The sequence below is a fragment of the Amblyomma maculatum genome, chromosome 1 (genome assembly GCF_055883805.1).
Source record: "Amblyomma maculatum isolate TAMU_Amacu chromosome 1, ASM5588380v1, whole genome shotgun sequence".
Taxonomy (NCBI): Eukaryota; Metazoa; Arthropoda; class Arachnida; order Ixodida; family Ixodidae; genus Amblyomma; species Amblyomma maculatum.
In genome coordinates this window covers 216,527,279-216,671,457 of record NC_139344.1, presented here as the reverse complement: position 1 = coordinate 216,671,457, position 144,179 = coordinate 216,527,279, and the positions used below count along the sequence as shown (strand labels likewise).

General features: G+C 48.9%; 1 protein-coding gene across 1 annotated transcript; it reads left to right on the top strand.

The window, feature by feature from the left end:
* The first annotated feature begins 52,290 nt into the window (after positions 1–52,290).
* LOC146205612 (fibroblast growth factor 18-like) lies at positions 52,291–130,306 on the top strand. The gene is made up of 5 exons (XM_084590299.1): positions 52,291–52,507; positions 87,771–87,816; positions 113,914–114,085; positions 124,520–124,620; positions 127,298–130,306. The coding sequence occupies exons 1-5, from the start codon at positions 52,494–52,496 to the stop codon at positions 127,565–127,567; spliced, it is 603 nt and encodes a 200-aa protein (XP_084446425.1). The 5' UTR covers positions 52,291–52,493; the 3' UTR covers positions 127,568–130,306.
* The last annotated feature ends 13,873 nt before the right edge of the window (positions 130,307–144,179 follow it).

Here is a 144,179-nt window from a genome sequence, read left to right as displayed (position 1 = left end):
AGACATGGAGGTTCCAAGTACAGGCTGAGATGTTGAATAATGCCCTCCGAAGCCGCTGCTGGTTGTTGTGGTGTGAACATGACGAGATCCAGATGTAGATGTATACCTGCATAAAGCCTGGTCTGAACTGCCTGCGGTTGGTTCTTTTTCAGGTGAGCATATATGGACGGATGTTCGCTAGTACTTGTTGTAAGTGCGGTCTCATATTACAAGTTCCTCGCCACTGTAGCCAACAGATCTCTATTTGTCACCTCAAATTAAGAGACTCTGCGTGAAAAAAAAAAATGCAGCATCACAAGCGTTCGCGCAAATGGCAGGTCACAACGAGGAAGCTACTGCCACCAAGGCGCTCTTTTGATGAAGTTAGTGCAAAAGGAGAACTGTGTTATTCATTGCCTGTTTCCAACTACTCTCTTACGAGAAGTCACTACAAGCAGCGCAAATTGAGTTCGCGTCTGTCTAGGTATTCCAAAAGAGTCATCTTGCTTCTTAACCACTGGACCTGAACAGCATCCAGTAGGCAATGGGCATGCATCTGCAGTTATGTAGTTCAACTCAAGGAGCACTTCCTTCGCAGCAGTGACATGGTCCGAAGGCTATAGGGTCACGTTTCCGCTGCCGACCCTCTGCGGCTTTCCTGCTATTAAACTTTTTTTCTTAATATCTCTCTGTGTTCAGCAGCCGTGGTCTTCGCCAAGCTAAACAGCGCCTGGGTCGTGCGTTCTTACCCTGTCACCACAGCTTCTTCGTTCGTATCTTCAAATAAAAATAATCGCATGTTCGACTGGGATACCAGAAAACTGATCTTAGCTATAGTCGAAACGCACTCAGAAGAGGCGCAAATATTCCCTGACAGCTCCATTTGCAAGGCGACGTCATCTTGGGGATTTCATGTACCCTCTACACATAAATACTATCATACAGGCTTGAGAGAGTAGTTTCTTCTGCATTGGCTGAGATGCCCGATATAAAAAAAAACAACCCTATATATTCTGTGGCAGACAGCTCGACGATAGGTTGTCTCTACCCGCTAATAAATGGCTCTACAAACCCTGCTAGAATTTCAGGAAAACTATTCAACGGTCAACCTCCACAGAAATTGGATACTTCGTCACTTGACGATCGTCGGAGGCCCCCATGTACTTTGCCAGAGTACACCGGCACGTTGTAGCACTTTGGGAAAGGAATAGGTATAGATAACGCGGACTACAGATACCTGCAGTATCACATTATTACTTTTTTTTTTTTTTTGCGAAATTTGATGCGTTAATAACAGCAAAGATATATGCTTAAGAGCGAAGGGGATCGCCTTTGTAACTTGCACGACCCATAATTGCGCCATTCCAACATTCCATTGGCCCACTACTAAAATCTTGACTCCCGCACCGTCTCTCTTTTCGTCTGTAATCTCTCTAGATATTGACTCCGTTCGAATTCCGCGTTCGCGAACAGCTGTCGGTTCCGCCTAGGACTCGCCATCAGTCAGCAAAGGAACAACTGTGGCTCGTGCAGCTGAAACCGTGCAGCACATTTTACCAGAATATTCAGCTTGGATAAGCGAGACCTTTAAAGACTTCCAAATGGATTCCTGAAGACCGCAATAGTTACTGTAGTGCAAGGAAATATGTCCGTGGTTGGTGATAGCAAAAGTGTTTAGTCATATCCTGCCGAAAACACTGGCCCCTGAGTTCAGTCCACAAGATCACCTTCGAGAAGTCTCGCATGTTTCTCGTTTAGCCAAACTTGCTTGAGAAGTTTCAACAGCGATCAGGCATTCTAGGAAATGAATGAGCGGCATCTTACTAAACATGATATTTCCTATCACGCGCTTCCATTACGAGTCGATATTTCTGCAAGGAGTGCCATATTAATTATGTCAGCGCGAGAACACGATAGGCACCATAGAACCACATGCAATACGACGCTTCCGATCCACTCTCTCTGGTGTATTTTTAAAGCAAGAACATGGCAGAAATTAGAGCTTCTATACTCGAAAGCTAGCGGCGGTCACTGACCTGCATGGATCACTAGATTTCTTTGCGTCATGAAACTGAGGCAAAACAGAATCAACGGTCACAAAAACTGAGAAAAGGCAGAAAGCAACGAAGGCCGATCCTTCCTTCAGTACTCTACTTCGAAAGTGAAAATACCAAAGATTGCAGTGTTAACGCGTATTTGCACTCGACACTCACATAGAGAACATGTTGTCGATCAACTGGTCGTACCACTCGTCCAGGACTAAAATGGACCGACCGCCTTGACTGACTTAGACTACATTGCTGCCAAAGAGTGATTTCTCGCGTCAAGTAAATTTTTTTCGACTTGGACGTTGAATTATTCATTACGATCCCGACGGAATTTCTGCCTTCGTCCCCTGCAAACAGAGCGCCACCGAAACAGGAGAAAAATTAAAAGCGCAAAAGGAACCGTGACCTTCGACCCCCGTCGTCCTGGCGCCGCTCAGCGACCGCGCGTATATAAGAGACGCCAGCCTCCTCGTCCTCCGGTCTTTTCTATATGGATGTTCTCGGAGTAGTCTTCCATGAAAAAGTGCGCGCCAGATTAACTGTTTGCTTCGTACTCGGGCGATGTTTACTTGCCTACCCAGTGCGTGCTAAAATAGAACTTCTTTTTTTGTTTAGATTAGTATTTGATACGAAGAATGCTTAGTCGAAAAGCGGAGCTCATGGCACCGAATTCGGTGGACCGCGAGTCATATGCTCGCTCTTATTTCCGGCTTTCAAAACGTCAAGCCAGGGTTGAATAAATTTCATGTGGACGGCGAATAGCATTCCACACTGCGGAAGAGGATGTAGAAGTGTTCGTCATTGCGACGCTCCGGAATTTCGGAACGGTGTCGAAAGCCCTGAAGTCGAATTGCTGTTGGTTGAACCTGCCAAGTGCTTACTCTTGCGTTGTGGAAGAATAGGACAAGGTAGGGGGATGTGCCTGCGGTTCAATCGACTTGTGCTGTAATGATCGCCAGGGACTATCGGGATCAATTCCTCTGTCGGCCTCTTCCTCGTGTTTGGCGTTACGACCGAAACTATATATCCGCGATGCGACAACTGAAAAATGTCGCCACCCCGAGTCATGACCTTTAATCACTCCTTCGGCTCACGCTGGTTTCAATTCGTGCCTGTTTACGTGGCAAGACCTATCAACAGGTCAAACGAGGCCCGTAGCAACGGAGGCACCATCAGCAGCAACCCATAGCTTCTGCGGCTGAGAGGCGACAGCACGAGACACGAGACTATGGCGGTGTCTCGTGTCGTGGCCAAGACTGCCAATGCTCGCTTAGGCGAAATGGCTCATGCCGGGCCTGCGTTGCTCGACAGGAGATTTTTCAGTGCCGAGAAGCATTGCCGTTTAGCGCGTTAAGCAGCAGAGCTTAAACACTTCGCAGTTTTTTAATTTTCTTGACTTAATTAAAATTCAAACAAGTCAGGTTTTCTCGCCTAGCTGCGTTTCAACTCATGATAGGCAAGCGGAAGAATACCACAGGTCTACCCGGCGAACAATGCCACACGCCCATCCAAACTCATCCAACGAGAACTCCGACGCCAGCGGCCTCTAGCTTTCTTCTTAGAACAATATCGGACTGGAACTTGCCGCCACTAGCAGGCTTCAAAAACTTAATTCTATCAAGTTATTTTTCAGCACTGTTTCGCCTAGAATTCAACGCTTTCAGCTGCCAATATATTATAACTGATATTTCCCCTAATCTTCACTGCTGCCCTTTTGTTACTCTCGTTTGGACGCGTAAAATCGGCGATATTCTATGCTTCAGGTCGTATGCATCTTTGTGCATGCTGTTTTGGCTGACTAGAACCTTTCGGCAGGGGCTTGGCCTTACGGGGAGCCAGCAGCCGGAATTGTGGCTATATGATCCAGAACTTGTATAACAGTGTCCGGATTGATTACGTTTGCGGAGGAGTTCCGGCAGATGTTGTTCCGGTTGTTCTTTATTTTGCTGTTGTTGTTGTTGTTGTTGTTGTTGTTGTTTCACACCATTTGCTGCAAGTTTACCAAAATGATGCAAGAATGACATCGGACTGGAAGCATCTTTCACTGGGACCATGAAGTGTCATTTTCACGCTCCTCAGGGGGCTTCCAGAAACCCAGAAACCATTATAAGCGTCCACCTTTGGCGGCAGCGATACCGAAGACATGTTCACTCGCCTATTCGCCCTGCAATATGCGCTATGAAATGGACGAAATCACGCAGGGTAGGCAAAACAGAGAATAAGCGATACCAGCAGAGAAGATTCAATTCTGAATCGTCAGCGATGGTAGCCCCGAGAGAGCTCAGGAACTTTGCGACACTGTCGCGCTTTCATGTGACACATGTGTTATTTGCTAATAACTTGTTTACAGCGACGCTGCATTGTGACTGCTTGAGCATAATTGATAGGGTGAAAATAAAATGAAGTCGATTTCTGCATTCAGTGGCGAGAGGGGGGGGGGGGGGGGGGGCAAAGCATCAGTGTCGAGGCTTCCGTCATGCCATCGTCAGGCGTGAGTTTCAGAATAACAATGAAAATAAAGACGACAGCAGCGACAACGGTTAGCCGGAGATAATCAAAACAAGCCAGCCAGATGCGCTCGGTACTCTTGACGTCATACATTTCATACATTTCTTGGCAATCTCGGCGCCGATGCTGCCGCGGAAAGCTTTAAGATATGTTCAAAGCTGAGCTTTCGCATTGCTGTTGACCCATACTCAAGAAAAATGCGAAATGTCGACATTATAGTTTCGCCTCCACGAGGCTGCGTAGGTAAGTGTCCGCAATGCATGCCCTCCCGGTTCTCTTATCTCGGGGTACAACTGCATGTTAGTGAGGAAACGCTTCGACTCTTATTTTGTTGACTTTTGAAACCATGCCTACGGAATCACACACTTCTCCCAGCCAAGGAATTTGGTTGATGAGCTCGCAACTATAAATAAATGTGTTGGCAGACTAGTGCGGATACACACCGTCGAAGAAGTTTGTCATCTTGTCACCGCTTTGGTGGGTTCAAATCATAGGAGACCCTCAAATGGGCACGTCGCCGATTGCCAAGCACCGTGACCAAGACAAATAAATTGTGCCTAACGGTATAATGACAGCAGCAACAACTCTGTGGAAGCTCCGAGCATCAATTGTCGTCGAGCGCCAAAGCTTAATGCAGCTCCATGCGAGAATCGTCGCTAATGGAGGCTCACCCGCATCGGAAATAAAAACTTGAGGGGTTCAACTATGCTGAACCGAATGTCTGGCGATAGCTGTGTTGATATAAGACATAAGACTAGTTTCAATGTTTATTTCATTGATTTCTTTCACGCTGTAACGATTATTAACAGAACCTTGTTATCACTTTAGTAAACTGCCGCGGGTTCTATGGTTACTAGTAAAATTGTGAATTGGTCTTGAAGGAAGGAAAGGTACGTATCTGTCACACTTCTGGGTGGACTATGCCATAAATGAAGGGAGGAAGGATAGATTGAAAAAAAGGAAGAAAGGAAGAGCTTCCATATCTCTAAACCAAAACAGTGTTTACCTTGTATTCCAGTCCAGGCCCCAGTGGCATTGCTACTAAAATTGCCGAGATAATGCAACATTATACAGCTAACTAATATTTTTACACACTTTTTTAACGGCCTCTTGACAATACTGATATCCGTGATGATTGGAAACTTGCGAATGTGGTGCCAATATTCAAATCAGGTGAGGTGATAAAACAAACTCAGTAACTATAGACCTATCTCTAATATTAATTGTTTGAAAACTCTTGACACGTATATTTTTACCTCACAGATCAGGAGATATCGTTCAAAAAAGATCATTTCACCGAGCCACGATGGATTGCATCGCTCTTGTGAGACTCAGAATAACAGCTCGTGGGGCGAGTAGGTGCATAATACCGAGAACTGCGGGGCAACGTAGACAAACACAACACAGTCGCCTGTGTTGTGTTTTCCTCTTCGTGTTTGTCTACGTTGCCCCGCAGTTCTCGGTATTGTGAGACTCGGCTATCTTCTAACCACCGACTTGCTCCACCAGCTTACACAAACTTCAACAAACCAATGCTGTCTTCAGATATTTCGCTCACGCGATATCTATTTCATCATTGGTTTCGATCAAGTTCCTCATATGCAGTAAGTTAAAAAATAGAAAGACATTATTTGCTGATTGGAAGGGACTTTTCGGAGTCTTCATTGGTTCACGTCAAGTCAGGACTCCCCCAGAGATCCGGTTTAGGCCATGCTCTATTCTTAATATTTACAAATATTGTTTCCACTAATATAACGGTCACTGTAAGGCTGATTGTTGATGGTCTAGTTATCTGTCGCTCCTTGCGTTATTTACGTATTTCTAATTACCTTATCGAGTTGCAAGTCTGATATACATGAACTGGCAGAGCGGTGCCGAGCTTGGCAGATGACTCTTTACGCACGAAGGAAAAAAACAATCCGAAACAGATAAGATTTGCTGAACTCATTGAAGTTTTGCTCTTTAACAAGACAATTAAACACGAAATGATCAAATCTGTAGGCTCCTACAACGACTTGGATGTCTACCTCGCTGCCGACTTGTCACTGGCCGTTCACAAACATAGCCATGCAGCACCTACAAAAAACTAGGATTTATTCGCCGCACACTTCGTCAAGCAAACAGGGTCACAAAGCTTCTTGCTTTTACTTTATTAGATCGCTCTGAAAGAGGCTATGCATTACTCATTTAAAGCCCCCATCAAGAACGTCTAATTAACTGGCCAGAATCTCTGCAAAATAAGGCTACTCAGTTTGTCTCGACGCAATATTTACCTAGCTACTGCATCTCTGAAGTTAAAAGTATCTTTAACCTCATTTCTTTAAAAACCAGGAGTAAAATATCTCATCTTGTGTTATTTCACAATATTTAACTTAAACCAACAGCCTGCGCTGCGGAACTTACCCCATCAGCTTTGTGTATTTTCTCTCGTATATTGGCCCCAGCCTTAAAGTTGGACCATCGTTCTCAAGTACTGATGTCAATTGCTTTTCATTTTTTCGCCAAGTCAGCCAGGAATGAAACCAGCTACCCAGCTACAAGTTGAGGATTTGGCAGCAGCTAGTACAAAAAAAAAATTAAAAAAAGGCGAATAAGTTGATTTCGATTTTGAATGTTGTACTACTCGATTTTACCAAGCGTTTGGTGCTCGTCAGCATATATGCGGTGCTTGGTTTAGTTTTACTTTTTTCCTCTGAATTTATACGCCTACTCAAAAGTATGGTGGCTCTTGTACTTATAATCATGCTTGTAATTGTGTTTTTTTATGTCTCCACCCCTCCACCCATACGGCCTCATGCAATGTTTTTTGTAGGCCTTTAGGGTAAATAAGTGTAGAAAAAAAAATTAAAATATGTGCAAAGGGTACACACGTCTCTAAATTACTGATTGTGTTCCACTACCAGGTCAGAATGAAGCACCCACAGCGCCTATGAACGAAACAGAACGTGTCTATCTTGCGCTTTCAGCTGTAGTACATAACTAGTTTAATTCAGGCATCGAATCCCGGCCGCTTTTCGATAGAGGCGAAAGGCAAGGCGTCCGTGCGCTGTGCGATGTCAGTACACGTTAAAGCACCTCAGTTGGTCGAAATTTCAGGAGCCCACCACTATGGCGTCTCACATAGCCTGAGTCGCTTTGGAAAGTTAAAGCCCAGAAAACAATCCAAACCAGTTGAATTCATGCTCTCGTGCAGAAGAGCCAGAGAAGGTTACACATTTTTAAAGACAGTTGCGAAGGCATGACTCGCTACGTAGTAGAAAAATGCGGCACCGGCATGCTCGCGTGACAACACATGAGCGATACGAAATTACGAGTGCACGTCCAAGTTAGGCTGACGTACTCACTATGCTGATAAGACAACGTCATTGCATCGGCGGTTGCAATACAGCGCTGAACGTATCCGCATTCCGGCAAATAGTCTGCTTATATGAAAGTAATCGCTTTTAGTACGAATGCACTCATATCGACGTCAGAGGTCAGCAAGGATCTCGTCCCCCGTCGTGGTGCCTCAGCCTTGTTTCCACAGCAACGCTGATGCGAGCGGTAAAAACAGAAAAGAGAGAGAGAGAGAGAGTGGCAGATAGAGAGGTAGAGAGAGAAAGAAGCCGTCGAAGCAGAGCTGATTCGAAGCCACGAACTCATCGTGGGAGGCGAGTACAGAATATCATAACTATTGCCGCTTTTTTTTTTTTTTTATTGCTGGCTCAATTACGCAGCCGAAAAGAAAAGCATAAACAGATATCTTAAACACAACCACCACACTTTGGCTGTTGTTACATTACTAGTAATGTCATAACTATCGCCGCAGCCGATTGCCTCGCGTGCTAAAGCAGAACAGTCTCGCACTGTGCATTACACGTCTCTGTCTCCACCAATTTCCTTCTGTGCGCAAAAGATTTCGCGCGTCCTACTCGGTTTCAATACGTTAAATCCCTATCATTTCTGTCTGGGCCGAAAAGAAGTCAGTACACTTATCCTGATGCAATGACCACGTACTTGGAATAAAAAGGTGGCGCAAAAGGATGAGGACGGAGGAAGGGACGCAAACACGAACGTATACTAACTGGTTTTATTTCCCGCAGCAGTTTACAATATATAGGGCTACACATCGCATGCACACATGACACTAGGGCAACCGCAGCCTTCTTAACCGAAAAGGAAATCTCATGACATATCTGACAATCGCTGAAAGAATCGGTAGGAAGATAATCAGCCGAGAAAGGGCATCAAAAACAAACCCCGAGTAAACCTAAAGAAAAAACGCGCACGTGCGTAAAAGACGATACACATCTTACAGATAGCTCTCCAGGAAGGTGCGCTCGGAGGAAAGTGTTCGTGTACGTGCTAGGCCTTCTTCTTCATAGATCTGGAACTGGAACACTTTGGCTAAACGCTACCCGTAAATCGGCGGACGATACACTTCGTGTGAATCGTCACATAGCTATGCGCTCAGGCGGAGCGGGTTCTGATACTGCTCGTCAGCTCGTGGGCTCCATCCTTCAGCCGCAGATAGTGTACCAGGCATAATTTCAGCGCCTCAACCGTCGTCAACGGGACTCCCTTAAAGCCATCAATCGTGAGGCTATGTACGTCATAACCTATCTCCCTCGTCTTACACCCATACCCGTTCTGCAAGAGTACGCTCAACTTAATACATTAGCTAAACTAATCGACCAGCGTGAGACAAACAGAGCACGGAAAATGTCGCTCAAGCTGTATCGCTTACAGACCCTTCCTCCTTGGTCATACTGTCAACTCAGACAATCGCTCCACTGCTTCGCCGCCGATATCAACCGTGTATTTGCCTCCAGGGTGCATAATATACACTGATGCATCACTCACAGCTCTGCAGGGAGTTACCGCCGTGTACAGTCCCTCCCATCCTCATCTTAACTCTCACACAACGTAAAGCGTGGATGCATGCACCCCCTTGCATTGGAGCTTCAGGCGATACACAACGCAATTAGTTCCCTCCCCCTCAAACCCACATTTGATACTGTTCATATTTACACTGATTCCCTAGCCGCCCTTAAGCAGCTTAAGGCTGCTCGGCGCACATTCAAAATTACACAATCCATTCACCAGTTCCGCAAAAAACACCCCTGTCCTGTGCGTATAGGGTGGATTCGCGGCCATGCTCACGATCTACATGATATCTATGTGGACAAAATGACACACCTTGACACATCAGACATCCCGCCACCTACCCCTTTTCCCCCAGATCCGTTCCTGCCCCATGTTTCCGGAAAATAATCTTTGCGCCAGCGAACACGCGCTCTAATTCCTCCGTGTTCGTATCTCTCTCCCCTAATCTCATTCGGGGGAAAGAGGTATCTGTGCGCAGGATTCGGGCAGAAGCGGCTCTGACCTCTTCTGTGCGTCATCGGTGGCGTGACGAACGCTTTCAAGTGACTGAAAAATGCCCGCATTGTGGTGCTTCACCGGAACTGTGCGATGTGAAGCATCTATTGTAGACCTGCCCAGCTACGGCATCCGTGAGACAGTGCTACCTACGGAAGGTAGGCCTGTGGGGGAACCTTGACTGTGACTACAGGAAGTGGACGCTAAACAATCAGTTTATCGGCAACTTATGCAATTATTTGAGAGAGACCTGCTTACACTCCTTCTTTCTCTTATTCCCCGCTCACTTTTCACTATACCTGATGGCAAACTTCTCGAATAAAAAAAAAAAGTACAAATTTATTGAAGCATCGCTAACGCAGTGATTCGTTTGTGTGAAAAGCCTCCAACAAAATTCTGGCTTATGTGCGCACAGAATAAAATAAACCCTCAGCATCAACGGTGAACGCGCATCCGGCCAGTCGGTCTTTCTGGAGAAACTGTGTCACTTCCTTGGACTTCTTAGTTAGGAAAGGATGTTCAACATTAATCAACGTAAGGTTTTTCAACACGTTTTTTTTTTCAACGATTTATGCGTTTTTGCCTTGAAGACATTCAGATAGTTTCCTCTACAACCGGAAATATCGTTAGCTAACTTAGTAAAGTTGAGCTCTTTGCAGAAGTTCATCAACTTAGTTTTTACACGAACATCGCCTTTCCTCACGCGCACAAACTTCTTCTCAACGGCTTCCTGGGCTTTTTCCTTGTAAGGACTCTGCTGCATAACGAAAAAAACCACCTTCTTTGTTTTCCTGCAGCCGAAGAAGTTCGTGATCTTTGAAGTACTTCACTATGCTATATAAAACACGGTTCGAACAATGTCTGGAAGCTTTTGAAGCGCACTTCGTGAGGCAGTCCACACCTTCAAGAACGCACCTTTCACATTCTTCCCCATTGACCTTCTGTGCAATATTCCTGTTGGTGGTGAGCAGGTCGTGAGCAGGCACATACCACTCAAGAACGTATTTAGGCCGTTTTTATAACACTTTCTGGACGTTCTCGAGAATAGTAACGTTCCCCACGACCAAAACTGGCTTGCGTGCATGGTTCTTGTTCATTTCTTCCTACCCTTTTGAGAAGATACTTAAGTTAAAAAGCCCAATTCACCTCTGTACCTGGGACTTGAGGGAACAGTACATCCGTTGAGCGAGCCACTCTGGGTACTGGCTGTCAAGCGTAACCAGTCCTGAAAAAGTCTACCTCGACGCCATAACTAAGCTCTAAGAATCTTAGTCTCCTTGCGTGGCGCCAGGAAGACTTGACTGGTCCGAAGAGTGCGATGACGTCATCCGCAATCCATCCTTTTCTTAGACAAAAGGCAAGGCGCCTAGCTCGACGTGTGGAATGGTCGATGCGACACAGAAGAAGAATGTGCCACAAACTAATCAACTATCAATCGCCAACTAACTAGCCCAGCAACAAGTTTTATTGACCACGTATAGCCGCCAACGAAAATGGCGGTGCAGAGTAGTGGAAACAATCACGGCCAGCTTTTGCATTTAGTTCAGCCTTCTTGAGCGCTTTTTCCCGAATAGGCTACCCTTAAGACGCGCTTTGTACACAGCAGTGTAGAAAGTACAGAGGTAGCTTTTTCTCATAACGCACTGCACTTACCTATGGTTTCCTTGTTTATAGTAGAACGTAGAATGCTTCAGGTCACACATGAGGTGTTTTTATGGCATATAGGGAGAATGGCTCGGCACACATATGCTAAAAACCATGAAAAAAAAAAATGCTTTATTCACTGAGAGCCGCAATTGAAAGGGCGTGCGTAATTTTGCAAAGCTCGAGGTCACAGTACACGTCACTCATGCTCACTCCTTTCTTGAGGCAATCACCTTGCCTCTTGTCTGAATGACATGGCTGCAGTTCGGAGCAGCTCAGTTAGATGTTCGTCCGTAAAGTACGAACCAGACACGCAGCAAAATATTTTTTTTTTCTTGGAGGAGCAGCCGAAAATAATATCTTGGGTAATTTCAAGGGAATAGCGGGATCTACGACTCCGGAGCTCCTCATCCATCTTCGGTGTGCTTGACTATGAGATCATTGGCGCCTTGTGAGAAATGCCAACTCATCACCAGCTGTTCTCGAGTGGCTAATAATCCACCGAAAAGTTGCAGCCTGTGATTGGACTTGCATGTGTATATCGGCATAAGGTCGAGAGGATATCTAACAGAAAGATTTTACGGCGGAAACTCCGGGGACCTCCAGAGAGCCCGCGTAGACTATATAGGCCAAGAAATGGGGATGTAACGATAATGAGGAGGGAGGCTTAATTAAGCTCCGCCTTTAAGCGTATGAAGCGATAGCGCTAATGACTCCCTCGTACGGCTCCCGTTGCGGTTCATTTTTCCTTGTACATGGAATTTTTGACTTTAAAATAATATAATTCAGCGCAAAACTCACACTAGACAAAAAAAAAAAAAGAAACACAGGACGAAACGCGGATGCTTCTAAAGTTTTTTCATATGTAACTCCGATGTAGACACTTCGGGTGCAGTTTATGCTAACTTAATGAGCAATTCCTTTCTTATTTGTGCCTCTAAAATCTCATACATTCTTATCAGCATAAAGTTAAAGACCACCATGTTATCCAACTATACCAGTCGTAAGCGACCACCCAGCATGTGGATATAAAGCCCCGTTTTACCCAAGCCATTACGAACGCGCCTGCGTGGCCTATAGGGATAGCGTGTCTCACTCGCCATCCAAGAGCTTCATTCCTATTCCACACTTTCTCCTCAAAAGAGCAACCCGAGTTGGCACCCAGCATTGTGTGGTAGCATGTGGTCTCATTACGCCGCACAACCCATCGACGATCAGCGTTCGGGACCTGCCAACTACCACCTGCCAGAGCAGTGCCCGAGATTCTTTGTTCACAACGTCTACGCCGACAACACCGGGTTTTCTGCAGAGCAGGGCTGTTAACGCTACCGCGTTAAACATTGGACAGCACGAGATATGCCGACGAGTTTCAGCTGGAGAATATCAAGGAGTTCAGAGAACGGGCCACTATGGTGTAGCTGAGAGGATCGGGTGATGACGGACGGTACAAGACTGCTGCCAGAGATCCGCTGGTGATTGTCTTAAAGGCATCGGTGCAGGCCGCCGACGCAATGAAGGCAGAACTAGGCCCACATCTGATGGCTAAAAAAAGAAAGAAAGAAAGAAAGAAAGAAAGAAAGAAAGAAAGAAAGAAAGAAAGAAAGAAAGAAAGAAAGAAAGAAAGAAAGAAAGAAAGAAAGAAAGAAAGAGATACGTTGGCGCACTTAAACTTGTTTTCGTGCAGAAATGCGAAATCATTGCGAGTTTCGTGCCTTGTTCCGTTATGAGTTCTGTGTTTCGCTGCTCTGTACCGTTACTTAGTTGCCACTTTTAATAGTCGAACTTGAACGAAGTAAAATTTGGAGAATCCTAATGGAACTGACATTCTAATGGAACTCAAGAAGAAGTGGGAATGGGCAGAACATCTAGTGCGAAGAGAGGATAACCGATGGTCTCTAAGAGTAGCCAACTGGAATCCAAGGGAAGGAAAGCGTAGCAAGGGGCGGCAGAAAATTAAATGGGCGGCCGAGGTTAACAAGTTTTCAGGGATCAAATGGATGCAGCTTGTACAGGACTGGGTTGATTGGAGGAAAGTGGGAGAGGCCTTCGCCCTGCAGTGGGTATAGTCCGGATGACGACGACGACGACGACGATGATGATGATGATGATAAAAATATTTTAGGAGTCAAGGAGTCGAATTTTGGAAGTGGCCCACAGAAATTTGGAAGACCCCATTGAGTTGACCGTACTCATTTCGGTTATACAGTAATTTTTGGTCAAATTTGGACGAAGGATAAATTTTGGGGGTCCAGGGGGGCCAAATTATTGTGGTAGCCCACTAAAATTCGCACCTCATCACTGAGTTTGCCATACTGAAATTTAGTGAGACCCCAGTTTTGGCCATATTCGGACGAAGTCAAATTTCAGATATCCATGACGGGGCCAAACTTTAGGGTTGGCCCACCTAAATTTGCAGTCACCACTGAGTTGGTAATACTCTGAATTACGTTAGACACCAATTTTGGTCAGATTCGGTAGTCAAGAAGTCAAATTTCGGGGGTCGATGGAACCAAATTTTGAGTGTGGCCCATCCCAATTTGGAGATCACCACTGAATTGGCTATACTGAAATTAGGCTAGACATCAGTTTTGGCCAAATTCTGACGAGATCAACATTTGGGGGCCCGGGGGACCAAATCATCACCACCGAATTCGTCATACTCTAATTACGTTAGACATCAATTTCAGTCGAATTTTGACGTGGTCAAATTTTGTGTGTAACCCAAGCAAATGTATTAAATTTGGTAGAATTATATTATTTACTGATACAATGGATTATTGACAGTTCATGCGAACCCGCTCTGATGGCAGGCTCTGACCACACACTCTGCCGACCCTGCCCCAGTGTCCCGACGATTGCGACACTTCCATGAATCGCGTAGTCCTAAAGCTGCAGTGCTTTCCCAGAACGTCTAGTGGCAACGTTCTCTCTTTTGAGAACGCTCATTGGTTCGTTGGCTTTGGAGCATTCTAACCTTCGTTCACTCGTGATTAATATCATTTTTTCAGGCCGGAAAAAGAATATGTCATATTTTCAAGCACGTGCATTGTTTGCTGATGGCATGCGTGTTCCATGGCACGATGATTTGACCGTCATGACTGGGCAGAGCTGGGCAGTATTTATGCAGGCGGTAATGAGTACACATCGCATTATTTTTTTTTTTATATATATTCTTTCGGGCGAAAAGAAAACGAAGTTTCAAATAATCTGATTTTCTTGAGAATATTTCTTTTTCGAGAAATACAAATAATGCTGTTCTATTGACTCAAGCAAAAGAAAGACTCGAGATCTTGGAATTTCTGGCCATATTGCATGCGATACAACGGGCGGAAGTAAAAGAAAAAAAAAGGATATGAAAACAGCCTTACTCTCGTGACCCGCGCAGTGGCGCCCTTGGCTTTCCCCGTTCGGCAGTGGTCGCCCCGGGCTTTGCCGGTCGTGTCCGGCGGCCTGCTTTCATATCGTATGGGTGCGTGGCTTCAACATCGACCGCCAGAATCGCTGAACTAGGAAGAACATTTACCACGGAAGCTGACATCAGCATATCATGGAGAGCGACGGGTCGAAGATACCTAGGAAACCCGTCAAGCCAAAGTCAACCTTCGAGGAAAGTGATCCAGACAAACCGAAGGGGCGACGAGCAAGAAAGGACGAAGATCAAGGAGTGCCGAAGCCCAGAAGGCCCCGTAAGAACGCAACGGTGGTCAAGGACGATGTAGACCCGGCGCCTGGAAAGTCGACAAGCGGCCAAAAGTATAATCTCCCTGCACCGAAGATAGCGCCCACTGACAACGTAGGGAAAGTCTCAGGTCGATTGCCAGGCAAGTCAGCATTGCAAAGCGAAAGTTCAGCTACTAAGCGCCCCTCTCGGAAAAAGGCATCTGAAGACCCTGGACGCGAGGCGACTGTAGATCAAGGAGTGCCGAAGCCCAGAAGGCCCCGTAAGAACGCAACGGTGGTTAAGGACGATGTAGACCCGGCGCCTGGAAAGTCGACCAACCACGGCAAGGAGACCATGATACGGCGCTCCCAATCTCCTGGCACGTCTACAGATCGGTCGTCGGCCAACATTGACGGGGATTCACGCAGGCGACGTGTCCACCAGCCGTCAGCGAGCAAACGTCGCACTAACGCAGGCGAAAAGCGCGACCGAAACAGGCATTCCCGGTCGCGAAGCAGCGATAGCGAACAGCGTCGCAACCGATCCAGTCGTCGGGCTCGGACTGTGTCTTCAGGCCCCAGTGCCCCAGGCAAGCAAGTGTCGAAAAAGCGGCGCCACTCTTGCTCCAGCTCTTAAAACGCAGTGCCGGTCGTTCCATGACGTAGAGATGCGGAAATCCCTCGCTATCGGAGAAAATTGTGCAGCCGCATGGGAACTCCTGTAGTGCTGTCGAAACAAAATCAAAACTTTTTTCGTGAAAATACAGATATGTTTTTTAATTGCGTGGACTTGCACTTACTGTTTTATTTTTTTTTTTTTTCATATTTATGTTTCTTTGTTGTCGGCATAAGGATTTTCGTATAATTTCTTTGGAGAAATAGGTGCGAGAACACCGATCTCATTCGTATTCTCTTGCAGTCTCGAATTTATGCTTACAGACATTTCTGCTGGTAATTCTAATAACACTACATGTACATGGACGTGTACATTTGACCATGACGATGAATGTGATTTGCCGCTTTATGCCTCACGCCACCATGCAAAATTTCCCTATTTTTTTGTGCAGCGTAGCCTGTTTAGTGCTCAGGGAAGCAATCGCAGCATGAACCAGAAGGGAAATGAGATGGCGGCGGCTGGGTGTCAAAGGTGCCGTTAAGGCTCATCCAACGTACCTTTTCTCACAGACTTCGCAATGGGAGTACGTTCTGTCAACGCTTCCTGCAATTTTAAAGTGGGTATTAGCCAGTGTCGTGCACTGTGACTGTGTATGCGCTACCGCATGCAATTATAGCGATGCGCGTTCAATAAAAAGAAGATAAGACCTACTGTATCAGGAAGAAGCTTGAATCCATCTCAATGCCACCGTGCATTCTCTCTATCTGCTGGCAGGGTTTGAGAATAAAAGTGAATTGCGGCGTAACAATTTACACACCTTAACCATGTAGTGCCAGCGTCGAATGAAACCCAACCGATATAGTTGCAATGGCTGCCGAAGAAGAAGGTTCTTCTCATGACGGGCCAGTTATTAGTTCCTTTGATTTTCTATATTAGTATTTCGCGAAGGATTATCCGCGAAAGTGTTAATAGTGCGTGGGTGTATTTCTTCTCCTGCGGCTGATCTGTTAGGGCGGACACAATAAAGCGTTCCTTCTTGCGTTTTCGCTTGACGCCGACGGTTTGACTGAAACCGCGTTTATATCATTTTGTTACCTCTTGAGACGCAACACAATTTCATTTAATCATTCTCTTTCTTTCTGTAGAAATTTATTGGAAGAGAAAACCAAAAACAATAGGGTTGCGTCGAAACAACTATGCCATCAGAGTGTGAAAAGCAGCTTTTCCGAGGAGCTCCCGAGGAGACTTCGCAATTGTAGCCTGTTTTAATAATGACAACATCAGTTCCCGCAACCAGCTTACTTCGGTCTTTCCGTAACAGCAACTGAAAACGTCCTCAAAATCTTCCAAGAAAACCTGCCTGCCTCGTGGGTATCTGGTGGATGGGAGCGCCGGTGTGCTGTCATATGGGCAGGTGAATGCAGTCTGCTTCGATATTGTGATGGCGTCTTAAACTGCGCTCAGTTTTGACAGTAGGCTCATTAAGACTAATCTGAATAGACCGGGAGTCATTATGACGTTTTACCGTTCAGAAGCGCCTGGGATGTTTTTACGCAATACGCTTTCGTTCGCTCATACATGTGCTATTCGATCGGTCTCATAGAAGGGCATTGCATTATGTATAAGGATTACAAATTCAGATATCCAGTCTAATGGGGCTTTAGTTCAATTATTGTGTGATTCGACGCTTTGTTGTCAGCACACTACTAGTGGACGCTGGTTTAGAGCGTGATTGTGTATAATATTAGTGTATTGGCGCACACCTCCATATATGCGAATCATTGCATCGTTTGTGCTAACAAGCAGCTTGAAGCGCTCTATGGCGTCGATCACGGAGCCCAGGTTCTCCAGTCTGCAGCCAGATACAGCTCAAGAAGGGAGCAGCAAATAGTCCTTAAATGAGTCTCTTTGGCCAGCAACGTCGACTAATTGTCATGACGCACCAATTAGTAGGCGAATATGTCTACTTAGGACAGGTAGTAACCGCAGATCCGGACCATGAGAGGGAAATAACATGAAGAATAAGACTGGGATGGAGCGCATTTCGCAAGCCTCCCAGATTATGACTAGCAGCTTACCGGTATCGCTCAAGAGGAAAGTATACAACAGTTGCATCTTACCTGTACTCACCTATGGGGCTGAAACGTGGAGGATAACAAAGAGGGTTCTACTTATGTTGAGAACAACGCAGAGGGCTATGGAACGAAAAATGGTAGGGGTAACATTAAGAGATAGGAAGCGTGCAGAGTGGGTCAGAGAAATAACTCAAGTCACTGACGTTCTGATGGAAATCAAGAAGAAGGAATGGGCCTGGGCAGGACATGTAGCGCGAAGAAAGGATAACCGATGGTACCTTAGGGCGACAAACTGGATTCCAAGGGAAGGAAAATGTAGCAGGGGACGGCAGAAAGTTAGGTGGGCGGATGAGGTAAAGAAGTTCGCAAGGGTTAAGTGGATGCAGCTAGCACAGGACCGGGTTAATTGGAAGAATATGGGAAAAGCCTTCGCCCTGCAGTGGGCATAGTCAGGCTGAGGATGATGGTGATGATGATAATGATGATGATTATCAGCCGTGACGTCATGACAGCTGGTCGATGCCATTGGCAGAAGGCCTCATATGAGGGGCGTTCGCCGCGGCATTTTTGAGTTGTGTTCGACTATACAAACCCTTTGAACTGAAGGAGTGCTGAATCTCCTTTCGATGGAGTACCTGCTTGTCCTTAATCCTTTCTTCGTTTCTTTCTTTCATAATCGCGGCTTTCTTGCTAAGCCAGAGTCCATGAGCACACTCTCTGCACTCGATCCCACTTAAAACGAAGTTGACGGTTACCCGAATTCAGTTACCTGCAATTTTAGTTCGTAGCAAGTTGAATACCTTACACCCTCACTAAGTTGGACAAAAGCGGTATTTATTTGATTAAAAAATTTACTGTGGATGTCTGTTTCTTGAGTGCAGACACTAACAAGCGTCTTCTAAGGCTAGAAGCGTCTTCTAAGTTGCCCAAAGCGGTCGTGTGCTCCCGGCTCAGACTGTTGCAGGGAGCCATTCCCTTTAGGGATGCGGTAATAGTAACAGAGCTTTAGGCGTTCGCGTTATCTGGTGCTGCATCGGATCCTCATTATCGAATCTCGACAAGGAAGGAGCGACGAAGCTACCACAGCACATGTGCGCGCACGACTTACTATATATATCAGCTGTTTGGGCAGCGGAGATCCGACTGGGGCAGGCGACGCATGCCACTCACAGGTTGGCCAGCAAAGTATACGGCATTATCATCATCAACATTGTTATCAGCCTGACTGCACCCACTGCAAAACAAATGCCTCTCCCATATCCCTACAATAACCTGGTCTTGTGCCACCTGCATCCACCTGATCCTACAAACTTCCTAATCTCATCCGCCCACCTCACTTTCAGTCGCCCCCTGCTACGCTAGCCTTTCCTTGGAATCCAGTCTGTCACGAAAAATGCGCAACTTAAGTTGAGAACAAAGCAGCGATCTATCTATAGGAAGATGACCAGTGCAACGATAAGGGACTGGAAAAAATCCGAGTGTCGAGGGAACAAACGCGTATTACCGACATTTAGTGGGAATCAAGAAGAAGAAATGGGCATGGCATGTAATGCGAAGGCTACTGCCTTCGCATTACGTGCCATGCCCATTTCTTCTTCTTGATTCACACTAAATGTCGGTAATACGCGTTATTACGTGCCGTGCCCATTTCTTCTTCTTGATTCCCACTGAATGTCGGTAATACGCGTTTGTTCCCTCGACACTCGGCTTTTTTCCAGTCCCTTGTCGTTACACTGGTCATCTTCCTATAGATAGATCGCTACTTTGTTGTCAATTTAAGTTGCACATTTTTCGTTAGCCTCCCATTTTCTTTCCCATAGGTTAGTACTAGTAATATACAGCATTTACATACATTTCACTTCATTTTTGAAAAGTTCCGGAGCCCTCCAATACGCCGTCTCTCACAGCCTGACTCGCTTTGCGACATCAAACCCCATAAACCATAAAGTTTTCACTTTTCAGACACTGGTAAACTGTCATTCATGATCTGAGAGTAGGCTGCAAAATTCGCTCCGTCCTGACCCGATTCTTTTACTTATATCGTTTTCGTGCTCCGGATCTGCGGCGATTAACTGTAGTACTTCTTAACACATTTCGTAACAAAGTTGCAAACCGACGTTTAAACGAACCTTGTCGTGATTTCCCTGACTTTCACGTCAGCAAGAACGTCTCCTGGAGGTCATGCATTGATGCGTGAAAGTAAATCACAACATCGCAGTGACATTATCTGATGATTTGAGGCCCAGATAGAGACGAGAAGGGTGCCCATTTTGGCGAAACAGACAATGTATAGACCTCCTCCATGTTTACAAACAAACAAGGCAATCCAGGTGGCGCTGCAGTCGTCTGCTATCCCATGGTAGGCAAAAAGCACGGGAGCGGCACTGTGGCCAAGCTTGTCAATGCGTGTTTTGGGAGGTGCAGGCTCCCAAAATTTTGGCAGGAGAAATTAGATAATTTCTTGAGCCTCAGCGGTGCAGACAAAAGCGATACAATATACATATATATCACGTACACGGCACGCGGCGCCCGGCCCCGTACGCCGTACAAGACGGAGCGTGGGTTCAAGACGCACAAGCGAAGCTTTGCTGCCGGCCAGGGAAAATGAGCAACGTTATTATATATTTGCTGTTTTCGCCCATGCAAACAACCGCGGAACGCGTCGAGAATTTCAAAACCTTGAGTTCTTACAACTGCTTTCAGTCGAGTCAGTAGACAGTGATTTTTCTCGCTCGTAAACAGCGAGCGCAAACCACGTACGAAATATTCCGCTCGGAACATATTATTGCACTCTCTGATGAATCTTCCCATCGAGCGGCAAATGACGTTGTTGCTAAGCACGAAGCCCCTCGCTAGCTTCGAGCAGCTTTTAGTTAAGCATGGCAACAGTAGCAAAGGTATTGCGCCAATTGGCACCGCACGGATTTTCTTATCCGTGCGTTATTCGTTGAAATCGCCACGCCGCACGTCTGTTGTATCTGTTCTCTTCGTGGGTGACTGTCAGCGTTAACTTTCGCAATTTCATCCCAGGTATTCACGTTTTTAGCTTGCATTACAATTACCAGCTGCAGCGGTCGTGGTGGTTCCGTAGCTAGGGCGACTCAGTTCAGTCCCGGCTACCATGGCCGCGTGAACATGCATGATAAGCTCAGAATGCCACAACGTGCCATGCACCACGATGCAGTACGTATAAAAATCCTCAGAGAGTTTGAATCACGAGCCCATATATCACTCGGCCATGCTGAACCCCCCAACTCGCAATCACAATCAACCGCATTGAATACAACTAAAACCGCTGGGTACAAAAAAAAAGAATGCAGCTCCAATCGAGAAAATCAGCGGCTGTCAACGCGCGGTGGCGATCTTCATCACTGGTGAGACTAAAATAATCTGAGGTGAACACGGCGAAGGCTAACCATGCAGCATAACCAAGAAGGAGTTCAACACTGATCACTCGCGCAGCAGCTCACTATCGCATACGTACAATTACCAATGTTAAAAAAAAAAACGTAATTGAGGAATTGTTTACGTATTGGTAAGCACAACTATGCATACTCTAACAAAGAAACAGGCCTACGCATTGCAATATACTGGCCTTTAAGCAGCTGTACAGCTCTGGCGTAAAAGTGAATAAGCTCTAGCTTAACCATGGCAAAGTGTTTGCCGCCTATCCGATAAGCCGGCGTCGGTATCCAGCCTTGGCGCTTCACCGCGGCGACCCACTGTTTACGGCTACCTTCGTCGCCAAGAAATCTGTGCAAGCTCATTAAACTTCTCTTTCTGTGCCTTTCGGCACATGCCACGGTGACGCAAATAGTCGACATGGGGCTATTTTATTTCCGGCAGCAGCAACCCATTCCGCATTCACGGTAGGCGAAAGCGACTGAAATGTTTTGCCTACCACGCGAAAGTCACTGACGACGACAGCGCCACCGCACCTTCGTGACGTAGTTGGAGTGAAGGAGGTCTATAGAGCAAGAACCTCGACGTTTGGACAGCATGCTAAGGCATTTGTGATGGCCTACTGAGTCCTCGTTTCGCAGGGACCAAAGAAGATGAACGCACATCTATTGACTGTAAACGTCGGATAACGGGCAGATAGATCATTCAGCACGCTTCCAGGCACCCTGTTACCGCCATACAAGGATTCTATCGCAGCCGCCTTTTGCAAGTTTGCCGAAACGTCGCGTTTGCGTAACGTCACGGTTATACAACTTGATGATGGAAGCGACTGGGAGCGGGAACAAAGGCCCAGAGGACGAAAAAAAAAGAAAGAGAAAGGAGTGGGGGAGATGGGGCGGGTGCAGAGACCGGAGCTGGCGGTGACGCGTCATCACCCGAACCGAGTCTTTGTCGTCCCTGGCCCGCGCTCCATTGGCTACGGCGGGCGTCCAGAGCAGAGAAGCAAGATAGGAAGACATCCCTGGCGGGTGGCTCCTTCGAGGCGGCCTTTCAACGCGGCGATGATCTCGCCGCCACCAACGACGAACGCAACAGGTTAGGAGAGTCCGGAAAAGATGCGAAGGTTCCTTTGGCGGCGCTGTGCAGACGACTGCGTGCGACGGCGGTAATCCGTAACCTGCGGCCTCGCCTGTTTGCTCTCGGGAGAGCGCCCACGCCCAGCCGAAAGTGCCACTCCCTGCTTTGGCCTCGGCCCGCGTTTCACGGAAGCTGACCGCTCAGCGGCGCACCGTCTCAATCCACGATGGCTGGCGCCGCCGGGCGATATATCATGCTAAAGCAGGTGTCTCGCGATTGGTTACAAGGGCCGTCCTCCGGGTCTCGGCTCTGCTGCCACGTAGCACGCTCCGTTGAGCGCGCGCGCATCCACGTCTGGCGATGTGGCCGGCGACAACCCGGCCGCACGTGAGCCGCCACGGCGCCCCTCGCGCGCCATCGGACGAGCCGCTGCGATGTGAATGATGAAGTCCTCTCTGCTCGGAGCCACCAAATAGATTGCACTGCAGCTTCATGCGGGAACAAGATAGAGAAGGGGCTCGCCTCAATTAGCTCGCCGCCGTGATCGAGGATCGCCTACACGTGCGAGCATCACACCGTTCCGGACCGCGCTCGCTTTGCGGCCTGTGCAATCTTCGGCTTTAATTACTCGCCTAGTTGATTATACACCACGCGTGGGTGTGTCCTCGCCGAGTGGTAATCGCTTGTTTCAGGTGTGTGTGTGTGCGCGCGCGCGAGCTCTCTCGCAAATGCATTGCGTCGGCGCGCCGTCAGCAGAACGTGCGCGCTGCGGCGTTGCCATAGATGCGGCTTCCCCACTGGCGTCGCGTCAGGGACCGCTTTGCGCAACTCGAACCTACGCCGTCCTAGAAAGACAGGGAAAAAGAGAGAACAGCTTATCCGGGAGAAGTCTGCGCACAACAGATGTGAAGAGTTGCGAAAAGACCGACACTTTCTTTGCTTCCAAACTGGTGCCTGGGAATGTTCGCGGCTAAAAATAATCAGCCGGCCGGCCTACCCGCTTTGTAGGGCTTAGTCGGAAAGGTGTGAGGTCGCGTATCACGTTCTGTGCGCGCTTTAATTGCACGTGGAACTGACCTTTGCATGCCGCTTCGTGCAAGTATAATTATCATTTCGCTGAGCGTAAAATCAGGATGAAGTTTTCCTGTGAGTTCCTTTGAATAACTAAACAAAATAGATGATCTCGTGAAAAAGTGGCCTTTCCTGGCGCCATAATTTATGGCAGGAGAGGATGAGAACGGGGACGCCGCCAGTTTTGTCTGAGCATACGCAAGGCTGCGCCCATTTTGAATACTTAGTCAACAACCCACAATATGCCAGGATCCCCGTTGCTCTGGGAGACGTAACGAATGCAAATGCCCCAACTGCCTCCCCCCCCCCCCCCATCCCCCCTTTTACAGTAGACGTTTAGAAAGGAACAAAGCAAACTTTGCTTTTCTAAAAACAAAATATACACCGGGCGCGGAGCTTTTCAGAAGCTATAGTTGACTAGAAACACGTGAGCTCTTAAATTTATTCAAAGGCATTTAGGCATTTGGGCATTTAGCAGGCTGCATGGTTGATCGAGAACGAGCCACAAGCTCTCACCACAAGAAACGCGAACAAGGGCAATGAACTTGCCCAACCGAAGCCGTGGTTGTGGCATCCCCGGTTAGATCGGGATGGAGAGCAGGAATCACACATGAAATTGGGCTAGTAACAAATTTATTCAGAACTGGATGTCCCCGCTCATCCGACGGTATTGAGGCGGCGTCTGGACGCCACTGCGGTGATCAGGTGCTTGAGGTGGGAGATGATGACCTTAGCACTGGAAATGCGGCGCCGGCGGGACTAGTGAGCCATCTTCATGTTCGCGGAAGTCGTCCCTAGTGAGGCGAGGTTGGGTCGACCTCATCTAGCGCGTCTCTCGCTCCTGTTAGGCCCACCGTCCTTCCGCGGCTTTCCATGTCACATTGGGGTACTTTTTTCTCGTTCTCAGAACCGTCACAGTTCTCGCAACAGCGTCGGTGCAGCCATCGTCAGCAGGTCATCCTCGCATTTCAGCGCGTCGTTTGTCGACCCTTCTTCGTCGCCAATTTCCGGTCGAAAGCGGTATGAACTGCCAAAATTACGCATATCTCGTGGCCCCCGACCGGGCGCGCTACCCGCACCTGCAGTTCCGACACAGCAGTTAGCCGTCCCATGGAAAGGGCCGGTCAAGTTTATTAAACCAGCTTTTTCCTAAGGTTCTCTCCGCTTATTGTCACGCTTCTTGTGTTGAAAGCGTGGAAAGAAGGTATTTGAACATTCGATCAGAGAGCAAGAGAGAAAAAAGGGAGGCTGAGTAGTTAAGTCAGAATTACGCCAGAGTGCCGTTGATATAATATGAAGCACATCACTATCAGAAAATGTTTAAACGAAATTGCCCGCGCATTGCTACACGGTTAGCAAATATTTGCAGCAAACAAACCGCAGCTGTAAACGAAAACTGTTTCAAAGTAAACGTTTTAAATCGCAAAATAAAAGAGAAAGTGTAGCCAGCGAGAAAAGTTATCTATTTCCGAGGATGCCAATGACGAGATATATTTGTCTTTGCACAGAAAATAAAACAGCAACCCACGCTCTTTGCAAAGTCAAATATTTTTTTCTCCTCCAGGCGGTTGTAGTTTTCGAGCCTTGGTATTAGATTCAAACACCGTTGACGCTATTAGGCCGCTGTTTTCACATCAAGCGTCCTCTTTTTGGAGCCTTTATCGTGGACACACAATTCCTGCATCTTCGATATCCGTCTCTTTGTCTTGGTACTGTAGACGTCAATTTCGTATCCGGCCCAAGAGGCTATGTTGGGCACCTTTTGATAAAAAAAAACGAAAAAAAAAAGAAGAAGATCGCCAGGAAGCGGATTCCGGACATATGCTAGGGAGGAACGATCGTACGGTGCGGAACTACGCAAGTGAACCGTCGTGATCGCGTCCTGTTCACTGTGTGGCTGCGGTTATTTCGTCTATTAGTAGCACGCAGTTGCCGCAAAGTTGAAGATGGGGAGGTAGTTGAAGCGGAGAACAACAAGAGTGAGGACACGAACCTAGCCTGGGCAATATGGAGTTAGTGTGCTATCTTCTTTTAGCCCATGGTTTCCGTCCACATGGGTGATTACGTTAGCGGCGAGACAGAACGTGGGGCAGACGGGACACAAGCACACAGCTTGAGTTGGAGGAAGGAACTCGTGGGGTGCTTCTCGCCTTCCTCTTCGTTCTCGTTATTTTGATATCGCGGTCGGAAACGCGTCCTTGGAAGACGCTGATGCACCAAGCATCCGCTCTGTCGCTGACCGCCTACGTCGCTTTCGTCGTTCCCAGAAGAAAATAGCTACTTTTTTTTTTTTTTCCCCGCGATTTGTGGTGTCTCACTTGTTTTGTCGCATCAACTAAACCTATGAACCCACGGTGTGGCATTCTTAAGATCCCTGTGGCCTCAACTTGCCACTCATTGTGGTGTCATAATGAACGGGCTTCCTTGACCTCATCACGAATGCATGCATAAAGCACGCAGTTTATTCACTGCGTATGTGGTCCCTTGGTATTTTAACCCTCCCATGAGCTCAGCTTCTTGGATGCTCCCCTCAAGAAGCGAAATCAAATGTTTCTGCTTGGCGTTCTTCAAGCTGTGGGCTTCACGAAAAGTATTATGCGAGAAGTTATCGCTGACCACCTCATGCAGATCTTAGCTTCAACAGACACGCTGAGATGACGAACTGTCGACCACCGTGCGGAAAGCACCGTGCGTCACACATTAGACTCTGCTGATCCCGTTTGTCTTGACTAATCGGCTAGTTTTCGTACTGCGACATGCATATATGAGAACAACGGAAACATTTCAAAGCGTGTTTTTAGGTTTTGAAACTCTAAACTAGATCTCGCTGAATTTGCAGCGTTAGGGGGTTACAAATGCAGGGTGCTTTTAATCCCTTGAAACGGCCACATTACGCTTACGGCCGTGGAAGCAAGCTGCTTTCCCTTTTGCCGCACTTAAGAGCGGCTTTTATGTTTTTGAATAGAGCGCTTGCTCCAATCCTATACGGGTGCACGTAAGCCCGCTCTCATTCAATGTCCACGGATTGCCATGTCAGGATTCGTTACATACGTTCCTTGCGACGACCGGCACACATAAACACAGAACTGCAGCTCCGGAACTCTGGGGAAATGCTAATGGTGATGCAAGCTCCCAGCTAAACGCTAAAAACTGGCAGGGGCAGCTAATTATACCATGTGTTAATAATGCGATAACATTAGGTGTTGTTCATGCCTTTGTGTCGACTTTTGTCATAATTTAATGGTTGTGTTTTGCGGACCTCTTCAGGTCTGCCTGTACACAACGGCTCATTAAGCTGGTGGTTAGATGTCTTCCCAAAGGTGTCTGCAGGGAAGATACATTGAAACGTGATGTGCTGATGTCACGTCCGGTCTGGTGACGTCGATAACTTGCTGCTAATGACAGAATTTTATGAAAGACGAAGCAATTTTTTTTCTTCGGCGAAGCATCTAATGCTATGAGAGTAAAAAGAAAAAAAAATAAAGTTAATATTATAGCGCGTTAACTGGCGCTTCCATTTTACAAAGACACCGATGTTAGCGTGAGTGCCGCCGCTCTACGCTGGAGCAGCTCGCCACACAGTGATTCCGCCTACGACTGGTTCGTGGGCCCGTTTTATGTTTAGCGAACGCGCTGAAGCAGACCGCTTTTCGTGCCAGTGTGCATGCTACTGTGTTGATTTTGTTTTCTTATCCTCTGCACCGTGACAAAACGCTTAAGCAGAGCAGCAGACCATTGAAATGACGTCTCGGCTGGCCTTAACAGGCTTGCGAAGGTGGAAATGCGACCGGCGATGCTACACTAATAAAAACGAGCAAAAAATAAAATCCCCTCCTGATGTCGCTTGCACGGCAAGGCCCGGTTTCAAACAAATATCAGCATCGAAATATAAGAATGTGCGAAAATGTGGTTGCAAAAGCCATAGCCAACTGGTATATTTGTTTCTGTCCTTTATTTGAATTCTTTATTTTGAACCTTCTCACTGGCGCGAAGTGAGCTCCTCCTCAAACGCACTCGAATGGCGTAGAGCCATTCTTTTTTCTTTCTCTCTGGGCGCACGTTTGTTTTGAGAAAGCAGCAATGAAATGCAAAACAAGCTTAACGGTAGTTCTCCACGCATGTCAACGCGTCCAAGACAACGCCCGCAAGCAACCAACAAAGCGCATGCAGCTGCTAAAGGGATGCGCATGTTTCCGTTGTAAACACGACGGGGCGTGACACAACGTGACTAAATCTTCCGCTCCTGCGGCAGGAATATGCGGCGAAAAACAAATGGGAAAGCGAGAAATGGGAAGCTCACGAAGAAAGGGCGAACGAAAGAGAAATAAAAGAAACAGGGGAAGAAGTGAAAGGACGCCCTGGGTCGCTTTAGGCGTGCTTCCCTGAAGCGAGCTGAATGCGAGCGACGCTGGGCGTCGCGTTGAGAGAGGAGGATGGAAGCGGGAGGCAAATTTTAACTTTTCTCCGAAGCGGCTCTTTATTCGCGCGCTGTTCTCGAGACGACGGCACAGTATTTCACTCCGCTTGATTTTGATGAAGAGGCAGACGTTCTGAGGAGCATACGCGAGCGCGGAGATGCATTTTTCTTCATTCACCGGCCCACCGAGGAAAACGCCCGAGCTGATGTCGTCGTTGCAAGCGGAGATTCAATATGGGTCGCCCGCTAGCAACTTCAGTCGGGCTGGAAACACGGCGAGCGCTCTGTGACCACATTTTTTTTTTTTTTTATTGTGAGTATGTGTGCCGTACGCTTAATGAAAAAGATGGCTCCGCGAGAAAATAAAAATAAAAGCTGCTCAAGCTAGCTGCCAGCAGAATGGAAAAAGGAGAAACAGCATCGCATTTTTAAGCGAACCCACATTGTTGCTGAGGATGATTAGTAACATTGCAGGACGACAGCAATGCGTCAAAGCGTATTGCATAATATCTGTGCAAACGTTTACGAGCTCGCGTGTATGAGTGACGTAAAGATTTTACGTATGCACGTTCCGTACGATCATTGCCTTCCGGCACCGTTGCTCGAGTTCAGCTTAGCGTGCCTACGTCGAGGATGAATGACGCGTGTGTTTTGGTTTCTTCTGCATTGCGGCAATGTAAGGCCGTCGGAGATAAGCACTGCGACGCCTAGTCACGATGAACATCCGGAGCCCTTTTCGGACACAGTGAAACCTCCCGTTCCTGAGATCAAGTGCCGAAAGGCATTTGAAAGTTATACAAATGGCGTTTGACAGTACCACGGAACGTCAACATGCTTTTTCTCCCCTGTGCACACGCCTCCGCAGCAAAGAGATGGCAGATGTTTATGCTAGTTTAATGTCCTCAGCGTAGCGAACGATAGCTGCCAATATAGTAGCTGTTAGGCAGAATAAAAAACTGTAGACTGGGAATCCTGGTAAGTCGCGCGTCTAATTTCACAGTAATTGGATAGGATGCCCTCCGAAAAACAAACACTATATAAAGCTGTCAATGGGGGAGCATAGCGAGCACCTGACATACAAAAACGTATTAAATTGGCCATTTTGTTCTATGCAGTGGAACGAATTCGGCGTAAATTAATGGGACATGATGAACACATACTCACAGAGCACTAAACTAACGTACGTCAGATATAGGTTCGCCCTTCGTGCGAATAATATAGACGCGTGGATACCGGAAAAAGGAAAGAAAGTGACGCATACGTACGAGCTATCACCCATACACTATACCGCTCTCCATGAGTAAACAAACAGGAAGGCCACTAGCGCTTACGTTACTTATTGCTGAGTATTATAGGTAGAGCCATAGAGGATGCGGCCCTTTGGTTTTTAGTTTTATATTTATAGTAATATGGTGAGCAAAATCGTATGATATCTTTTAACCTAAAATTTGATTACAAATCGAGCTTTTAACACAAAAAAAATATTATTCGGCTGTTATCGGGTCATTTATTTACAGCATACAACAATTTATTGTAAACGCTCGTTTTTGTATGGGACAAGAAATTACCTTTTTTTTTTTTCTCTCGCTTTTTTTTTTTTTTTTTTTAGAAGCAATATGGAGATGGTACAATATACTGAAAATGACTTTTGCCGAAAACATATACTTTGTTTTATCATTTATCACAATCATTTCGCTACTACCTTATCGTATCTGTACAACATTGCAGCGTTCGTCCAAGACCCTGCCTTTGTACACTCCGGAATCGTTCATTCAACATGGCAGCAATAATTTCAAACTCATAGGAGTCTTAAAGTAAGACAGCGTCAACGGGGGTATAGCACTTGATATAATTATGCCAAAAGTACTTCTGTACTTCCTGTTTAAGCCCATGGCTCGTGAAAAGCGCTTTTCGACCTTCTACTCAAATTAAATAGCGCGTCACAAGTAATAAGCGTCAAAGCAGTTTCAGAATCATCAGGGAACTAAAGCACCCCTTTGTAATAAAAAAGCTCAATATATTCGCCAATTTTCATGAGATGTCGTCAGCTTTGCCTAGTGGAAATCTATACATTTTCCGCGAGGCTTATTTTCGAAATCGCGTTTAGCTCGATTTTCAAGAAACCTGTTCATGGAGTAAGAGTGGGGTGACAGCCGGTTCCACTCGAAGGGCCGCGAATATGAAAGAATCGAAGGTTTCCCACGCTTCTGCCCTTAAGCATCTCCTAAGAACAATTCATTGGTGTAAATTTCATTCTCACGTGTGTTTTAGAACCATATTTTACTGATACCTCGTACATTCATGAACAAATTTTGCGGGATGCAGAGTCTCAGAGAAAGGAAAAAAAGTTCTAGGGGCAATTTGGGCCACTAAAGTACGATGAGGCGAAAGCTTCTGTTGCGAAGCGGTCCGAAGCCTTCAAATACTGCACATTTTTCTATTTTCACTGCACCCTCCTTTTCTTTTCTTTACAGCTCGGCTAAGGTGTCCGCGGGGAATTGTGACAGATACTGTGCCTTTTATTTGCTGTCAACCAATTTAAAACGCCGCTGATGCCTGCTGTACGCCGTCTATTTCTATATACTCTGGGGTACGGCGTTCGAGGAAGCGACAAATGGAAGGCACCGCACGGACGCCTGGATCGAACGCCCGGCAGGGTCAGCTTCGTATATGTGTGAATCGCCTGATAATGTCATCACTAGTACTGACTTTATGACCGAATGTGACGTCATTTTAACTTCCGGTTATTAGACATGGTCGGATGTGACGTCATGATCCGATCACGATGTCACGGCCAATGATGTCATGGCGTAGCCAGCAGTCATTGCTCATGACTATTTAGTCATAACTAATGACTAATTAGAACTTACTAATGACTAGTTAATCATTTGTACTGATTAGTGACTAGTTGGTCATTAGTTAGTACTAGTTAGTGACTAGTTAAGCGAAGGCGACTACAACTATGAGGCAAGCTGTGTGTCGTCATACCAAATGGCGGCGGCTCCGCGCCGAGCGCGCTGCGTCCGCCAGCTACGCCGGTTGCTAGGCAACGGCTCAAGGTCATTCTGTGCCTCCTCAAAGCACCGCCACGGCGAAATCGCAAGTTCTTTCGCTACAAAATTTTCAGCTGAAAAACTTTCCAGAGTATGGAGCAGGCATGTCCCACTGCATTCTAGTGGCCTGCTCAACCCAACCACAACAAAAAATAATTTTTTTGACTCGGACCCGCATGTGGATTGTTGCGCTTTCGTTCCCTTCGTCGATCTTAGTAACTGGACCGTAAACTCCAGCATACAATAGATAGGTTATACATTCTTAGAGAGAGCAATTTGCACTGCTTAGAGGGATGTAGGGCGAGCGGAAATGCACGACGTTCTAGCGGGCTGGTTGTGCTAGATCCAGGAATGTTAAGACTGCGCAAATAGGACGTGAACAAGAGAGCGAATAAACGAAAGCGAAAACTTCTATGACGTATTCATAGAAGCTAAAAACTCTGTCTGTATAAGCGGAGAGCCGAAAACGCGCAAGCATCTTCGTCACTCACACATGGAGAGCTTAGAAGTATGTTGCGTAGACTTCGGAGGAAAAATTCAAACAAGCTATGTACTAGACGTAAACAATGTAAGTAATAAAATCACACTTACCACCCAGAAACAATCTCCGCAGACCATATGCAGGATGACGGCTGTAGAGCGGAAATTGCGGTATATATTCAGAATGCAGATGGGACATTGTGCTGTTTTATTGTTTTTTTTTTTTTTTTTTTTTTTTTACGGTTGTTAAGCGCTCTGCCCATTTGTGGTTCTTCCCGTATCCTCGAATTAGTTCTTTGCTCATTGCCTCGAACGACGGCAAGAGCATGTAGGCCTCAGAGCGGTAGATATGACGAGAGCGCTGAGAAGCGCTCAGAGTCAAAGGCTGAGAGGCATGATGTGATGCAGATGCCTCCGAAAATTGTTGTCGCAAGTTATTCCATAAGTGGTGGCCCTTGATGCTGCACATATGGTGCAGTTACAAGTTGCCCGCCAAGGGACTCGAACCCGCACAGCGCATGGCCGATTCTTTTAAGGTGGAGGAAGAGGATACAAATAAAGAGAAAGCGAGACCATTGCTTTATTCTAGGTGGGCATCTGAACCACGTCGCAAGCAATGGGTCAAAAAAAGTAAGAAAAAAAGGCGGACTGCTTAATAAGGAGGAGGGGGGAGCAGTTCATCTACACGCCACGTTTGGTTAGGTCGTTACAAGACTCCTGAAACAGATTCGCATTCTCTTTGATCTTCCTTTCCTCACTTTCAGGACCATTGTTAAAACTGCATCATATTAAGAGATATAGCTCGAAATATACTTGACGAGCCACGTCACTTTGACAGCCCAAGCAGCATTTCGCACATTCACCATACTTACAAATCATAAAAAGAAACAGCAATTGTCAAAACAACGTGATTGCAATATAGGCAGTGCTTTCTATCCATATATTCCCGTACTTTCCGACATGAAAAAAAAAAAAAAAATATTGGTGTTCTCTACCTGTAACTAAAATATTTCTCACAAAACACAAAATAGCAGAAAGCCAAACTGAATGTTTACGACAAATTAAGCAGTAATAATTAAGATGCTAAACAGATACCGATTCTCCTTTACAGCTTTATAATACAGCCAAAAAAACATTTGCGAACCACGTCTAGATTGTCAGCTAAGCGATCATAACGCCGAATGCGTTTCATGTACAATTGCGACATGCAGATTCTCGTTAGCATCCGGAGTTCGAGGTCATCCCTTGTCTCTTGGCAATCAGGCTAGCATAAGACTTCATGTGTCACTGCGTGAGAAGATCGCCTGACCCGCATGGGATCGTTTTGCCGTGCCTCTTCTATGCTATGCATCTTCCTTACCATCATTTGCCGCCAGGTTATCGATCTCGCAGTAACTTAATTCGATCTTAGTGTATCTTTTAAGAGATACCGTGCGCATGTTGGATATCTCCTACCACTCAGCTAGCCCTCCTGCTGCAGCCACTGCCAGTAGTTCGGAGAGGAACTGCTGGCCTAACGGGCCTATATTTCTCATCCTTTTTATTACTCCCCATTTTGTTTTTGTTTTTTGTTTTTTAGCTCTCCAAGCGACTCTCAAACTCTCAAAGTGCTCACCTCGATCACTTCCAGTCCGTGCCGTTTCTCGATTTTTTCTTTATTTTTGAGAGAGGGGAGATTTAACAGGGAACGAGTCATCCGCGGCGCTCTGCTCTGAATTTCTGATCGCATTTATTTTCCCCGTTTGCGAGAACGTGACGAGAGTCGAGTAGACGGCACTGTGCCCCCAGAAGGAAGGGGGGCAGACAGTGGCTGCCCTCGGCGCCCTCCTCCTCCGCCGACGCGCAGACTTGTCGCTCGTCACGTTCATGTAAATGGGCCTATTGTTCGCGTGTCACCTTATAATCCCCGCCGCGCACGAACGCTTTATTTTCCCATCGGCGCAGCTCTGTAGCAGACACACTTTTCTTCCGCAATTGATCCGCTTAAGTGAGTTCTGTGACAAGAAATAAGAAAATAGTTCGGAGAAGCATTCGCTGCTTGAGAGATCTGCTACGGGAGACTGAGTCTGCCGACGTAATAAACCGTAACGAAGCGTGTGTAATCCGCATGATACGGTGTAAGAGAAACCGTAGGAATTAAGGCACTCGTGTCACGGTGGGAAGTGGAATTAAGCCTGTATTTTACCGTTAGAGGACCAAAAATATGCACATGAACGTCCCTACGACGATCATGAAAACGTTTATTAGCACAAAGGAAGGTGCTTGCTCTGTGTGGGCAGGGGCCATCAGTCCAGGGAAAGCCCTAAAAACAAGATGTATGCTGACATACTCTCGAAGATACTTTTGGGGTGTGCATGTTTGACGCTCGTTTGCGATGCTGGTATCGTTTTTGGTGGTTCCCAAACGTGACCACATTTGAATGTATTTCGGCTTTTCAGATATAGCGGCCTCGCTAGAATAAATGCCGCGCTCTTTGCCCGCATTTGGTATGACGAGCTGAAAGTCTGCCGCTTAACACCACTCGCTGAACAAACGTACAGCCCTCGAAACCAAACACGGAACATCCAAGCGTGATCTTTGCCTTGCTACCATAGCTACACGATCAGCACGTCGTCGCACTATCAGCTGACCTCAAAGCACAAAGGACTATCGTAGAACATGGCGTCGCATTGCACTACGAAAGCATTATCACGGGATTCTTTCGTGGCACATCAGTGTCATTTACTTCCTAACACTTCTCTTTCTTTAGTAACACTGTGGAAGCTAACTTTGCCACATTGTCGCGTTAAAAGTATATAAGCGAAAAAACTGTTATTGAAAAATTTAACTGAAAATTTGGGGAGAGTAACTAGGCACAGGAGGAGCATTCGTGCCGCGCGCGTAGTTTTGCGCGCCGACCCAGACCCACTTTTTACACTTGTGATGCTTTGAAAGAGGGTGCCGACGCAGTAAGGCACGTTTAAGGATTAACAAGTGCAAGGACGTTGCAGCTCCAAGGGGGGGCATGAAGCTAGGAGCATAGGCGCTCTTAATCTCTGTAAAGAAAAACGCAACTGCCTACCAAGCGTGCATCTAATAGCGTTTAGCTTTATCATAAATCCATAGCGAATAGCGTTTCACGACTCCTTCTAGTGATACCTGTCTGGGTGTGGTCGTCTGATTTATGTGGAGCATGCCAGCACCGTGTTGCTATGTGCACGGATCCGCTGATGCAGTCCAGGGTTTGACGGAATGCCGTCTGGCCAAGTAGTGGCTTAGTAGAAGGAAACATGAATAACTGGCCACGCAAAAAAAAAAAAAAAAAAAGTTAAGCTTATAATTAGGCTTTCAGTTTAGTGTGTATAGCAAGCCCGCTCACTCCAGAAACTACCCCGACTTCCATTCCGTGCATGCAGTCGCCTACAGACGCTCAACCATGAAGCCACTTGTGAATCTGGCAGTTTTCACGTGTTACAACAAGCAAAGCGTCAAGCGGGAACTCGGCACGATAAAACGGGACTTGAGAAAGAACGGGTACCCGAGAAAATTTATTTGAAATGTGTGCAGAGGCCAATCCGATAAGCATTCGCCGCCACCTCGTCTCAAACGAGCGGCGGTTCTGTACATCACATGCGTAAGCGAAGCCCTGGCACAATTAAGTCTTCGAAAAGCGCAAGGTGCAGACTGCCCACGTGCCAACTAGTAAATTGCGCGGGGATCTTGTGAAAACTGTCTGTATCGTCCGAAATTCCACGGTATAGCTTACGAGTACAAGGCGTCCGAAGAATAACGCCGCATTGATACCGGCACGAACCGAACAGCCTCAAGTGCCGCGGCAGTATTCGCACAAACATGACATGAAATCTCTTGGAATAAGGTTCATATCTTTGACACTGAGAGAAATCGATCTGTAAGCACGACTTCACTTGCAAGCCCTGATAATAATTTAAAAAAAAATCAATCAAAGTTGTCTTTATTTATAAACACAGAAATACATAACGAATATCTGGACCGATAGCCTAGGTCTTGTAGACTGTCCAGTACAGAACAACTTGATCAGGCAGACGGAACGAGCAGCAAAATAAATAAATAAATAAATAAATAAATAAATAAATAAATAAATAAATAAATAAATAAATAAATAAATAAATAAATAAATATATAAATAAATAAATAAATAAAAAGGACGAAAAAGAAAAAAAAAGAAGTGAGCAGGAACGAGCACCTTCAGGAAAAATTTGCATGCGAGTTTAAACAGTTCGCGGCTTAGTAATAAAAAACAGAAGCAGAGAGTCTAAAAGTTCAAAACAAAAAGCGGGGGAATGGGGGTGGGGGGTCAAGGTTCTTCCTGGCTGTTAATGAATAACAGTTTGCAACTTATCCTAAAGTTATGTGCAAGCTTCACATAGATATAGGCACTAGATTCCCAAATTTTGCCCTGGAAAACTGAACCAAGCATTCTTATACCACAAGATAGTAGGTTGAATAGCGTGGTTTTTTGGGCTTGTTGGTACATTATTCCAATACACTATAGCGCAGCAAAAGACGAGGACACAAGAGACGAGAGACGAACACCACGAGCGCTAACTTCCAACAAATTTTATTCTCCTGAAGCATCATATTTATACGCCAGAAAAACAGGAATCACGTGTGCCAGCAGTATCAATTCCTTAGAAAGACGAGCTCTTTATCTGAGAGGAGAATGGAAGCTGTGCTTACACACGCGCATCCTGAGCTATTTATCTTTTCGGCTTCAATGATTTCGCGCGTTACCCTTTCTCTGCTTTTTCCTATTACCACACATTTATCAAAGAAAGGCTTACAGGTTTTTCACTTGCATTAGAGAATCCTTGCCGGCCGTTTCTGACGTTGCGAGCGTGTTCCATTAGGCGCTCGTTCAGACATCTCCCCGTCTGGGCGATATAGTGTTTCCCGCATGACAAGGGAATTTTATATACAACACCTTCATCGCAGTAGGTTGAAGTTGCCATTTAATGCAAGTCTTGTTTTGAGGCATGTAATACATGTCGGAACACGGATACAGACGACACCGAATATGATCAACAGAGCCAAGATAAATCTTCAACTAGCTATACGCGAAATCATTACGGCAACATAAGCCGTTTCCTTCACGGCTGCTTTTCTTTGTGGACAAGCAACCTGTACGAGTTTCGAAACGTCAGCTGACGTTTTTGACAGGGTCGGTGACCGAAGTTTCGTCCACTATATGTGTTTGCTGATGATTGGCCGCATTGTATAGCTTTGGTTTTCATTTGAATATGCTTTTAAATATCATGCTATCAACATCTTGTGGGCATATAAAATCCTATTTATTCAGACAGAGCAGAGGCGTAGGCAGCTTTCCATAGAGAGTGACCACCTTCTGGAGTGTCCGCATTGCAACAATGACGAGCGTGTTTCAAAATGTACCATACTTCTGCAATTGTATAACAATTGACTTAAGGGTGCTACTGTAGCTATCATACCCTACATTTCTTGAGGAAGAGTAGGGAGGTGTTAAACACACATCTGTACTCAAGAGGGCAAATTTGTATAAAGTGCACTTCGCGTGATTTAGTCGCTTTTTGCATGATGTCAGTCTTTGTGACAGGGTTGCAGCAGCGCTTCTAATAGCCCAAAGGGCCCAATGCCCCATTCTGCATTTCCATGATGCTCATGAAAAATGCAGTCGTAGCGAAACAGCCAATAGCGATATCATCTGGGCCGATATCGGACAACAAAATGTTTGCTGAATGTATTAGTAAATTTGGGTAGGGATGCAAGCACAAAATGCAAAGTACTGCTCGACAAATGAAAATCACTGCTATGGTAGCTGCCCATATCGATGTCCGAGCGAGGGGTCGTTTCTGCCGCTTGACGGCGACAGTTTCTACAGTCAATGGCTCATGCTGTCGTCGACAAAAGCTGTACGCGCGAGCGGCGCACCTGATTGGTCGACACAGAAGAGACGTCACCAGCCGCCAAATTCGAAGCGACCAACCAGAAGTCTCATCTTGTCTAGCGTCCCTGCCATCTGCCCACACTTGAACGCGCTCCAAGGAACGCCATGCGACAGGAGCGATGGTATACCGTCCAAACGCACACTTGTCGGAGCCTAGTGTGACAGATACTGCGCCTTTCCTTTCCTGTAAACCAATTATAATTATATGTATCACTGCAATGAACGCCGTTAAAAGGCAAACATGAGAGGCAAATGATAGAAGAGGAAAGGTAGGCTTTCGTCATTCTCCTCTTAAGAGACATCTAAGAGACCGTCTAATTTTTCCTGTATCCTGCTATCCTTCTCTCTGATCCGGTGCAACAAAGCTTTCTTTTTCTATTTTTTGCACTTCGCCGATGAGCTTTTAAGTTGAAGTTTTCTTTTTGATTGGCTGAATAGTTTATTTTTGGTTTTGCTTTCGACTGATACTGCGTGTTAAGCTCGGCTTCCTTCATAAACATTCACAATTAAGGGCTTCCCTGTCCTGTTGTAGTTAAGTACAGCTCATCGGTGTCTAATACATATTTCGCGGAGAGTGGACAAACTCGCCTAAGGCCAGAATTTTTCACGATTTCTGCATTCCATCCTTTTTTTTTTTTTTTTTGCGTTCAGTGTTTTTCCTTGGCGTCTTTTCTTTTCTTTCTTTCTTTTTTTTGTTTGCTCGCGTTCCGCTGAGTATCCTTTTTTCTGCGAATTCAATTACTTAATTTGATTTCGACTGGATGCACTTAAGAACCTCTGCAAATCGACCACTTTAGGAAACATTTCACGCTTGTTGATTCTGGTCACGTAACCTACATGTAATAAAACTTCGTTAGGCATGTTACTGGCGCAAAACACACACACAAAAAAAAATGAAAACGCCGCCCGCAAACTGTTTTTGTTTCTTGTGGACAAGTACGTGCAGTGGTAAAGCTTGCAAAAATGGGGGAAGGTGAAATTACGGCAAAATGATTTCCAGCAAGAGTGACCATATTTCTTACAGGTTGCCGCGCGCAAAGTGCACGCTTGCTTATGTTCACTTAAAGTAGGCAGCCTGGCAACTGGAGCAGGTTGTTATTTGCTTGTATTTCTTACGCACTTAGCGAATAGTGAGTTCGTCTAAGTAACCCGATACCTGCTTACCGGGCGGACTCAAACAAAAAAGTTTCCCCGGTGAAAGCAGAATGCGAACAAAGTGCAGAGACCCAGACGGCTATAAAACAGGTGCTGACTACAAGCTAGTACTGCCATTATTGCATGCAAGGCCTTTCTGACCGGTCGGATCGCGTGAAGGAATCCTTTGGGACTATAGGGTGCTGCATCAAGAGGATACCAGTCCTTCGTCAAAAACTCTGTTGTAGAATATTCACAGATGGTTTCTGTCGGCTCCCACACAAGAGCTTTCGAAGGCTGTAAAATTATTTTAAACGACATCAGAGTATGCTTCGGCTGTCAAAATACATGTCTTTTTAATCATAAATGCATGAATCCTTGGTAGCTTCCGGATCTCTGCTGATGCCTTAGCGCAAAAGCATGGTACCAACCTTGAGAGCGACACCGTGAAGGAATGTGGGGCGATTTTTGCTCCTACTCCGACATAAGACGTTCAGCATTCTGAGACGCCACTTTATTTAATTTTGACGCAACAGGGGATATTGTGAGACACTCTTATGCGCACGTTGACGCAAATGGTCCAAGCTACCGATGCAATTTTTCTTTAACTACGAATTTTCTGAGAAAGCTGTATAGCTTTCCTTTGTAGCCGTATGGCAGCGCTTGGATGCATGTCTATGAGCCATTACCCCCTTATTACAAATATACTTCACCTTGGGAGATTCCCCTAAATATTTGACCAACACCATTCACACTTCGAGTTATAGATCAATTCGCTCTCGCCCTACCGTCTGTTCTGCTGACCGTCCTGGTTAGCTCACTCGGTAGAGCGACTGCCCCGGAAAGGCGGTGGTGGCGGGTTCGATCCCTGCATCAGGACGAATTTTTCTTTAACTGCGAAGTTTCTGAGAAAGCTGTATAGCTTTCCTTTGTAGCCGTATGGCTGCGCTTGAGTGGATGCAATGAATAATTACTCTCTTATGGGAACAAAAAAGTGTTTTCCTGAACTTGTACTGAGTAGTTAAAACTGCTATAGAAAACGAAGGGGCATAGGTTTTGAAAATAATTGTGGCGTAACTGCGGAGCACCGCAGGATACCTTTATGAACATATTGAAGGGAATGTTATAAGCTTCCGATGTGAGCAAAATTTTCTTCTGAAGTTTGACTCGTGCTCACAACGAGTAATTGAGACTGACATAAAAAAATTACGATAGAAAGCTGAAGGGACATATTTTTACAAGTAAACAAAAAAAAGCTTCAACAGTCCTACCGAAAAAGGATCAGCGAATATAATTTCTGTTGTGGTGCAGTCATGAAATAAGTTTAAAAAATGCATTCGAAAACACTTTTTCCGGTATTTTTTGTACAAATTTTTTGGTTACACAACCACTCCCAAACAAGTAGTTTTTCCACATTATTACTCACCTGGCATGTTCGTGGACGGTTCCCGAAAGCCTAAGCGACGATTAAGCTTTTGCGACTTTCCGTGGTACACTCTGTAAGCATCAGCAGGGGTGACCAATAATTAAGGCTGCGCCTAAGCAGCATTCAGTCGGGTCGGCTATAAAAGCTGCATAAACCGCAGCGCTGGGTTCTGCGACGCACATGAGTCCATACAGCGGCGCCCCAGCGCTGAAAAACTCCCTTAATCCACTGTGGAGCCTGGTGCTAAGAAATATGCAGCTATTACTGATATCTGATCCGCGGCAAATCTCCTTTGGATAGCCCAACTTATTCGACGAATTGGTGCTGGAATGCCTTTTGTGCCCTATTATTTGTTGCCGCCCACACTTTTTGTAGCACAGCTACAGCACAGCAGATCAGGTCAGCAACCGCTTAGAACAGAAACAGATATTGCAAAAATCTATTGCGCTGATCAAATGGCTACGAAATTAAGCTGCTGAGTACGAACGAACGTCCTTTCATGGGCGCATGGAGGCAAAACACACAGACAAAACAGAAAGCGCTCATGCGCTGTTTATTCGTTAAAGAGACGTCATAATTAATCAGGAAGCCAGTCAGCACGACATGCCTCATAGCAAAATCTGTGCTGCTTTGGCAAAATTCTATAGCTTTTGGAACACCCTTAAATTCAGCGTAAATTAAGAAACCTAAAGGCAAGACAGCACCCGTCATGTCTTGAGTGAACAAACGCCGTTTGGCGTGGGAATAAGGTACAAACCAAGGATCTGGATTTAGAGGACTGGCAAAAGTAGTGTGAGGCCACCCAGTCTTTATTGACTTCAGAAAATGTTCAGATTCACCCCAAAGAAAGAAGAAAAAGTTCTGAGGTAATAAGAAAGACAATTAAAACTAATAATGTCGCAATTAGACGATTTGTTGGATTGTTGGAAATGTAATTAAGGTAGTTGTGGACCTATGAATAGCGTTGACAAGAAAGTATAAAATCTGTTTCCTTAAGAACAGCGCCGTCATCTTTTTTCTTTTCTTTGTACTTTTTTTATGGTCCGACCAAACTACAGTGCTTTGGTTGTGAGGCGAATCTGCGGAACATAGTAAACTCTAGAACTTATATACCGTGTGAAAATAGTGTTCCTGCTGCACCACTCCGCTGTTGGAGTTTGAAATCTTTATCTCTAGTCGTAAACGAAGAAACTTTGATATGAGCCGCAGTTATGCGTGTGTAGGCCATTGCTGCTGCCTACCCTTAAAGAAAAAAAAGGGGACTCTTTGATCCAGACGTTTGAGAATTGAAGCAGGAAATGCACCAGTCAGTGACGAAATCGTCAGGGTCAAAATTATCTTGGTAGTGAGAAGTTTATGCAGAGCATGAGAGTAACAATTAAAGGAGCGATAAGATAAGAAGTGGACGGGATTAAATTGGCACGCTCTTCGCAGAGTAGAAGATGCTGGTCAACAAACCTTAGTCTAGCGCAACAAATCTGGTCCGAGGCTCATGTTCTATATAATATATCGAAATCCATCCTTTCAGGCCAGCCGTGGTGGCTCAGTGGTCAGGGCGTTCGCCTGCTGATTCCAACGACGCGGGTTCGATTCCGGCCGCGGCTGCCACATTTTCACGGTGGCGAAATGCGAGGCGCCTTTGTGCCGTGTGATGTCAGTGCACATTAAAAGAATGATCTAAACTTCCGTAGCCAACCCCTACGGCGTCCCTTATAATCGAAGCCTCATCGGGGCGTTACGATCCAAACCATTCATTTCGAAGAATATTTGGAATGAGCCGCAGGGTTGGACTAAACTGGCATTTCCATCGTTGTGTGGCGTCAGCAGCTTTCGGCTACACTGTGACTTCTCATCACTGTAGTCGACCGAGTGAAATCTAGAAAAGACAATTACAAAAACTATGTTTACCTGCGAGCGGTATACGACCCTATACGGATGCAAAGCGATCATTGAAATATTGCAAGAACGCGGCTTTCATTTCCTCCTTTGCCAAATTCGAAACTTTGGCTCCGTGAATGTGCTTGACCATCGACTACGATTTTGATATTTAATTCTACTGAAGCGAATTCCAGTGAGCAAAAGGCTGACACGAGCACAATCCTTGTGAGCTCGGAGGCACGTCAACAGCACCACGCGGGGCATCCGACCTTGGCGCACATCGTCCATGATAATAGGCGTGGCTTACCTCAATCCTCATCTCTCATTAAAGTAATCTAAGGCGCATTAAGCTAAACCACTGAGGCTTAGCTTAATGCGTTTTATCACCCTCTCGCCATGAGACTGCGTTTCGGAGGAAAGCCGGGTTGAAGTATAACGAATTATTCGTCCAGCATCCGTGCATTTTTTTAGCTGCGTAAGCGCTGATCACATGCCAGCCGTTACACTCGATCTGAGTGCAGTCTGGTAAAGAAAAAACTGCTACCATGCGCTGATAAAAAAGCGTGTCGTCATAGGTTAATTAGTCTTTAATTTACTTACTTGTCAAATAATAACTGTTGTCCGCCATGTGGTTTTCATGCGGTCCACCACTGAGGAATATATCAACGATAACATCTGCTATTATTTGTGTCATTCAACTAGAATGTACCTGACTTAAAAGGAGGCAGACATGGCCCGTATTAATCAGTTTACATTGGATTATTGGAAGCTGAAGTGTATCTGCCGGTTGACAAAAGAGAAGCCAGGCCCAGCTACTTAAAAGATCTTATGCTGTACACCTCGGTATATGTGTCGGGAATTCTAACCTATTAAGTGACGGATTTGTCTTGCATTTCTAGCATGTTAATTAAAAAAGAAAATTATGGACTTACGTGAGCAATTATTGAACAGAAGACAAACTCACTGAGAGTTGATCATTTCAACGCTGTAGGGAAGCGGACGCATGAGGTAAGACCTGCTTGAAGTATTGCTTCAAAGGCGGTTAGAGCCCGCACTAAGCAGAGCCCCTGCCAACTACTTAATCTGAGTGCATCATGGCTGCGAACAGCCACATGATACAATCCCGCTGTAGGGTTGAACCGATCAGTTTTCATTTGGCAAGTTTTTCCACTAATTCGGGCTTGTCCTCGCTCTCATCACGAGTTGCGTGAACATGCTGCCCCCGCTACGCCAAGCGAGTTCCGGAATCCGGGAAAGAGGTCATGCCAGCAGCCAACTGGGACGACCCACCGACTTACTGGCGCCGTCGGATCACCGTTAATCCTTCTGGGCGGCCCACCCTGCGAGGGCGATCCGCTGTCGCGGCATCACGCGCCGTCCTTCGGTGAGCGACAGCCGATACGTCTTCCCATTTGCGAATGCCGAGAGTTGCTGACCCCGAGAGGGTCAATCTTATTAATGTCTTAGCGCCAGTAGACCAACCGTGAAGAGAAAGTGCCCGGCGTGTGGCATAGTGTTATGTACATTTTTACACCTGCCAGTCGGGACAGGTTGCAGGGGGAAATAGGGACATTCCCCTCTCCACATGAAGGGAGGAGAGAGAGAAGCGAGAAGATAACTGCTCCGTGAACAGACCAAAATTGAAAATGACTCTAAGAAGCACGTTTACTGAGCTAACATACAAAGGGAGCTGCCAGCCGTTGACACCAAGGAAAGCATAGGGGACATTTTGGGGGTTGATCAGTGCACAATAACAACGTAATCACTGAAATAGATTATTAGAGAGTAGAGGGAAAAAAAGCAGCAACCACATACGACCGGTGGGATCCAAACCCGCGGCCTCCGATATACACGGCAGTTATATGAGAAAAAAAAAATGAAAAGATGATAAGAAGTGTCTAGGCCCAAAAAGAAGTCCCAATACTAACGGATTAAGCACCCCCGTAATTTGTAACCTCGCCGTGCGTTGAAAGTGCAATGTGACTTCCTCCATTTCTTCAAATTTGAACTCAGTGCCGACAATGAATATTTCAACATTTTATTTAAGGAAATTTATCCACCGTCATGAACGAGAGAAAACGCGTCATGCTTAACTTGGTTAGTAATTGAAAAAAAAAAAAAAAACGTGGGTTCCCCGCCGCGGTCGTGCAGTGATTAGACTCTCGAATACTGCGTCCGAGGATGCGGGATCGAATCCCGGTCGCGGCGGCCGCTTCTCGATGAAGGTTAGAAGCTAGGTGCTCGTGTGCTGTGCGATGTCAGTGCAAGTTTAAGAACCCATGGTGGTCGAAATTTACGGAGCCCTTCACTACGGTGTCTCATAGCCATGGCTTGCTTTGGGTAGTTAAACCCCTTAGACCAAGCCAAACCAGAAAACGTGAGTTCAATTTTAACAACGTAATTTTTTTGTTTCCATTGCGTAGCAAATCTCTAAGAGCATTTTCCATACATGCATAGCTCCAAACATTTACTTGCAGGAAACCGAAGATCATGCGAGTGAAATAAATCAGTGTAGGCACTGAGAGGCGGGAATGAGCACCATGGTGCTGCTTTGTTTATGAAGTCTAATCCGTAATTTATTTCAAACAATAGCCGAGAAAAATATAAAAATCACACTTTCCGACATTCTTGGTGTGGATGAAGCAACCTTTGAAGAATCTGCATAGCCAGTGGCGCCCCTTTTGAGCAGAACGGAAAGAGATAAAACACTTTTTTTTTTTTTTTGTCTCAGTACTAGGTCCCTGATTCAAGTGGGTATACTGAGGGGTGTCGGCTGCATCGATGATTATATCCAACGCGTGCCTGATGAAGGACATATACTGTTGGGCGTATTGCAGCATTCAAGATAGCTGGAAGGTCAATTCTCATTACAACTTCCCACCTCAGATGAGCAACCCGAGTGGGCAGCTCCTCCCAACTTTCTGGTACCACGTGGTGCCGTTATATCGAACACTTGAACCATCGAAGAGTCCTTGCTCGGCAGTGCAGGCTGGCAGCTGTCACCTGCCAGTGCCATGCACGTGACGTTTCGTTCATAACGCCTACACCGACACCAGGTTTTCGGCGTGACGGCACATTTAACGCTGTCGCATTAGAAAGGAAAGTGCTCTGAATGCACCGCACTGCTTGCTCGGCGTGAAGTTACTGACAAGAAAGAAGTGTACGGTTTCGTACATAAGGTAAACGCTTCCTTATTTCTTTGCTTCCTTTGCTTTAAGCAATGGGGAACGCCTCTCCGTTTTTGTCTTCTCTGCGCTACGTTCCCATAATGCAAACGCACCAACTCGCCCAATTTAGCATTCTGGAACGCCTCTCTATACACTCCCAAGCGGAATTAGGCATCGAATACATTCGTACAACAAAACCTGAACACTGGACACCACTACATAAACTATCGAATGTAGTTTCCCTAGTCGAGCCCACAAACTGACCCGCTGGCGTCACGTATATGTGCCTTCTTTATTTTTATTACTACTTTTTGTTGAAAGCTGAACAACGAAGGTTACTTGATTGAAAACATGCGCGAATACTGGCTCACATTCCTGAAGATGCCCTACGGCAGCGGTGACCTATGGGATGTGAGCATAATCTTCGAATGTGGTTGTTTTTAGGCCCTCTGCCGCTAATGGGTACCCTTTCCACAGGGCTTTGCCTTGTGCTGGTGCTCAGGAAAAGTGCAAGTTCCCTCACCCTTCGAGCCCGATTGGAGCGCTAAACAGGCAGGGATACACACACTTGCCACCTGTTGCCTGCCAAAATTGGTACAAGGAAGAGCTATCTGCTACCCGTCACCTCAGCAGGTGGCATAGCGGAAATAGCGATATCCTCCTTTTCTTGGAGAGAGGAAGTAGAAACAAGAAGGTGGCTTTGTAGAAGTGATAATGACGATTTGTATGGCAATGAATGGCGTGGGTGGTATGGTTGCTCGTGCATGGGAGTTGCTCGCAATGAGGCTGTTGTGCTACCGCACTGGCACGCCTTTAGATGTCGTCTAAGTATTTTTTTTTTTTGCATTTTAGTTTCTTTTAGAAGGTCCTTAAGCACGGGGCGAACTATGCTAAGAAAAGCTGTCTGCGACCTCGCCTTGTGCGGACTTAAACAGTTGAGCCATGGCGCACTTTCGCATAGCTGTCTTTATGCCAGCAAAATTAATCATCACAGTCATCATTTCAAGACTTTGCTCAGTTGTTGCAGTGCCAATCGAACCGCTATCCCTCTTGCATATCCAGTCGTAGCTTGAGCGCTTCAAGTGAATGCGCACGCTTTCGCTTCACTTTAAGCCTACTAAAGTCTGTTATATTGCTGCTACGTGGATAAGAGCGATTAAAATTTTCAGATATTTTGCGTTCGGTTCGCATTGTTTACTTTTTACCAGAGGTCGCCTCCGAATTCTTTTCTGGAACCACTGATACTGAGACCCACCGGATGGTGACGCGATGTCTCACAAAACAAGCTGTTGCGGTGATGAAACATAACTATGTCAACTGAGCCGTATTTTCTTCTGAGGAAAAATTTCTCCTCGTTTTGTTTTATAAAGGTAAAAGGAATGTTTTTTCACGTCTTCCACGACCTAATGGTGAGTTTGAATTGATGTTGCTCCGGGTCTATCATGCCAAAAAATTCGTTTCTTGTTCCCTGAATCATTAAAGGAGCCCACATTAGTGCCAAAAGTGACAGACTTTTTCGGTTTATGCTTCTCGTATTTTATTCTTCTCGGAATCGAGTACAGAGCAAGTTTGATTGTGTCACACCGGCCAAATCGTCAGCTTGGTCAACAGGTGTGCAAGCTTGGCCTTCTCGAATTTTCCCGCCACGTTATTAGTGTTATTCCACAGTTGCTCGAGGTGCAAGTCAGCCAATAACAGCCCAGTTAGGTCTCGTACACAGCTCATAGCTCGGTTCGTGGTTTAGGAATAACGCTGTGTCCCCGTGCGCATGCGCCATCCTTATTATCATTTCCTCCACCTTGCATTCCTTGCTCTTAGATGGAGAGAAAACGCTGAATCCGGCTATTTTGTGCGCCTGCTTCTCCCGTAAGCTTCTGTCGACTATCAGAACAAATTATTCCCTCTCTGAATTGGTATGAAAAAATTCATTGCCGAAGTTCTTCAATAGGAACTGATAGTTCTGCTGATAGTGCTCCTTATGTTGTTATTCGGTCATCTGCTTGTCTAAGTTAACACCTGCTTCTAACTTCATAGTATTCAAAGCGTAATTTTCGACTGAAAGCTTTCAGTGATTCCCTAATTTTAGATATGGTTTCCGATGAAGTAATGATCTCGTCAAGGTAATGAAGGATATGGACAGTCAAGCTCAGCCAGCAGATTTTTAATTCCTTAGTTATTCTGTCGGAACTCTTAAATTTATTCTTGCTTCAACAAAATTGAAATAAAGATTTTAGTCATGTATACATGTATGTTTATTTTGCGGGAACGCCTGTGTTCGCAAATCAGAAAAAAGAAAGCAGCGGCGCAGCTATAGTTCCAATTAAATAATAACTTCCTTAACTTCCTTAACTCACCTATGGGGCTGAAACGTGGAGGCTAACCAAGAGGGTTCCACTTAAGTTGAGGACAACACAGAGGGCTATGGAACGAAAAATGGTAGGGGTAACATTAAGAGATAGGAAGCGTGCAGAGTGGGTCAGAGAAATAACTCAAGTTACCGACATTCTAGTGACAATTAAGAAGACGAAATGGGCATGGGCAGGACATGTAGTGCGAAGAGAGGATAACCAATGGTCGCTTAGGGTAACAAACTGGATTCCAAGGGAAGGAAAGCGTAGCAGGGGGCGGCAGAAAGTTAGGTGAGCGGATGAGGTTAAGAAGTTCGTAGGGGTCAAGTGGATGCAGCTAGCACAGAACCGGGTTAAGTGGAGAAATATGGGAGAGGCCTTCCCTGCAGTGGGTATAGTCAGGCTGATGATGATGATGATGAACTTATATTTAGAAGTTTAGACAATCCGGGTTTATTTAAAGCTCGCCGACAACACGTGGTCTATTTTACTTCCACAACCACGGTTAGTCGTGGACAATTACCCATTTGGCCTGCTCCAAATACCATGGATATGGATGCATCCACATTCTGTCAATGCTGCAATAAAAATAAAATAAAACCTACGGCGTTTTTTTTTTTTTTATTATTGCTCTCTTTAGATAAAGCACGACCAGTCAGTTACTTCACGTTGTTCTTGTATCGAGTTCTGTAACTTTGCAAACGATATTTAATTCGCCACCAGCCTGTAAAAATAAGCTGGCTTTGAGTCGCTAATCATATAGACAAATTTCAGTAAAAGAAAAAAAAAAGCTGATCGCCGTTAAGGGGATGTGTAAACAGGCAAGCTTTGCATATCATTAACAAAAACAAAAAAATTGTAGAAAATAGTGGCCCTACTTCATTTTTCTGTCATTTCCCACTTTGTCGAAGGCATTATGGACAGCAAGTTAAAAGTGACCCTTGAGAATATGAAAGAAACGAATTTCATCTTTGCTCAGAGTCTGAATTAGGTGCTGGGGAAACTGCTTTTTGAGGAAATGAAAGGCTTAGTAACTGCACAGTGAGAGGAAGGAGGAAGTTGCGAGTGAAAGAAGACAAAGAACTAAGCGCAGTAGTGAAGGGCGGCTGTACAGCCTTGTACACATCACCGAAAATAAGTCACCTATTACAATTACAGTCTCTGAAAAGCGACTTAACAATTGCAGATATGCACTCCGTGACTTTTGCTTTACTTTGCTTTCAACGTTTATGGTCAGGACACAAATTCAATCGGACTACAAAGAAATATTGTTTGGATTGCTTCATATATTCACAAGGATTTTTTTTTTGTTTTTTTTAATCGTCGCTAATTATGCTGTGTACCATCGTCTAGCTGCACCTAACACTCTCTCAATGTATGCACTACAAGGGAGAGAGTATAACATAGTATGGACACCTTGCGCACCAGTCCGCGCACAAAACCTCTCCGGTGGTATATACATTGCTGGTTTCAACAGGATCCTTGCTTTCCGCGCCTTTTTGAGGTGTGTAGACGCTGTCGAGTTGGGCGTAGCATGATGGAAGGCGCTAGGATACAAGTTACGGGCGCCATCCCACAGTGCGTGGAGTTCCTACGGAGCGCACGCGCGATATTCTCAGGGACAGGAGCTGCTATAGGAGACGCGACCATCCGGTCGGGGCGCCAAAACATGATCGCGCGCGGAACGCCTCTCCCCGGCCGACGGTCTGCCAACGTGCTGTCGCGAAGGAAATTTTCCCGCTGGCACTGGTGTTAGCCGCCATGTTGTAAGTGCCGTTGGTTGCGCCTTATTTTCGAAAAAAAAAAAAAAAAAAAAAAAACAAAAACTTATTAAGAGCAATCGATTGCACAAAAAAAAAGTAATTGAATTACCCTGAACATTAGTGTTTCAAAGAAGTAATTAATTACTAGAAAATCTAACTGTTTTCAAGTAATTAAATAATTCAAACGCGTTACCTACAACACTGCTGTTAAATATTTTCACCCTTACAGGGGTCTTTAACGAGCGATATGATCCCACAGCGCACGGGCGCCTTTTGAGATACGCCTCCATCCAGACGCGGTTGCTACTATACCGCAGGTAGTACATTCTTTGTCAAAAATATATAACCCAAGGAGTTTGTTTCTAAGCCCTGTAACGTAGCTTCTGGAAGTCTTACTAAAATACCTACGAGCTTGAGAAAGGTGATGACGAGATTGTTCGTCACCTGTTGGATTGCGGACGCTGTAGATGCGCAAAGAGCCCCGTTACAGAATTTGGATGAGCAAACAGCTTGGAATATATATTTCGGAAAAATCTACATAGGGAAGACACTTGGGGTCGCGGGTTATGGAGAGGTAGAGAGAAGGAGGACGGTAGGTAGAAGGTAACCAAATAACGAATGAGCGCCGAATTCAGTTAGGCGGGTGTTTCGTCCAATCAAACAGCAGCTAAGATCGAATAAACGTGACCTGGGTTCTACAGACGAACGTCACTGCCATATAGATCGCAACCAAGCACGCGAAAAACCTCGGCAGCTTGCGGTACTTTTAACTGCGCTCATACGCAAACGCCGGCGTATCGTGCTTAACGAGGGGCATTTCAGGACCGTCCGACATATTTTACTTCTCAGCCTGGCATCATCCCGTCGGCCACCACAAAGGAGCGCAGATTGCGCGCTTCTTTCAAGGGCTCGTTATGCACAGAGGAAACGCACGGGAAAACTACGGACTTTGTTTCGGTCGGCGTAAATGTTTCCTTGCTTGGAGACTCAAGCAGTGCCGTAATGTATACTCACTGGACGACCATTTTCTCTAAGATTTGGGGATCATTAGACTGGGCGTGTGGTTTTACTTGGTATTTATACAACTATTTCCCCGTTGCGTGGACAGACGTTTTTTTTTTTTTTTTTTTTTTTTTTCGCATTGACAGGTCTAGCCTACGTTAGTTAAGGCTGCCGCATTCCAAAGCAGCATTAGCCAGGCGAAAAAAGAAATATAAATAAGAGCTACAAAACTGAAGTAACGAGTACTTACAGCATATGAACCATGCGTTATCTGCTTTCTCGTCGGAAAACGAAAACTTCGCGCGCCTGAGGTTACAGAGAAATGGAATTTGACCAAGTGCCGCGCGGGCTGCAGGTTGAAGTGTTATGCTCGTTTCTTTTTTTTTTTTTTTACGTCTGCTTGATTCAGGACTCAATTTTGCCGCTTGCGCAATGAGAACAAAATAATACACAGTTTCACCTGCACCATAAAAAAAAAGAAAAAAAAACCGTCGTTGATAGGTGCCGTGCAACCTGCTTGCCAAATTCATCGGCGTCGGCAGCAGCTCATATGAGGCTGGACAGGGGCCGTGACGCCTCCGTCTGTTATTTTAGTACGCGTGTGGGATTTCTCCAGAGGAAAGCAGCGGGGTAGAGGATAGCGGCTGCCGTTTTTTTTTTTTTTTTTTTCGCGGACTCTACCGTGCGCTTTAATTCTTCGGAACACGTACTGAGAGCGAAGACAGTGTGCTCCACCGCGAGAGACCCTTGCCGAGGTTTTCCTTCAGGGCACGTTACTCATACACATAACGGCTCTTACGCCATTACGTAACACAGTAGCGTGTCTGCTGCGCGCGACACACAAGTTGAGAGAAGGAAAACTGCAGTCGCGCAGCGCAGCGCAAATTTTGCGCCGAACTTCGAAGCGTTAAGGTAAGATGAAGTTTAAAAGAGGTGTGATATCGTGATTGTTTTTTTCTTCACTTTTATACCTTTTAGCTCCTATTTCTTTCAGCTGGTCGTACAAATGGGAATACGTCTTTTCGTCCTTGCTCTCTTTTGTTTATGCTATTGCAGAGAAAAAAAATTGCTGGTGGCATTTGGCTGTGCTTAAGTCTCAGCATCTTCCAGCAGTCCGCCTTTTCTGACGCTTGCCGAAAAAGAAAAAAAAAAGCTGATATCTCTACTAATAAAAATGTACAGTAAAGGAGAGAGAGAGACATAGTGCAAGAGAGTAATTTATAAATGCCAAAAAAAAAAAGCTATAAAAGTGGGCAAACATGCACAACGGTAAGCTATTCCCTCGCTTGCTGATTCGAAGAAGGCAGAGGTGGAGCTCGGCGGGGGGGAGACCTAGCGTTTGCACTGGGTGACTGAGGCATACCTTCTGCCTCCGTGGCAGCGAGCACTTCGGTTTTATTCTACAGTTAGGCGAAGGTACAACATTCGTTTGCCGGCGAAGATACACCTGCTGACGTTGTAGAATCTCTACCATACGCGATGTGTCGGTCATTGCACAGCTGGTGATGTTTCTTAGCGCATAAAGAAAAATCGACGGCTAATTAAATAATTTTCAACCGTCCACTATGGGAGCGGCTTACTACATAGCCCAACTGATATTTTTCTTCTTGCGTAGCGGAGGGTGATGGTGGAGGTAGCTGGCTGCTCCAGGATATATATGTATTATCTCAGTCTTTCTGCATTTATAACATCGACTAAAACCAAACATACTTGAAGGAAATTTTTCATGTAATTTTCCAATTTCTGGCTTACTACTCCCGCCTTTATGTTAAGCTGCTAATCTCAAAACTTGTTTTCAGATTACGCTCCTCTACCCTTTCACAAAGGAGCCAACGAAACAATGTGCGAACAGCGGTTCTTGACAGGGGAAGACGAGCCTTATCGTGGTATGGTGCTTGTGAGAAAGCATCCAGCAGGAAAGCAGTTGGTTCTTAGAAAGCCGGAGCAATCGGTTAGCGTCTCGGTTCCGTTCCCCAGAGGTTAGCGGAGCTGTCCGACCGGCACACGTCCAACGGAGCAAAGGAAGAAGCCCCAGCGCGTGGAAGGCCGAAGCCCCGAAGTCGGCGCCGCTGACTGCGCGGGGATGCCCTGCCAGGTGAGAGCGGCGCGGAAGGGGGGCCACGTGAGCGGCGAGCGCCCATTGGCCGCTGCCGGCGTGACGTCGTGCGACGTCGCGGCGGAACGGCGGGGGACTGCTCGCCGGCCGACGCGGCCGTGCTCCGTCAGTTTGACGCGAGAGCCTGAGGTGGAGGTGATAGTCCAAAGCGTCGGCTTCGCGAACCAAGCTGCCCGTCGATGTGAGTGTCAGTGGGCGCAGCGGGCTCCTCGATTCGGCGCTGGGGAGTAGCACGCACAGCATGCGCGGCCAGCCGGATTCTGACATCGCCCTGCCCACTGATCTGCCGACCACGCATCTGCTGGGATGTTTTGCCGCTAACGCCACATGCTTATACACAAGTGAGTTGCAAGCACCTTTTTCATTCTCCTCGCAGTTAATTTTTTTTTTTTCTTTTCACGTACAGCTGCTCGTTCCTTATTTCTCCTGCGCCGCACTCTCTATCTAAGCTTGTGGCACGTGATATCCGTCCTGCAGGCTAACCGAGACAAAGGCACATCGGCAGCGACGTGTGTGCCTTTGCTTCGGAAGTCAGTGCAGACGACGCCGGGTGCTTGTTCTCTGCGATCGCTTGAAATTGAAAGCGTTACTCTGGCGGAGGAGGGAGAGGAGAGACTACGGAAAAGAAGATATCTGTTTACCGCCAAGTGATTGCACCTGCCCCTGACGCATTTTGTTGCGATTGAAACCGCTCGGTGACACGGACGGGACAGTGAACTTTTCTCGCCTCCCCGGGTGCGCGGCTGTCGAGGGTCGACAGAATGATTTGTGCGCCTTTTGCCTCTGCCACGTTTTTTTTTCCTTTCCCTGTTACCTTGTCGGTTGCTCCGTAGTGTGCCTGTGTGTGTACGTATGTGTGGTGAAAGAAACTGCCACGTGCTTTCCATTGTCAGAAATAGTGAAATGTCGGTGGTGCTTTTTCTTTTTGACGATCTGCACATCTCCCTCTCTCTGGCCTCTTGTTGTAATTTGTTTGAAGTAAATTTTAGAACAATGCTGACAGCCGGAATTGCAATTTCGTTCACGTGATTTTTCATGCTATGCAGCGGAAGAAGAGTTTTCCGTCTTTTTTTTTTTCCTCTCACAGTTTCTGAGCAAGAAGACTCTTCTCGCGGTCACCGCCGCTTTTCCCCCTTTCTGCGCTGTCTTGTTCCTTCGTTCACGCTACTCCTCTCGAGCGTAATGTTCGCACACCAACTTTATTGATTCGCGCTAATATTGACAAGGGTGTTTGCCGTGCGCGTGGAGCGCCGTGCGGCGCGGAATTATTGCTTCCCACCGCGTGCGTGTGTGCGTGCTCAGGAACGTGCCTCTCTCCATATACGGAACATTGGAGCCCAATGCCGTACGCTGTCACGGCTCGTCGCACAAATCAAACTTGCCTCCCTCGCCGGCTGCGAGCGGCTTCCGTGCGACAGTCGGGCTTGCTGCCAGATTTCAATTGGAAGATTACGTACAGGCCTCTTCCGCAGCTGCCGCCTGGAATAGGACGGGAGGAGGCAGCCGGTCCCCTGTTGTGGCGGCTGTTTGCGCCGTGTCTTCCGCAGAAATGCCGCCCACTGTGGGACACATCAGACTCTGCTCAGAAGTGCGACACCCCGCAAGGAAGCTAACGGATCAGTGTACGACACAGTAGGGACCTGCGGCCGTGGGAAGCAGCACCCGGCGCATGAGGCTGTACCGCCGTTTTGCAGCCTGCTGGAGTGTTCGGGTTAAAAACATGTTGGCGGCCTAATCACAAACCGCGGGACTCGCACCCTGTGTTGAGCCAACTCAAGAGCTGTCCCAGATGCTTCTTGAAGTTATCTTCCGAGGCTGCTGCCCTGTCCTCTTGTTCTTATTCTTCACTTATCGTGGCCACAAGTATTATCGTTGCGCAATGGCCGTTCCCGCGGACCGCAATTCGGCGTCTATTTACATCGGCGTCGGGAGCAGGTATTTACGGTTTCCGGGCGCTATTCTCGCATTCCGCGCTAATCTTGCGCGTGCGCGATAAGACTCAACTCGTGCGGGGGGGGGGGGGGGGGGGGGGGGGGGTAGAGTAGAGCCCTGCGGCTCTCACGGCTGGGCGTTCCAATCAACACGGTTTCGCAGAACACGCGGAAACAAATCACGACTCGCTGGCGGCGGCTGGCGAGAAATAACTGGGCCCCGCGCGCTGGTCGACTGTGCCGAGCCGTGATGCCATCATTAGCTGCGACGAGAGTTGAGCGTAAAAACGAGGCGCGCCTAGCAGCCGGGATGCTGAGCCGAGAAGGCTCAGCACCTGAGTTATGGACGGCCCCCACAGCAGCTGCTACAGCGGGGAAAAATCCCGACGCATGTATTAGGATGGATGTGACATGCTTGCAGATTGTCTAGCGGACTGCGCGGCCCGAATGCTGCTTGTCACGCCGGATAGGCTGCTTAAACTAATGGGCTGCCCTTCCTGAAACAAATGGGACCTTTCCTCTTTTTTTCTCTTCCTTGCGGGCCCCGTTGAGGCAACACGTGGCGCGCCCATTGATGCGCCCACCGACAGTCCCTCGTAAAACGTCGCGCTTTAGGCGGACCCGGGGCTCCTTTGACGACGCCGACGCGACCTCTCCGGGTTCTCGCGCACAATAAACATGGGTGGCTTCAGCGACGGTGGCGCCGCGAGTCCTACGCGCCCCTGGCGGATACATTTCAATCACCGATCCCCCGCTCTTGGGGAGCCTGCGCGTATTGTACCGACGCACCGGCCAAGTCCGATAAGAATCAAGCCCGTTCCAACACTATGTCACCCAGTTCGTACCTTATCGCCCGCGCGACCCACCACACCGTCTCAGCCTGGTACCTGCCTCGCGGGCTCTACTCGCGCTGACAGTTAGCGGCGTTTTTGAGTTTGCGCCTTTGCGGCCGCTGGGGATCCAGAGTTCACGGGCTTCGCGACGGGGAGAACTTTGCGTCAGTCGCCTGTGGCGTTCCCTTCTTTCCGCCTTCGCGGTCTGAGTGAGCTTCCGCTGCCTTGTCATATTCTCGTTCGCGAACGCTGCTCGACCTCATCCAGCGGAACTTTGCGGAGTACGTGCCCAAGACGAGTCATTAAAATGTCCTGTACTAGGAGTGCACAGAGTGTCCCTGATTTTGGCAACAGCGGGTGTTGAGGTCTTATTCTCACCACACATTTATTTATTTATTATTATGCCCTCAAAAGCAAAACATTACAGAGCGGAGTGGGTATTGTGGATATATTCTAGATAGTTGTCGAGAAAAAGGAACGCTAGCCCTTGGAGTTTAGATCCTGCTCACAATGTCCCGTAGCGAGCGGGGCGCATAAGCGGCATTGGTAAGAACGAACACTCGACAAGACATACAGCTCTCGCCTTTGGGCCATGTGCTGAAGTGTATAAGTAGGCTTGTCCGCAAGGCTCGTTTTCCAACCGAAAACATCTCGTTTCCAGGCAACACTCTCGCATCCTTTGTGGGAGTAAAAGGAGGCAAGACCGTCCTTCTGCGTAAATTCAGGCCTGCTTGCAGTTGGTTTCAACACGGCCCATAGAGAGGTGTCGAAATTGTACAATGGTTTATTGTCACACCTTTTCAAGTAGGTTAAAGAATACAGGGTTGTCCGGCGCCTCTCTCCTCTTGCGCGACTGGTTTTGACCGATTCGCTGCGCTCCCACCCTGCGTGCGACACGTTCGAGACTCACACCTCTTTTCGTTTCCACAGAGAACCCGAAAGGCTCATGTGGGAACGAGACTTTTGGTTGGAAATCAAGCCTTTGGAGAGGCTGACCTATAGAGATTTTCGCAAATGGTTAATTCAAGCGCGGCTTTTCGCCAACAGCGAAAGCTTGCTTTTAGACGATCGCATATTGTCACTGTTGTCGAAAATCAGTTTTTTTTTCCTTGCCTACGCAAAAACTAACTACGCGGGAAAAAAAAAAAAAAGGCCGGGTTCTCTTAGATGAACAGTCGAGCTTGTTGCGAAGCGCAATTGACATCGACAGTGTCTCGAAGCAGAGACTACTGATGCGATCAACTTTGCAGAGACCAGATAATCGACTCACCGGTTTGTGCATTATAAGTATGCGTGCAATTTTTGGGGGCAGTTTCTGGACCTTCGTAGGCTGTTCCCTGTTTGTTGGCGTGATAGAAGGACCAAATAGGCGTAAAGATTCCACTGCCGTGACTGTTAGGATCCCCGACAGCTTCCAGAAAGGAGGCAAAGTGGGCTGTGAAATTTTTGCTTCCATTCCATGGTGCCACTCGTGTGACGCTCACGTTCAATCTTCCGCCGCTCGGGGCGATGCAACGTCGCCTCCCTTCACATTTATGACGTAATGCAGTTGTAAATGAATTTCATCCGGGAGACGAAATACATAATAGCGCACTGTAACCCCGAAATAATAATAATAAACTTTATTACAGAGTTTTACCAGCATTACATCATTGGCCTGCCAAAGCCGCAGTGGGCTTGAAGGGCGGACCGACAGGCAACGGTAGCAAACTATAATATCTGAAAACCACAGTATACATTGAAATAACTTAAGCAGGAACATGCAAGAAAAGAACTGACAGCAATGAAGAGAAAAAAAAAAACAAGCCACGTAACCTGAGCTAAAATGAAATGTGAAGTAGCACTTCTAGTAGACAGTAACGAAGTCAAGAAAAAAAAAAGCAATTTTCGACAGCAGTAACAATTCAAAATGAAACAAATAAATGAAACGTGATATATTCAAATATCAGCGGAGTACAGGACAACAAAACAAACATTATTCGTGATTAGCTTACTTAGCCTGGCTGTGTATTATGTAGGACATAGATGAACTTTAAAAAAGGTCGGAGACTAAAGTATTAAAGATTAATAGGACGAATGATTTGTTTTATTTGTTTAACTTGGTAATACTAGCGCAGAGAGAACACCTATTGAATGTGACTGGAAAACGAAGTTTATTACTTCAGAACCCGGATCTAGTTACTTCGGAGATAGTGAGGAAGAACGTTAGCCTACGTTTGTTCGGCTGTCGTTTCCGTTACAGTAGGTTCTGGCTGCTGGCAATGACCGCTGGCCCATGTCGACTGAGCGTCGTACGGAAGCCGCATAGCACACCTGGGTATCGCATGTTTCTGGGAACCCCTTTGTGGCGCGTAGTAGCTGTTGACCCATGGGGCGTTGCCCAATCTCGCTTCCGTAACGCGCACGCTCACAGGCTCGGCTCCAAGGCCTTCGGACTCACTACCTCCCGAGGGCTGTTTCCCCCCGTCCGATGCGCCGCGACCTCTGGGCTCGCTCTCACGGGCGCTCGAAGGCCCCCGGCTTGGGCAAACAGTCGTGCCCGTTCCAGGCCCAAGCAGGGTTTTCCGGCGGCTCAAGGCCCGCCGTGCTCACCCCGACGACCCTGTTGGAGTCCTGGCGGCTCGGTTCTGCGGTGCGCGCTGTGGTCGACGACTGGGTCAGAGGCCCGTCTTCGTAAAGGCCACCTTGTGCCGCGACGTAGTGGCCCAGCGCATTTCTCCCGCTTTGAACGAGCTGTTCTTATTTCCCGTCGGATCGAGTTCCTGGGTTCGGAGATGTTTCAGTAAGAAGCTTGACAAAATCAAGCCGTAGCAAATTAACCTCGGCCGGGCGATGATCTCAACATAGCTGGGAAACCTGACTGCGAGCCACTAGACAAATTTCGTCATCACTGTCTCGGGCCATTTCACTTCTCATCGCATATTTCTTCAGCGTAGAGCTTTATTTCGAATCCGACGAGCTCAGCAGTCAAGGGCTAAAATGCGCGGAAACGTGAGTACAGTAGCGCCATCTCTTTTCGCCTCTCTCGAGTGGGGCAAGCCTTGGTTGGTCAGAGTCGAACCCGTGACACCGTATTCAGCCGCGCAACTTTGTACACACCTAGCGGTGATATGTCAGTGTTTTAGTTAGCGAAAGATGCTGACTCACGAAGCTGCCGTGCTAGGCTCGATTTTCGCGACACCTGCTCGCGAGAGAATCGTCGCTGGAAAGTGTCAAGTGTGACCCCGTAAACATTCGCTCGTTGTAGTCGGAAATAACGCCGCGAATTCTCGCTTTCCAACCGAGCCGAGAATAAGCGGCGGTGTATGCTATACAGGACCACTAATGTATGCGTACGTGCAGCGCCGCGAATGGGACACTCTGCAGTAAAAACGCGGGAGACAACGCCTCGGCAGACAAGCAGTTGCCAACGAGCGCCTTTTCTCCGTACGTGCAGAAGAGCGCGGCGCACGTGCCCGCGCTGGGGAGATTTGTGGCGGGAATGTCGTTGGTATTTGTGGCGGAAACGCCGTCGTCATTCGCTAATGCCCACTGTGTATCAATTGCCGTCTACACCTGGTGAGGAGCGTGCCTGGAGCTGCCATCTCCCGATATTTTTTTTTTTTTTTTTTTTCATTACGCGTTGAAGGAATGGCACATGAAGCGGAACGCACGGGCCGTCTATCACCGCCTTCGCGCGTACTAAAAAGAGACAGCTGTTTAGAAAGCCACAGCCGTGTACAGCTCTTTTTCTTTCGCTTCCTGGCCTGTCGCGCGCATTGTGTATATCCGCGCTGAATGCGTTAGCGTGTACGCGCTCCGTAACCGCAGTCCGGAAGAGCTGACCGCGGCGGCCTGCAACCTGCAAGGGTTTTTGTTCGCGTCGACCCAGCGAACGTCTCCGCTGCCTTGACGTCCTGTGATGCAAAAATGGAAAGAGAGGGAAACACCGAGGGGTTGTTTATTTGCCCAACAGTGAGAAAGAGCCGGGGCAGCGGAAAACGAGCAAATGAAAAAAAAAAAAAAAAAGAGTTCTTGCGTGACGCAGACACGTTTCGCGCGCGCGCCGCCGCACATACGTGGCGTGTTGCGGACGCGTTGACTCTCGGCGCGAGACCACTTTCACCGCACTTCGTCGGGGGTGCGACGCAGCGATGGCACATAGTTGGTGACCCAGTTATGTAGCCGGGGAGGCGGTAAAAAATAAGGCTAATTCTCTCTGCCTCCTCTTTTTTTTAATGCTTTTTGTCTCCCTCTCTTCCCTTGTCGCGCGTGGTGTTAGTACATAACTGGTGTCAGGCGCCTCCTCTGCTAAACTTGTACCCGGCTGCTCCGGGCGCCGTGTTTGCTCGTTTAAAGGAATTGGCCTGGGCCGGGTATGGATTGTCCGCGGCACGCCACGCGACCGCCTTCTCTTCCTTCGCTCATGGAAACAGCTCTCCCTTCAAGTGGGCGTCACAAACCTCCAGCGACGACAGCGGAAGAAAAGCCTTTGCATAACTGTAATGCTAGAACGGCAGCAAGGACCTTGTTTGCGAGTCAGCCTAATTAATCTTCCGTGCTTTAACGATACCCTATTAAATAACAGCTTCACTAACGTGGTCCTAATGTTGCTGTAGCGAAGATTGCGACTATGAAAAGGAACCGTTGTCAGCTTCTTCTGTGATTGCAGCCTTGCGAGGCATCATTTATCGCGCTCGTTCTGGGCAGTAATAAGCTGGAATACATCCCTGCAGACACGTTCATTGTCAAAAAAGTCTGATGTCTGCACTGTGGAAGCCTTGTCATTAGTTCTGGTTTTGCCTTGTACCGTTTCGAACGTCCACGCACGTTACACGATCTCTCTGAATAGTTTAGGTTACAAAGTCTTCGAGGCTCCTTGCTCTTCATAAAGGCTGTACATGTGGGTGTTTCGGAGGCGCACTCAGGAGCTCGCTTTTTCTTCTCATTTGTTACCGATCTTGTTACCTATCTCTAGTCTAGCAAGCTCTCTTTGCTCGCGTTATGTTTACCACATCATCCCGTAGCATTAAGGTAAAAACAGAAAATGTATGGCGGGAAGGACGTCGATACTTCGACCGTAGCTGTAATACGCTACAGGGAGTCGGCAAATGCCGTGGTTCCGGCTTTTTGTTTTGGCACATGCCGTTGGTGACTGCTTACTGCGATGATTTAGCCGGTTTGAGCATCTGCCGGGTATGCGAGGAGGGCTGGGTTCGATGCAATGAGTGCAGGAAGTGCTTGGGAAAGGAGTCCTTGAACCCACCGTGGAGCTTTTTGGTCAAAGCTGCCTTTGCTCCATTGTCATTTGATGGGGCACGTTAGCGGCTACCTGCTGCATAGCGATGATTTTGCGGACATCAGCGTGTTTTTTTTTTTTTTTTCTCGATCATCTGCTTCCACATAACTGCAGCGTGAAAAAAAGATAATCACAAGGGAAGGAAAACACGCACGACACGGACTATCGCTGCGTGTCGTGTGTGTTATCCTTCCTTTGTTCTCGGCTTTTTTTCGCGCTGCAGTTATGTGGAAGCAAAGTAACTAACTTGCCCAAAAGCTCGTTTTACTAAAGCATATTTCGATCATTTGTTGCGGAACAACCGTTGCTTACTTTCCCAGACGGTACACGTCTAAGGGTAGAATCTTCCCTCGTTCTTGATTTCACTTCTTCGAAGTATGCTTCATTTGTGTCTCTTTTCTTTTTTTTTTTTTTTTTGTTTGCTCATGTGAACAATATGGCTCCTCACGGCTTAACCATACTGGCAATGCTGAGCTGGAGTGCGCAATACGTTCCTTTAGTGGAACCTTAAAGCCGATACATCTGGTGGACCATACGCTGCTTATGTTTCTCGGTTCCTCAGTCCGATGATTTGGAGATGATATTCGCGAACCCGCCTGGTTAGAAAGAGGCCCCGAAGCGGTGCCATGAGCTCTCATTCCTTCGGCGGCAGTCCCTGACCCCGTGGTGGCGCCTTCGCGGGCCCAGCTGGCATCCGCCGGCCGCTCACGTGCTGGCATGCGCTCGGCACATTGACGGCTCTCCCGGGTCGGTGGTGAGCGCGCTCTCTTCGCAGTGTCCCGTTCTGCGAAAAACGCCTGTAAACACTCCAGCGTGGCGGGCGCCACCGACCTGGCCGCGCAGGAGAACATGCCCAGAGGGAGAAGGAAAGCGGCGAAAGGGGGAAAAAGAAAAATAGGAAAAAACAGTGGCCGCTCCTTGTTGCTTTCTCTTCGGTTATTTTAATATCTCCCGCTGTGCGCTACCTGGAAAACTCCCATCCGCCCGCGCGCGGGGCAACAAGTGTGAACCAGGAAAGCCCGCGAGCGATGGAGGTGGTACGGAGAGCGGGCTTCCTGTAACGGAAGGTAGGCCGCCGAGTGCCGCCGCACTTATTATGAACGATGGCCGCAGTGGCAAACCGGGTGTGGTCTCTCGAATTAAAAGAACCGGCAGGAGGGGAGAGCGCATAATGCCTTCGCAAGTAACACACCGTTCATGCCTATTTAGGAAAATATATTTGGAAGGCGGCTCACACGACGGCTCGATCCAGTTCCAACACGAACGGGGTCATAACTGTTCGGCCAGGGCTGTCACTTTTGTTCAGCGCGCCCGCCTCATTAGTGCCGGTCGCTTGTACCTTCCGGTAGGCCTCCGTTTGCTTTTGTATGAAATAACTCTTTGCTGGACGCTGAAAATCGCTTCCCGCATAGGTGCTGTCGCGTGCTTACAGCTCACGTTCAAATGTCGAAGCCTCTCCTACGCACGAATTCCTGCGGTTCATTCATAACGGCTATCAGCCACCGAGGCGGAGCGGAAACCCTTTTGTTTTTCTGTTCTTGGTACGGCGCTACGACCTTTGCCTCTGCGATACACCGACAATTCCTCATCACCGCTGCGTGCACTTTCGGCGGAACGCGTACCATTGACGATGATCGCTGCAACTAGTCCCGATAAGCCCACCAGAGGCAAAGCGTTCGCGCATTGGCCGCCGATAGCGCATCGACATCGGAGATAAGCCCGCGGTCATGGCTCCGCTCGAGCCAGTCGCCTCGGGATGCCGGCTCGCAGCCCCTGGATTTAAAATCCGACAACGCCTCACATAGCAGTTTTGGGGGCGTGTTTTGTAAAGTATGCGTGGCCGCGGAACTCACGCGCAACTGAACTAGCGTTTATTCTGCAATGTCTGGTTCGCTGTCTCGGATAACTGCCGAAAAGAGAAATGTGGCTCGATGCGTTCCGAGACCCACCTCTCCTCCCCATTACTTTTTAGGTCAGTTGCGTGAGCGTACGGGTCTTTAAGCTTTTTATCATGGCCGCTCTGGCTGGGCCTTGAGAGGGTCCCGGGAACGCATAGCTACATACGGATAGAGCGTGCGCCATTCACAAACAGTGCCAATCCCGGAGACAATGGGGGCGAGCGTCGTCCATTTAGCGGCGTGTTGTTTTCATTGAGGACCGCGGCCTCGGCGGCTATCTGTGGTGCCTTCATCGTGGAGCGGCGTGTGCGCAGGATGCCTTATGCGCGAAGGGTTGACAGAGTCGATAAGCGTCGGGTGCGCGTTCGGAATGCTGGTCTGGCCGCTGTCTGGCCGCGGTGAGGTTGCCCCGCCGCCAGCCGTGCCGGTCTTGCGCGGTCCCAGATGGGGCCTCCGCTGGCCCGGCCAACCCCCTTCATCGCCGAAGGTAGGAGACGTGGCCGGGCGGGATATCCGCTTTCGCCGCGTAACGAGATCCCTCGAGCCTCTCCCGACCAACCTTAGTACCTCGGCCGAAAAGAAAGACGAAATCTGGTGTATGCTCGGCCGCTTGATGAGGCGGGGGAGGACCGTAGCGCGTGCTCCGAGTGGAATGTAACGGAAGAGGACCGCCGGCATCCCGCCAGGGGCTTCGCTTTTCCCGGCCACCGGCGCATGCGTCCATCGCGCCGAAAGGGCAACGCTCTTCGCTGCCGCGCCAGCAGCCGTCGCGGCTCGCGTTGCCCGTCGTCGTCGCCTCAGCCCGCGGCGCTGTCACTCGCCACCGTCGGTGTGTTGTTGCCGCGCCCGCTGGAATAGCCCCGGCTGCAGCTTGCGTGGCCGCCTGGCGTGTCACCATACACGATCGGCAGGCCGTCCTGGTCTTCACAGCGATCGGCGCACCTGGCCGCCTCGTATGCGCTGTAAAGGGCTGTCGCCACGGCGGTTGGAGCGACAAAGGGCTGCGCCATCGGAGTCCGGTTGCGGCCTGCCGCTTTCGGTAGGTGTGCGGTCGTGACGTAACGAGTCTCGCGATCCCATGAGAGAAAACCTTGGTTCCAAGGACAGAGACCACAGGAGCAGACGAAAGTGGTTTCAAATCAGCCTCTTCTCACGCCCCTTCTTGTAACTTGATTTGATCGCTGCTTGCTTTTTACGACACTGAACAGACATTCCAAACGCACGGCGACTGCATGTCGAATAGCGCGCACTAGCATGGTCCAATCTCCCAGCTGTTTGCATCACCCATTCGGTGCTTGCGAAGCGAGACCCTGATATAGTATATGCATTACACGGAGCGTCGCATCGTTAGTTTTATAAGCTTGCGAACACGGCTCGCTGACGCTGCTGTTTAGGATATCTTACTGACCTGTACATTACACTTCCTGCTCGTTTTATTATTCATTTCATGACTTGGAATGTATATTAATGTCCATCACTTTACTTAATGCAAAACTGCGTTTTTGACATCGCGCTTCTCTGCGTTTGCGTTCGACCGTGCCGGCTGCAGCCGAGTTTAAAGCGGAACGCGAGGCGCTTGTGCGAAGTCAGTGTACGTTAAAGAACTCCTAGTGGTGTCGACATGTAATCCTCACTAGATCCCTTTTTAGTAGGACAGGAGGCGAGCGCCACAAGGCTTGTTTTAACGGGAACGCGTTAATGACCCTGTTCTCCGAAAATACGGCATTGTGAGCGAGAAATGGCGAGAATGCCTCTGGCGGGTTGCCAGGTGACATGGCCAATCACTGGCTGGTGGGCGGGTTTTGTGACGTCACGAGACCACGTGACATGGCCGAATTGGCAAGAGCTGCTAATTCGGGCTCCTCGTTTGAGATAGCAGGGTTTAAGATGAACCCACCGGGACCCTTGGATCCCGAGACGATACTCTCAGCACACTCAGCAGGCACATTCGTACGGCTTGGTTTTAAAGCCAAACCTCACAGCCCAAGTCCCAAAGCTACCGCCTGTTAGCCGCGGCAGGTGGTGCTTCGCTCTGCTACTGTAACCTGTCATGGCTAGCAGGTCCTGTATTGCGCAATCCATAAACAGGCGCCTATAAGTGCTGCGCTCTCGTAGAGGCAATAATTAAAGGATGGATGGTTAAGGGAGTAGGTAAGTGTGTGTGGAGGAACGAGGATCCGTAATGGGAGCCGGTAGACACTAACGCTGTTGCCGGATATCCTTAAAGGCGGAACTTAATTGCCCCCCCCCCCCCCCCATCCTCCTGCTTTTTCTTTTTTTTTTTCACTGAAGGCTACTGCACATTCATTCACGTTACCTTTGCGATGTTAATGTCATGGATCCAATGTAATATCTCAGACAGAGCCAAAACTTCGTTTTCAGCATTATCAATATGCACAGATAGTTCAATTATGACGGTCACCAATAACATGATTAGTTCTGTGGAGTCATGAATCGGCGCTCATTTATATGCCTTGACACGCAAGCCAGATCCACTAACACGCAACGGCGTGTTACAGGAAGAGCAGCTACTGGTAGGTCCGAGACTCCAAACGTCCCTGGCGCGTTCTGCGCGCGTTCATCGCGATCGTGACTGGAAAGGCCTCGCCGAATGGCTCGAAACACCTCTCGGACGCTCTAAAGAAAGGTTCATTAGCAGTATGTCGTGCAGCGGCTGGTCACCTAAACCAATCGGCGAGGGAACGGATGCACTGCAGATATTTAAAAGAGAAAAATAAGACAGACAACGTTTACACTTTCTCAGTTTCGCGACAGATGTATCGAATTCTTTATTTGCGCTTGTGGAGAATCTAGCGCAAGATGTCCGTAAACTAAATCACTGCACCGATAGGTTTCAGTGTTGCAATTGCCTGTGGAGTTTCTTTTCCCTCTGCCACAGTTTCTCACGTCTGACGTCCTCGTTACATGTGAATTGTTTTTCTTCTTTCACTTATGATCTGCAAGGAGACGCCCATCTGTAGGAGTAGATGCGATTACCGGTCGCCAGCGGTCTGCATCCTCCATCGTTGACCCGCGTCGCTGATGCTTTCGGGGGAAGCATGGGTCTCTCGGTTAGGCCCTGTCTCGAATGACGCCTCGCTAAATCGGGAAATATCCCTCGTCTGTCGGGTCAATGTTTCTGGCGCATCCCTTCCCGCGGGCACGTGGCACGCAGCGTTCGATCTCGAGGCAAGGTCTGGGTGCTCGGGTCACGATGTCTGTAATTAGGCGCCGCGTACAAAGACGCGTGGCGCTTCGCCGCCCGACCGACCACGTGTTGCGGGAAGGAAGAAGGGCGCGCAGTGGCGGCACGAGCGGGGGAGGACGTCCGCGCGGGAAGGCGTGGCCGCCGGACGAGGGCGCTTCGCTCGGACGGCGCTCCCGCGCGCCTCCTCGAGTAATGGGTGCCCGATGCGACGTCACGTCTGGGGGACGCCTACAGGCGCATGATTCAAAGAGAGCCATCCAGGAATTCCCGTTCTCGTTCATTTATTTGCTGTTACGCCTACTTCCCCCGCCTGGCTCTCGTTCACCAGTTCGCGGCTGCCCTCGCGGGCTTTGTTTCGGGCACGCAGTAAATTCGCACCGCCAAAAATTGTTTTCTTTTCTTCCTAAAATTGTTTTTTTTTTTCTTCTTCCTCCAAATTTTGGTGTTCTTCTCTCGCCGTCGGTTGTGACCTCCCTGAAGCGTTGTTGCACGGCGCTGGCACGTCGCTGGTTTATTAGAGGGCCCAGGAAACGCGCTGTCGGCCTTAGGGGCGCGCCCTTGCGCTGGAGGTGGCGCTGCTCCTTTCGCGTGTACGTGCGGCCGAGCTCCGCACGCTGCTCATTCAGCTGCTCGTCTTTCCAGTTTCCAACCGAAAGGAAATGCCGATGGCTGTGGGCACATCGCCGGCCTCTCCGCTGCTCACTTTCGGACCGAGGATCAGTGGCCATCTCGGCTCAAGGCGGCGTTTTCAGCAAGAGCGTGCGTCGTGTGCCTCTTCCCGGGGCCTTTGAGAGCCTTCGGGCGGGAAGGAGGGGGGGGGGGGGGGGGTCACTGCTCTCTGGCAGACACCTTGCGCCGCTGCGAGTTCCCTGAAGCGTGCATGCCAAGAGTCGTTAATAAGGCACAAGCCAGAGCCCTAATCCGGACTCAAATGGCAACCCCTCCCGGCGGGGAGAGGAGGCGAACCCCTCCACGATCCGCTTATTCACCTCGAGCGGGGGCCCTTTATGGCCCTAAATGCACTTCCGAGTGCCTTTGAGCCCATGGTCTGTCCCGGCGAAGAAATAGAATCATTAGTGGACACGTCTCCCGCTGCGCCTGCTCCCCGCCGTCCCCTTTTCTGCTCCCGCAGCGAGGTGGTCCCCCTCCGCCCCGGTCGGTCCTACAAAAACCCACTCTGCAGGGCCGACACTGCCGCTACAAAGTGCGCCCGTCTTGCGGTGATCCTTTAATTTTGTTCGGCCTGACCGCTTGCCTTTCTCCCCGCCGTGAAAGAGTCCCCACCTTGTACAGGGGGGGTCGAAGAACATTCTCGCGGGGAATTTCCCATGGCACATGCCCTAATCCGCACTTTCCCATGTCGTTCGACAGGGGAGGGTGACAATGGCCTCTCCCCCCGCCATGAACTGCGCTATGCTGCTCGGCCCGAAACCGCGCGCTTGTGCAAGTCTCGTGATTGAAGGTCTTACTTCCGCCTCTCCTTGCGTACTGATCGGGTTGACTTACTAATGGAAGGAACGCAGCCACTAAACAAGCTTATGCAGTACCGTTACCAATTCGAAGTGGTTAAAACACTTTAACAAGTAAAATTAAACAATAACAATCAGTTCTTTGCCGTAATTTGTGTCGTGGTTTGCTCTTTGCTTTAGCGAAAATCGCGATACGTCGTGACGGTAGTGCTAACCCTATAGGATGCGTGAATTTACCATTTCTTCGTCATGATAGCTGGCTATTATGGACAACTACTGGAAAGTATGAAGCAAAATTGATTCGTGTAGAGCGCGAAGCGAGGTCCCCCGCGCAGTAAGTAGGCAAAAAAGGGATGATCTTCCACTAAGTCACCGAAATGCACTTGACTGCAGTATTCGGAATCCTGCTGCCAAGCATGCCTATGTTTCACCTTTGCAACGCTGAGCAAAGTGGCCGCTTTTGCAGCTAGCTGCTTCAACGTTATCTAATCGTAACTCCTTTCGTGGGCAAGTTGTTTTCACTTATCGGCGCTGCAAAGGTGCCAATGCACAAGGTAGGAGGTATGCGGTTCGCGGCTGCATTCTTGCCTCCGTCGTCCACGAATGCGCGGGGCATATTGTTAAGCAAGTGTGTCGCTCGGCATTCAGGAGGCGGGCGGCCCTTCGCGTCAGTGTACGCGTATTTATAACCCAGTTGTACGCTGAGAGACACCGGCAACGACCATGTCAACTGGAACAGCGTCGCAACACGGAATGACGTGCAGGCTGATGACGACAGCCAACGATTGGGCGGAAACCTTTGCTGTTACATGATTTATTGGCCAATGTTGCCATTGTCCGAGCCGTTATTGCAGCAGCTATAGGGCTCATGCATGGCGGTCGAGCGTAGATTCGCGACAGGGGGCGTCAGGCGTATCACCGACACTGTCGCCAGCAACTCGTTCGTGACTTTCGCAGACAGCAAACAGCGATACCAGAGAGCCCCAGGAGTCACTGCCACGAGCCATAACGACGGATTGCGCAACCAAAGCAGAGCCCTGGAGGCACGATAGTCGTCTGGTGACGCGGGGAAGAGGGAAGGAATGCTACTTTGAGCCCGGATGGGCTAAGTTGTTGCGTGAGACGGATGCGACTGCACAGTCAACAGAGGCGTGCTATTGTTTTCTCGCGTGCGTTTCTTCACAAGGCCGATGGCTTGTTCGCGGCGGTCGTTCTAGCGCTATCCGACTTGCACAGGGAGGTTTGATGCGGGCCTCGATCGTCCTGACTGACCCTGCGCCTGAGAATAAGGAGTTCGCTTCTGGCCAGACCGCACGTCGCCACGGGCCTCGGAGAGCCGTTGGCCTTGCTTCCTAGCCGAAAGGTACTACTGTCTGCTCCCCAAGTGACCTCCGGAGGCAGTCCCGCGCAGACCCCGCTCAAACAAGCAGGCAACCGAAGCGTTTGCCGCCAGCGCGGGTACGTGGCACAAGGGGGGATGTGCTCTCGACTAGCTCTTGGAATGCTTCCGCAGAAAGCGCCCCCTTCCTCCCCCGCGGGCCCCCGAGCGCGCGCACTACACCGAACCCCCCTCCTCTCGCAAGCCCCCTCCCGTGCGAAGCCTGTGTCGCCGGCTTTCTTTGCGCCGCCGCTTTCCTCGTCTACTACCTGGCCTCCGGGGGTGTCCATTCATTACGGCCGCAGCTGCCACCTCCCGGGCGTCGCCGCCGTTCCTGGAAAGTCGCGGAGTCATGCACGCGCCCGACGTTGTCGCCAGTTGTCGACAGTACGCCTCAGCGCCGTCAAGCTCCCTTGTTAGGCGGCCGAAACAAAAACAACTCCCGCATTGGCACTATGGAACTCGCTGGAGACACTGTGCAGCTGCCAACTTCGAACTACTGCTGCTGCATCGAGATTAGCCCGAGATGTGCGCTGTTTCTCATGTGCGAGTCAGGGAGCGGCTGCTTTTCCATTCCTGCCGCAGCTTTATTTCCCACACCTTTATCAGCTCTCTTTGAGAATTAGCCTCACTGGAGTATGCGAATGCCGTGTCTCTTCGGATCCGTTCTCGAGTGCTCCTCATCCTTTTGTCTGGAACGTTGGTTTCCCTTTTTATAAATAATCCTGCAGCGTCTCTCTCTCTCTCTCTCTCTCTCTCTCTCTCTCTCTCTCTCTCTCTCTCTCTCTTTTTTTTTTTTTTTTTTGAAAGTGTCGGGAAAACAGAATTGTCTTTACTTATCTTGTGACATCAAGAGATCACATTTCTTTTTCTAGTACCAAATATGGATCAAAATTACCCTAAAAAGTATGTCCTCCATTTTGTTTGCTGGCGTTTTTGGCATCTCGGGGTGGGCCGGTATCTGCCCTATTGAGCAAGCAAATCGTTACCGGTTGCGAAGCATCCCGCTATCTATTATCCCATTGTCCATCTGCGCCCGTGAGTGCATCAGAATTGCGCATTGGTGAATGACGCTAGGCAACATTACCATCAAAGGCATTGCGCGGATCTGGTTCACATGGCACCGCTGATATGTTAGCCATGTAAGGCGAAATCCTTGTATGGCTTCTCGTAGCAACGAAACCCGGCGTTGGGTGTCCAGAGAAAGTGCTACCAAAACCCACGGGACCTGAAGGCGTTACCAGCAGTACCCAATATAGTGAATATAGATATACGGTGACAGGCCAAAAGCATTCGGATTGACGCATTTATCAAGTAATAGAGCTGAAACGAAACCTCGGTTAATTTTGGGTGGTGTGGGAATCGAACTAGGGCCTTCGAACTGCGAGACGGCCGCACTACCCACGTACCACTTCGGCTTTTTTGTTTTTTATTGCCTTTATTTCCCAACCACTACAGGCTGGCAGATTTTGCAAAAATGGGCCGGTTTACATCCAATCATGAAACATTCATATTGGTAATTTTTTTCAAATACGGTACACAAGACTGAGTTTTCAAAGCATCAGTTATCTGTCGGATAGGATCCCCCAAATACTCTTCGATAGGTCTGACATGAAGATCAGCATTGCGAAAAGCTATTCGGCGTTTCCACATTCTACGCAAGCATAAATATCATGCGAGTAAAGGTGAACCAAGTGAATGCGCTATGTATGCAGTCAGTAGTGGTATTGCTAAAAAACGAGAAGAAAACGAGCGAGAATAATGATGAAGCTTTCATGCCGTTGGCTTGACAGCACGTAAGCACTCTTAAACGCCCTCTGTAACTTCTTAAAATGTGGCACGATTAACAGCGCATTCTCTGGTTTGGAACAGGCCTTGACACGGAATGCCCGAGTTGCAGTATTCGCCTTCATCCAGCAGTGCCTGCGAGCTCGGCGGTACCATGCTTACTCGCTTATCAAATTTAATTATATATGTATTCTTTTCCTCCTCGGCCTGATAACCTGACTTTCCGGGAAAGTCCCATGTTGTAGGAAAGTTGAAAGGACCCTATATCACCTTTCGGCTTTTAGCCGGCTGAGGCTTGGCGGCCGCCCCATATATGTGAACGGGCCAGTTATACATTGCAAGGCGTCGCGTTGCAGAAACATTCAAAGGTTCTCTTGAGAAGGCGGCGCCGCTTAGACTTTTTTTCCGACCCTGTAATTGCTGGAGGTTGAGCGGTTTATTAAAAAATTAGTTCTCAAAGGGAAAATAGGCAGTGTTGCTGTCCGCGGCAACTGCTATCTAAAATATGAAGCACCCGAGCTGCGCCCGGTGGGAAAGAAATGGGGATAGGGAGAGGCTAGCGAGGGGAAGTACAAAGGGGAGCGATAGCAAGAAAGGACAAGGGGAGCATTGTACAACATTTACAAAATACAAGAAAAAAAAAAGAACGAGTTCGCGTCGCTCGCGCGCAAGTGTCCAAGCACTGTCCGCAAAACGAGTGCGCGCGAGCGGCCACTGGATGATTTACACAATACATATAGTAGCAATAGGCTGTATATGCATAGCCGCGCGCTCGCAGCGTCCTGTCGCAAACTGACTGCGCGCGCGCGACACACTGCACAAGCTACCGGAGCATACGTCCGAGGTAGCACACACGCAGCCCGTTCATATCACGCGCGCGCTACCTGACGAAGAGCAGGCGGCAATTCAAGCCCGCCTGCTCGATGAACCTGCAACTCGAAGCCGTGAGCGAATTTGGTGCGCTTTCCGACCCGCAACTGTTTGACGCGAAAGATGTTGACACATAATTGGCAGCTGTCACAAGGCAAGACGTTTCGTATGTTGCGCATAAACACGGTCCGTCCCAGTTGAAGCGGCCGCAGTCTTCATCCGCGCAGGAAAAGTCCCATTCATGGTTCCCTTTCTAGGTGTGAAAATGTGCCTTCTTGGAATCGAACATCTGGCCAGAGTCGCCCGTGCCAGCATGCTCCCCGCTTCACTTCTCACCTTTCCGCTCCTGTTTTCGCTCGGTGTCATTTTCTTGTTCCCGTGCCCGCAAATGAGTAGGCGCGTATAATACTGCGGATCAGTTCAGCCACCTCTACTTAGAGTTCCCCGTAAACGGCTCTCTGGTCGCCGATAAGCGCCGCCGGGCAGCACAATTACTGATACGGCCATTTGTCTACGGGCCGAGGTGTTTTCCCTCTGCGGCGCCTTCGCGAGAAGCCGGGACCACCTCTCCGCCGAGAGTGCCCTCCACTGCTGCTGGAGGAAGCGGCGTCAAGTAAGGCGATAGCACCTCTTCCATTTACGTGTTCCTCTCTCGGGAAATTGTCTTGCCGCTTTAATAGGGCATGACGCCGCGGCGATAATTTTGCTGTCGTCACACACTTCGGCCAGGGCGGGAAACTCTGCACCTGCCGTAATATCGCTGTATGCGCACCTCTGTGATCTATATATACTGGCAATAAAAATATGAACACGGCCGTCACGACTGAGGAAGGAATGTGTTCAGCGGCCGGCCTGCCGGTGCTGCTGCACGTGTTCGCTTTGATCGCTGCTTTCCTTCGCCCTCGAAGCGCAACGACCGTTTCGCCCTGCTCGCCTGACCCGGCAGCTAGCACGTTTCCGCAACAAACGTGAGACCTTCACCCTGCAGTTGAACCCTAGCGTTGCTGCATTGCCTTTGGGCGCAACTGAAAGTAGAATGGAGGTGTAGGGTAGACAAGCAGACAGGACTTGTAGTTTGTTGCAATGTAACCGTGCCTAGCTGCGTAAGGGGCTAGTGAAGTACGCACACGCTTGTCCTTGAAGCGGTCCCACGCAACACGCACGCCTGTTTGTGTCTCTCCAATGATTATTCCCTGGGCCTAGCCATATTGCTCGCTGTACGGGCACCTCCCGCTAGCACCGAAGATGCAGTGGCACGACCAGTGCGCACGCACGCACGCGCCCACACACACACACACACACACACACACACACACACACACACACACACACACACACACACACACACACACACACACACACACACACACACACACACACACACACACACAGAGAGAGAGAGAGAGAGAGAGAGAGAGACAGACAGACACACACACGCGCGCGCACGCACACACACACACACACAGAGAGAGAGAGAGACAGACAGACACACACACACACAGACATACAGACAGACACACACACACAGAGAGAGAGAGAGACAGACAGACACACACACACACACACACAGAGAGAGACAGACAGACACACACACGCACGCACACACAGAGAGAGAGAGAGAGAGAGAGACAGACAGACACACTCACACACACACAGAGACATACAGACACACACACACACACACACTGGGAGAGAGAGAAAATGACACCTCGCTGCTCCTCACGCCCACGTTTGATCAAAAGCAGCGCTTTCTTTAGAACCTTTCGTAGCGTTGATGTTGGATGTAGTGTTGGATGCTGGTAGGAAATGATGCCGCATTGACAAATGTAGATTGTTCGTCATAGAATTGACTTATTTCCTGCGCTCGAAAACTAATAGGGGACAATGTCCGTTTAGGTGTTTCCTTTTTCCTCTTTTTTTTTTTCTAACTTGTTTTAATGCCATATTAGCACTTAAAGGAGTAGAAACACCGAATTTTCTTTGCGTATTAACATGTCTGTGGAATGATGTGCAGCACGCTACTAAACACGAATACAGACGTGCACTGCGCGAATGTGAGGTAAATAATTTATGATTGAAAATGTTGCCCGTGCAGGTCGGATCTAGATTATGTCAGCTACTTTCTTTGGCACTGCTCTAAGGGAAAACAAACGAGCATAAAACATTTGGTGTCTCTACTGCCTTAAAGGGACGAAGAGGACAATTCCATCAAATTATTTTTCTCAGTAAAAATTGATTCTCTGTCTATGTGTAGGCATTAGCCGTTTTCTGGAAAACGTTTAAAGTTCAGAAAATTGAAACGTTCGCTCACCATTCTATACAAACTCGCACCATCCACCGGCTTATTCCGCAAGGCTAAACCTGCCAGTAGCTGGCAACCTCAACCTCAGGGATCAGTTGCTGGCTACTGTGTTAAATTGAAATGCGGCGTAGCATAGCCTCCGGGATCCGCGTAAAAATACAGTGTCGACGCATGCAGTGTGCTTCCGAAGCCGGCCTGTGATGGCGCCACCTCTGTTTCGTTATCTTTTATTCTTTATGAAACCTCCGTTTTTCATGAGAGGGACCAAGTTGTGCCATTAGAGAGTCGTATAGTTCTTATTTGCAAGTAGTCTTACCTGTATCTTGTCTACCTTTCGTCAACGACGGATAGCATTTTCAGCAAGTAAGGCGCCCGGTGTCTTCTCATGAGATGTGCCGTTCTCAATTCTTTCCAAGACTTACGTCCGCCTATTGTGCCCATCCTTGTGTTCCGTACGCAGGGAGAAGAAAGTGTGCTTTCACTGAGTTTTGATATCCATTTAGCTCTGCAGTTTCTTGCTATTACTCCGCAGCCTGTGAGCGGTGGTGCGCTTGTGACCTTGTATAGCACCGGCATTTCTTTCTATATTTTTGTTTTGTTTCGTTCTATCCCCATCTTCCTTTTTCCTTCTGCGATTGCTTGTCCATCTGTCGACGCTCATCGTGCAGAGAGAAAGAGATAGGCAGCATCGCTTCCTTCGTTCCGCTCTGCGCTGTTTACGGCTCTCTTCGCCCCCTTCTCTGTGATGTCACCTCAGGATAAGAATGGCTCGAGAGTGGCCAGCAGCGCACGCCAACTTCGAGGAAAGCCGAAAAGAAGAGCTTCGGCGCTATCACCGTGAGCCGATGACCACACACGCTGTCAGACGCTCCACTACTTCTTCGATGGCTCATTAAAGAAAGGTCTTCGTTCAGCAGAGCCCCTCTGGGCGCCAGGTTTATATTCTTCCGCCACTTCCAGGATACTCTTGGAGCTTGGCGGCTACCGTATTGCCACCCGAATCCGTGTGGGGGTTTTTGTTTTCCCCGGTCGGTGGCGCGGGGCTCTGGGTACACCTGCGGTGCGGCTCCTTCGATCTCTTCGGCCGCTTTTAACTGCCTCGCGCACTCAAAGCGCGCGCTATCTGCCCCCGTGACCGGACCATCTCAATAAAGCGCGGCTTCCCCGCGGCGCTCGTTACTCCCGGGAGGCCTTGGCTCAAGCGCCGGCCGTTTGGGGACGGCCGCGGAAGCCTTCTTCCCCCAGCATTTCCCCCGTCGCGCGAAGTGGTCGCCGCGTTGGCACGCTCGCGTCTGAGGGCGTCAAACAGGTTCATCTGCGCGGGAACCTTTAGCGGGATTCTCTCGCTGAAAGAGACACGTGACTGACTTGTTTCTGGCCGCAAAGAGAGCTTCCCCTGCATCCTCGCTTCGCGAATCGCGCCCTCGCAAGTGACCGGTATCCGTATCGCCACGTTCGCAGAGCGCTTGTCGGAGCGTGCTCCTGACAGCGGGCCACCCCAGGTAGAGCGCGCTTCTTCCTCCATCAAAGAGCGGAGGTGGGCGGCGAAGACGAGTGTGGGAGGAGGGGCGGCATGAAGTCGCCCCGAGGACAGCGGGCAAGGGCGCATTGTCGCAGCCGAAGAAAAGCCCGCTTCTCCTGAAAGGGGGGGGGGGGGGGGGAGGCGACAGCCGAGTGTTTGCCAGAATAGGAACAATGTCGGCGACTGGTGCGCCTCTGCAGCGCCGCCCGTGTAACGAGGCGCGGCAGACGAGGGACCCCGGCTCAGGAACCTGCCTCGAGCCGGCATGCCTATAAATTCCTGCGGCGGACACTTCAAGGACAGGTGCGGGAGAGGCTGGGGCGAGGGCGCACTACGGGCCAATAAAGATGTCTTGGGCCTCCTTTTTGCCGTCTTTATGCCCCAGCAGAGAATGCCGGGCCGAGAACCTCGAGGAACCGCGCGCTGCGTGAAACGAGTTTCTTCCCCGGACGACGGCCAGACTCTGGGGCGACGGCGCCGAACCGGAAGCCCAGGCTCCGCCGACCTGTGCTTGCGGCGGCGGTGGTGGCGGCGCCTGAACCCCGCCCTGCGGCGTCTGACGCCAGACCTAGCGGCGCTGGGAGCCAGTATGCTGTTTAGCTGTTTTATTTCTTTTTTTTTTTTTACTTTGCAGACGAAGCGACCACAACCCTCGAAATCGAAACCACTTGCTTTCACTGAATACACTGCGTTTAACGGGGCACAAACTGTGTTAGAGGACAGATGCGAGAGGTGTACTCTATTCGCCGTGTGCAGTGGGCTGCCCGAAAACCCTGCTCTGGGCATCTTCGAGCAGTCATGAGCTACACGCACAACTATAGCGCCGAAAAAAAAAAGAAAAAGAAAGAAGGAAGTTGCCGAACCGTGGAAAACACGGAGCGCTCCGGCGGCACTTCAGGAGTGGCGTCGGAGGCTGCAGAGCCGGTGACTCCGACTCTGCTACTTCGGCCGTCGCCTTCTCCGTGCACCAACTCGCGGGCACGTGCCAAAGAAATATGCCTAAGGTTCACGGCCAGGCACTATTGATTTGTCAATCAAGCAGGAGGGAAAAGTGAAGGGATCTAGGAGGTGCCGCGACATCTAGGCACTTTTTTTTTTTTTTTTTTTTTTCACTTTCCGATGCTCGCCTTTCACCCACAAGAAAGCGCTGGGGCGTTGACGTGGTGACGCTCCAGATGTGTATAATGTCCTCATCACGCCTCGGGGATGGCGCGCGCACGGGGCGAAATTTCGTCGAGTTCCGTGCATGTATAATGCATGTGACCTGGCGCGCGAAGAAACCAGTGCTCGCTAAGACGGTGGCGTCCTGACACGTGCGCCTGGGAGGCGGGGGGGACTCCGAAACGTCCGCGTTCGAGCATGCCGATTATACTCCCAAATCAGGGGAGCGCGCTAAGCGGTGGTTTTGCTGGGGCCTCCGATCAGCGCTAAAAGACTTCCATGTTCCTGTCGGGCGAACAAGCGAGCGATCGTGCGCAACACAACGACGGTGCCCGTGGCTGGCATGCGTGTGGCAGTCCTGTGCGAAAGTCATTTCACAACCGTTTCTTTCTTCCCTCGCCAGTATGCAGGAAAAACACGGGTTCGCCCTCTCCCCAATTCCCGTTACGAGAGCGCCATTTTATGGTCGCGGGCGTCCGCCGTCGCATACTAAGCGCGGTACACTTTCACTCGCCACATCGGGCGCCGCCTCCGCTCGCCTCCTTTCGTCGCCTCGCGAATTTCTTCGGACGCTGGAGAGCCAGGTTTGTGAGGAGTTTGCGTGCCGCGCTGACTTGCTCGGACGCCTCGCGGAGGTGAGCTTTGCACGTAGGCAGGTATTGTTGCGAATCTCGCTGACGTCTGCGGCCGATACGCGTCGTTTTGCGCGCATAGTTCAAGGTGGAATGTAGCCGTTCGGCTCCTCCTGTCTCGGCATCTCGATGACGCAGAAACGGTCGTCTATTGACGATTTTGCGGAACCGCAGTTGTTCGTTGACGAGCCCCATAGCCCGGAATGAATCAGGAACTTTGCGGCGTGAGGTTCCAGTAAACTGCCTGGGCTGCGAAAGTCAACTTTAGACGCGTGTTCGAGCCAACGCTCGGAGCGAACCTTGCGCACGAACAAAATAGGTGGAGCTACTGGTGAGTGTGTATGAGCGTTACATGGGATAAGTGGAAGCTAAGGACATTCTCTTGTAGTCTGCACTGTGGCGGGATTTGTTGTCGGTCAGTTTCTCGTGCAAGCACTGCACGCCTCGTTAGTGATGCAGTGCCCCGCGAAACCCGTGCAGATCGCTTGCACTAACTGCGATGTGCAAAAGGGCCGGAAACATTAAATCGATTGCATCGGCTTTAGAAATACTTCGAGGTCAGGCAATGGACGAACGCTCACGAGAGCAGTCTGGACTGGAATGCGTTGCGGAGAATTCAGCGCGGCCACCACGCAACCACAGAGGTGCGCCTCGCGCAGTTTCTGCTGCTGCACAACACTGTCCGTCCTTCTGTGGGCGAAGCCCTGCGACGCTGCCATGCTGCCGGGGTCGTCGATAAGGCCGCTTATCTCGGTCTACTTTCAACACCGCCAGCGGCGATCGTCCGCAGCAGCAGCAGTCTCCAAGGGGCTCACCGTAGCCAATCAATCGGTGCCTCACAGCTGCCCCGCAGCGCTGCACAAAATAGATTACGGAGGAAGAATAGGCGTTGACGCTTCTTGAAAATTCGCCCAGGCATCAGTTTCTACCCTGACGTCGTGTCATTGCTGCTATGCGGGCGTGGGAAGGGGCCTTGGCTGCTCGTGCAGTGTTCGCCGACACGTTTCGCACGACGAACGCGCGAAGAGGACCCCGCGGCGGAGCAAGTCACGCCGCCCGGGTACTGCGCCCGCCACGTGCGTCGTGAGGCGTACAAAGAGAAAGCCGATCGTCGGCGTCGCCTTTGCGTCCTGCGCGAAGGACCTCTTTTCGCTCTGCTGCTGACTCGTTGGCTGCTACCAACGGGTCACACTTTCACGCGCCCCTTGGTTGAAAGCGGTCTGCCGCTGCGAAATGAAAACGCCGGTGAATGCGTTCGGCCAACTTTCAGTCGGTGGCGACAGTGAACACCGGAGCCCAGGACGCTTTTCACAGTGATAGCGAGATTGGCTGCTCGGATGATTACCGACAGTCAGTAAACTTCAGAAACCTTAGACACTGTAGCGGTGCAAATGCTAATAGTTTACGCTTTATGAACTATAGAGGAAGCATATAAGAAAGGGAAAGGAAGAAAGTGAGGTGGAGGGATCGGGGGAGGGGGGGGGGGGGGGCTGAGCTAATCCCAGGAATGAATTGTTTTTAGCCCACAGCTTTGCATTTATTGATTTTTCTTTCGCAATTTGAATAATTCGAATCACTTTCAAGCGAGTTCAACGAAACACCTTCCACGCTACATACTTTTTTCTACCTGAGCAGCTTCAATTTCAAGTGAACCCTGGACACGGCTGTCTGTGCCACCTTGCTGTCGCAGCAGCTACATCACTGTGGATGGAGATATGAGGTTCTAGTCTTCCCACCTGTTTATGCTGATTCTTGTCGATTTTTGCTACGCGCCGTTTCTCGACGCACCTTCCCCATCACAGCCTGCCGGCGCGCTTCGTTCGGTAATGAATCGCTGCAGCTCGTGTAATTTGCCAGCCCTTGCTGTTTCCTCAGATATGGGCATCAAAACTTTCTATTATCAAATATTTACATCAACATTCTTAAACACATTTTTGTCCAAGCTTTCCTTTTAATTTTATGAGTAGAAATCTCTCATTAAGCGCGAGCTCAGCAATCTCACTCCCCGAAAGGCGCACTGCCAAAACTCTTGGTCAGAACTTTGCTCTTGCTCCAGTACAACATTACGTTTCGCTAGTTCGCACACGGTGCTATTAAATTAAACGAATCCGCTTTTTGCTGGTGCTGCGCTGGCAAAGCTTGTATAGCATGCACCATCGCCAATTTTCCTTTTGTACTTGCATTTGTCTGCAGTGCTGGCAAGCCCCAGAAATTTGGGCCCTAATTTTCACTGCTCATAATCATTCAAAAGTATTTCTTTTTTACATTGACAGTGTTCTTTCTGCAATCGAATATTTCATCTTTGATATTGCCTCGAAAAATGTCCCTATGTTTCCCCGGCGAACGGCCTTGATTATGGCAAGCTCACTAGACTGCTCTCTGCCAACATAAAATCGTCTGTTACTGTTCGCCTGCGACGAGGTAATTTATTTTCTGGTTGCAACTTGAGCCTTCGCCTAATCGTGCGTGCTATATTCTTTGGCGACTTCTTTTGGATACTTCTTGGCTGTCTAGACGGCATCTGACCGTGACCACTAAACAGGTGCCAGTTTAGGAGGAAGAGCAATAATCCGCGAGGGGGAAGTTGGCGGCGACGGAGCGGCTCGGCTGGCAATCCCTTCGGTGACAAGGGGAGGCCGTGTTGTCGCCCGTGCACATGTGTCCTGTCGCGGGCTTGACAAGGGAGGCCTTGGCTAATGGGCGCAGCAGCCCACACACCGAGCTGGCGCACTGTTGTGATGCGGCGAAGCGAACGCGCGAGGGGAATATGCTTGGCGATCGCCGGTTGCGAAAGCCCCTCCGCGTCCTTCTCCTGGGATTCTCTAGTGCGGCCTTAACCCGTCGCCGTATCTGTGGCCGCTTCTCGCGGCTGGCCTTTGACCTGCGCCGCCCCGGCGTGGGCACACGAGCTACTTTCTATGCGCGACTGGGATGCATCATCGCGCTGCTCTCGTGTGCCGTACCGCGAGGAACACTGGGGGACCTCGTTTTTCTTCTAGCGCGCCCCCGCTTCGCGCGCTGGGCGCCGCCTTATCGCGTCGCCTCTTCTCTGCTTCCTACCATACTTCCGCAGTTGATTGTTTTATCTCTCAATAATTTTTTCCTCTCTTCTAGGCTCATGTAAGCGGGGGCACCGGCGGGTGCGTCAGATGTACACGCCCGAAAGAGTCACCCCCGAGTCCCACCAAATAATCTTCCCGTCAGATGGTCGCGGCCGAGGCCTCGTCGATGACGTAAACCGTCTAGGCCTGGTCTTGAAATGGGTGGGCGGTGCTGGCGTCGCAGGCCCCGCTCGTCCATCGGCGCGCTGGTGTGTGTGTGCCCGATAAGCGGGAACCGGGCTGGGAACCGCCGCCAGGTTGTCGCCACTGCCTTCCAGTCCGAGCCAGTGTCACCGGTACGGGGGTCTCGCAAACCGGCTGCCGTGCACACCCCCACAGGAGGCGGAAGACCGTTGTCGCTTTTGCGCACTAATTGCCACACTAAATCGCTTCGGCCTGATGTCATCCGTGGAGGCCTCTTACTGTTCCTGCAATTTTAATATACGCGCTTGTAATAATCGTCTCCCAGGTACCAAAAGTAATAATTACTGCTTCCCCAGCATTTTCTCACTAGGGAAAATAAATTGTGCGTTATCATCACGTAAACATCCTTGAAGGTGTCATTTTGTGAGAAGTTTGTCGTTGCTCCGCAATGCTATGAATGTATTCCCGAAACATTAATTACATCTCAGGCGCCTGTTACGAGGAGGCATTCCTGCGAGCACATCTGGCCACCTACCTCGGAGGACCAAAGACGTCATCCGCCTGGACAGCGTCTCTGCAAGGATGTATAGTGACAACAATTTGGCCTCTAAATATACGCCCAGATGAACTTGGTCATATTAAGCGTAATGATCGTCATGATATGCAAAGGTGTATCGCTGTGCGTAGACTAATGTACAATTTCCATGATTGTACCGACGAAAGTATACTCGCATGACCTGAATACGACTCCGACTCAGGCGTCCCGGATCGATGCGGTAGCAGACATTCCGCAATATCTCCTGCAAACGTGTCGCGGGGACGACGTCACCGGCGTACAGGGTCGTCCACTTCCAACTATAACGCGGTCACTCCTTTCAAATCGCCATTGCATCTGACCCGGCCACTAAATTAAGCTAATCGACAGGTCATGCGAAGCACCACCTCCAAGTCCCTCCGGGGTTGTATCGTTTTGCTCGATATATACGCCTGCGTTGTACGCAGTGTTACTTTGAAGCCATTTACCGTGTTATAGCTAGAAGTGGATAACCCTGTACGCACTGCGCTGTTTAGCAGTAGCGGTTGCGCGTGCACACTGAACAGGGTTGCCGGGCGACTGAAGGATGCCTGCAGCGCATTTGCAGGCGCTCCATACGCTGCCTGCTGAACTTGGCGCCTAGGCGCCGGTGAATGAAGGCCGGCGGAGCTTTGCAGCCGAGTGGCAAATAACAGCTCCTTGTGCAAAGTCCGCAGCGTGTATCTGCCGGCGATAACGCTGCAGCCGGTGCGGGACCTCCTGCGCTGTCGGTGGGGCCTCCATGGGTGGAGATATTGCATAACAACTTTTTTCGAAGATGGACTGTGTTTTTCTCGGCTCGCTGCGGCGCACCCGTCGTGCACTCGCCGATCGGGGCGCGAACCTCGGACCGCGTGCGTCGCGACTGTGCGCCGGCGGTAAACAGGCACCCAGCGCTGGCTAAGATTTGCTCAGCCGCCCCTGTATCGAACGAAATTATCTAAATTTTGTGTTTATGCTTGCGCTCTGTGCGCTGGAACGACGCTCGTATGGTACCATCGTTCGTCGCCCCTCGCGCTGTCTCTAGCGGTCGAAACGGTGAGCTCGAGATTAAGCTTGGCTCCTGTCGAGTGATAATTGTGCCAAGGCTACGACGGGCCGCTCCCCAAATTCGTCGCCTTGATCAAGGCGTCCGCGCCAACCTCTTCCACGCCGAGCTTTGATGGTTTCAAGGCGCTACTTTCGACCCAACCGAATGGTATCCGGGTTGTTTCGATTTTTTTCTTTTTTTTCTTTGGTGAAAGCAAACGGAAACATGCGCATATTTGGCTGTTGTAGTGCACTCCAGTCTTAACTAACGGGTTGCTTAGTTTTCTTGCTTAAGATGTATGTGGAAGATATGCTGGCGTCCCCACGTGGAGGCACAGATAGGGCACCAAGCAACAACACTCGCAAAAAAAGGAAGTAACTTTTGAGCTGTTCGAGACGGGTGAAAATTTTCTGCTGCGAAATTGCTCCAAACGAGCCACCAAACCACCAAATAGCGCAGTATTAAAAGTAAGTAGCATCCGAGCGTCTTCTTTGTGTGTGTGTGTGTGTGTGTGTGTGTTAGAGAGAGAGAGAGAGAGAGAGCGGAATGCCGAACAACCCTTTCTTGTGCCAGCTGCATCAACTTGATCCACGCAAACTTCCTAATCGCATCCTAACTTCCTGCGGCCACCTGGTATGCTTTCATTTCCTCGGAATCCAATTTGTTGCCCTAAGAGACCACCAGTTATCTTTTCTTCGCACTACATGCCCTGCCCATACCTATTTCTTCTTCTCGATTTCGACCTGAATGCCAGTAACTAGAGTTTTTTCTCTGACCCACTCTGCTCTCTTGCCGTCTCTTAACGTTACTCCTATCACCTTCCTTTCCGTAGCTCGCTGCACTGTCCTCTACTTAAGTAGAACCGTTTTCGTTAGCTTCCACGCCTAGTACCGGTAAGATTCAACTGTTACGCTTTAGTCTTGAGGGAGATTCGTAAGCTGCCATTCCCCGCCTGAGTGTGCCTGCCGAATGCACTCCATGTCGTTCTTACTCTCTCATTGCACTCTCGTGGTCCGCATGTGCAGTCACTATCTGCCCTAGTTCCCTTACCACTTTCGTTGCTCCGCTGCCTATCGTAAGTGGTGATTCTCCTCCAAGACTGTTGAACATAATTTGATATTACCCTTACGCAGGCAAAGATATCAGCAAATTGGAGATTTCTAAGGTAATGTTTAGTAGCTTTCACCTTCATATCTTTCCGATCCAGTTTCTTGATTGCCTCCTATATAAACATGCGTCGTATAGTACTGGAGAAGTTGAGTCTCCCTGCATGACACTCTTCGTGACTAAGATTTGCCGTTACATATGCATCTCCTACACACTGATTCCGCAATGCCCCCCAATATGCACTAATATTCGTTAACTATGAAGCGATCGTAACGAAGTAAAATACTTTTCTGTGCGTCGGGCAATGGCGGGCAATGCAACTTCATTTTCACTCTTGCAAAATACACCCACCGTGTTGACGCAGTGGCTGAGGCGTCCTGCAGCTCAGTGAGAGGTCGTGAAGCTGAATGCTGGTGACGGCCCCCTTTACTTCGTCAATTATACCCCGCCTCAGACTAGTGGCGTCAAATCCCCTTTTCGTATACAATATGCCCTCACTTCTTTTTACTGTATCAAACGCCTTGCGTACACGCGCCGTCAGCTTTGCCTCGCAGTCACGTTTGCGCTCGTGGTGTTGGCGCAAATAGGTAGCAGTAGTGGTCGCTGCTCATATCAGGCATTCTTGCGTCTGCTGGTGAAACGCTCGGTGGCCAGACGGGCGTTTCCGAGCTGTCCGGTCATCTTCCCAGGGACCCCTCGGGGTTGCCGCCGAGAGAATGTTCCCCGAGGCAAACAGCAATTCGGGTCCCCCGACGAGCCTGCGCGAGCCTATCTGCTGCGCGCTGCTCCCACCTATTGCGCTGGCGTCGCGGGCCGAAAGTAGATCGCCTTATCGCGGACATTCCTTAGCATTCCAATCTGAGCTTGAAGAATGAGGCGCTACTTGGCGGGGAAAAACCTGGCTTGCCTGGTTGGCGGCACCAACGGACAATAAGACAAGCGCGGCGCCATAGCTACACTCGGGCAACAGTGACAACATTCCGGAAGGAAATGGGGGAGCGACGAGGTTATAAATAGCGCGCTAAGCTGGCCGACGCGATTGTTTGCGGACGGAGGCAGATGCAATTACGCGACGCTAAGCGCAGAATTAGTCGCTCCGATCGATCCTTCAGCCCTAAATTGGATCTGCGCCGCTTCTATGCTGGCGGCTTCGACGAGGCGTGTGATGGAAGTCAACCCGTCCCAGGGAGCCACGGTGGAAGCGCGCGGCGTCCGCATCCACTGGCGTGCTCACATTGTGCAATTGCTCTGTGGGAACGCTGTTCTGCCGTTCGGACGGTGCCGTAGAGCGGAGGCCTGCTTTGCGGTCACTGAGCCGAGTTGCGTAGCGTCATTCGCGCTCATGTCATCGGCAATATCTGCTGAAGGGCGGTGAGCGCTGTTCCATGTTTCGTCAGAATTTTATCGGCAACCTGTCGCCAATAAAGATAGAGTTTCCTGCCCAATGCGCAGGAAACTCTCGGATGGCGGCTAACACCGCTCTAGTCGGCAACCTCGGCTGCGGCCTCTTGGATTTGTGCTGGCGTTGTCGCAGTGCATGAATCTCAGCCGTCTTGTGACCCGAGCCGTGTTTAGGCCCGACTTGCAACCACGTCCTCTCGGAGAAAATCATGGCTGCGAGGAGCCCGCTGAAGGCATTATCGAGCAAAGAGAAATAAAAAGAAAAAGAAGGGCCTGCAGACGACTAAAAAGTGAACGAGCTTGAGGACAAGCCCTACTCCAATGCGGCGATATAGGAATCTGTCGGCTGCACTTCTTCGCCGGCTGCTGAAGGTTTGATTCTTAGACACATTCGAATTGAAAGCCAGTTAACGAGATATTAATGTTTATCTATCTCAGCAAAGCTTCTGGTACATTCACGGTGCGTGGGAACAAAAAGTATTTTCTGCCCTGTTTGAGGTCTCAGCGATCCGTTTTGTTCGGGTTCACGCGTGGCTCAGCAGCGCGAAAGCAGTACCGGTGATGATGACTGATAGACGTGGCTGTGTGAAAAAAAAAAATAAAAAAAAAAAAATAAAATAAAATAAAATAAAATAAAATAAAAAAAAAATAAAAAAATAATAAAATAAAAACAGGACGGGTGAGGTGATATGTGAGACTCCGCAGCGGAATTGTCAGTTACCTTCGAAACCCTTACGAAGGCTGACGTACGAGTTCGCTGCCATGCATGATTCGGTTAGACTGCGTCGTCACTTTTAACGCAGCCATTACCATGGTTGCTCTCACATCCAGTGTCACGGTTGGGAATGAACTCGTGATGTAAACTGACCTACTGGTGCCCCTTCACTTTCCTTTGGTTTGATCCTTTACCTCTACAGTGCTTAGCACAGAAGCTGTGTTAGGCATTGTAAATTAACGCCTCTGAGCATATCAGCAAAATCGAAACGTGGCATGTACTTCCAGTTCTTGCGCGTCACTGAACGCTAATAACGTTAATCATCTCCTTCACCTCTGTTAGCATGCTCTAGTAAAGCGAGGACATCTCCTATTGCCATTAATATATATATATATATATATATATATATATATATATATATATATATATATATATATATATATATATATATATATATATATATATAGTAAAATTAAAAACGCGACCATATTACGCCCTATGTTTGATCATTTTCCAGATGACTCTCTGCGCGGAAAATTCCAGCTGGAAGCCACACATTTTCTTGATTTCTGGCATTTCAGACTGGCTCTTTTTGTTCTACTTAATCCGGTTGTGATAATAAAATACCGGGCACTGTGTGCAATCCAGGGTTCCAGCTGCAGTATATCGGATGGCTCAGCTAACTTTAGCCAAGGGTTAAAAAAATAAAACATCTGAGATAGGCCAGAGAAACCACTTGCATACAGTTGTCAGCCATCTGGCGCACCACAGGCAATTGTTTTATTTTGCAATTAACTAATTAGTATATAAATATATCTTTTTCTAATGTACTAACTATTGCCTTTAGACAATAAATGTGATTTGCAAAGTTAGAGAGCACTTTCTGAAACCCACATTCCATTTATTTCCGAGAAAGAAGGCCTCACGTGTATCTTTTTCCATGGTTTAAAGAAAGCCCGCGAAATAAAAAAAATATATATATATATCACGTGACTAACGCATTCATGCACCACGACTGAGGTGCTCTCAATCGTGGTAGGCATGAACGAAATTAGCTGCAGCCGTAACTCGACAGCCCAGTTCAAGCGGTAGGCTGATATATTGGCGATGGTTGCATCCAGCGCGGTGAGCTCGCTGCGATTGCACCGTCCGTCTCGTGCGCCGACTGCCTGAAGAGTACGAAGAAAGCACCGCAGACATATCGGCCTGCCTCTGCAACGGGGTAGTGGAACAAAGGCCGCAGCTGATTTCGTTCACTGAAACCCACGTTGAGAGCAGCACAATCGTGGCACGCGAATGTGATAGTCACGTGATATTTTTTGTTTTGTATTTCGCGGGCGTTTTTTAGAGCTTGGAAAAACGATACACGTGAAGATTTCTTTATCGGAAATAAATGGAGTGGAGGTTTTAGAAGGCGTTGTCCGACTTTGAAAACCCATTTATTGTCTAAAATCAATAGTTGGTAAATTAGAAAAATTGTCTTAATTACTACTTAGTTAATTGTAAAATAAACAATTCTCTGTAGTGCGCCACATGGCTGGCAGCTGTATACAAGTGGTTTCATTGGCCTTCCTCAAAACTTTCATTTTTGAATCCTTGGCCAAAGTCAGCTTGGACACCCTTTATACCTCGCTTTCGGGAACTTCTTTTACTGAGAGATGGATGTTTCTCAACAAGGCACAGAAGTGAGAAAAGCGTTGCGGTTGTATATCAGCGCTGTCAATAAACCGATGTGCTGTCCTTTGTAGCCTCCCTCATATTATTATTATTATTTTTTTTATTCTTATGCTCAGCCCTAAGCCTGGTTATGCAGACATTGCGAATAGTCGCGAACCAAAAGCCGGGATCTTCTATACTCCTGTCGTGCATTTTGTCGAAATGCGTGGCGTAGCTACTGGAACACTGCGTTCCAGGTGCTGCAATTTCTTGCTCCTGGCTCACGCACTATACACTGCATTGGTAATCGCCGATCTGCGCACAAAGCTCCTCCGCCACGAACGCTTGCCGCGCCCGACCATGTAAACACGGCTGGAGAGCATCAGCGCTGTGCAGCATTCGCATTTAAATCACGCGTCGCTCTTCACCTTGGCTACGCGCGCCGTTCCTCCATAGAACGTGCGCGCCTCAAAGAACGCGCTGAGGAGCTCGGGCAAATATTCTGCCTCCACCAGCGATTCCGGCAACGTGAATAGTCGGACGTATGGCACTCTCTTTCCCTCGCTTTCTTTTTGCGCAAACAAATTTCGCTGGCTCATGTTGGAGGGAATTACGTCTCGCGCGCCATTCACTCTCGCGTTCGCACTTCTTTTCCTGCGCCGCCGCGTGTTTAGATTGGCAGAGTTGTAAGAACAGTTTCGGGACACGCCTTGGCTGCTGGTTTTTCAGCCGGGCCGTTATTTATTAACTTTTTCTTTTTCTTGCCCGCACTTATGCATACGTGCATATATATATATATATATATATATATATATATATATATATATATATTGAGCAAGAAGTGAACACATACTTAGGCCGTGTGCGCGTTCTTGCGACGAAACTGTCATTTCTGATTGCTCTCGAAGTGTTTTTATTTTATTTTTATTATTATTTTTCCTCGCCTTTGAGAGAAGAGCTGCTGCACTTGCACCTCCGCATACGAGTGCGGCCGCTGCTTGAGCTCCAAGCGAGGCGCTTGATGTCGGCTGAGGTTTGAAACTGCCCCTTCATATTCACAGTATACCCCTGCTAGGTTACCTTCGCATTTATTTTTTCATCAATCTCTCTCTCTTTCTATATTCTTTGCTAAGCAGCGCTGCACGGCGGCTGTAGAGAGAGGTGTGTGTGTGTCTGTCGGAGGGAAGGGGTAGGGCAATTGAGGGCCGTCTGCCCGCTCCACGCTCTGGCGCGCCTAATCCTGCCTCGGCCAGGTCTGGCATTGAATCAATGCGGCTGATTATTCGCGTCCCAGCTTTCCGCGTTCTTTTTATTTCCTCGTTTGTATTAAGTTCGGCTCGATATTGGCATGGCGAAAATGGAACAAGCGAGGCGAACTGTGTACTTGTGAGCAATTTGTCACGGGCAAGCAACCCAGGAATGAGCACTCACGAGTCACAACAGTCTGCGTGTTTCGTATTCACGGCGTGTTGTTATACCTCCCTCCAATTTGGACCCCGCGTCCTTTTTGCTCGGGTATCGCTCGGCACGGCGCCACTTCCGACATTATTATCCGTTCTGTGTTGTCGACCGCCCTGCTGATGTTCCCCTCTTCCTTCTTTTCCAGGTTCGTGGTACCGATCACTTTAACGCTGCTCGTCAGTCTTGTCATGGTAAGTGCTGTTTGCCCTGTTATTTTTTTTTTGTGTGTGTGTATGTGTGTGCTGGCGTTCCGGATTCTGTTGATGTTATTCATGGGGCTCCGCCCTTACGTTGCAACGTTTATGGGGCGTGCTAATAAGCCCCGCGCAAGTGAACGGGTTGCCAGAGCTTGCGTGATGTGCATTCAAGCTTGCAATAGACATACCACTGAAGACTTTCCGACGTTCTCGTTGAAGTTTTCGGGATTTTACTCTTGACCCGATCCCACTACCATAACTCTTGAAAGATGATGGTTGGCGGATGAAAATAAGAATGTAGACAAACATCACGAAACTCGACATGGACTGTAACAATCGTACTGCGACTACTAAGTGGGCAGGTGAAGTGCATGGCCCTTCCAAAAATCACCGCAGAGAAACGCTGCTGGCGAGCAAGGAGAGGATGAACGAACAGCGGAGCTCTTTCGAGACTGCTGTTCGTTCACCTACCTTCTAGGTGTTCGTTGCGTCTCCCTACCCTGATTTTTGTAAGTATGGCGCTGTCTTTTTGGCGCACTGATGACCGTTAAGATTGAATAAGGCACTTTCCGAAAGCATAGAGTCGTTTCCAGGCGGCCCGCAAGACGCGAAGTCGGCGATGGAGCGCGGGCTCGCTTGTATCGCACCAGGTGCCGCCTTTTTACTCATGTGTGAGCAAGAACTCTTCTCGGACACTATATATAGAGAGAGACTCACACCGTCATAAATGTAGGAAGGCGAGGGGAACAGTGCCGATTTGTGCGTTCAGGTGAGCGTATAGTGGTTGCTCAAATCAGAAAAAAAAAAAAAAAGTGTTCAATGTTCCCAGGCAGCACAGACCATTGACCCAATATTGGTACTGTGCCCGGCTTGCATACAGCCAGTGCATTGCTAATAGACTGCCCAAATTGGGCCTACGGTTTATGCTGCCTAGGTTAACTCGCATCAAAAGACACTGCGCTGTAGTTCAAGAGTCAGCATTGCGAAAGAAAATATAGGGACTGAAATTTCCTTCCAAAGAGTACCTGGAATCGATATGAGCTACTGTGGGTCCTCCCAAGCCTATACAGGGAAAATGCGTCACACGCCCAAGGAATGTCATGAAAATCTACGCCGTTATGTGGACGCCGCATAGAGGCGCCGCGATGAGGAGGGCATGCAGTACAATCGGGTCGTATCCTCGTAGAGTGAAACTTGTCTTCGTTTCTCTTACTTGTGCTGCATCCTCTCTGGTCGCAAAGGCCTCGTCTCTCACACACCATCTGGTAGGCGCGCTAAACTTTAACTCAAGACGATTTACTAAAACAAAACAAGACTGGCACGTGCGCCAACGTTTTGCAATTAGCTGGTACGTGCACGTGCCAGTCTTGTCTTGTTTTAGTGAATCGTATTCAGCAAAAGTTTAGCGCGCCTACCTGATGACACGTTCTCAGGCGTGTTCCGGCGGCAGTAGGGTTTAGGAAGGGCCTTTAACGGCTTCACAGCGGCCTGCACAGCGTCCTTCGCAGAAAATAATACCGACAGAGAAAAGGGTTTTGAACGACACAAGTGCGACAAAAGTGCGCATCGTTCCAAACTTCCTTATCCAGTCTGTTTTTTTATTGTTTTTTATTCTTTATTTTTTTTTTTGTGTGTGTGTGTGTGTGTGTGTGTGTGTGTGTGTGTGTGTGTGTGTGTGTGTGTGTGTGTGTGTGTGTGTGTGTGTGTGTGTGTGTGTGTGTGTGTGTGTGTGTGTGTGTGTGTGTGTGTGTGTGTGTGTGTGTGTGTGTGTGTGTGTGTGTGTGTGTGTGTGTGTGTGTGTGTGCAAGCGGTGCCACTGCGTAAAGTGTGGTACATCAACCAGACCCCCATCATCTCTTCGTCAGTTGCGGCCGACCGGGACATTAGCCGCCCGCCCACGATTTGTCCGCAAAGTTCCCGAAGTTCAGGGCCTCTGCGAATAGCGGCAGCAGCGTCGCCTGTGGCCGTCTCCTCTACGCGATGAGCGGTGGCCACCGTCGCGGAAGAACATAAAAGGAGCCGTAATTAGTCGCGCAACGGGACCACACACTCTGGGGACCAGTCTGTGGCGGAGAAGTGGACACGGAAGCGAGCCGGGATTTCCCCGACCGCTGTTGGAGCTCTCCGCCCGCATGCTGCCCTTGTTTGTGCCGGCTTTCGTACGTGGCGAGTCCTTGAAAGCTGCCCAAGATGAACATAACTGAGTCCATGGAAGAATGTAAGATGCACAAGAACAGAAAGAGTAGTTGGAATTCGCTAATGCAGTTGTCACGATCACGTCATTGCCCCTACATCACCGAATCGCGGTTACTGCCGAATACTAACTGTCGTTACCACATTAGCGATTAAAAAAAAAAAAAAATAGGAAGATCCGCTTACTTCGCTTTTGCTAGCCACTTTTGCTATCGCATTCTTCCCCGATCGCTTCATTCCGAGCTCTCGTTCGTTCGTCCATTGCTGCAGTGCGGCGACGTGTCCGCTGTGATTACCCTAGCCTTGCTCTATTTCCAGCAGTCGCGCTTTCGAAGCGGCAGCTTCCTTTGCATGAGTCGCGCAAAATTACATGATCGATTTACATCTACGCGCACGCGTGAAGCATACAGCAAGGAGAGGTATGCCTGCATCGTCTTTTTCGGGTTGCTTTGGTGCAGCTAAACGTATGTATTTCCGCTGTCTTGCTTTAGGCTGTCGAAGTTTCATTCAAGTTTCTCCCTCTCTGTCTCTGTGTGAATTGCAAACTGGTTTTGTATAACAAATATCGTAAATGAAAGGTCCGTGACTCGATATTTTCAATACCATTCAAGGGATGGGACGTCGAAACTGTATCCCTGTCTAGCAGGGCACTGCAATTAGGGTGGGTTTTTCAACCGACACTATGCGCGTACACCGCAGTTAAACTTTTCACAAACTGCCACCATGTAGTCACCATGGTCACCATGGTGACTACACGAAACCCGCCTCGCTTCGCAGTACAATATGATAGTATAGCAGTGCAGGAGATCCTTGCGTGTTTCGATGATTCGTCGTTTTTAAGCGGGCCACGGCCTTTCTTGGCAATACGTCAATCGAACTGTATGGGTCACCTCTGCCGACTGATCGCGTCGAGGGTGTGGCGACTCTCAAACTGTTCCCAACGGTTGGATGGAGCTGACGGTGGTGTCATCGAAACGCGCCCTGGTTGAATAAGTATAGTAGTCCATAGTGTCGTGAACTCGTATGTACGCACTTTCCGTTTCAACTGTCAGCTGTTGTGCTCGAGTCTGGCCACGATTTCTTGACTGACCCTGCTGGTTGAAACGAAAATGCGCACATTGATTCTGTAGGCCGTGAGTGAAATAGAGAACTGAATGCCGAAAGTGTGTGTGTGAGGGGGCGAGAGAAATCCAGTGGATTTGGAGCATAGAGACGAGCAACGAGGGAAGAATCGTCAATCCTGTTCTTAGAGGGGGGGAGCAGGGATCAAGGTTTGTGGGCTCGTATGACGGTTCTTTACTGTGGCAAGTACTACTTTCTTATTTCCATTCTCCTGCGCTCTAAGCGACAATCGTAAGAAATGTCGGCTGTGACGTCAATATCATTCGAACCTCAAGAGATGCCCTGCTCGCAGTTGTATTTAGCTTTATGGGCAAATTATATATATATATATACTGCACCAACTGCTATATTGGCAGTACACGGCGCTTCTTCTAGACTCTCGACTAGACACAGCATTCATTCATGAGCCAATATCCAACGAGTTGAGACGAAGTGTTACTTCGTACTGACCAACTGGCATTATTCGTTGCCTTTTAGTGCAAAAAGTATAACGAAAAAAAAAAAAGTGCAGCTTACACTTGGAAGAGGCTGAGAGCTGAAATCCTCTCTTCGGTGTTACGCACGTGCTTGCCTCAGTGTTGCAAAGTTTTCTGTTCTTTCTTTTACCCTCTGCGTGCATTATTTTTCTCTTCTTTTTTTCTGGTGGCAATGGCCACTTCTTCATTACTTGCAGGTTGGTGCAGTGCGGCGTAGCATGATGCGCAGATGAGCACGATTCATCATTCGTTTCGGCTTCTGCAAGCACGGTGTTTTGAGACACGAGTTTTTCGTGAGCTCTGCGATGGGATGCTCCTGTGCGCGGTGCAAAGAAAGTACCGAACCGACTCGGTTCTTGCTCCAAGCGCAGGGCGCGCACGCATGTCGAGGTGCGCGAGCTGAGCCAGTCCAGGTATGCCACCGGGCGTCCCCTCCGCACTCGTCGGACTGTCGCACCTTGCGCGTGAGAGAGACCCCCTTGCCGTCCCTTGATTCGCCTCGTCGTTGGCCGGGTTCAAGGTGCCCCGAAGGCGCTCCACCTGGCGAGGCGGCCGTCCTTTGTCAGCGCCCCCGCGCCCGCGGGGCCCCCGCAGTCTCACTGTTGTTTCGACGGAAAGCGCGAAAGTTGAGCCCGAGTGGTATTCCGTCTCGGCAGTAAATCACTCGACGCCGTTCATTGTGGACGGGTTAAACCCAGAGTCGTCGCGAGCGGACCTGCGTACTCCCCCTCCACCGAAGCCGGCAAACGCGTGCGGCAAAATGAATCGCGGCCTCTGGCGGTTTCCGCGTGCCATCATCTTCCCCAGTCCCTCTCTGCGGCCGCTCAGAAGAAGGGGCCGCTTCCACAGAGCAGTCGTGGAGAGCTGTTTTTGAAAGCACCGAAAATGCCATCCCCGGCGGCCTTCGGAGCCCTACGGCCAAGGACGACCCTGGTTGGCTCGGGGAAATGTCAAGGTGCGCGGAAGGACGAGGCGGCGCGCAATGCCCGCCGCTTCCTTGGGCAGTTTTCAATTAACGAGCTAGAGCATTTCGCCGAGTTAGTGGCTCGGCCGTTGAGGCTCTTGAGCAAACAGCCTTTCTCATTGTGCCTCAGCGGGAGCTCTTGCGCTCTTTGTCGCCGTCTCTCGCGGGGGAACTTTCCTGCGCGCCTCCAGGAGCTGGCTGCGTTCGATTATCGACTCATTGTGGTCCGTGCATTTTGCTGCGTACCGTTGCAGTCAGGGTCGGCAAGGGGAACAAACATTCCTGCTTGAGCAACGCCAATCTTGTGCTGCCGCAAGACATTTAATGTGTCCCAAGCTTAATGCGCAGTGAGGCTTGCGCAATGTTTCGATATACCGGACAAGCGCAGCACCAGAGTTTTTTTTTTTTTTCTATTTCATCTCATTCATCTCATTCATCTTTTTTTTTTTTTTTTTTTTTCCCACTCATTTCCGAGGAAAAGACGTGTATCGCTGCGTCCGTAGACTTTCTCACTGTCCTCATTCTTTTCAACTTCGCAGGACAGCCACGGTATATGTTAAGCACGATCACATCTCATCCTTTTTACCTTTCTCCGTGAAGCTGCTCGACGCTCAGCTAGAAATAGCCTGCTTTAATGTTTGCTTTATTTTATAAGCGAGCGCGTATGCGCCTGGCGATGATGGTCACTTCTCATTTTCTGTTTTCTGCTAGATCGCTTCAGTTTTAGCGGCGCGCTCTTTATAGCAGTATTGGGCATTCGTGCGCGCCGCGGGTAACTGGAATGCAGGTATCATCTACTAGGCCGCTGCAGCGCCAGCTAATAATTAGAATTACCCTCTTCTCGCTCCCTACAGGCGGCCCCGTGAAGTTCATTTCACGTTCAGTCCACTGTCAACAAACCTTTCGGAGCGGTTCCGCTAAGTGGGTCAAAGGCAAGAGTGCAGGTGACTAAGAGAGAAAAGGGCCGCATGGACTCCTGCGATGGCGCTGTTTTCCCGTCAAGAGAGACGGTGAAGGCGACCACGAGAGGAACGCCGTCCACTCGGGGCGTTGACGGCGGCGCCTTCACGGTCAGAGGCGCCGCCAAGTGGGCTCCGTCTCGCAGGAGGAGAATAAACGGAGAAGCCTCGCTTGCGGCGCGTCTCGCTCTTTTATTTCACTGGGCGCGCCAGGGTGCGCGCTGCCCTGCGTTGGCGTTTTCATTTAGTTCCTTTCTGTACGGCACTTGGCTAGCGCCAAGGACTCCGAGAGGGCTTATGCACACACTCGCGTGCATTAAGGACGAACATCAGTCAGTCGGTTTAGAAACGCGCCGAAACGGCTGATCAAACGACTTGACATCTGAACGGCGAAAAGAGCCACGGACACCGACTTATAGACGCCGATTCAAACGCCTGGCGCTCCTCAATGAACGAAAGCTCCGTTCGCCTGATAACAACACAATGCGCCAAATTAGTTGATTACACGAGAGGTGTCCCTATGCTAGCGGCTGGATTATCAGCGATGACGGGGCTTATCCCACGAATGTCCTTTTAGTTACGATCATTTTGATGTCGGGTTGTTGCGCATTTTTTATCTTCATAGTTTGAGCATTCCACGAGTAGACAATGCACCTGTCTTTTGTTTTCCTCTGCTTCTCCCTAAGCCCCATCATGAGCCCCTCCCGCGCGTTCACGGTCGCAAGATCCGAGTCTCCGTCGCGCTTCCGTTGACGGCGCGAGTAATTAGCCGGCTAGCAAACGACGTCAACGCCGGCTGGCAGCGTCTTGACGGCGGCAGCGGCTCGCACACTCGCCAGTCGCAACATGGACTTTGGCTGGGGTCGCGCGCCGCATCCAAGCAGCGTACTGTTGAGAAAGCGGAGGGCGAGAGGAGCCCGTGCGCGCTCCTCGCGGCGGCGCATAGGTTCGCGCCTATTGACGCGTATTCTGTCCGCCAGTCCCGCGGCGGCGGCGAGAGCACACAGGCCGACTGCGCGGTCGTTTGCCCCGCCGGCGCCACGGCAGACACAGTGTGTAAGCACGTGTGTAGCATTGACTTCTTTTTTTTTGTCCTTTATGATGCCAGCTCTTCGAAACAAATTTTGCTCGCGGATACGACCCATTTGCTGACCTCTTATTTATTTATTTTTTCGCCGGTACGTAACTTACAGTGCCGTGAACTGACTCGTGACGTGAACGGAAGAGAACGTCTTGGAAAACGTTCATTGCTTTTCTTTGTCCCGCCCTCTCCCTTCCTCTCCCCTCTTTTTTTTTTTTTTTCCTCACTCCTGCGTGTTCTTGCCAGCGCAACTGGAGCGAAAAGGATACTGCGACGAAGTGAACATCACGCAGCTGCATCGTAATTCACGCACACTGAGTGGCGGCTCCGTTACTGATGCGCAGTTTGATTGCATCGCGGACGCTTTTCGAGGCGAAGCCTCTGCTGAATTAATATCAACGCCCGGGTGCCTGCCAGGCTCGGGCTTTTCATGCCCGTCTCGCGAACTAATTCCGGCGAGATCGTGTTTAGGAGTGTACGTACGCTTGCTCAGAATGTTTTAAAAACGTTACTGTAAACCACTTCAGTTGCCGAATGAGAAATTTTTGAATCAGCAACACTTAAAGTGATAGTGCACAGAACCCCAGGTGGTCGACATTTTCGGAGTCCTCCACTACGGCGCCTCTCATATCTGAGTGATTGGGACGTTAAACCCTAGAAACCAAACCCTTAAGTGAGCCTATGGGTGAAGCAAGGAGCCGTGCATCTCGCAGTGCAGTACCTGACAAGTTTCAGACGCTAAACAAAGTGCGTGCGTGGCGAAAACGCTCTTTACTAGCCCTCTAGAATATGCGCCTTCATTGAAGAGCAAAAGAACCAATGAACGGCATTGTAAAAGAACCCCAGCCTTGTCCATAAATATACAGCCCATCGAGGTTGCACTTGGCAATGCAGGGTGACTCCTTGTTTTGCACTGTTGTCGTTCCAAATTGTCGGAGGAGAGGGGAACTCTCGTGCCCATCCCTCGGAAGACTTGTGCATCTAGCAGTGGGGCCTGACTTTCCCCTGAGAGCTACTGTAGAACAAGTAGTCAGGAAAATCTGGCGTAAGTTACGATTTCAGTTTCTCTGTTTTTTTTCGTTCAATTAAGCATTGAAACTGGCAACTGCGCGGAATTATGTTCCTTTACACTATTGAAGGCTTATGTGAACGTAAACTCTCGACCAATCAATAACCCACATCACCCACGCTGTCAAAAAAGAAAAAACAAAAAACGCATTGCGAAAGTGTACAGAAACTGGAAGCTAGGAAGCAGAAGTTGGCGGCGCAACCACCGGCACGCGCACGGCGTATTATACTAACGTTCAAATGCTCTATTCTAACGCTGCAGTGATTAGTGCTGTGATTGCTGATGTAATGATAACATGGATAACTCCGTAATGGTATAGTATTCCTGAGCACGAGCGGCAAAATTTCTGGAGGAACTATTTTCTGCTGCGCAGTGAGATCGTGCTCTGTAGCAATTCACCTGCATTTCAGCAGAAATTTACTTCCGGTATGGACCTTGATCTTTCCGCCCACTGTGTCCCTGCACTGTAGCAAGTAATTACATCTGAATGCGTTCGCGTAGGTTGAATCTTTTTCATATAATATAAGCTCGAAGGGAAGCATGACAAACATTACGAAAGCGAAATCTGTCCATTGTCTTTTTCACACCTCTAAGTGCATCAACTTCATTCGTCTCGAGTGTTTTGCACGCCTGTCGAAACCTGCTGCGAAACATTGCAGGGGCCCGAAACAATTCGCGGAAGGTGCACTTCCTTGATCTATGGGGCCTTTCCGGGCACTTATGACATACTGGAAGCCAAATATGCTGTTGCACTTCATTACGAAATGAACCGAATGTGGTTATCGGCATGCTACGAGTCTTTTTTTTTTTTTTTTTTAACCTTCGCATACCAGCACTTCTGAGCGAACGCACCTGGATTCGGCGGAATTTCTATACAAGATCGAATGCTGTCGGCAGCTGGTCCAACTTAAGAAGGATATGTGCTCAATTTTATTGAAGCCTGACATTTGTAATGAGTCGTGCATTTACTTTCACATTGAATGTCACTATATATCTATGCGGATCACGCTTGCTATGTGCGAGACGTGGAAAACGCATCCGCTGGTCCTTGTGCAGTATTTTCATGCTGTTGCGCTGGGCTGAAGCATGGCGCATTTCTTTCCGGATTTCGTTTCAGCGTCCTCGTTCTGTGGTTTTAGCACGATTAGTCTAGTATAGAAGATCTTATACCTTAACTTTTACTCACTTTCGGCACTTGGTGAAACAAACACGGGCTAAGAACTTCTTCATGATTCTCAGCTTGCGAAATAAACGAGGTAGTTGAGACATCTTGTTTTTTTACTGACGCAACATATGCAATGCAGGATGTCAAATGAAAAAATAAAAAATACCGTAGCCCTTGCATCGGGCGAGGAAGATGTCGAAACGCCTTGCTTCTGGGATGTTGCGAACCGGTTCCGCTGCCGCTTACACCGTGCTAGCGTAATGTGCGAACAACAGTCCAGCGAGTAATGTGGCGGCGCCCAGGGAGCCCTCGTTGCAAAGGTCTTCCACCAGCGTCTGCCCCGCAACACATAATCGTTGTGTGCTAGTTATCGGTGTCACTCTCATTTCCAAGCTGCGGCTAAACGCCGGATATTTTTCATGTATTTTACATTTTCTATTAAACTCTCACGCACATTTTGCTGCCAGGGCCGTGTGAGCTGGTGGATTTTAATTGCCTATTGCAGTTTCAACCCACATTTATTTTGACAAGAAGTACCTCAACGAATGAAGCCAGTGTGATGACAGTACTGATGACCACCATTGCAATCTCTGTGCCCTCTTGGGAGAGCTGCACAAAAAGCTCGGCTACACGCGTCCGCGTTTCAAAAAACACGAGCGTATCGGCACGTAGCGAGAGAGAAATTTGAAAATACATTACCTCAAACATCCCCTCCCCTAGCTTCATACTGGAGAAGTCACTGCTCGCGCGGTGGTGAAGTCACTGCCGTGCACCTTCTTTTGCTCGACGCAGGTTAACCCCTGCCTATAGCAAAACGTTCGCGTCGCTGAACGAACAGCAGTATCATCGATCGCGTGCCGCTCGACCTCCGAGCAGGAACCGAGACGCGTGTAAACAAGCTGTCGTGCTCTAACTTATTTAATTGATGGATGAGTCGTTATTCCACTCTCCTCGAGGACTCCGCGAAGCTGCCGCAGGTGAGGTCCTCTCGTAGCTGGCTTCGCCCGAGCTGCAGGAATGGGGTGTTCTCCACGCCTGCAGGGCCGCCCTTCCATCTTCCGTCGCAGCGTCTCTTTCTTTTTTTTCTTTTTTTATTTTGCGCGCGCTGCAGCGTTTTGCTTTCGCTCTTTCGGCCAAGTATGATGGATGGGCCTCTGACAAATACCTTTCACAGTAACACCGTGCGCGTTCAGCTGATGATAGCGCTGGCCCGGCATAATTACTGCGGCGCTTGTTGCCGGTTTGCCGCCATTCGGTTTTCTTTCCCTCATCGTGAATCGTTGAGGCAACCTGTCATGTCGCACCGAGAGGGACTAAGTCTTGCCAGACCTCAAGTCAGCTGCAGACCAGCGACCAATTGACGCCGACCTGTGGTGAAGAAATATTTGGACGACAAAGACGAACGTACAACGCAGTATAGCGTGCCATGGCGGTCCGAACGCCGAAGAAATTACTTTCGGAAGTTTCACGACCGATTTTCGGCGGTGCACGATTATGCTGCCACCCATAGTTACTATATAGGCTTTTGCTAGAATTGCGCGAAGGTGCCGCATAAGCACCCAAGTTGTGCAGTGAAGCCATTCGTCGTCTATGCAGGAGTCGAGCAGCGAAACTGGAAAGACAGTCGAGAAGGGATTACTTTGGCTGTCTTAATTGAAACAAATCACCGTCGCTACAGTACGCACACTGCTCGGCACGCCGTCGCCATGTGACGGATGATAAAATGCAGCCGGAGTGCCCGTCGGGTAGGCTTTACGGCGGTACACCGTTGCTTGGCGGCGAAAGAGAGCACCTGGCTGCGCGGAGCCCCTTAAAAAATTATGGGGGGCTCTTACTAAGCTCCGCCTTTGTATATATGACGCGATAGCGCAGGCTACCACCCCACATATAAAGTCAAGCTTTAACCGAATCGTATGAACGTGCCTGCGTGACCTAGGCGTAATGTGAATGCAAGAGCCCTGGCGCAGTTATTCTGTTATCACCCTCACATACGAAAGGAGAGGCCCGAGTTGGCAGCTCCTGCCAAACGTAACGCCAGGCAACCCTATGTACTGTCAGTGCACGGCCATTTCAGCTGCCAGCGCCGAGCTCGCGGTGTTTCGCTCACAACACCAATCCCGGCTCCGACGCCGGATTTTCGGTAAACGGGACCTTTAAGGCTATCGTGTTAAAATATCTTTTTGGAGACCGACTCTGTCTAGTGTTCCGCGCCTCGCATTTGGAAGCATTCAAACTGTATTTTAGTCCTTCAGGAAAAACTGTCGATGAAAATAATGCAATTAAGGGACGACCACGAAGCGCTGGACACCGCGGTTAGGATCGTGCCGAAGTATCGTGTGCCGGCCACGGGAGAAAAAAGCTGACTGAGATGCGCTTCGACGCTCAAGCCTTCTACGCGCACGTGCTTCCAGATACGGCATATTCGCATCAGCGGGGCATTTGTTTTCCAGTGTGCGGAGACTCGCGCATGTTGCAACTTTCTCTTGCTCGCCTTTGTGTACGCACAGCGAGTAGCTGCTATCAGAGGCGCGGACACAACAGCGTTTCTCGCTACATACTCTCGCGATAGCGGGGTCCACTGCATGTTATCGAATCGGTGCTTCAGTTCTGATTCGATCCGCAACAATAAAAAGAGCTTCGTCGCCTTGAGATTGGTTGGTATGGCGGATCACGTAATGTGACCCGCGATAAGTGCTTGCGGGCTTCCTCGTCCTTGGAAGAAAGAGGAGTAACTACTGGTCGATACGTGACGAGCGCTGCAAATCTTGAGGAGGCACGTGCGAAGCTCGAGGGAGAGCGATAAGAGATAGGAGAGGGCCAGTTTTTACGCCAGACGGAAACGGTCTGTTACATCTTGATAGCGACATGCATTTTCTTCCTGTCGTTTGCGAGTGAGGTGCAGGCTTTGTAATTTTGCTACAGTTGCTTTACGTAGTACATCGCCGCAGTAGCGGTAGAGTTATAGAACCATCAGTGTATAATAATAATAATAATAATAATAATAATAATAATAATAATAATAATAATAATAATAATAATAATAATAATAATAATAATAAAACATGTAGCTGACATGATTTGATGTGTATGTACGCAGAGCCTCGTTTTCTCCTAAGTGACAGTCATTGCTGATGTTGCTAACCAGCACGTGAGGACGGCCCCGTCGATTAGGCCAGATCATAAACGTCCGTTCAGTAACGAGCGAAAGAAAGATTCATTGCACACAAGCCGGTGAATGCGATTCACAAGAGGGTTGCGCCCACAACTTAGTGTACAGTACCGTTTGCTTCTGTCCAAAGCGTCACCGCTATTTTTCCTTAGTCAAGTCTTGATTAAAAACAAGTACTGTGATTAACGTATATGTCTTACTTTTATTTATTTATTTTTTTTTTTTCCTGTCAAGTAGCCGCAAAAGCGCGGGCCGCGTTCAAGTCGTGCCACTGTTGCTTTGGCGCCGTGATCCCGTTTCAAGCGATTACAGACGTCTTCGTTAATCACTGCGTCCAATATTATAAATACGTGTCCTGTTTATTGGCAACGGAAATAAACTTTGGGGGCTTTCGTGAACCTCATTTGCCCGATGGAACAGCTAATTCGGCAGCACTATGGCAAACCTCCCGAAGCCCACGAGAAAGAACTGGTCCAGGTAAGCGCTGTAGCAGCTCGCAGACACCTTTTTTGGTCACTCGTCGTGGTGGCTGAGTTGGTAGAACGCTCGACTCCTGATTTTGCAAGGACGTGGATTCGATTCCGGACGCGGCGGCCGCTTTTCTATGGAGGCGAAATGCAAGGCACCCGTGCACGCTTGAAGAATCCCTGGTGGTCGAAATTATCGGGAACCCTCCACAACAGTGTCTGCCACAGCCCGAGTGGCACCGAGACCCTATAAACAAAATTAAATCATATAAGGCCAGTTTTAGAACGGTCGTGTCTCTATATGACCAACAATGACCAACGCATCACCGAATTAGTTTCGACAAGTAATCGAATAATCGAGCTCTTGCCCTTGCGTGTGTCCCCTGTAGCATTGGTCGCACCCGCGCACTTGTAAAGACGACGGTCGTCAGCTCTTTCACTGATAAGATTGAGAGTTATCCGTCCCTGATCTGCTCGCTCGAAGCGTTAACCGCGTTACCCACTTTTGTGGCTTGGGAGGTGCTTTCATTCACTGACGTCTGACATCAACCGCTGATCTGCAGAGACGACAAGCGTCTCGCTACAGCCGTTATGCGATCAGTGTCTGAAATGTATTCGACAATGTTTGACATTTAATGCTCAACGTTCTCAAGAAACCGAAAAAAAAAAAATAAACATGACCTCGACATTGTCATTTTATGTGCCTCCTTCAAAAAAAGCCAATATAAAAGAAAATTGCTAGCGGTGCTAAAATGTGAATTGGAAACAATTGACACTGCCCGTTTTGTGTAGCTTGTCCGATTTTTACGGGCAAGGTCAACATAAAGGCCTTGAACCAAGCCGAAGGCCTAAGGGCTCTTAACAATTTTTTTTGTCAAATTCTTTCTATTTTTCTCGCAAATGTCACGAAATTAGAAATGAACGAGAAATGAGCCAGGGGTCGAAGATACCCCGCCCTTTTCTTTTTCTTTTTTTTCTCTAGAAAGCTTATTCACACTGACGCCAACCATTCCGATCCGAAAGTGCTGGCTACTGGGAACACGTTGACACTAAACTTGGTACGCAAGTTCTATGAATAGTAATAAGTACACGACGTGCAAACGGTATGTTCCGAATTCGTGACACGGCACATTAAAAGATTAATATCTGTGAAACTTGTTGCCAGGATTTCACCTCGTTTGGTTGCCTGCTAGAGTGGACACACGCATTAATCATCAACTTCCTTTTCGTCATATCGATCGGGAGAAACCATCGCAAAATGGTGTGAAGTCGTTTTCGGGATGGCGAAGTGATAGCTTTCTTTCGAGAGAAGAACTTTAGTTTTCAAAGGCAATGTCTTGTAAGCTGTTTGACGCATAACCAGGTGCGAATTCGTCGAACTCTTTCGTCACTCTGTCAGATCCGGCGGAATCGGAAGAGGACACGGTTTTAATTGCCAGTAATCGTGCCGAAAAACTGAAATAAAACGACATGTTTCAGATGATTAGAATGAATAGCACTCTAGTTCCGCATTATCAACCATGTTAAAGCCTCCACTAAAATTTAATATCTTCGCTCAGGCGAGCTTTGCAAATACATTCTGTTATAATAACAAATCTTACGATCGTCCGTTGCAGTTTCGAGGAGGAGGTGAGAAAAAAGGCAGCAACACGTTTGGTAAAGCTCTCACCTCCTGTACAGATGCCAGTGACCGGGGACGAGAATGCTTACATCATTCTACTTAGAAATTATTGCAGTAAAACAGGAGGCACGTTCAGTATTTAACAATACATTAAGAGAAAACCTTATAACACGTGTAACAGTACAGAATGGATGGAATATTATATGCACTGAAAACGACGTATGGTTGAGTATTGAAGAACAAGTTAAGGTTTATGTGATAAGCACATCATAGAACACATCATAAAACATAACACATCATAGCACATCATAGAACCGTGAAGTACCCCGCCGGGGTGGCGCAGTGGTTACGGCGCTCGACCACTGTTCCCAAGGACGCGGGATCGAATCCCGGCCTCGGCGGCAGCTTGTCGGTGGAGGCGAAAAGCAAGGCGCCCGTGTGCTGTGCGATGTCAGTGCACGTTAAAGGACCCCAGGTGGTCGAAATTTCCGGAGTCCTCCACTACGGCGTCTCTCATAGCCTGAGTTGCTTTGGGACATTAATCCCCACAAGCCAAGCCAAGCCAAGCCAAGCCAAGAACCGTAAAGCCATTTTGTGAAACCTGTAACTAGCGATTAGCCTTCTGATGGCCGTATATAGTTGTAATGAAAAAAATTCCAATGCATATCTTGGTGCTGAAGATAAGACGAATCAGACTAAAATCGGATATGCCGAACAGGAAATGCTATGAATATGTATTTTTTGCTCTATACCGACGCTATCAGATCTCGAGTTGTGCCTCTGCTGGCTAAGTCATGAACCAAACGAAGGTCTTTTTTTTTTTTTTTTTTTTTAGCAGTACGCATATCGCTTGTAAGTTAGAATGCATCGCTGATTTATGTGTCATGATGTGTCTATGCCGATCCCATTTTCCACAGGCACGCGTAATGCCTCGTTCACTAGCAGGAGGCTGTCGAACTCCGCCGCAGCAGTGTGTGCGGTCAAAGCGCGTAGGTCGCCACAGGCGGGGACGACCGGGTCAACGTCATAAAATTACGACTTTGAAAAGTAAAAGGGCGTAAGGCGGCAGCAAAGGCAGAGCACATGTGTGGGCGCTATTAACCAGCTCTGCGGGCCGAGTAAGCGGCAGGGAAACGGGGGCAAACCGAAGCAGCGACGGCGGCCCGGTCCGGATAACGCGCGCGCCTTGAAGGGGGCCGCGCGCGCTTATTCCACAGACAATGTGGCGCCTGCCGTATCGAAGCTCGGCCAGCGGCGTCCCGTGCGACGGCGGCCGCCGCTCTAACCACTTACGTAAGACGAGGTCTCTCCTCGACCGCAGAGGCGGCGGCTCTGGACCGCAGGCAGCGCCCTTTACGGCGGCGGCCGGGCAAGTGCATCCACTTGGGCAGATCATAAAAAAGCGAGTTATGGCTTTTCACCTGCGCCCGCCCTCTTCCTCCCCTCCATTCTTCCAGAAGGAGAGTGAGACGAAGGGCACCTTTTTTATTTCCCCCTCTTCTTCTTGCTGAGCAATCCATCTTTCAAAACGTTCTTATTTTTCTTCTTCTATTCTCGTTCTTAGTGTTCTTCTGTGACACTGGAAAGAACACTCCGACCGATAGATACCTTGGTTGGCTAGCACGCACAAGTCACTGTATTTGATTCGCCTAATGTCACTTATCGTTGTCCTTGACAATCCAGTCGCCAGTGCTTTTCCTGTCTCGCGCATCTTCTCTTGCCCTCCTCTCTCTCTCTCTCTCTCTCTCTCTCTCTCTCTCTCTCTCTCTCTCTCTCTCACACACACACACACACACACACACACACACACACACACACACACACACACACACACACACACACACACACACACACACACACACACACACACACACACACACACACACACACACACACACACACACACACACACACCAGTTCACGTGCACGACTGGTCGCCTTTATTTTTTTCCTTACATGTGAGGGAAATGCGTTCCCTCCTTTTGCGACCTGTGCTTCTACTCTCCGGGCGTCACCGGCAAGCAGCTGCTGGCCCGCTGGTATGCCCGCCGATGTGCTTCACCGCAGCACCGCCCCGCCCGCCAAGGTTGCCTCCCCGGGCGGCTGTATAAACATAGCGAAGCGCGGCAATCTGGCGCATTTAATGCCAAACCGCGGTTTTAAAACACCGCTGCAACATAATCAGCGCGATAAGCACCGAATTAGCGCCTCTCTTTACTGCCGACAGTCCCCCCCCCCCCCCCCCCCCCCCCCCCATCCCCCCTTCAGTTCTTGGTCGGAATGTGAATGAGCGCGCCTGTCGCTCGACCGCACCGCGTGCCTTGTCCGGACGGCGACAGCGCGCTGGCGGAATTCGCGCGACCGATCCCCGCGCCAAGAATGCACACGCGCGCGCGCCGTGGAGCGGCGGCGCGTCGCGCACGTCGGAGGAAGCATACGCGCGCGATGGAGCCGACACCAGCGAACCCGACACTGCCGCATCCTTGGCGCAAGGTCGTTCGTCGCGTCCTTGGAGGGTCCTTCGCGTGAAAGAAAGCACGGCTGCCGCAACAGTGTCCGGTGTCTCTGACTCGTCGTCGCCGCTGGGTAATTGTCCGCCGCGCCAGGTACCTCCCGGGCGCGGACGTGACTGACTGCGCCGTCGGTCGGCGCTTCCTACGCGCGCTCGCTCGCGCGGGGTACCCTGCCCAGCACGAGACACCGACGTCATGTTACCACATTGCCTTTCTTTTTTTTTTTTTTCTTTTCGCGCGTGCGTAATACTAGCGTCGCCGTTCTTGCTAGCGCGCTAGTTGTAAGTCCACACCGTGAACCATCCGGAGCGCTCGCCTGTAGACGAGTTATCAGCCGCGTAGAGCACGTGCAAGCATTCCACGAATAGCGAGCGGAAGCACATCTCCTAGTACCTGGTGATGGTGTAACTTTTTCCGGCCAGTCAGACAGTGCCTTTCTCCTTGGTAGCACAAAACGTGGGGAAACATCAAGTTATGGATAAGCCCCCAATTCATGCTGTCACGCGTATCTTTTACTATAAGCCCACATTGCCACACGCCGTAGGCCTCGTCCTTTCGTCTCTCCCCATTTCCTCGCGCAGCCAGACTTTATATAGCAGACTAGCGGTGCGTGCGTCAGCGCGACATACCTGCATGTATTTGCAAGTGAACGCTCTGCCCCTGCGCTGAACCAGTACGTCATGCGTGCGACGGCAGACATTTTATCGGGAACTCCAGGCTTGGATGAAGCTACGTCGCTCTCGCGTGTTTCAGACAAGGAATTAGGGTATGCTCGCTTTCGCCACATATGGTTTGCAAACGCCAAGGTTCATATGCACAATCATTTGTTTCTGTTCACCATTGATATTAAATCAGTGCTCTGGAGTGCAAAGTCTGTTAGTCATTGTGCATGGCTACTGAATACGCTTCTGAAGATCTGTGTTCAAACGAAAAAGAAAAAAAAAAACGGTTGAGAGAGAACGATGCAATGCGTAATACCGCACCACCCATGGCATCGCTACGTTTAAACTGGTGTCCATAGAAGCTTAATTGAAAGAAAATAATGATGATTGATTTTAGTGGGGCAAGAAAAAATGTGATCGAAAAGGGCTCACGGTTTCATTTACGCAAAGAAGGCTCGGATGCCCATTTCGCAAGCATTTCGCCCCTTATAAGCCTAACATCAGGCCAGGGAAAAGGATGCGGGTCCAGGCCGCGGCGGCCGCTTTTCGATGGAGGCAAGGTGCCCACGTGCTGTGTGATGTCAGTGCACGTTAAAGAACCCCAGGTGGTCGAAAAGTTTCCGGAGCCCTTCACTACGGCGTCTCTCATAGCCTGAGTCGTTTTGGGTCGTTAAACAACTTAAACATAAACCTGAAAGTTTGTATCCATTGTACAATGTCACCGGTGGGTACCCATTGGTGGCACTGGTGATCGACTGCAAGAAAAATATTTGAGTGCGCGTGTGAGTCTTATGAACGTAGAGTCTTCATTAGAAAGTTGACATGGTAGCACACACGCACACAAAGAATCTTCCCGCATATAACACATGTATCGCAAGTATAGGAAGATGCAGTCCGCGCGAACATGCGCGTACATATCGCCCATCTCTGCCTTATTTCACGCATAGAATGTCTCCTTCCTCCGGGGACGGGATGCAGTGGACTTTCGCGCATACCGGTGGCTCTGACCGGCTGGTGGTGGCTGGTGCGGGGCGCGGAGCCGTGTCCTCTGGCGCGGCTCGTCGGAACTGGGGCCGCCGCGTGGCCGTATAACAATAGCTCGTTGCGCAGCGTACCACGCGAAGGCGACGTGCTGCCTGTCAGCTGGCTTTTATGGCCCGGGAGGGTAGCTTTATTGTACGAGCAGTGGCCGAGGAGCCCGCGGTGTCACTGCGATAACTCGGACGTAGAAAGTTGTCGGCATGCGTTATCATCACGGCAACTAGTAGTATATGTATGTGCCCCGCTGTGTGTGTATGTGTCTGCCTGCATGTGTGCGACGACGCCGACACCCGTGTACGGCGTGTCATTGGAGGCCGACGACGAGTACGATGTACTACCGCGTCCCAGCTAGGGCCAGTAGTAGATAAAATGTCTGCCGCACGCGTGGTTCACGCTCCAGCGTGACGACGGACGGCAGACTATAACGGCGCCCAAAGAGGCCTCGTTAGCCCCTCCTTGTGTTTCTCCCTTTAGCCGGGTTACTTTTTTTGTTTTATCGGCCGACAGCCGGCAAGTTAGCGCCTTGCACGGCGATCAGCACCTCGTGTCTCTGGAATGTAGCGCAGTGTTTCACGAAGCACGTACGTGCGAGGCCTCAAATGAAAGGACATGTGAACGAGTGTCCTCGGGGTCATTCGGGTCGAACGCAAGGCTTTCGGAGTAGCGTGAGAACGAAGCTGCGAACGTGTGTAATGCACTGAAGTATAGTTATGTAGTGGAAAATTTGCGAAGCGAAATGCGTGGCAACGGCAGGGGAAGACAGTGGGAGAATGACTAATCTATTATTATCACCGCTGTTTTGCGATTATGCGTTATGTTATCTATTGCTGCTAGTAAAGTCTCCGAACACTAAGGGAAAATATGCTGATGAGGTCGAACCTCGTGTTTATGCTTAGCACCTGGTTTTAGGAGCGCGCACCTTGACGAGTAAAGTTTATTGTTCAAATTTTCCCACTTAGATGTATGCTGCATATATGCGTGCTACGAAACGGCTTATTTAAATGTTCTAGGATGTTCCGAGTGGTTGCTAAATGTTCTAGCATTCGTAATCTTTACTTTCAGGCTGCGATCCTTTCTTTCATGAATATTTTCAGTCACTCTTCCACCGCACGTAGATGCGGCCTAGTGCACGTAGCGTCAGTTTGCACGAAGCTCATTCGACTAGAAGCTGCAGCGACGTCGCCAAAGGAAATAAACTTGGAAGGTGTTAAACGGAGCTGCAAAATACTCTTATGTTCGCTTTAGGCACAGTTCGAGGTCGTTATCTTCAAGGGGGTCATTCCGAGTGTTTGCCGAGCAATAACCACCGCGTGTCACCCGGTTTCCATGCTGCGGGACAGAGTGATGCCCAACACAGTGAGCGTGACATCAGCCTACGTGACGTCATCACGCGTGAAATGCTTATCTGGGAAGGGAACTGCTAGAGTTCTTTTCGGCTGTGCACTAACTAGCGCGTACCTTTGCACAGTGTTTTGCTCTACTGCATTAGGAGACCTATCTAGGGAAAAGCATACTTAGGTAGTACGTAAGGAATTTCTCGATTCATAATGGTCACGAGTCCTGATGAAACGGAGTATGTAAAATAATGTCCACAGGAAAAAACAAGCAGAAAACGTAAAGTGATCGAAGAACAGGAAAACGAACAAAGCAGAAAAACTGGGGAGTCAACTTGACGGTATCGTATTCGATACGTGCGTCTTCCGTAACACAAGCCCGAGCTTGCCACCTTGAGAGCTGACAGCAGACGTGGCAAAAGGTCGCTTCTCCTTACAGTGATTGTCATTGCGCAAGGGGACTGTATTTTGCTAAAATATGCGATGGTATGATATACGGGGTTGGACGTCCCAAAGCGACATCGGTTATACAGAACAACGTTATCAGCGTGAATTTTGGCGATTTTTTTTTTTTTTTATTTCAACCCCTAATAAGCTTTTTGAAACGTGATTGCAGAGGGACGGGTGAGCGAGCAAAGGATGCGATGTTTCTCAGTTCAAATCACGCCTCGGCGGCGGGCTAATTGCTGACGCGAATGAGTGTTCGCCTTATAGACTCGGCCAGGTTCCTTCTGGCGCAAGGGAATAAACAGAGCCAGCGCAGAGCAAAGTCCCGAGCGGGCACGTACGCGCATCTCGGAGGAACAACCGCGGTTGGAGTGGCCGGCGGTGGCAAGCAAGCACGCAGAAGTGGGACCCTGGAGTGGATTCTGGAGGCGCGCGTTCGCCGAAGCCCGTCTGGAGTCCTCGCTGTGTACACACTGGTGGCGTCTTGCCCGTATTTCACCGAACAGGGGCGCCTCCTGCGAGAGATGCCACCGGCGGAGCCCTCCCTCTCTCGCCGCGTGGTTGGCCACCTCGCTTCCCCCTCTTTCGTTTTGGGGCGCTATTATTATGATTAGCGGCGCGGACCGTTCTTTTGAAGCGAACCGCGGTGATACACCTCGCCGAGTTCATCAGCCCTATAAACCCATAGAGATAAGCGCGCTGTTTACCTCGCGTGGATTGGGTTCGCGGCGTGTAGCGTGCGCTACGCTCGAGGCACAAACACAGCTGCCGCTCCTGCTTATCGGGGACGGCTGTCAACCACGGAAAACCTCCTTACGCAACCGCATCCGAAAGCGCGCCGTACAGGAAGAGAGCGCCAAGAAAAGGCCTCGACCTCTCGCTGCTCCTCACTCGGCGGCCGCTTCGAGCGTCCGGGGGAGAAGACCCGCGCTGCAAAAAGCGCCACTTTCTCCCCGCCGCCGAGCCACAGGCGACGCCGGAGAAGTGGCGCAATATTAATTGAAACGTCTGGCGCGGCGCGGTTCAAAGAGGTCGTGCCTCCCGATAAAACGTCGCGCGGAGCAGAGGTTAATAACGGAACAAAAGCCGGGGAACGTGCGCCCAGGAAGCGCAGCGAGTGAAAATCATTCGAGCATAAAGTTGCTCCTCTCTCCCGAGCACGCACGTCAGTGCGAAATTTTATCGAACCCATTCCCGCCGGGCCGACGAAGGCACGAGCAGCATCCAAGAAATAATGCACAGTTGTGCCGGCAAAAGGGGCCTGCATCGCGGAGAGTGCTGGGGTAAGGTTGCGCCACTGCCAGGCGGGCTGCGCGGTGGGAGCGAATTTCACTAGCCTCTGGATAGACCCACAGCCGGCAGCAGGAAAAACAGCTGTCAGAGCCGTTTTCTGAAACACGAGCGCGGTACGGACTCGCATATCCGTTCTTTCACCGCGGCGGGCAAGCCTTCTTAAAAGGTCTCGCCATGGTTGATGAAGGTAATTCGCCGCGAAATCGACACATTCGTCTTGCGTAATTAGGTACGCTGAAAGGCGCGGTGCCACCGTCTGGACTCGCGCCGTCGCTAAATCTCGTCCGTGACGTAGGCGCTCACCCGCAGCCCCGTGGGTGTGAGGCAACCGCTCAACGATGCTGCAGCGACTCCACGCCATGCATCCCACGCGGAGTGGCAAAACAAGAGAGATTATCTTAGAACCAGGCGCGAACGGAAATGCTCCTCGACTCGCGCTGTGAGGAGCACGATAAGAGGCATGCACAAGTGAGCCACTTTCGGATCGCATGCGCACATGAGAGGCTCGTTGTGAACTGTTCCTCATTTCGAACCTCTTCAGTTGAGGCGCCATTTCGCATTTCATGGGAACGCAGCCCAGTGCACAAATATAGGTGTTAGTAAGTTCGGGTGAACAAGAAAAATATGTATATAAATAAGAAGCTGTGAATAACGGCTACTGAATGAAAACGTCAGAGGTGAAGAGGGAGCGCACATCAGGGCCGGATTTGAAGGAACAGCAGTCGCGCAACACCTCCTGCGAGAAACGTTTAGTCAGGCAATACTGTGCTGAACCCAATTTTATCGATATACGTACCTGGCACACACGGACGACCCTGGGCACGACGAATGAAAAGCTGCCCCGTTTGATCAAATCTCTCGTGTTCCCTGTTGTAAATGAGGGACTGGAGTCACTTTGTTGCGCACGATAACCACGCGACTGTTTTCAGGTTGCTATTCAAAATGCCTTTATTCATCTATGCTCGCAGCCAGCTTGTACGATGCCGGCGTAAGTTTCATTAGCTCGGAGCGTTTTAGAATTCATTTAGTGGCTTACTTCCGTGCTGTAATTCGCGTCATTTTCGGGCCCAGTCTCGTCGCTGGGATTTCGGTACGATGTTCGACTGCGATTGCCAAGAATTGAAGCTGGAAACAAGTAATCTTTTATAAAACCTTTCTTGCGTCTATCAGATACTGTAAAATAATGACTCATAGATGGTTTTGCATCCCTGTTCTGACCGTCAGGATGGTAAATTTTGAACACGAACCAGCATTGTCGCCGTCAAAATTGAGAAGCAACGCCGAGCAGAGATTTCCGGGGAGGGTTGGTTACTTGGCGGAGCCTTAAGTATTGTGTAACAAGTTCAGCGAGGCACGAAGTGTTTTCTTTACTTCGCCTCAGCCGTTCGGTCCTCGCGGTTTATTCCCGGTTTCTTACTTCGAGGCATTTCGATTTTAACGGCAAGGAAAAATGACGTCGCCCCTTCGCTGGCAGTGAACCCGGCTGAACGCACGTTCGTTCCGCATTTAATAGCGTCTAGTGGCTCGCAGAACTACTCACCGGCCTTGCGCGTCTTTTGCTCGGGCGACATGGTTTACCTCGCTACGCGAGACGCGTAGCACGGGGGTGGAATCCCACGGGAATGTGTGCGGCGTCAGCAACATGCTGAAAATTCATAAGAAGCGCCGGTGCTATCGCTGTGCTACATGAATTTCCTCGCCGTATGTGCGGCTTGAGGCGGTGCCAGGCCATTTTACAGGGTCACGGCAAGTATGCAGAAGCCCTCTCGGTGAATTTGTTCGAGTAGTAGACGAACAAGTCCTCTTGCGCGATACTCTCCTATCGGTGACAGAATCCTTGCTGTTTGGTGAAGGTCGTGCCCCGGAGCCGCTGGGGCGAGCTCACTTCTGTGCGATTTGAGTGCAGTGAAAGCTGCCACGCTGTCGGTGGGACACCTCTCCGGGCTTCCCCTAGCGGGCAGAGGCGTCTCCTCTCGTCGGGAGCCCCGGCGGCTCATCACTGGGCGGGTCCGTACACGGCACAGTTAATCAACCTTTTCGTTGGCCGCTGTCAGCCGCGGAATCCCGCCCGAGGCCAATCGGCCCCGCTCTCCTTCCCCGCGGCAGCTCTGCGTGCCTTTGAGGGAGGCGCCGTCCATCAGGCAGCCGCTCCGAATTGCCGTCGGCGGCGCCGAAATTCGAGGGCGTTGAAAAAAAAGAAGCCAGGCCCCGTGATTGATTCCGGACCTGTCTTCGTGGTCGGCTCGTGACGTGACGTGACGAGCTGACAAATTCCGCCGACATTTCGCGCAACACCGCTACGCCGCATCCGTGGACGACCGGCGCACACCACCCGAGGCGACCGCTGCTCCGGCTGCAGGGGTTACGCGCTGCCTCCTCCTCTGGGCCCGGTTTTCCGCCCCCTGGCGTCCCCCACGAGGCCGGGACATGGCGTCAATTTGCGCCGACGCGATGAGCTGCTTAATAGGCTGGGACGCGGCAGCATCTCTCGGTCTTCGTGCGCTTATCAAGTCGCGACCGCTGAAACGACGTGAAGCACTAACCACTTCGCGAGCGCTACTTTCTCAGCTCACCCCACCATAACTAGGCGGCAGTGCGTCTGAAGAGGTGCGCGTAATGACGAGATATGCTCACTACACGAGACTGGAAAGCAATCACATGAACTCGCGCATACCGGTTACTAATGGTTGAATTTTCGTAACCCGATTCGCGACAGCTTTTGCACTTATCTTTTTTTTCCGGATCGCTTTCGGGTAATGATACCTGGAATTCATTTCTCGTATATATATTTTTCTTCGTTCCGGAACTTGTCGGACCTCTTTGCAGCTTTAAGAAAAAAGGCCCGCATTAAAAATTGCCCAAAGTACGTGGGGAGTGAAAACGATAAAGAAAAGGCACCTCGTGGACAAACCGCGGCCTTTACGGGAGCATGGCCTCCCAAGTCTAATAGCCGTGAGTTGTGATACGAACTGATTCCTTGACTGCCAACAGCCGCCCACCTTCACTCCGCGTGCATTTGTGTGTCGTTCTTGACCGCTGACCGGCTACTTTCCTCGCCTAGTGTCTGCCGTGTGGTTCGCTGCCTTTTCTTCTTATATATATATATATATATATATATATATATATATATATATATATATATATATATATATATATATATATATATATATAAATCATTTGACAGTTTGTAAATGTTCCATGGACATTCTTTCAACTCGTTTGTGCGAATAGAGTTTCTTACTCTTACCTAGAGGGAAAGCTGTGCTGCCGTCTATGGGAGTTTACATGGAGTTTTCAAATGGCCAGTTCAGCGACCATGGGCGCTGAAAGCATCATGGGCCGGAGAGCTACTGAGTGCAGAACTACAACTTTTGGCCAAAACTAATGCAAAGATAAACGTTTTTCTACCGTAAATAATGTCCTAAGATTGAATATTGTGACTATAAATTGCAAAAAGAGAGAGAAACAGCATGTCAGTGTGAGATTTACCGAATATAAGCGATGGGCTCTTTCTCCTATTGGCTTATTTTTGAGCAGCACAAATACCAATATTTCGCACTTAATAGGCACACTTTGAAAGAAAAAAAAAACGTTATGAAAATATTTATGGTTGCGCAATAACTTAAGGAAGTTTTTAGTGGCATTTCGGGAAACAGAAACCTTTTATTGGCGACGTCTGCTTTTGCGCCTTCGCTACTATGGCCTTCGCGGTCTATGTACGCACCTTGAGATGATGATGATGACGAAAAAGAAACATCGCAGTAACGCCATTCCACGCACCCGAGAAAAACCGACTGTCCCGCATCAAGTAGCACACCGACCCATGATTCTTAGCGCGCCCATGGTGACTGAAGTGCAGCGCCCTCAGCTTTCCCTCTAGTTAATGTAAGGAACTCTACAGGGTCTTGAATATTTGGGAGCTGTGATTTAAAAAATTCCTATGCAAAATCTACTGCCCCATTCGAGCTGAAATAACTTTCACAAAGTAGCAAAATATCGTCTACTTTATCTGATAAGTGATTCAACATCGGTACTTGCCTAGATTTTCCGAAATCGAGATAAAACTGCTCTTGGCGGCGTGCACAATTTTCGCAGAAGAGAGTCGAAAAGCTATTTTGACATGATGCGTCATCTGTCGGGCAGCGAGGCAAGCGCGCCCACGGCCGGGATGGAGCTTGTCTCACTGATCGACAGGTGACGTATCATGTCAAAATAGCTTTTCGACTCTCTTCTGCGAAAATTGTGCACGCCACCGAGAGCAGTTTTTTCTCGATTTCGGAAAATCTAGGCAAGTACCGATGTTGAATCACTTATCAGATAAAGTAGACGATATTTTGCTACTTTGTGAAAGTTATTTCAGCTGGAATGGGGTAGTAGATTTTGCATAGGAATTTTTTAAATCCCAGCCCCCAAATATTCAAGACCCTGTATGTTTGTGCGTGTTTGTGCGTGTTGTTGCGCAGCAGCCCGCCTATTGTTGCAGCGCGAACCAAGGGCCGCTTTCCTCCGTTTCAGGTGAAGTGCAAGGATTCCGATATCTTTTTCAAGAACGAAAACCGTGATCCAGTGCGTGATGTCCCAAGCGGCCGCTCCATCCAGATCGAGCTCTTCCTCTACAACCGGTGCAGCAAGGGCAATATCCTGCTCAAGGGCAAGAAAGTGACCGCAGCTCCGGGAGCTTCCTCCAGTAAGTGTGACACGCCTCAGCGGTGCGCGCAGCTGGTTGTCGCTGACTGCGTCAGTGGAAAAGCCTGCGGGCCAGCCATGCGCACTACGCTGGCGTACGTTTGCAAAGGACTCAGCGCCTCTTACTAAACGCCCTGACGCTACACTTTGCTCTGGGAAAACTTTGCTTTGATGCCCTACTTTCAAAGGGTGACCATAAACGCTGTCAAGTTAGTCTTTGGAGACGATGTTACCATAATGGCATGCTTCTTGCTTTCGGGTCGAATGACCTGGCGTCCCCAGTTTAGTGGACCTTTACAGGAAAGGTAAAAAAGTTTCATAGTTTTATGGGTATGTTTGATGACGTATTAGATGGAATGAGTGTACGGAAATACGCAATGCCCGAAGCTGCCAGAGAAATACTAGGCTATTTTGATGCAAATCCCCCCCCCCCCCCCCCCTGTAATTACAGGTAGGCAAAAAAAAAAAAGCTAACAGCATACTAACTTCGCGGGGACATATACCACTTATTCCTTTGCGACGTGGGGCATCCACTGTCGTGGCGGACACAGACCAAACAGTCAAGCGGAAGCCTGTAACGTAAGCCTGGGAAGCATAATGGACGACAGCCTCCCAAGCGGGGCAAGTCCACTGACGTCTTGCGCACTAAAGAAACTAGATCTCCACAGTGCTATGAAGGCGTAGATTGCGTTTCCCCATGGTGAGCTGTAACGTTGTTTATATGTGCTACAACTATTCCACCCGTTGGAATGGAAGTGACTGAACAGTGAACGTATGCGGGGCGTCAATATATATATATATATATATATATATATATATATATATATATATATATATATATATAAATTGACGGCGGAAACGGAGTAGCCGATTGCTAGAACTTCTCAGTATCGTTCTGCGCTTCAAGAAAATAACCGATGGAACTGGTTTGGTGCGTAGTTTGCATGGCATGACTTGCTGTGCATGGTCGTGCTGTTACCTTGTACTGCAAAATATTTCATGCTTTCATCTATTCCCCAAGTCGAGAGAGTTAGAGTGCAATTTTTTTGTGTCAAGTGGGTTTCTGAAAAATTGTCTCTTTACGTTTTTTCTTTTTTTTTTTCGGGGGGGGGGGTTATTTTGAAATTAATTTTGTTCCCTAAAGAACACTTTCTCAGCGGCCATTTTCTGTGATTTTTTCCTTTCGAGACCGTATCCAAATCCGGGTGTGGGGGAGGGGGGGGGGGGGGTATTTTCCAGCACCCCGTCGATTGAACGTTAAAGGCACCCAGCCCAAAGCCTTCAATTGGCGCCCGACAAATAGCAGCACGCGAGCGCATGGCCCGCGATAATGCGACTGGTGCTATCGATTCGCGTGACTTAAGCCATGGCTCCTGGTGGCTCGGTTGTGCCGCCCAAAACACGGGCAAAGTGAAGCAATTCACCTCTATGCTTCTTAATTCTGAAAGCAGCATCACTCGCTTACATCCTTGGTATTGCGCCCTTACGCCAAAGGACGCCAAAATTCTGATCCCTGCTTTCAGGCCACCTTTCACAAAAGGCCGACCTCCTAAGAGGGTGCGAAGACTCAGATGGGCTGGCCACTCTTCCTAAGCATCCAGGTGATCCTCCATGCTGTCGCCAGGCGGCTCCAAGGGCAGGGAGAGATTACGCCCTTCCACTATCGGTGCACGCATGCGTCCCTGTGTGCTCATTCAGATAACACGTGCGCGGACAACATAAACTTTCCATTCAGCCTAATCAAGCGTGTTACCGTGATCTGCATGCTGGCTATCTGTGCACAGGTTTGCACGGGCAACTGATGATAAGCGGGCGAATCGTCTACGTTTTACTAGCTGCGGAGATTTGCCGTAGGGGGGCTGCCGCAAGAAAAATAAAGAACAATGAGAAACCTGGAATGATAAGACTCATTTGGACGTCATATTGTTTGTCTTCCGTCTGGCTCAACAATTCCCTTTATCCACTGCCCTGAAATGTGGGACAGATTGGGCAGAACGTCTTAACAAACGGTGGCGGAGGTTCGCGTGGCGTATAAAGGATGCTCGATATCGCGATACACGCTCACACACACACACAACGAAGCTCTCAGTTCACTTTGTAGGATCGCACTGCAGTGTGCGTGCGGCCTGATTACAGCAACCCGAGTGCCGCTGTAATCGGGTCGCAGTGGAGGCGATCAGTTCCCTCATGCGGACAACGAGCAAGTAAGGCTGCCTTGAAAAAAAAAAAAAAAAAGTAAGTTATCTCGTTCAACACGAGCTTCTCAGAAAATAAATAAATACAAATAAAATAGACCTTTTTTATGTTCAAGGCCACTTCGTTTGTGAAGTGGAATGCAAGTGAATTGCAAAACGTGTTAGTAAATAAATTCTGCTTCATTATGCTGCAATTTGTTATTCTTTAAAACACGTTAGTTCACATCTTGAAAATTAATGTGAATGCCTGTCATGCTAGGTCGAGCATTGCGTGTTTTTTCAGTTGGCTGGATGGCTTCGGCATGCTCTAACTTCCAGTTCGTTTGCTTTTGCTTAAGTTTCCTACTTACTTAAATCAGTGTATATATATATATATATATATATATATATATATATATATATATATATATATATATATATATATATATATATATATATATATATATATTCGTATGTGTAGTGGCGTTATTTTGTGTACAGCAGCCGTCGTCGAAAATAAATTTTGAATTTAACGTAGGGACCGGGATAACAGTACTAATAACTTTATACACTGCGAAAGGAAAAGGGACACGTGAAAGTCAAAACGATTTTTATGTGATCCAGTACTGAAAAGATTCTTTTAACGAGCAGCGCAATATTACATTGACCACAGAATTAAAGCGTTTCTCACGCTCTTACCCAACTGACCGAAACACATTTGTTGCAGCTACGAAACGGTGGTATCTGACCTTCAGAAGGAAAACGCCGCAGCTCCATCGCTGCAGAACTTGCGACCCGATCTTTTCGTCGTGTGCACAGTCGGTTAAGCTAGGTTCGATTAATATCGACATAACGGCACCGGAGCGCTTTTGCCCGATGATATGTCTGCTCATATGCCATCTTTATCTAGCCATGCAAGTTACATCACTTTTCGAGTGTTTTTCACGCAAGATTCGAGCACTTGCCCGCCTACTATCTGCTATAAGAGTCTCCAAATGTTCGACTTCTTCATGCATGCAGTTTTGCGAGGAGTTCAGTCACTGGCGTGTCGAAACGCCATATCAAGTGCATGTTTCTCAAGTGGCTTTTCAGCACGAGCGCACAACTCTCAGCGGACAGAAAGTACGCTGATTTTCTCTTTTATAAAATTCCAGACCGAGGTTTAACCGCCAGTGATTGTTGTTGTTCAGGCTCGTGAAATCATTTTGGCTGTCATGAGAGGCAATTGATGAGTGTGCTTTTGAAAATCCCAAGCATATTTGCTTTTCTGTCCCCTTTACACTCTTTGACTCATCTGTCGAACCCGCATGTGAGGTTGCCTTTGGGATCCGTCGCCGCGACATCATTCGTATCTTGGAAATTGAGAGCCGTTTAACGCTCGCAAGTGTGTGTTATTTAGAAGCGTGACGGAGTACGCACCAAGAGCGCGAAACAAGCTCTTCACCTACCCCTGAGTTTGCATATTGATGCTCTATTTTTCTTCGCCTTCCACGGAACCTCTGTTAACGCCTCAAAACACCTTTTGGTAGGTCATCTTTTGTAGCGTTAGGCGCGAAACGCATCTGAACGGCGCACGGTCGTCTATGAGGCATCGGAGCCGTGCTGAACGTTGTGGCAATTACTTCATGACCGTATACCTCCACCTTCTTTCGCGCCGTGCCTTGCCCCGGAAGCCAATGCGCCGAGCTGCACAGGTTGCCTTCGCTTCGAGCGCCGGCAAAACGAGCTGCGCTGCTCTAGCCGTGCACATGTCCCTGTGAACAGCAGGAGATACGCTGCGATATCAATCTCTTACGTCTCCAAGGAACAAGTGGTGCTCGATATAAAGACTGTATTGACAACGCGTAATGATACGATTGTTGTGGTGGGTCAAGGTGACGCCGCGCAATCGGAGCCGGCGATACCGGGAGTCGAAAGTTTCTGCGCTCGTTCACGTGGTAACAGTTTGTAAGGATAGGATGGAGACTGGCAGAGCTCACGGTGTCGCCCACGATGAAGCAGCGTGATTGCTCCTATACGCCGGAGCTGTTGCAGCGATTGCGTGGTAGCCGTCAGGAAGGTCAAACATTATTGATCGGAGGACGGGATATATAGAACCTGCACTTGGTGGGCAGAAGCGACACCTGAAAGCCACTGTGCACATCTGCTCGGACCTTTCAGGTTACGCTTTCCCTTTCGTCACCCTGCAGCATGGGCCGGATACGGTCGGCTTAATCGGTGCGCATTGTCGCAGGTGATTTGTAAGGGAAGCGAATGGGCCGGCTAATGCTTAAGATCGCGTCGCCTGTTTTAATTACGTCAAAACCAGGTGCTACGTTGTTATTTCGAAATTGTGCCACGCCACTTCAGTGCCCTCATTTGTACCGGCTACGCTTTCTCAATACAAAAACTAAGAAATGCATCATGCTCACGTGACAATCATGTGATGTTCGGAACCGCCTTTCGCAGGGTGCACAAGAGACGCGCGCGACTGGCGACCTTCACACTGTCAGTGTGAAGGTCAAAACTGCTCGCGAAATGTGTCACATGGTAGGCGCGTTCTTTTCTTGTGGCAGCGCATTGAAATGGGCTTCATTTCTTTCACTTCGTCGTTTGACTGCAAGTTGACCACAGGAGTCAATGAACGAACAGTAATCAATCAAATTTGGTTCCTATAGCCTTCGTTAAGGTAAATACTAAAGTGATCAGATATTTCTTCTTGTCAGTGCCACTAAGAGATTTAGTAAATGCATTCCATAAAGCGCGATGCTCTTACCTGCTATTTATTCATTTATTTAAATACTGCTATTTCGATAATTATACGTCCCGCGAGTAATAACAATAGTAATTAAGAAAAAAAGATGAATCGTGCTTGAGTATTCTTACAAAAAGTTTGACGTTTGGTGCGCGTCGTATTTCGTGACCTCTGCACAGTATCCATCAGTTAACAGAGGCGGTAAATTTTCTTTCTCTACGCGTCATAATATTTCCTCCCGACACCGTTTTTCTCTCGTACAGGCTTTGCGTTATACCACTTATACGAGTAATTATATAAAAAAGAAAGGTTGGGCGGTCTACTCGGTTGACACAAAGGAAATTCGAAAGCGTAAACCTTTCGATCACGCTTATGTGGTAATAAGGAGCACATTAAAGGCTTTCGTTATATACGAGTATTTCGATATATTCCTTACATTCGTCTCTCTCACCTCTCCCCTACAAGAGTGAAGCGAGGATTTGCCTCTCAATTTCGCCACCTGCCAACTGTTGCAAGTGGCTCTTCCGTGAACCAACAGTTGTAAGTGGCAGGTGGCCCTTGCCACCGGCTGTGTGGTAAATGTTGCAGACTCACAGCGGACAGTTTCGCCTTCAAGGCATTCCTGGTGATTCAAATTAAAGTTACAGGGGTTATTAATTATCATTACGCTTTAGGTCTGCTTACTTGTATAGTTGATGACATTGCCTCATTGCCGGCTTAGCGCATTAAACAGTGAACACTGATTGACCTTCCTCGGTAGCCACCTTCCGCGTTGTTCCCTTGGCAACCAGCGTCAGGGGCGCGCATTCCTCTGCACTCTTCCTCGGTAGCCCCCTTTGGGTCCTTTCCGTGGCAGGCCACCTTCCGGCCGCTCCCTTACAAGTGGAGAAAAGATTGCTCTCTCTCTACCTGAAACTGTTGCTAGGTGGCAAAGTGTACATTGCACTACGCCAAACACTTTTTTTTCTTCACATTGGCTCTTCTAATGCTGTCGAATTCAAATGTTCAACGTCTATGTTTGCAGCCTTTCTAATAAAGGATCGAGCTCAAAAGGTACTACAGGTATGGTACAGAGGTGTCATACAGGTGGTAATACAACGTTGTAGAAACCTGAGGGTGGGAGTTTTGTCTCGCCCACACGTTTGGATAATCTTTGGAATACGCTCTTCGCATCCGAAGGAGTCGCCAGAGCACGCAGTGCGCCGCCGGTGTTCTCAACAGCCTCCCTCAATCTTCTACGAGTGATGCAGACATAGGTGACGAAGACGACAAACGCAACTGCACTGCATAACAAGGGTGTTTTGCGGTGCAGTTGTGCGGCCTGGTGCTCCGAGATGTGCTCAGGTTTTTTAGTAATAGCTTGGGCGAACTGGCCTTTTGATGTTGACTACACGCCAGGAGAAGTAGGTGTTTTTCTTAGTCGCTGAGCTTGTTGAAGGCAAGTAATCTCGTCGAGTAAGCCGCCACTTCCGACACCCGCACAGGAGCACTCTTTAAGGTTGCGCAAAGCTTCATCGCATATCTTGGTTGGTCTGCCAGCTGTGCACATGTGCTAACCTGTGTGCGCGAGTTGTTTTGATCATCGCCGGTGGAGCGGAAAAATAACCAAGCTCGGTAAGGGCCATCCCTGACCGCGCCTGTTTTGTATGGTAGAGCACGCGACCAGACATTTCATTTTTGTTTTTAGCTGGAGTGGTAACTCTCTGCGACACACGAGTCGAGCTAAACGCTGATACAGGCTGTACGGCTGTCTGTCAAGCTCGGTCGAGCTAGTGTTGCGACACCACTGACGGCGGCGAAAGCTCACGCGTTCGCTCGCTGACGAACGACTCTGGTTGCGCAGCTAGGCGTACGAGTGCGCGCCGAGTCAAAAGGTGCTCGCCGTGCGCGCGTGGCGCGCGGGCAGCTTGGCTGGGGTTCCCGCCAGCCTTGCCCAAGAGCGCGCCCGTCGAAAAACAGCCGCTCTATTGTGCGCGCCAAACGGGACGGGTGCCGCCTCGGATTCACCGAGGTCGCGCTGGCCTTGCGCTCGGTTTGACGGGCACATTGCCCCGTCGATATTGTGCGACGGACAAAGTTGTCGCCTAGGACGCGTCTGGGCAACAACCGCGTACGCGCACTATGAGCTGCAAGTCATCGCTTGTCTAGGAGCTTCGTAAGAAAGACGTCTCCCAACGCGCTGATACCCATGTCCGAGCTCAGTGACAAAATGTGATCTTTCTTTTCAGTCGTACGTGAGGCGACGTCTACCGAACTGCTGTCATGAGAGCGCAAAGTATTTGGCCATATTCATGATGAAGGATGGATTAGGGTTTTCCTTGTAGCTTTTTAAGACTCCGTGCACGTATGCCTTACGCAGAAGGCAAGAGAAGAAAACGACGACCGCTGCAAACGTGTATCTGCTGCAGCTGGTATCACACGCACGCACACACGCAAACGGGGGAAGGGGGGGGGGGTTAAATATATATCTGGCATGTACTTTAGGGCCTATCTGTCAAATATTCGCGGCGGCCGCGGGCCTCGCTTTGCGCGGCGCCCTTGACCTGTTCAAGGCAAGGCGCGTTCTTGCGAGTGTTCGTATCGCGCTAGGGGGACAGCAGCTTGTCAGACGATGGAATTAGGCATAGGAGCCTTGCTCTGCAACCATTTTGCTTTTTAAGTCTTTTGGCCTAGAGAACCGTCGTGGCAGTCGTATGTTTGGTCTACGTCTTTTGTGCCTATTTCTTCCCTAGCTGCCAGGGGCTGCAAAGCAAGTATACAGAAGCCGGTGGCGCGGGCGTGAGTAATCGTTCCGGCTCGGCGCTTTATCAACGTCTTTACGAGGAGGCCTGTTTAAATCGACCCTCCGTTAAAAACCTATCATCTCAATCAAGCCTGTCAGCGGCGAAGAGCGCGTAGGTGCGTTCGAGTGATGTGACGTACGCATCACGCGCTCCGTAAAAGGTGTTTGCTGTGCGCGAAAAACAGAGAAGGCTCCGAGGCCAACCAGGGCGCTATACTCGTTCGTCTTCGGATATGCCGCCGGTAACAGCTTGCCTATTAGGCCGAACATGGAACTCTTAATCTCTTGCGCATTAGTTTTCTTACTCCACTGCTGCACAACATATACAGCTAACGCCTGCGCAAAGAAAGTGGGGGAGGGGGGGGGGGATGATGCACCTGAACTTGAACACTGCAAGAGCTGGCCCTGACCCACAAAGCTTCTTCTTCTTCTTCTTTTTTTTTTTTTTTTTTTTATGGTCCGAAGAAGAGAAATGCGCCAAAAACGTTCCGGTGACAAACCTGCGCGAGGGTTCTTGCGTGAGTTGTTTATTGGTGCGATATCTGCCTGCAGTGATAACTCGGAATTCCCAGGCTCGTAAGCGCTGTTCGTTGCGCGTCACTCTCAGGTGCGACGTCCGGAAAATATATAACACCCGCCGGGGTTAATGCCGACGTTCGCGTTCCTGCAATGTCGCGTCAACGTGACTTGCAGAGGGGGGCGCACGACGGACGCCATGCTCCTCTCTCGGGCGCGCGTTGCGCACATAACTCCGCCTTGCCTCCGTCGAAGGGACTGGCCCTGCGTGGCAGGCCGCCAGGACACGATTGGCCTGTGATCCGCGCGGGGCTGTTAAACCAGATTAGCGCCGTGTATACGGCCCGTCAGCATATCTGCCGCGCTGCATCCATGTGCGTCACTTTGCAGTCGCGCTGGCGATCGGCCGCGGGCTTGCCTCTTGCGGAGCTTTTTTATACTCACCTTGTCGCTCGCGTTGTGCCTTTCTCCGCGTGGTTGCGAGGGGGCTGTGCAAGCTGGCAGCAGCCTTCCGGCTAGATGCCCTAGAAGGTCGAGGTCCCCCTCGTTGTTTCGCGGGAAAGCCCCGGGTTGCCTCGTTGCCTACATCAGTGCACACTGTTTGCTCCACATGAGTGACAGATGCTTTCCCCGGGCAATAATCACCAGGTGGGTAAATTAAATCGAGCTTGGAGACTTTCCAGTGAACGCGTATGTACATCCGCAGTCAAAAGTTTAATGAGGCGCAGTATTACCCCCCCCCAAAAAAAAAAAATAATAAAAAGAGATTACTTTCAATTGTGCGAATGACACAGTGCGCCTTTAAATCTCAATAGGTGCATTGCAGAAAAATAAATTGTTTCTCCTCCAAAGGCATGTTCCATAAACTGTTCAATCAAGTATCGCGCGAACGTCGACAGCGCCGGAAGGCAAAAGGAACCGAAAGCAAGCGAACTCGGCAAGGGCATGCTCACAATTTCGTCTGCTGGGGTTAGCGTCGTCTGCTAAGCTGTTCTGATTAGGGCACCGAAAGCAAGCGAGCTCGGCAAGGGCATGCTCACAATTTCGTCTGCTGGAGTTAGCGTCGTCTGCTAAGCTGTTCTGATTCGGGCGAAACAACCCCTGCCCATAATTGTCGGTTGTGCTTCGGAGACCCAGAGAACGGCGGCAACTTGTTTTATCCCTTGCATATAGTGCGGCGATATCTTCAACGAGCGCACATTTGCAACAAACAGCTATAGCGTGCCCAAGGGCAGTGACAACGTTAGTTACGAAAAACTAATTGTAGGGAACTTTTGATATCGGCGCAATAATTTAGTTTAACGCACTCGCGACGCTACCCGCAGACACAACCGGAACATAGACTCGGGCTTGGAGCGTTGCGCGTTTGCACCAATCAACGTTTCGTGAAAGGTTGCTCACAAAGCAACGGCCAGAATAGGCGAGGCAAGATGTACGCAGAAATTTGGCGCCTTGAGCCAGATTGGGCAGTTGCACCTCGTGCGCGAAACCGCCACTGTGGCTGTTCTTTCGTCCGCCCTCGGAAAAAAAAAAAAAAAAAAAAAAAAAAAAAGAAAAAAAAAAAAATGAAGAGCTGTACATAATGTGGAGCGTGGAGAGCGACTTGGCGAAAACACGCCTTTAATGCAAGCGCACGTGAGAGCTGCACTCTGTTTGCCTTTCCTCGGGTCTGTTTGCGCAGCGCGCCAGCTAGGTTCCTTGTTGTTTCCTCGTTACACCAACCAACGTCCGCCCGCTTTTGCACCTCGTAGACTTGAGGCGCGGTGGCGGGCTGCAGCAGCGCTTCTCTGAAAAGATTGCACAATAAACAAACAGCGCTGAATGGCGGCGAAGTTCTCGACGAGCTTGGATTCCAGAGGCGACACTTTGCGGGAGAGCCTCGGCTTTTTAGGCAAGGACTGTTGAAATGGACAGCCGAGCGACGGGCAGTCGCGTCACTCGTTTACGACGTTGATACTGCCTTTAGACTTTCATATATGCGCGCGTAATGGAGCTGTCTGATTCCCTAATGGAGCTCATCCTTGCCAACGCTCAATTTGCATGTCGCCTGAGCGCACGCGTCGCAGCGGCCGCGCAACCAGCGCGTTGCACTACAAGGGCCTGTGTATCACACTGTGCAGCCAAGGCCGATTAGGAGGAGCTCGGGGCTCATATATTAGCCGGCCGCGAAATCAAAAGCGGCAGCCGGTTTGTAATTGCCGGAATCGGCGTCTTCCTTCTTCCTCGCAGGCAAACTGGTGCTGGCGTCGGTCGGCATGGGTTCCAAGCTCACCATTCATTCCAACGGCACCTTCCTATGTTTCAACAAGGGCGGCAGGCTCGTCAACAAGGTAAGACCTGTCACTCGGGGGCCCTATTAAGACATCTCTCCGAGCCCGCCCCCTTCATTAGGGCTCATTAAGGCGCCCCTATTACGCTAAATACTTGGCCCGGGTCAACCCTGCAGGGCGGCCCCGAGGTATTCGAGCGCTGGGCGCCACTTACGCTGTAACAAACGACTTCGGCGGCGACGGCTTCGTCACCGCGGTAGTGCCCCCCTCCCTCCATTCCATGGGAAGACAAGAGCGGGCTCGCACACGCCACTAGATTTACTGCCGCATCTTCCCGTCGCGCCGTTTCCGCCGGCACGAATGCCAAACGCATATGCGGGGCGCCATCGCAGCCGCTCATTGTTTGAAAACGAACTGCCGCGAGAACGAAAAGGAGGGCGCGGAACAAGCGGTAATTTGCGAAATCGAAGGGGACGACGTCTTCGTTAGTGCGCGCGCATGAACGAGTTTCACGGTAGCTGCCTGTAATGGCCTTAGTGCCCGCAGTTTTCTCGCCGTCCTGGTGGCTGCTCTCGTTTCGCGCGCATGCGCGACTCCGGTGGCACGAGAGTGGTGGCCACGTGGGTTTCTCGGAAAGTGGGTCGTTCCCCTTATGTCACTTCGCGGCCACTCGCAAACTTCCCTTCTCCGACGGACTACCGAGCAGCTGCCGCCAGCCGAGCGAGAAAGCGACACGTTAAGTAGCCGTAATGGCAATGTATATCCGCCAGGTCAGAGAAACAAGTCGTGAAAGAAGCAAGCCGACAGTTACCACTGCTAAGCAGTGCAGAACTCAACCAAAGCTGATCATATATGCTTTTGCCGCAAGTGCACCCGTCACTTGCCTTTGGGCTGTTTCCCTGTTAATTTCTCCAAGGCGAAGAAAGTGCTCAGGAGTCGGGAATACCGTGCTCATTAGTGTTCACGCATCTCCTTGTCTCAACGCCACTACAAAGAGGCGAATTCGTTGAACGCACAGGAAGAGAGAAAGGTCACAATGGGACCTGTGGTCGATTCCATGCATGTATCTTACAAGGTGCGCGCACTCCGTGAATTTATAAGGAGTCCGCAAATGGAGGCTTAGTAAAGCAGGACACCGGGGCACTTATGAAAGAATGCGATGGTGCAGAAGATTTGTAACGGACTGTGAGGCAAATTGTGCGATTCGACACCGGTCAATATCGGCTAATATCGCTGAAGGCGGGAGTAAACGAAAATGCAGCACGCTTTTGCATGTGTCTGTTTCCTTTTGGCTTTGGTAATGGCTAAAGGTATGGATCGCATCGTTTCGCCCTCTCATCGGCCGGTAGATTCATTGGCCGCTCACGTAACCCAATTTTCCTTTTTATTTCTTTTTTTTTTAATCTCCTCTGCGTTCCGTGTATATACGTTATACCTCGAACGTGATCCCCGTGCGAAGGCTCTTGTTTTTCGCACAGCACCCGACTTTCTTTAGGCGCCGCGCAAGAAAAACGTGCGCTTCCATTTCTCTGTCTCCTCTCCCTCCGCTCACGTCTATAGCAGCGCGCTTGTATAACATTTCATTCCCCTCCCGAGTGTCCCGCTGTTTATACATTTTTTTCTTTTTTTTTTTTTTTTTTTGCACACGCGTGCGCCGCCCTTCTTCCCCTGCGTGAACCCCGGGTGTTCCGCGCAGATTGCGTTTGGTTGGCTGCTTATTTGGCGGGCGCCGCGATATCGGCCAACCCGGCGACAGCCAAGTAAACACAAACCGCGTCCTGCGCCATCTTCCGTGGCTTCACTGTGGTTAGCCGTGCCTCACGCTGCGGTCGGGTGACGTGCGCGCTCCGGCCTCAAGATAAATGCGTCGATATTTACGGCAGTTTCGCGCTTCGCATCCGCGTTTTCTCCGCCACTGCTCACGCCGCCCGCCCGATGGGAATCATCCCTCTTTGCCGATATTTCGACCCCCTTTCTCCTTCTTCGTTCTTTTCGGCCATGATGGTTCATTTTTACTTTAGGTTTCTTCTTCAAATTCTTTCTGTTTGCCGAAGCTTTCGGCGTTCTTTTGCCTCTATCGTGTGCCTTTGAGTCGCTGCCAATCCCTCGGCACACTTTGGCGGCACCGAAGCTACGCCTCTAGAAGCTACAATCCTCGCCGCGTAATATTCGTGGCAAGAATGTGCGAGCAAAAATTTGCGAGAACCGCGGAGAATAGAGCCCAGTTACCTCGCTTCGCTTGATTTGGCACCAAAAGAAATGGCATGCTCCTAGCGATCTTTTCTGGTGCGCCGCAACCACCTATACGACGACCTCTTTGGAAAGGGAAAGCGCTGACTTCTCCGGTGGGAGTCGATAGCCGTACAACCTACGCCAGCTTCCTCGTGGGGCCTCTTGGAAGAGCAGCTTGATTCTTCTTTAACGATTGGTTCGCTTTGCGAGTGGTGGATTTGCAAGACGGCCGTCAGCGAGTCGAAAAGCGACATTTAAGGCGCAGGAATCCCTTTTAGATAGTTCCCGTCTGCTACAGTCTGAATGACAGACGATGGATCGCAGGCGGATGTCATTTCGAGGGTTGTGCGCTGGTACATCGACCACTGAAACGACTTCGCGCTCTTATTAGCCTCGGAACTTTTCAAAGTGATACGCCCGCAGGTACATGCTGCAGTGCATCTCGCCCCTTATCGGGTCTGACGCACTTGTTGTTGTTTTTTTTTTTCTTTTCTGTTTTGTGCAGAGGCGGCGCAGCCGGCGTAAGAGTCTGTGCGAGTTCCGCGAGATTTTGCGGGATAGCTACTCCACCTTCCAGTCCGTGTTCAACAGCAACTGGTACATCGGCTTCAACCGCTTGGGCCAGCCGATCCGGGGCAGCCGCAAGGTGCGCGACCGCAAGTGGTCCTCGTACATGTTCCTCAAGCGCGAGTGCACGAAGCAGCCGAGCAACCCCTTCGGAAGCGTGCCGGCCGACGAGTGGCTCAAGCACATCAACATCACCGACGCGAGCTGACGCCAGCCGGCCGCACCACTGAATCCGCTCTGGTCCACGCCGCTCTCTCCGGCCTGACAACATCATCGACCTGTACATACGCATCCCTCTCTGTCGGTGCCCTATGTTGTTTTTTATTTTGTTTGTTTGCTAGCATTTCCCCTTACAATTATGACTGTTATTAATATTTAGGCGCCGATCAATTGTGTGTCATGTACGCCGCGCGCTCCGTGTGCCGCAAGTCGCCGAATCCCGCGAGCGGTCTGAACGCCCTTCGCCTATGTATAGCGAGCGTCGACTCATTTCCCTAGGTCGTGATCCCCCACACCGCTTGTTGTCGAGCAGGAACGGGCCCGCATGCACGGAATGAGTGACGCCTGCTTCTTGTGTCCGAATCGATCCGCGCTGTGCGTACCCCCACCGTTGTCAACAGTTCCAGACTGAAGGGAGAGCAGCATCACCGCTCTGGAGTGTCGCGCCTGCTCGCCGCATCCCACTTATTTCCTCCCAACCTGCTCGCGTACGCCGCAGCGGGGAACATCTAACCAAGTGTCGCCGCGGAGCTGGCATTCAGATGTCGCTTATATCACCAAAGAGAGCGAACATGTCAAAGCACATGCCCGTTCGGCTGCATACGGAAAAACGGAACAAAAAGAAATGGCGGGCAACTCGCGCGCGAGTGCTCGGCATTGTCGGAAACTTCGTGCAAATTATTCCTCTCTCCTTTGTGCGAGGTATACGCTCTAAAACTCTTCCCTTATTTATATATAATATTTTTTGTCGTTAGTGGAAGCATGCTCTGCACAAATGAAACAGCACCTGTACTGCTGTGTGTTTTGTCGTTGCTACACATAGCACCAATCACACTTGTCGAGAGCACAATAGCACCTTTCTATCACCTTCTCTCGGCACTGGTCCGAGCCTCGTGTCTATTCTCTCACTGCAAGTGAACGATTGTCCCCGTTCTAATTGGAGGAAAAGTGCACACGTTCATTTTCCAGATTTTGTTGTCAGAAAAAGAATCCGTGCACTGGACAACTGTGATTGGCGATGCAAACTCGCTGCGTTTCAAGCCGGGCGCGTGTGTGTTGTGCAAGCAACGGGGTGAAGTTCGCCGCACGCTGCTAGTTCGCCCAACGCGCTGCTCCCGCTTCCGTATACTTGTCTCCGTGGAGACATCAGTTACTTCTGCTTGGCGCAGCTCACCAAGGTTATTTTTTTTTTTATTCTTTTTTTGGCAATGGGTTTTCCAGGGTTGCCGAGGGCACTCTGGCGTCAATCATTCCCTTCACCTCAGGTGCTTTTCAGAATACTAATGAATTGTATATATGTACACATACGCAGTATTTATTTCGAGTACGTTGTAAAAAGAAAATGTATGTGAAGGAAGAGACAAACTACTGCCGTCACCATTTGCTGGCTTTCTTTTTCGCTGTCGTTGTTTGACGCGTTGCATTTTTTTTTTTACCGCTTTTACTGACATTGTTGTTCCTTGTATACCACTTTTTATTACCGTGCATCCCTTTACGTATTTTTTTTTTCCTGGCCGCACTTTGTGAAAGCAAAGCCACATGTGAAATCTTTTGTATCCACATGGTGTCTCCGACGCTGTGTTCCATTTCTTCGTCACCACATTCAGGCTTTGGTTCACACAATATTATACTGAACCTTTAAACCTGTGCTGTCACTGCTTTTTTTTTTTTTTTTTTTTAGTATTTGATTGTTGCGGCATAATCCATATTCGGGCATGTTTACTGTAACATCGTTCTGACGCTACGAATCAAGTTTCGTGCGCCCTTTTTGTCTACTCCTAGTATTAACAAGATAGAAAGAACAGAGAAACTGCTAATGTTTACCTTTACCGTTTTGATCGTTGTCCCACGTAGAAAACTTTAATAATCTGTCATTTCAGCTTTTAACAAGCGTGGGCAGGAATTAATTTGTACCTCTGTAGTGCACCGAAACATATATCATTAAGCTTTTAGGGCTGGCAAGTCGGCGCTTTACTTGCTGCTCAAGTTCCATTGTGTCTCTCACAGTCATTACGCAACGTTTCCTCCTACCACTATCGACACCTCGCAAAACGCCCACGGAATGACGAGGATCATGCAAAACCTCGCAATCGCTTGAAATACGCTCTCCCAGGATCGCATTTCACGGTTCCTATAAGCCCGCGCATAGTCCTGTTAGTGCTTTCCGTACGACCAGCTTGCCTTGTAGGCTCAGCGGACGTGATGTGGTGCACTCAACATATCGTAGTTTTGGCTACCACGATTAGCGCGACGCAACGGGCCCGCCTGCAGTCATCGTCAATCACTCGTATCACGTCACTCTTCCTCGCGTCGAGCCTTTCGTCAAGGAACGACCACGTGCCTGCTATTCTCGTCTTAAGGGGGCCAAAAGCTGAAGTAACGCGATTTAAGCGCTTTGCCGAGAACGTAGCCAAAAGGTACATACTACCGTAGCTTTTCTTTTGATCGCTGCACGATTTGGCCAAGCGGATCAGTGATCTGCACTGGCGCCTTCTGTACGGCGATGCGCGAGAAAATAGCTTCTTCAGGTTAATGCCGCGCCCTTTTTACGGCCTCTGGGAGAGCTACTTCTCGCAAACAGCAATGTGTGATTTTTTTTTTTTTTTTTTAATTTAATCTCGCGAGCATTCCAAGTGGCGACGAGCGTCCGCACCTGCGCACCTCGGCTCTAAGCGGAATGCACAGAAAGCTGAAAGAAGCGGGGGTGTTGCTGCGAGCCTTAATTACACCTCATGCTGGGAGGATTTCTTTCCTGCGAGCATATAATATATTGCTGTTCGCGAGTTGTTCATTCTAGTGGAGCCGCTCTACCAACCATCAGCTGATGTTAAATCAACGTCGCCGTCAAGCTCTCACAGTTGCACAAAAAACAGGCTACACTCCTGGCACTTTTTCTGCCATGTACATTCCATCACGTTATTTCCTCGGATAGCAAAGCTGCACCTAGGCGCCTAAATTATTTTGCCGCTTCATCGTGATTTTTTTTTTCTTCCTCGCCAACATTAGGCAGTCATGCACATTTCAGCGCTTTCCTGTCATTCCACTAACAGTGCAATGTGGTCCACCTTCGCGATTTATTTTTAGTGCTTCTGCTGTCCTTCCGACTCATAACTGCGATCAACGCCCGCTATAGGAGCGCGTTTCGACACGCTGCAGCATTCCGCTAGCCTCAGTTGACGCCGAGATTTTGAACCTAGTGGTAACTGCTTAGTCTAATCCGTTTTCCCCATCACTTAGCTGGCCGCAGCTAGATCGTCTTGTCGAACGATGGAGAGCCTTTAAGTTTGTTGTCCTTCTTTCCCTGTCAGAGCTTTGTCTTTTAAGGTTCTTATTATTGGGGAAAAGAAACCAATTGTGTGCGAGTTTTGTGTCACTAGCGTGTTTTAATATAGACGGACCCTATAGGTTATGGGGATAGGGTAATTGCGGGGCCACAAAATTGCTGCGTTGAAAGGGCGGGGGGTATGGCTTTCATTCTGGGCATGCGCACTCACGTTTCGCTATTCCCCTATCCCCCTACCGATAGGGTCCCCGTGTTGTAAAACTCGCTATTGCAATTCCTGTTGCGGTTACTGCCCTGCCAGAATTTAACTGCACACCATGCAACTGCAGATTGAGAAAGTCTACCTTCCAATCTTCTAGTCGCACAGATTTTTTTTTTTTATTGCTTCTTTCCTGCTCTTTGCGAACGTGCTGCTCGCCTTTCCTTGAGTGTTCAGACTTTACCATCATTTGGCATGTAAATAACAGCTCCATTGAAAACAAAATATCTTGGTAATTTCAGTGTTCAATTATGTCTACGATTCGTCACAAAGGAATCACGACTCCTCCAAGCCCGACTTCAGCTTAATGACTATTTTCCCTCGGTTGAAGAAAAAGAGGGAACACCTCGAGGACCAGTAGCGCCTTTTCTTTACTTCCTTCGAGCGTTTTCTCTTGTATCCCTGAATGACTCGGCAGCCGGCAGTCTGCAGGTTATTCGAGCAGACTTCGCGAGTTCGCCGCGTCGTGCGTGCGGTGAAAAGCTGCTAAGTGCAGCGCAGATATTAAATGTCGAACAATTTTACGTGCTCCCAGAGTATATATATATATATATATATATATATATATATATATATATATATATATATATATATATATATATGAATGAAAGAAGCCAACAGTCGGCGAGGCCAAGGAAAGCATTTGGGATTGTACTTTGTCTTTTTTTTTTAATTATATATATATATATATATATATATATATATATATATATATATATATATATATATATATATATATATATATATATATATATATATATTCCAGGCATTCATGAAGCTGCGAGTGCTGCGGAAGCTTCTGCTTTAGTTTACTTTGAAGGCAGTTAATGTCGGCACAAATTGCTTGTTCTTCGAAACGTGTAAGACCAGATCATTAATCTTGTTGCATTCCAGATACCAGCGTGACGCCAGCTGTAAAGTAGGAAGCAGTTTAGGCACCTTACACGCTTCGGGCGGCTCTTGGCCTTTTCATTTAGCCTTTCAACCGCAACGCCGCCACAGAAAGGAGTGATCGGTCATTTCTTCGCTCTTTATTTTTGTCCTTGCGTCTTTGATTTACTCTCACTGGCTTCTGATTTGGCCGAAAAAAAAAAAAAAAGTGGAAAGATATTTGTTCTTACGCTTTCATTTCTGTGTTCCTGGCTAATCTGGGTGCCAAGTTCGTAAACCGACGCTGGCGGCACAATTAATCACTTTGGCTGCGGTGTTGGCACACTCGGTTGAAACGTTCTAGTTTCTTCCTTCATTTTTTCTTTTTTAGACATTTACTGGGAGATCATTGCTAATACTTCCCGCTTAGATAGTAGCACATAATGTGAACAGCGTGAGTAGGTTACCGTATTCGGTTCAGGTGGACTACGTCTCTAACATCGACGCAGAAAATTGCTGGGCGCGGTCGCACGCACACTCGTTCTTCTGCGATTTCATTCATTCTCTGGGATCAGTAGCACACGCGAAGACCGTCTGAACACCGAGTTAGCACACCGGGAACCAATGTCTAGACCGTTTGTTTTCCTTGCATGTTTATGCCCAGAAGAGACGTTAGTGCAAATCGGGGAGAGCGTAAAAAGTTGAAGACGTTTTGCGCCGTTTGAGTGGTTGAGTACTGCCAGTATTGGGTGGAAGGGCTTGCGATATCTCGCAGCGCGAGCATATTTTTAGAGCCGTGCGGACCATTAATTCTCGACCGGGTCGAATGGCGTCGCGCACCGGTATTCGGTCCAGGTGTCCAGCACTCCTATGGCCATTTCACTGCCATCGCTGCACACGATTGCGCAAGAATGCGTAGGAAGGGATGCGCCGTTGCCGCGTGTGGTACAGCTCGTAAGTGATTGTACAGCATCGCGGGAAACCGAAGCAGGCATTGTGGTCGCAAATCAGAAAGGGGGTCCACCTCTGGCTCCCACATAGCCCGCTCGGTATTTTGGCGAGAGTGTTTATACGCAAGGCGCTTATTAGTGAGAAAAGGAGGATGTCAGATGAGCAGCTGTCTCCCCCAGAGAGGCACCAGGCATGCCTGGCAACCTCTGATTCATCCTCTTGTGCATATGCGAAGAGTGATGAAGGCCTGTATGTCACATTGCATAATTTATCTCACCTATGCGCCTATGACAAGAGGTTAACAAAAGAAAATCTTCATTACACATTACCAATGTACATAAAGACTAGATGTGCTGTTCTTTTGTAACACTACCTTACATTTTCTTTTTCTATCACACTGTTTCGCTACCCATCTAACAGTGGTTGCCGATTCTTACTTCGTTGAACCTAGCAACTCAGGTTCATCTCAAGTGGCATTTTTTAGCAAAACACGAGCAAACGAGTGTACGCGCTTATGTGGCCACCCGTACCTTTAGACCAGTGAAGTGCGCTTTTGGAGTTGTCTGTTGAACCGTATGAGTGGCAGCACTGTGTAGTAGTTGAACAAATGCATAGCGCTCCGCTTGGACGCGGCCAATGCCGGAGGTATTTTGTGTTCCGCCTTGTATGAAGTTCCTATGTTCAAATATGTGCCATATAAGAGAGATATGTCTGTGGCAGATGAGTCTCAATGTAAGACTGCATATTAATGTCTGTGCTGTTGCATGTGTGAATGTGTTCGGAAATAAATCTGTGCATCTGCCCATACCGTCTCGTTATATTGCTCGAGAGAAGGCTTGACTTGGCTGGTTTACCGCCAGTCGAGCGCGATTATGCTGAGAAATTTAACGGAGGGTCCTGGTGGGTTGCCCTCCTCTGACCATGGCGTCGTCGTCACAAATTTAGCTGAGGTTGTCTGATACATGGTGAACGAAGTGTGCACAGGAGGGAAAGAGCGACTATCAACATTTCAAGGATAACATAGGCTGAAAAACAAAACACAAACATAAGGCTTAAAAAGGCTACATCAGCAGGTTGTCGGTTCATTCCGATCACTACAGGGGTTTTTAGCACCCATCAAAATCTGCGAATAGCCATGTCGGGGGTTGGAGCATCGCTAACAATTTGAAGCGGTGTCGGGAGGATCATTCTACGCCGAATATACGCTGCAAACGCAATGTGATTCTGAGATGGGCAGAAAAATGTAGGACTCCTCGCTTTTTCTGTATTATCGGTGCAGGATATTTCTTTCCTAGGGAAGTTCCGCCGCCACAGCGGGGTTCAGCCGGTGACTTCGGGCGCGTGGTGCGAAGGCAAAGCGCAGGCGAAAACTGACACTGATGCGCACTCAACGACGAAATGCACCGCTATGAATGGCAATTTGCTAATCGCAGAAACTTCTAGTGCGTAACGTAAAAAGTCCCGTCTCCGTCAGTGGTGGTTATGGAGGGGGTGTCTAAGTTGCGCACGAGTTTTATTGGTTATACCGTCTAACCCGGGAGCTGAGGAGGTATTCAGGTTCTGAAGTTCTGCCATTACTTCTGCTTCAGTGATAGGCAGACTTAAAAGGTCATTAGGGAGCCCTTTACATTCCGGATAGAACATTGGTTGGTAAGGTTTAAAGTGTGTATCCTTCAGGTCCTCAAGTAGCTGTGATGGCGGTGTGGGGGAAGTGTGAATCAGTTTTGTGAGGTTATGCCTCTGTGGTGTCATAGATTGAGATGGGTCTATGAGATGTCGGAAGAGGTTGCATGTTTGAGGCAGGCTTATGTTACCATCAAGACGATTGCATATGGATTCCCAGTTTTGCCTCGAAAGCGTAGCTACGTGTGTTTCTACGTCTTTGTTTAGTCGGCCCAGCCTGCGGCAGAGGGTCCTGTTCCATCTTTGACATTGCCAGCGTCTTTCAAGACTGGCTTTAGCTTCCCAGAGATGTAGGAGGCGAGCATCAACAGTGTCACTGGGGCAGTCAATCGGAAGTTTTCGTGTGACTGCCTGGACATCCTTCTGTAATTGTGTAGTCCAAGCAGCGATGTTTGTGACTGGAGCAGCTGTCCTGGTAGGACTGCATTTCCGAAATGAATCCCACTTGGTGAGAGTGGATCCCCTGGTAGACGGTGAGGAAGGTGAGTGTTAAGAAGGATTTCAAGGATGCAGTGGTCACTGCCTAAGCACTCTTTGGTGTTACACCAAGTAGCTGCTGGGAGTCGGTAAGTGAAGGTAAGATTTGGTGTGGTGTCTTTACACACACTATTGCCGATACGTGTGGGGTAAGTCGGATCAGTGATGAGAGAGAGTCCTGCCTGTTGCGCAGCGAGCCATACTCTGCGGCCTTTTGGAGAATCCTTTTGGAGAATCACTTGAGTATTCCCATGTTGTATGCGGTGCGTTAAAATCACCCACAATCAGGAGAGGACACTTGTTGGCAGTTCTTTTTTCCAGCGTGAAGAGACGCTCGAAGTTGGTATGGCTAACGTATGAGTTATAGTAGGGAGTGAGCGTCTAATTAGAGAGGCAACTTTGGATAGCGTTGCTGATTGAGGAAGTAATGGGACATAACCTGGGAGGGTTATAGGATTGGTGGGTTCCTGCAGAGCCAAGACGTCAGGGCTGGTTGCGCAATGTTGTTGAAGTACTTTGCGTTTTTGGCCAAAATCCCGGCATTTCCACTTCCATCATTGAACTAGGTTTCGCCATCATGGATTATAGGCATAATGGAACCTGCAACAGGAGGAGGACGATCCTGTACAGTGGGAATATGGAGTATGTCTTGGGTGGGAATGGGGTGTTCTTGTGCAGCAGGAGTAAGAGATGTGTTGTGATGCTCCGGAGCTTTTGTCTTTCGACGTCTGTACTGGAGACTGTCGAGGGTAGTAATACGCTCCTGTAGATACTCAAAGCGTCGCGTTGTTCGTTCTTCTGTGGCGTCGAGGCGCCTGCTGAATTCATTGACTACATGTGTTAGCATGCCCTCCATGCGTTGAAATAAGACAGCTTCTAAGCGTTCTACCAGCTTGGTCTCAAACCGTTCGATGATCTTTCTTTCTAGCCTCTCTGTTATGGTAACTTCTAACTTTTCAACAAGGCCTTGCAGGTCACCTTCAGTTAAAGGTGAGTTTGGGCGAGCCGTTTTAACCGAACAGTGAGATTGTGGTGAATCTATTTCGGTTTCCTTGCAAGCAGAATTAGGAGACCGAGTGGAAGGAGGCAAAAGTGGTATTTATACCAAAACCAGGCAAACCGCTTCTCCCCACCAATCTTCGACCTATTTCCCTTACTTCTTGTGTCGGAAAGTTAATGGAGCATGTCATTCATACACGACTAAGCAGCTTTCTGGAGGAACGAGAGCTCCTGCCCAACTGCATGTTTGGTTTCCGTCCGGGTCTGGCCGCTCAAGATGTTTTCCTACAACTAAAGCACCATATCCTTGATTCAAAAACTCGCGATACACGCGCCATTCTCGGAGTGGACCTCACCAAAGCATTTGATAATGTAACACACTCTGCCATTCTTAATAATCTGCAAACGCTACAAGTAGGCAGCCACATGTATAACTACATAAGGGCCTAGCTTCCTCGGCAACCGAACAGCGACTCTCACACTGGGCCCTCATACGACGCTTCCAAACATCAAGCTCGGTGCTCGGGGAACACCCCAAGGAGCGGTCCTTTCACCGACACTCTTTAACGTTGCCATTATTCATCTCCCAAAAACACTTTCTGAGATTCCAGACATACATTTTGCCCTTTATGCGGATGACATTACTGTCTGGGCATGTCGAGGAAGTGACGCCACCATAGAGACTCACCTCCAAATAGCCCTCAACACTATTGACAACTACGTGAAGGAGAGAGGCCTATCATGCTCACCGTCTAAATCTCAACTCTTCCTTTACCGACCAAAATCCACACATATTGATAGCCCACCTATCACTCTGACACTCGGAACACAACCGATTCCCGTAGTAACTCAAATCAGAGTACTAGGAATGACTCTCTACTCCCATGGAGCACATGGAGATGTAATCAAAGCAGTCCAGACTCATGCTCATCAAACTACTCGACTCATCCGTCGTGTAGCACCTTGGAAAACAGGCCTTCATGAAGGAAATACACTTCGCCTCACACAAGCATACGTTACCAGCAGAGTCGCATACGCTCTTCCGTACTTACCCTCACTAGCAAGGAACGTGATCGAGTGAACGCTTTACTCCGCAGTTGTACAAAAACAGCCCTGCGCCTTCCTCCCAGCACCTCAACACTCCGCTTACTCAAACTTGGGGCCCATAATACGTATGAAAAACTCCGTGAAGCCAAGCCGACAGCCCAGACGGCCCGCCTTTCGCGTACATCAGCAGGTCGCGCACTGCTCTCTTCTCTACACATATCCCCAACAGTACTCCCATCTAAAGGCACCCACTACCTCTTGCAATTCGCTCCAGTATTTTGGTACCCGCCCCCCCTCCCCTTCCCAAAAACATGAACCCAGAACGGGATGGGAAACATAGAACAGCCAGGGCGCAAGCCTTGCAGACAATATGGAGAAGACCCCAGTGTAGCATATGCAGATGCAGCCACCTATGCAAACACCCATCGTAAGGTACTAGCAGTTACTAACAATCATGTAAAACTTCTCTCTGTTTGCTCAATTCTCACCGATTCTACAACAGAGGCTGAGGAGGCAGCCATTGCGCTAGCCGTGACATCCACACCCGCAGCGAAAATAATTTCGGATTTCAAAACAGCTATCCTGAACTTTGCCAATGGTTTGGTGTCATCCAACACCCACCGCCTTTTGCGTTTTTGGCAACCCCGACAATCTGTCACCCTTATATGGACACCTGCGCAGGCGGGCCTTCCCGGTAATGAGGAGGCTCACTCCCTGGCCCGAGGTCTCACTTTCCAGGCTGGGGAGGAACAGTCTTCCTCAGATGCCGGGGAGTGCCTGCTGTTCTTTCGTGACATCCTTACCTACCACCGCGAAAATAGGAGGACTTACGCACCCCCTGCCCCGAATCTTACAATAACACGAGCTGCCCATTGGCGCAAGCTGCAAACGCGCACAGCCTCATACCCCATCCTTCTCCACGCCCCCTTTTATGACCAGTTTTCTTCTTCCTGCAAGCTCTGTAACAAACTTGGCGACTTTCTACACATATTACTCACCTGCTTCTCATTCCCTCATCCTCCTTCACCAGAGGTGGCTCTAGATTACTAGAAGCTACTCACCAGTACCTCCTATAAGGACCAGCGCAAGATACTACTGCATGCGTTCTCGCTCGGATAGCCCTCCAAGGGCTTTCCTTTGCTTTGTAAGAGGGCCCTCCGCACATGGAGGGGGCTCTCAAATGCCATGTAGGGGGCAACACCCCCCACCCTCTGTAATACTGGCAGTAAATGTTTCTACCACCACCACCGTCAGTGGTGACTGGGCAACGTGTTTTGGCCACCACTGGTTTTTGCTGAAGGCTTTCTCCCCTCATCGACATCGGTGCACGAAATGTCATCGATGTCCCCACTTTTTCTTTATTCAAATTGGCTTTTTCTGTATTTTTTACGTTTTGACCAGTTCCACACCACATTCCTCCGAAAAATGCGGGCTTCACTTTTTTTTTAACGCGATAACGAATGTCATTTGTTTAGCCGAAGAGCCGTCGCCGTACCTCAGAGTTAAGGTGTCGCGCAAACCAAAACAAAAAAAAAAAAAAAAAAAAATTGTGTCGAAAAAGTTACTCACGGGACTTCGTATCAAGATTATGGCGTAACTTTTAACGGTGTCGTATACATTTCGCTTCCCATTTATCATTCATTTGCCAGTCAAGTTGGGGACTAGTTTGCGATGGGGACTCGAACCGACGACAAATGCACATTCAATGGTGTACTATTATAGTTGCAAATGTAGGTGTCAACCGAGAAGTCAGACACATACTGCGCCTTCCTTTCCGCGAAAAGCAAGTCTAAAAAGACAACATTAAAAAAAAAAAAAAAATCTCGGAACGAAAAGAAGGTGTTAAAGGCGCGATCCCGTCTGCTCTTAAAATGAAGCTTAGGCGTCCCTTTAATTGTTCTAAAATTCTAATTGTTTTTATTTTCCTCTAGGAGAAAAAGGACAACAGTGCACTGATCAACTATAGTGAACACTTTTTTCAGTGCATCCTGATGCCAGCCATGTTCCGTGTCGTCGATACTACTAAGCCTACCACAGCTTTTTTGAGTCTGACGTATTCGTAGAATCGCGACTTCAGAAATATCGTCTGCATATGCGATTACGGTCACATTGATCCTGGCGCACATCATCAAGGCCAGTGAAGAAATCATTTATATATAAAACAAGGTTAAAAACTATTCATGCTTGATGCCAGAGAATTCCACCGTGGAAATGGACGCTCCCTGCGACTGCTAATGGCAGCACTGCGCCTCACTGTTGTCGATGGACGCTAACTATTTATATATGTACACATCTCGGCAACCGTAACCCGTACAAAATGTAACAGTCGGTTCTAGTTCGGAAGTATACCGGGAGGTTTTCTAAGAACGTCCAAAGTATTTAAAAAGAGCGGTAACTGGTTTTGGATTTATTTTAGACCCGAGCACCGTGGCCTCAGGGCTAAATTTGCAAATCGGGTGCATACGTGCTGCCTGAATAATTTCACGAAAGACCACGCGGTCCACCATCGAAGTGACAAAGTAGTTGACACCTCAAACATTCCCGTCGCTTCTGTGGCGCATTGGCAAACGGTGCGCCACAGAAGCGACGGGAATGGCGGGCTTTAAACGCTCTCTTATTCGTTTTGATAATATTTCCGCTATTTGTCGCCAAATGACGCTGCTCAGAGGACCCCATCGTTGAGGAAGCGGAATCACGCTTCCTCACAGCGCGGTCTTCGTTTTCGGGCCGGCTCAGACAGCCATGCTTCCGAATACAGCTAGTATATAGCAGATGTCGATGCGAGGAATGCAAGTCGCTTAACTTCGGTTCCTTCTATGTAAAATCGCACGTACTTCATCCGTCAAACAATCGCCTTCATGTGCAAAAAAAAAAAATAGAAAAAATAACGTGTTCTGTGGTCTATTTTGTTTGCTGGCACACCGCACACATCAGGTCTGTTCTGCCTGCAATCTATCAGTATAACTTCGTCAACCAAAGCTTTGTCCGTAGCACCACCGCGCGGGTTTCGAAAAGCAGTAGGCTTCCGACGAAGTTGCCATAGAACTGCTCCTGCTTGACCTACATCATCACTGCGAAATACATGCCAGGATAATGATAATAGCAGCGACGACAATGATTCTGAAGTTAGTGAAAATGATAATGATGACTGTAGCGATGGCAATGACGGTTGACTTTGAAGATAATGATAATGCTGGTAGTAGCGATAGTATCGATGATAATGACGATGCAGTTAGGGAAAAAGTGGCTTTCGCCATTTCCGCTCCTTAGGGGACTTCATTGGAGTCCTCCATTTTTTTATTCCTCAGTGAGAAAAAGGGGTGGAGATAAAGCTGCCTAACTGCGCCTTAACGAAGATATGTACAGTTTTAGCAGCAGTTCTAGTATAGTACAAGAAGCGACATTATACCGGATTTAAGTTTGCACACTTTAGTTCGTAGACCCAAATCAGCTGTATACAGAACAAAGCGGCCCCGCCGTGGTGGTGCAGTGGTTAGGGCGCTCGACTTCCATGCCCAAGGATGCGGGATCGAATCCCGGCTGCTGTGGTCACTTCTCGATGGAGGCGAAAAGCAAGGCGCACATGTGTTTTGCAATGCCAGCGCACTTTAAAGAACCCCAGGTGGTCTATATCTCCGGAGCTCTCCACTACGGCGTTCCCCGTAGCCTGAGTTGCTTTGGGACGGTAAACCCCCCAACCCCAATCCCAGAACAAAACACTTGAGATAAAAGTGCATTCAGCTGTAAATACATTAGAAACAGTCAATCTGAAACACTAAATTCTAAACCTAATAAAACTGAAAACTCATTTTCTGGAACACATTCAGATTAACACGCTTAGGTTTGGAAAGCCTGTCACACAGCTTTGAATTCATTTAGAACTGAAAAGCATTTCATGGCAAATTACAGCACGTCAGAAAAACAAGCGAGAGATAATGAGGCACAAAGAACACAGAAAATACAAGCACAAATATGCCAGTAACCATGAGACGTTGGCCACAAGGGAATGCAATTCCACAAGGAAATGTGAATGAATCGCTCGTATCGACATCTTTTCCGGGCAAGTATCGACGAGCGCACGGCTATTTAGAAGAGAAGCAGATTGTATGTATATGTGATATGAAAAAAGCATATGGATTTCACGGAAAGAAGCGTATAACGCAAGCAGTAGTCAGAGGCAACTCCGGCCGCTCACATACACATGGCTTGAACATGTACATACTACAACAAAGACAACTTAAACACCCCAGAGACTCGGGGAGTCTCTCCTGCGTACTTCCGGGCCAGCAGACCAACGCCGGCTTATCCAGCGCGCTGTGGAGGCCGCGACATCCCAAGGGATCCCCGCCGACCTCCTCTAAGCCAGCCCAACCGGCCCTTTGGCTGGTCTTCTGTTTTTGGGCGTAATAAAGGAGTTCCACCACCACCACCAAGCATGCGCCTGACATGAAACAAGCAATGACACGCAAGGCATGCTACTATCAGGTTTTAAGTTTCTCTATGTTGTCTTTTGATGTAGTTGACCAGAAAATTACACTAGCTTAGGGTCGACAGAAATAGCGGTTTATGAATCGGCCGTTCAACTAGTGTTGGAAAGAAGCGGCGGTGTCTGTTGAGTATCCTGCAAACCTTAAGTATGTTGCAAAGTTTAGCAACATGTTTGCTCCACTTAATTAAGAGTTTCCGAAAATGGTTCATCAACTGTATCAACTTCATTAACAAAGCTTAATTATTTGTCGCTTAGAGCGCCCCGCCGGAATGGCGCAGTGGTCAGGGCGCTCTACTACTGTTCCCCAGGATGCGGGATCGAATCCCGATCTCGGCGGTCGCTTTTCGATGGAGGCGAAAAGCAAGGCGCCCGTGTGCTGTGCGATTTCAGTGCACGTTAAATAAAAAAAAAAAGCCAGGTGGTCTAAATTTCCGGAGTCCTCCGACTCTCATAGCTTAAGTCGCTTTGGGACGTTAAACCCCCCAAACCACACCATGTCGCTTAAAGGCATTTTGCCTAGGAGGTTTACCTATGCGTCCTTAGTTCGAAAAGTAATAGCTTGTGTTTTTTTTTTTTTTTTTTTGTACTCAACCATAGGTAATTTCCTTCAGACCAGGTTTTAATTGATGATAAATAGCGATAAATTATCAGAATTTTGCTCCTCTCAAAAACAGCACTACCATCAGAGTACCGAACCCACGATAAGACCATACGTCTACGCCCCCTCCGCAAGAACTACCGCTCATTATCGATCTTTTTCGTCACGTCATCCCGGGACTGGAATGATCTACCACAGGACGCCGTGCATCATTCAACGCCATCCATTTTAAGAACGCTATGAAGACCATTGTTGTTTAACTCTCATGCCCATCCCTCATGTAATGCCCCATACAAGGGGCCTTTGAGGTATCAAATAAATAATTTTTGTTTTGTTTTTGTGGGGTTTAACGTCCCAAAGCGACTCAGGCTATGAGAGACGCCGTAGTGGAGGACTCCGGAAATTTCGACCATCTGGGGTTCTTTAACGTACACCGACATCGCACAGCACACGGGCACCTTGCTTTTCGCCTCCATCGAAAAACTGCCGCCGAGGCCGGGATTCAATCCCGCATCCTTGGGAACAGTAGTCTAACGCCGTAACCACTGCGCCACCCCGGCGGGATAAATAAATAAATAAATAAATAAATAAATAAATAAATAAATAAATAAATAAATAAATAAATAAATAAATAAATAAATAAATAAATAAATAAATAAATAAATAAATAAATAAATAAATATGCAGCCACATGAAGCAGAAAAAGCGTCATTACTATAAAGCACATATAATAGGGGTCCAATAATACAATGTCGCAGTACACCGGAAGTGATCTTTTTGTACTTATTATATTGGTTTACAAATTGGTATCCGTTAATAAGATGTGAAGGAAGAAGAAGACTTGCACTACCACGTACCCCGTAATGCTGCGGTTTAGACGCCGATAAGCTTTTCTGATTGATACAGTCAATTCCTGCAGGTGAGACAAACTATATATATGTGGCCATCCTGCACACATTTTGACGCTGTTCAAGGACCCCCTGGAGGACGCGAGCAGTGTGATGATGCAGGTTGAGCCGATGGTGGACTCGGACGAGGTGCAGCTCATCTTTTGTTACATGCCGCCCATCTACGAGGTACACCGCCGCCTGCGGTTGTGGCTGCAGGACATGGTATGGTCCTGCTTGGAGGAACTCTCAGTGATCGAGACTGTGCTGGCCCACTACGAGGCCTCTGTCAAGCCCTACCCGCTCTTCATCAACTACTTTGAGTACGTACGGGAGACACTGGCCATGTGCGACCGGCATTGGCCGCAATTCTACGCCTTCCCCAAGAGGTGCGAAAGCCTAAATGTGGAATGCAGACCCTGACTGGGCTGATGATCCGCTCCATCCAGAGTTTGAGCAGCATGCATCCTGCTGCTCAAAGAAATGCAAGAGAACTTTGAAGAACCGGAAAAATCCATAGCAGCCTTGAACAAAAGTGAAGTGATGCTTCACACCAGTGAAGGGAAGCGAAAGATGGAAAACCGAGTGGCAGTGTTTGAAATCTTCAGTGACATCGACAAGTGCCCTCCCAAGGTCCTCTCTGGTCACAGGTGCTCTGTAACCAGCCTGGACATGGTGGAGATTCTAGAAGGGGGCATTTGCAAGGGGGACTCCACCGCACTGTTCCTCTCTAAAGATTTTCTAGACTGGATTGTCTTGTTGACTACCTCGGTGACTTACGTGCCTGGACCACCGTTTTCCTGAATCTCCAAACCTGCCATCTTCAGAGCACCCACCTAAATGAGTAGTAGAAGGCAGGAGGCGTGACAACAGAGATAGTATCTTAATCACAGTGTAAGTTCTTTATGATAAAAATAGTCAGTATTTAACTTTTTGTTTGTTGATAGTTCTGTTGAAACACACGCACGCACACCCACTCACGGGGGGGGGGGGGGGGGGGGTCGAATAGCAAGGCCCCGGGCCAAAGAAGTGCGGTTCGTTAGCACGCAGCGCTGGGA

What these genes read in the sequence shown, in the direction of transcription:
- LOC146205612 (XM_084590299.1), top strand. An exon ending in AGCTCCGGGAGCTTCCTCCA is followed by an intron (nt 114,086 to 124,519) that starts GTAAGTGTGACA and finishes TCTTCCTCGCAG; the next exon opens with GCAAACTGGTGCTGGCGTCG. An exon ending in GCGGCAGGCTCGTCAACAAG is followed by an intron (nt 124,621 to 127,297) that starts GTAAGACCTGTC and finishes TGTTTTGTGCAG; the next exon opens with AGGCGGCGCAGCCGGCGTAA.